A 144,179-nucleotide genomic window follows, 5' to 3' on the forward strand; every position below is an offset into this window, starting at 1 on the left:
AGAATATAAAAGCAAGGATGCAATCCTGTACAAGACACTGGAGAGGCTTCCTTTGGAGTATTGTGTGCAGTTTGGGTGCCTTATTTAAGAAAGGATGTGCTGACATTGGAGAAGGTTCAGAGGAGGTTCACGAGAATGATTCCCGGAATGAAAGGGTTATCATATGAAGAGTGTTTGATGTCTCTGAGCCTGCACTCGTTGGAATTTAGAAGAATGAGGGGGATCCCATTGAAACTTCTCGAATCTTGAAAGGCCTCAATAGAGTGGATGTAAAGAGGATTTTTCCTTTGGTGTGGAAATCTAGGACCAGAGGACACAGCCTCAAAATAGAGGGATGTCCACTTAGAACAGAGATGAGGAGTAATTTCTTTAGCCACAGGGTGGTGAATCTTTGTAATTCATTGCCACAGATGGCTCTGGAGGCAAGGTCTTTGGGTGTATTTAAAGCAGAAGTTGACAGGTTCTTGAATAGTCAGGATGTGAAAAGTTATAGGGAGAAAGCAGGAGACTGGGCTTGACAGGGAAACGGATCAGCCATGATGAATTGGTGGAGTAGACTCAATGGGCCGAAAGGCCTAATTCTGCTCCTATGTCATATGGTCAAACATTCCTTTTTGTATCCCTGGTGACATAGCCTGCTGTTTTTATTACAGTGCTCTCCATCCTTAAAACAACCATGCATATCCATCCAGCATCATCACTCCCTGTTTCCAAACAAGCAGATGCCAAAACTAATAAACTCAAGGTTCTGCAGATGCTAGCAATCCAGAGTAACACAGAATTTCTGGCTTCTTCCCCTTTCCTTTCCAGTCCTGATGAAGAATCTCAATCTGAAACATCAACACTTTATTCATCTACATATTTGCTGCCTGACCTACTGAGCTCCTCCAGAATTTTGTGTGTGTTACCCTGCCAAAGCAAATGATAGATTTCTCAGAACTCGTGCTCCGACATTTATCTATTCTATTTTTGTATAAACTTAGATCCCTGGTTTGCACTGACACTTGCGAAGTGACAGCTCTTAAAGTAATTTTCTCCAGACCCTTAAACTGGAATTTTCCAGCTGTTGGAAGGAAATGAATAGTCTATTATCAGTACTGTTCATTGCATATATTTTACCCAAGTTTAAAATCTCATGATCTATTTATTGAACAAACAGGAAAGGAAATCAACAATATTACACGAGGAACAAAGTAATCTGACTCCAATCAATCAATATTCAGCTGCTGAAGTCCAGTGATCTGTTCGATCCATTGAGATGTTGCTTCCTCCAATAAATTAGATTGGCTTTATTCTAATTTTCTTCCCAACTAGTGAATTTCAGGATAGGTTGTCATATAGATTGAGATGCGGCAAAACTTTTTCACCCAGAGAGTTGTGGATCTGTGGAATGCTCTGCCCCAGAAGGCAGTGGAGGCCAAGTCTCTGGATGCATTCAAGGCAGAGTTAGATAGAGCTCTTATAGATAGCGGGGTCAAGGGATCTAGGGAGAGGGCAGGAATGGGGTACTGATTGTGTATGATCAGCCATGATCACAGTGAATGGAGGTGCTGGCTAGAAGGGCTGAATGGCCTACTCCTGCACCTACTGTCTATTGTCTATACATTGAATGCTACTCTTCATTCTGTAAGTCAAGAGATTCTGCAGATGACGGCAATCTTGAATAACACACACAAAAATGGTGGAGGAACTCAGCAGGTCACACAGCATCTATGGTGAAGAATAAACAGCCAATGTTTCGGACTGAGACACTTCATCAGGCCAGAAATGTCAACAGCTTATTCCTCTCCAAAGACGCTAGCTGACCTGCCGAGTTCCTTCAGCATTTTGTGTGTGTTGTTCACTCTGTGCTGGGCATAGGTCCTGTGACAAAGTAAAGGGATACACAGTTAGACGCAGCTATTGGTGATCATAAGGATAGATTTCAGATGAAAAGTCAGTGCTGCTTCTGGCAGAGTTAATAAGTGCTCCCAGTGTTATGGAAAATGTAATTCCTGCCTGGTTGCCTGAAGTTACATATCGACCAGACCATATATAGATGTTGGCTTGTCTCCTGAGAGGTAATTCATGAACTACACCGGTTCTACTTTAGAAATCTATGATCAGTTTTGAACTCATAGATTTAGTCTCTCTCCAGGTCGCAGATGACTACCCCACAGAGCAACCACTACACAACAATAAACTAAAATTACTAAATTAATTTATTATTGCCACATGTACCAAGGTACAGTGGGAAAACCAGTCTTGCATGCTGATCGTACAGGTCAGTTCATTCCCAGAGTTCATACAGTCCAATGAACCCGTATCACCCAAGTACACACATCTAACCAATGAAATATCCCCCTATGTCATTGGAACATGGAACATGGAAAGCAGAGCACCCAGACAAAACCCACATGGTCACAGGGAGAACTTACAAACTGCTTACTGATAGCAGTGCATTTAAACCGGAATCACTGGCTCTGGAATGATGTTATACTGTCAGTAACAATACAGAATTAAGTGTACATTACATTATCAATAACAATACAGAATAAAGTGAAATAGTTACAGAGAAATTGCAGGCAGACAATAAGGTGCAACGCCATGATGGGATAGATTGAGACATCAAGAGTCCATCTTATCATAATAGGGAACCGTTCAAAAGTCTTTTCACAGTGGGGCAGAAACTGGTCTTTAATTAATTTGTGGATGTGTTTTCAAGTTTTTTGTATCTTCTGCCTGTCAGGGTGAGGGTGAGGTGCAATGGGTGGAATAGAAAGAATATCTGCAGTTGGTGGAGTCTTCATTTATGGTGGCTGTCAGAAGAATGGAGAGAGTCCATGGAGTTGCTGCATCCAGAAGTCTGTGCTGTTTCTTGCAGCCATGGTCTCCATACCAAGTGGTGTTGTAATATATCTCTCATATTCCTATCGGCATTGAAGCTGCGGGGATATCTGCAAAGTGTGTCATCAGCTCATGCCATTCCAAATGTGATTTAACAACACCTGAATCCTATCCCTTATACAAGGCACAGGATCAGAAAAAGCTTTTGTCAACATTTTAGGAACAGCTTATTTCCCTCCGCCACCAGATTTCTCAACACATCATGAGCCCCTGAACACAACCTCACATTTTGATTGTAGACAGGTCATATGGAGGTGGGTGACCAGTGCTGTGCCTCAGGGATCTGTTCTGGGACCCTTACTCTTCATGATTTTTATAAATGACCTGGATGAGGAAGTGGAGGGATGGGTTAGTAAGTTTGCTGATGACACAAAGGTTAGCGGTGTTGTGGATAGTGTGGAGGGCTGTCAGAGGTTACAGTGGGACATTGACAGAATGCAAAACTGGGCTGAGAAGTGGCAGATGGAGTTTAACCCAGATAAGTGTGAAGTGGTTCATTTTGGTAGGTCAAATATAGTAAAACATAGTCAAATATAGTATTAATGGTAGGATTCGTGGCAGTGTGGAGGATCCATGGGATCTTGGGGTCCAAGTCCATAGGACACTCAAGGAAGCTGCGCAGGTTGACTCTGTGGTTGAGAAAACATACGGTGTATTGGCCTTCCTCAATCATGGAATTGAATTTAGGAGCCAAGAGGTAATGTTGCAGCTATATAGGACCCTGGTCAGACCCCACTTGGAGCACTGTGCTCAGTTCTGGTCGTCTCACTACAGGAAGGATGTGGAGACTATAGAAAGGATGCAGAGGAGATTTACAAGGATGTTGCCTGGATTGGGAATCATGCCTTATGAGAATAGGTTGAGTGAACTTGGCCTTTTTCCCTTGGAGCGAAGGAGGATGAGAGGTGACCTGATAGAGGTGTAGAAGATAATGAGAGGCATTGATCATGTGGATAGCCAGAGGCTTTTTCCCAGGGCTGAAATAGCTATCATGAGAGGGCACAATTTTAAGGTGCCTGGAATTAGGTACAGAGGAGATGTCAAGGGTAAGTTTTTTTTTTTTTTTTTTCCCCACAGAGAGTGGTGAGGGCATGGAATGGGCTGCCGGCAATGGTGGTGGAGGTGGATACGATGGGGTCTTTTAAGAGACTTCTGGACAGGTACATGGAGCTTAGAAAAATAGAGGGCTATGGTTAACCCTAGGTAATTTCTAAGGTAAGGACATGTTCAGCACAGCTTTGTGGGCCAAAGAGCCTGTATGGTGCTGTAGGTTTTCTATGTTTCTATGACTCAATTATACTTTTATATTTGTTTATTATTGTACATTACTGCATAAGTCTTGGGTGTATGTAAATCTTAGACAGCATAGCTATATACAGTGTATATATATATGAGCCTAAGAGCACAGTACTGTCTTTGTCAATGTGGAGCACAGAGTGAGTTTGTAAATCTGATGGAAGCAAAGGATGTTGGGAATGATCAGGGTGGAGCACCATGAGAGGGGTGTGGGACAGGTGGCAGAGAAGGAGTGCCAGGGTGGTGGGGGGGGGGGGGGGTTGCAGGTGCAGACACATTCAGCCCTGAGACAACAGGCAAGGTAATTTTAGTCCAAAAAATTGGTTGATTATTACAGAATGTCTCTCTGGTGCTTCCCGCTCCCTCCCCTCTCCCTTCCCCATTTCCCAATCACGATTCCCATCTCCCTGCCCCCTTCCCACACTCAGTCCACAATAGAGACCCATATTAGAATGGCAAACCACTTCTGTAGAAAAATTTGCAAGAATCATCATGGTTACTATGATCGCCTACATAAGAACATAAGAGATAGGAGCAGGAGTAGGCCAATCGGCCCCTCAAGCCTGCTCCGCCATTCAACAAGATCATGGCTGATCCAATCTTAACTCTAGTTTTCACCAAATCCCACAAGGCAACAGTGCCAACCAACAGGGCACCATACCGCCCATTTTATTTTATTATTCATCCCGCCCAAACCCACGTGATCACCCGGGGAAAAAAAAACGAGTTGCCAATTGAGGAGAAAAAATCTGGAAAATTCCTCTCCGACCCATCCAAGCTATCGAAAACTGGTCCAAGAGATCACATGGCTGATCTAAACCTAGCCTCATGTCCACTTACCTGCTCGCTCACCGTATCCCCTAATGCCATTTTTATCCAGGAAAATGTCTATCTCCGTTTTGAATTTATTGAGTGTAGTAGCTTCCACAGCTCTCTGGGGCAGTAAATTCCACAGCCCCACTACCCTCTGAGTGAAGAAATTTCTCCGCATCTCAGTCCTGGAACGGCATCCCCTTATTTTAAGATTATGCCCCCTAGTCCTAGTTTCACCCATCATTGGGAACATTCTCCCCGCATCCACCCGATCAAACCCCTTCACAATTTTATATGTTTCAATAAGATCGCCTCTCATTCTTCGGAACTCCAATGAGTAGAGTCCCAATCTACCCAACCTCTCATCATACATCAACCCACCCATCCCTAGAATTAACCTAGTGAACCTTCTCTGCACTGCCTCAAGAGCCAGTATGTCCTTTCTTAAATATGGACACCAGAACTGCACGCAGCACTCCAGGTGTGGTCTCACCAACACCCGGCACAACTGCAGTAAGACCTCCCCATTCCTACACTCCATCCCCCCAGCAATAAAAGCCAGCACTCCACCGGCCCTCTCGACCATCTGCTGCACCCGCATACTAACTTTTGTGTTTCCTGCACCAGGACCCCCAGATCCCTTTGCACAGAAGCACTTTCCAGTTTCTCTCCATCCAGATAATAACTTGCTCTATTATTTTTCCTGCCAAAGTGCAAGACCTCACACTTGTCAGTATTATATTTCATCTGCCAAATGTCCACCCAATCACTCAGCCTATCCATGTCCCCCTGCAGGGTTTCAATGTCCTCCGCACTCATTACACTCCCTCCCATCTTTGTGTCATCAGCAAACTTCGATACGTTGCACTTAGTCCCCCTCTCCAAATCACCAATATAGACTCCAAAGAGTTGGGGTCCCAACACCGACCCCTGCGGAACACCACTAGTCACCAACTGCCAGTCTGAGAATAAACCATTTATCCCAACTCTCTGTTTTCTGTTAGAAAGCCAATCCTCCACCCATGCCAGAATATTATCCCCAATCCCATGATTTTTTACTTTAAGTAATAATCTTTGGTGTGGCACCTTGTCAAATGCCTTTTGGAAGTCCAAATACACCACATCCACTGGTGTAATCCACATCTACATTATACGACACTGCACATAATAATGATGATGCTCAGACTCAGGTTTTTCATCACTCACATATGTCATGAAATTTATTTTTTTGCAGCAGCAGTACAGTACAATACATAAAATTATGACAGTACTGTACAAAAGTCTTAGACTCACTAACTATATATATGTGCCTAAGACTTTTGCACAGTGTTGTGACTTTTAGTGTTTTTTTAATATATTGTTCTGTACTGTTTGGATGGCGAGGTGGAGATACATCTCTACCAAAGGAGCTCCTTCCCTTCGGCAAGGTGCAGCAGGGTCATGTGAAGCCCTGGGTGCAGGGGGTGGATGGTCGTGGTCATATGAGCAGCTGGTGCATACCACAAGTCCTGGTTATCCAACCACTAATGCCAGGCAGACAATCTCTTGATAACGGCTGGGGTCACCCGTTTTGTAAAGACACTGCCCAGAAGAAGGCAATGGCAAACCACTTCTGTATAAAAATTTGCCTAGAACAATCATGGTCATGGAAAGACCGTGATCGCCCACATCATACGTCACGGCACGTAAGGAATGAACTGTACAAATTTTACAACATATGTCAGTGATAATAAACCTGATTTGGACTCTGAAAGCATTTTGAAGCACGGAATTGGCATTAAAGGCAAGATCCACAAATTAACCAAAGACAATTTTAGATGCAGGTAATCTGACTGATGCCGTCAGATTAAATATTCCATGTAAACAGTAAGACTGACAATACTGAAGGGAAATATTTTCCAAATGCACTTTGTAACAGTGATGCTTTTCTGAGTTGCGACATGAGTGAAGGGGTAAAAATTAACATGAACATTAATGTAACAACAACGTGAAAAGAATTATCAAAGAAATGAAGCATTATTTGTGTTCAAATCCACTGAGTCATTGCTGAGTGCTTCCTCTGGCTAATCCCAGATAGAAGCAGCATTGGGAACTTGACCTGTAGTATTTCACGGTGATTAGGTAATTCAATCAGTTCAATACTCATTGGCTAATGTTTTTTAAATGAGGGTCTTTGGCTCTGATTCATGTCCTGAAGAAGTGGGATATGCTGAACGTTCACTTGTAGGTGCCATGGTTATGAGTAAAATAAATTTGATTTTGAAAGCAGTTTTCCACAGCCAGCATTGTTAATGCTGAAGGAAAAAGGAAATCAGTGTTACAATTTAATGGATGGTAAATAGGTCCCAGTGTGTCAACTCTCCAGAACTGTCTGCAGTTTCCAGTGTAACTGTGCTCCCTCACTTCATTATGCCCACAGAAACAGTCTCGAGCCCTCCAGCAATACTGCAACATGACCACCCCGGGCATAAAGTATCAGATACGTGCCGCTGTTCAAAGAGTTAAACACACAAAAGGATGCAATGGGATTGAGATTCTGCTGTCGAATGTTGTATAAATATGAATTTTCTATATGGATTTTTTTTATACATACTTGAGAAATGTCATTTGGTAGTAACCATGGAAACATTTTACAGTCCTGTTTGCTAATGATCTTTATGCATTCAGGTTTGACACTGCAGCAGTGAGATCACTGATTTCATTTTTTCCTTAGACATCAAAGGAGACATTAAGCCTATTGAGTCTGTGCTAGCTCTCAGAACAATCCCAGTCATCCCATTTCCCCCACTTGCTTCTCTGTAACCTATTCACTCACATGGCCATCATTTACCCTGATTCTACTAGCACCCTTTGCTAACTACTTCCTTACCACACTTTATAAATGCAAAGAGATTCTGCAGATGCTGGAAATCCAAAGCAACACACACAGAGTACTGGAGGAACTCAGCAAGCCAGGCAGCATCAATGGAGTGGAATGAGCAGTTGACATTTTGGGCCAAGACCCTTCATGAGGGCTGGAAAAGATGGGGTAAGAAACCACAATACAAAGGTGGGGGAGAAGAGGGGAAGGAGTACAAGCAGTCAGGTGATTGGTGTAATCAGGTGAGGGGGCCTGATGGGTGGGTAGGTGGGGGAGGAAGGATGAAGTAAGAAGCTGGGAGGTGATAGGTGGAAAAGGTAAAGGACTGAAGAAGAATGATTCTGATAGGAGAGGAGAGTGGAGCATGGAAGAAAGGGAATGAGTAGGTGAGAAGAGAAGGAGTAAGATGGTAAACAGAACTGGGAATGGAAAAGGAGAGAAGTAGGAGTAATTACCAGAAATTAGAGAAATTGACATTTATACCATCAAGTATGATCTGTAGTTTCCCACTCACCATATACATTCTTCTGTTCCTTTTGCATCTTCATCACACAGACTGCAGTGGTTCAAGAAGACAGCTCACCATCCCTTATAAAGGATAATTAGGAATGCAGGCCTTAATTGGAAAAGTCTAACTTTAAGAGAACATTTCTGACAATCATTTAATTAAACTATTTTCATTAATTTATTTTAATTGAATTCAATATTTGGCCTTTTCACTGCATGAACTCCTGTTCATTACCACATCATATGTAGATGAATTTTATTGACTAACTCATGGAGACAAGACCAGAGAATCCAGGCTGTTGGAAATTAGTTGTAGGAAAGAAATTAACATTGGCCCTGTCAGCACTTCAGACCGTGGGTCTAACTATCAATGCACTTCATGTTCAGCTCTACTTGAAGCAGTATGTGTTGTTAGTGACGAATCATATCATGGGCTGAAATCAAAAATATTGCCCCCTAAATCCCTCACCATGTCCTTTGCATGGTTGCCACTCTAGTTATACATCATTGATCACATGATGTCCAGACTCTCGACTTATTGCAGGTGAAACCCTGTCTCATTAACATTCAGCAAATAGGGCAGCATATCACAACACCAGCAACACGGGATCTATTCTCACCACTCTCTGTAAGGAGTTTGTACATTCTCTCTATGACCGTATGGCTTTCCTGCGGTGCTCCGGTTTCCTTCCACATTCTAAAGATGGACAAGTTAGTAGGTTAATTGGTCACATGGGTGTAATTGGGCAGCACAGGCTCATTGGGCAGGAAGGGCCTGTTACCGTGTTGTATCTCTAAATGAAATAAATAAATGTAAATCTAGATATAATTTAACTCTGAACTTAATATTCTGACAGAGCGCAGAGTCATAATCTTATCCACAGGTTTGGGGAGTCCAAAATGAGATAAGAGGGGAGAAATTTAAAAGGGACTTCAGAGCTAATTTCTTACTCAGAAGGTATGAATATCTGAAACGAGCAGCCATTTGTTTTCTTTATTTTAGAGATTCACCAGAGTAACAGGCCCTTCTGGCCTAACAAGTCAACACCAATTACACCCATGTGACCATTTAACCTACTAACCTGTATGTCTGTGGAAGGCATTTGGATAGGCACACAAAGCAGAAAGGTTTGGAGGGGTTATCAGCTGAACAAAGGTAACTGGGATTACCAGGGAGGATGCTGTTTCCAACATGGACCAGCTGGGCTGAAGGGCCTTTCCATGCTGTATTACTCCATGTTGAAATTGTTGTAAAGCACTGGCTACTTTGTTCGCTCCGGGTCATTGCCTGCAGAATTTGTTTGGTTCTCAGCTAGTAGTAGAGGACTAGAGGGATTGAAGGAGCTACTGGAGAGAAAAATTCTGAGGAATGGGATCTGTCTTTTTTTGGCATGGCAAAAACTGATTAGGGATAACCAGTCTGGCTTTGTGTGTTGGGCAATCAATCATGTTTCTCAAATTTGGTTGAACATTTGGTAAAAAGAAAGCAGATTAGTCAGCTGATAAACAACAAGAAGGCAGCTACAGCCCACTGCAATCTAAACCTTGATCCTGGAAGGAGTCCTCATTTGAGAAACTTACATCCTGAATCTGTCCTGGGATTTTTAACAATGAAAAGCTGACCTTAACTCTTCAGTTTGTAAGTGAATTACTCAATCTTTTTAAATCCAAATTCCCAATCCAGGATCACATTCCCCACCCTCTGCTTATGAAGACATGTTTAGGAATGCAATTTTGTGATCTTCTGAAAGGTCTTGTTATCCTTTATCTGTTGATAAGAACCATCACACCCCACTGCGATATACTTAACAGCAGAATGGAAGAAAAGTCAATCCACCCTCAGATTCAGATTCGTTTATGTAGATACATGTAGATGGAAACATAGATTGAAAAGCGTCATTTGTGTTAACAATCAACACAAACTAACAATATAGAAACACAGAAAACCTACAGCACAATTCAGGCCCTTTGGCCCACAAAGCTGTGCCAAACATGTCCCTACCTTAGAAATTACTAGGCTTACCCATAGCCCTCTATTTTACTAAGCTCCATGTACCTATCTAAAAGTCTCTTAAAAGACCCTATCGTTTCCACCTCCACCACCATTGCTGGCAGCCCATTTCCATGCACTCACCACTCTCTGAGTAAAAACCTTACCCCTGACATCTCCTCTGTACCTACCCCCCAGCACCTTAAACCTGTGTCCTCTTGTGGCAACCATTTCAGCCCTGGCAAAAAGCCTCTGACTATCCACACAATCATCATCTTGTACACCTCTATCAGGTCACCTCTCATCATCCTTCGCTCCAAGGGAAAAAGGCCAAGTTCACTCAACCTATTCTCATAAGGCATGATCCCCAATCCAGGCAACATCCTTGTAAATCTCCTCTGCACCCTTTCAATAGCTTCCATATCCTTCCTGTAGTGAGGCGACCAGAACTGAGCACAGTACTCCAAGTGGGGTCTGACCAAGGTCCTATATAGCTGCAACATTACCTCTTGGCTCCTAAATTGTATTCCACGATTGATGAAGGCCAATACACCATACGCCTTCTTAACCACAGAGTCAAACTGCACAGCTGCTTTGAGCATCCTATGAACTCGGACCCCATGATCCCTCTGATCTTCCACACTGCCAAGAGTCTTACTACTAATACTATATTCTGCCATCATATTTGACCTACCAAAATGAACCACTTCACACTTATCTGGGTTGAACTCCATCTGCCACTTCTCAGCCCAGTTTTGCATCCTATCCTGTAACCTCTGACAGCCCTCCACACTATCTACAACACCTCCAACCTTTGTGTCATCAGCAAACTTACTAACCCATCCCTCCACTTCCTCATAGGGTCATTTATAAAAATCATGAAGAGTAAGGGTCCCAGAACAGATCCCTGAGGCACTCCACTGGTGACGGACCTCCATGCAGAATATGACCCGTCTACAACCACTCTTTGCCATCTGTGGACAAGCCAGTTCTGGATCCACAAAGCAATGTCCCCTTGGATCCCATGCCTCCTTACTTTCTCAGTAAGCCTTGCATGGGGTACCTTATCAAATGCCTTGCTGAAATCCATATACACTACATCTACTGCTCTTCCTTCATCAGTGTGTTTAGTCACATCCTCAAAAAATTCAATCAGACTCGTAAGGCATGACCTGTCCTTGACAAAGCCATGCTGACTGCTCCTAATCATATTATGCTTCTCCAAATGCTCATAAATCCTGCCTCTCAGGATCTTCTCCATCAACTTACCCACCACTGAGGTAAGACTCACTGGTCTATAATTTCCTGGGCTATCTCTTCTCCCTTTCTTGAATAAAAGCACAACATCCACAACCCTCTTATTCTCCGGAACCTCTCCCATACCCTTTGATGGTTCAAAGATCATCGCCAGAGGCTCAGCAATCTCCTCCCTTGCCTCCCACAGTAGCCTGGGGTACATTTCTTCTGGTCCCGGTGACTTATCCAACTTGATGTTTTCCAAAAGCTCCAGCACATCCTCTTTTTTAATATCTACATGCTCAAGCTTTTCAGTCTGCTGCAAGTCATCACTACAATCACTAAAATCCTTTTCCATAGTGAATACTGAAGTAAAGTATTCATTAAGTACCTCTGCTATTTCCTCCAGTTCCATATACACTTTCCCACTGTCACACTTGATAGGTCCTATTCTTTCACGTTTTATCCTCTTGTTCTTCACATATTTGTAGAATGTCTTGGGGTTTTCCTTAATTCTGTCCGCCAAGGCCTTCTAATGGCCCCTTCTGGCTCTCCTAATTTCCTTCTTAAGCTCCTTCCTAGTAACCTTATAACCTTCTAGATCTGTAACATTACCTAGCTCTCTGAACCTTTTGTAAGCTTTTCTTTTCTTCTTGACCATTTATTACAGCCTCTGTACACCACGGTTCCTGTACCCTACCATAACTTCCCTCTCTCATTGGAACGTACCTATACAGAGCTCTACACAAATATCCCCTGAATACTTGCCACATTTCTTCCATACTTTTCCCTGAGAACATGTTTCCAATTTAAGCCTCCAATTTGTGCCTGATAGCCTCATAATTCCCCTTACTCCAATTAAACACTTTTCTAACTTGTCTGTTCTTATCTCTCTCCAATGCTCTCCCACTGAGAGATCTGACACCTGACCAGGTTCATTTCCCAATACCAAATCAAGTACAGGCTCTCCTCTTGTAGGCTTATCTACATACTGTGTCAAGAAACCTTCCTGAACACACCTAACAAACTCCACCCTATCTAAACCCCTTGCTCTAGGGAGATGTCAATCGATATTTGGGAAGTTAAAATCTCCCATCACGACAACTCTGTCATTATTACACCTTTCCAGGATCTGTTTCCCTATCTGCTCCTCAATATCCCTGTTACTATTAGGCAGCCTATAAAAAACACCCAGTAAAGTTATTGACCCCTTCCTGTTCCTAACCTCCACCCACAGAGTCTCCTCCATAGCATCCACCTTTTCTGCAACCGTGACACTATCTCTGATTAACAGTGCCACGTCCCCACTTCTTTTGCCTCCCTCCCTGTCCTTTCTGAAACATCTAAAACCCAGCACTTGAAGTAACCATTCCTGTCCCTGAACCATCCAAGTCTCTGTAATGGCCACCACATCATAGCTCCAAGTACTGATCCACGCTCTAAGCTCATCCACTTTGTTCACAACACTCCTTGCATTAAAATAGACACATCTCAAGCCTTCGGCCTGAGTGCGTTCCTTCTCTATCACCTGCCTATCCTCCCTCTCACACTGTCTGCAAGCTTTCTCTATTTGTGAGCCAACTGCCTCTTCCCCAGTCTCTTCAGTTCAGTTCCCACCCACCAACAATTCTAGCTGTCGTTGCCACATATTCTGTTGCCAAAGCCATGACCAGGCCTATCTGTAAAGGTTTTTGGCCCAGGGTTTCTAACAGTTGAGCTGCTTTTCTTCAGTATCATTTACCGGTAGGTGGAGAATCTAATGCCAAATGTCAAAGTGCTCGCACAGGTCGTACAGCATACCCTGTGTTCCTGTATATCTTTGTACTGATACTAAAAACATTACCACAGGAGCAAATTCTGACTCCAAAGTAAAGTAACTACCACAGACTGTTTTCAATAACAGCATCCATTCCGGATTAATTATAAATTAATTATAAATATTCTTAATGTTAACCTGTCTATTTTAGTACTAAATGAGAATCAGAATCAGATCTATTATCACAGACAGATGTTGTGGAATTTGTTGTTTTGTGGCAGCAGTACAGTGCAAAACTATAAATAATATAAATTACAATGATACATGCATTTCTTACTATAATTTACACACACACACACACACACACACACACACACACACACACACACACACACACACACACACACACACACACACACACACACACACACACACACACAGTACTGTGCAAAATATTAGGCACAAAAAATAGCTAGGGTGCTTAAAAACAATATGTGAGTGATGATAAACCTGATTCTGATATGGGTCTCTATTGTGGACTGAGAGTGGGAAGGGGGTAGGGAGAGGGGAATCATAGTTGGGAAGGCAAGGGTGGGGGAAGAAGGAGAGGGGCGGCTGTAGGAAGCACCAGAAAGATATTCTGTAATGATCAGTAAACTAATTGTTTGGAATCAAATGACCTTGCTTGGTGTCTCAGGGCTGGGTGTAGCTGCACCCGTGCCCCACCACCACCCCCCTCCCCGTGTCCCTGGCACTCCTTCTCTGCCACCAGTCCCACACCCCTCCCATGACGCTCCACACTCACCATTCCCAACATCCTTTGCACCCACTGGATTTACAAACTCACTCTCCATACTGCTTTAAGTAGAGCTGAACATGAAGTGTATTGATAGTTAGACCCATGGTCTGAAGTGCTGTGCAAATTGACAAATACAGTACTGTGCAAATTTCTCAGGCATCCTGGCTATATTTATGTGCCAAAAGAATTTGCACTATACTGTAGATATAGATATAATTAAGTTATATATATAATTAGTGTGAGAAGAGAGCAAAAATAGAAAGGCAGTGTTCATCAGTTCATTGCCCGTTCAGAAATCTGATGGCAGAAGGGAAGAAACTGGTCCTGGCCCATTGAGTGTTTCTCCTGTAGCTCCTCCCTTATAGTCGTAATCAGAAGAGGAAGTAGTTAAGGATGCCCCATCTTTGTAGCATCATCTTTTGAAGATGTGCCTTGTAACAGTTTTGGACGCAGAATTTCCACCTGGTTGTGCTGTTTTTCTTCAATATTATTTGCCAGGAAGATAGCAACATGCATAGTCGCAGTGTCAATCCAAAAGTGTAAATGTTCATTCTTTACACCTTTTTTTACGATTGCCAGACATGGCTGGATATTAAGAACACCAAGAACTGCAGGTCAACACCACGAGCAACTTCCTCAATAGTGGAGGAGCTGGACTTGGTATGAACAAAGTGACCGCCTACTACAGGAAGGCATCAGAAAGTATTGACTGTACTAGTGTATGATGCTCAGGCTTGTTCTTACAGACAACATCCATGCATCATCATTCTGCAGAACCTGAGCTTTGTTATATTTTGTTGTGTGACTGTATGCTTACCGCTATCTTACTGTGCTATATGTGTTTTGTGCTGTGTGTGACAGTTGGTACTGTGTTTTGCACCTTGACCCCAGAGTAACATTGTTTTGTTTGGCTGTCTTCATGAGTATTCATGTATGCTTGATTGACAAATAAACTTGAACTTGCTGGGGAGGATCATGCCCACAATGGAGCTGACTGAGTTTACAACCCTCTGCAGCTTTTTCTGATTTTGTGCAGTGGCTCTTCCATACCAGACAGTAATGCAACCAATTAAAATGCTCCCTACAGTACATTGTAGAAATTTGCTACTGTTTTTTGGGAACACACCAAATCTCCTCAAAACCTAATGAAATATAGCCGTTGGCACTTCTTCTTTGTTATTGCATCTATCGCACTGTTAATAACATTAATTTGGTTCTTAATTTCTTGTACTATTTTAAAATTTTACGATATTTAATTTACTAAGAGTGTGTTTACACCAATGTATCTAGTTACTTTTTAGTGAGTTTTTACTTATCTACTTATTCACTGTTTTTTTGCTTGAAGAGGATTGTTTAATTGTTTGCAGTAAATGCATTTAAGCTACATTCATCAACTTGGTTATCATTCTTATGTACTGTTCCTATGATTCAAGGATATACAGTGCCTACAGAGTATTCACCCCCTTGGAAGTTTTCATGTTTTATTGTTTTACAACATTGTATAACAATGGATTTAATTTGGCTTTTTTGTCACTGATCAGCAGAAAAGACTTTCATGTTAAAGTGAAAACAGATCTCTACAAAGTGATCTAAATTAATTCCATATATAAAATGCAAAATAATTGATTGCATAATTACCCACTCCCTTCAAGTCAGTATTTAGTAGATGCACCTTTGGCAGAAATTACAGCCTTGAGTCTGTGTGGATAGGTCTCTATCAGCTTTGCACATCTAGACACTGCATTTTTCTGTACAAAACTGCTCAAGTTCTGTCAAATTGCATGGGAATCATGAGTAAACAACCCTTTTCATGTCCAGCCACAAATTCTCAATTCGATTCAGGTCTGGTCTCTGACTTGGCCTCTCCAGGACATTAACTTTGCTGTTTTTAAGCCATTCCTGTGCAGCTTTAGCTTTATGCTTGGGTTCATTGTTTTGCTGGAAAACAAATCTTCTCCCAAGTCACAGTTCTCTTGCAGACTGCATCAGGTTTTCCTCCAGGATTTCCCTGTATTTTGCTGCATTCATTTTACCCTCTACCTTCTCAAGCCTTCCAGAGCCTGCTGTATTGAAGCATACCCACAGCATAATGAAGCCACCACCATGCTTCACAGTAGGGATGGTGTGTTTTTGATGATGTGTGGTGTTTGTCTTACGCCAAACGTAGCATTTAGTCTAATGGCCAAAAAGCTCAATTTTGGTTTCATCAGATCATAGAACCTTCTTCCAGCTGACTTCAAACTCTCCCACATGCCTTCTACCAAACTCTAGCCGAGATTTCATGTGAATTTTTTTCAACAGTGGCTTTCTCTTTGCCACTCTCCCATAAAGCTGCAACTGGTGAAGTACCCCGGCAACAGTTGTTGTATGTGTATTCTCTTCCATGTCAGCTGCTGAAGCTTGCAAGTTCTCCAGAGTTGTCATAGGTTTCTTGGTGGCCTCCTTCACTAGTTCCCTTCTTGCACGGTCACTCAGTTTTTGAAGACACCCAGATTTACGGCTGTGCTGTATTCTTTCCATTTCTTGATGATTGATTTAAGGTTATTGACCAAGGTTATTCAATGACTTGGAAATGTTCTTGTATCCATCTCTTGACTTGTGCTTTTCAATAATTTTTTCATGGAGTTGCTTTGTCTTCATGGTGTGGTTTTTGCCAGGATACCGACTCACCAGCAGTTGGCCCTTCCAGATACAGGTGTATTTTTCCTACAATCAATTGAAACACCTTGATGGCACACAGTGATCTCCATTTAACTAATTATGTGACTTCAAATACCAATTGGCTGCACCAGTGTTTTGTTGTGTCATATTAAAGGTAGTGAATACTTATGCAATCAATTATTTTGTGTTTTATAATTGTAATTAATTTAAATCACTTTGTAGAGATCTGTTTTCACTTTGACATGAAAGAGTCTTTTTCTGTTGATCAGTGTCAAAAAAAGCCAAATTAACTCTAATGTTATTCAGCATTGTAAAACAATAAAATATGAAAACTTCCAAGGGGGGGGGGCGTGAATAATTTTTATAGATACTGTAAAAATAATGAAATATTGCCTTCTGAAGGACTGATTGTATCAGACCATAAGACATAGGAGCAGAATTAGGCCATTCAGCCCATCAAGTTTCCTCCACCATTCCGTCATGGCTGATCCTGGATTCCATTCAACCCTGAACCATATCCTTTGATGCCCTGGCCAATCAGGAAACTATCAATTTTCACATTAAGTATACCCACAGTCTTGGTCTTCACAGCTGTCTGTGGCAGGGCATTCCACAGATTCACTGCTCTCTGGCGAAAAATATTCCCAATGACCTCTGTTCCAAAGGGTCAGCCCTCAATTTTGAGGCTGTGCCCTCTAGTTCCAGATACACCCACCAGAGGAAACATCCTCCCCACATCCACTCTAGTCCCTTCAACATTCGGTAGGTTTCAATGAGATCCCCATGCATTCTTCTAAATTCCAGTGAATACCAGCCCAAAGCTGTCAAACGCTCCTCATATGTTAACCCCTTCATTTTCAGGATCATCCTCATGAACCTCCTCTGGATTCTCTGCAAATACAACACATCCTTTCTGAGATATGGGGCTCAAAACTGTTGACAATACTCCAAGTGCAGCCTGACTAGTGTCTTAAAGGCTCAGCATTATCTCCTTGTTTTTATATTCTATTCCCCTTGAAATAAATGGCAACATAGCATTTGCCTTCTTTGCCACAGACTCAACCTGTAAATTAACCTTCTGGGAGTCTTGCACGAGGACTCCTAAATCCCTGTGCACCTCTGATGTTTGAACCTTCTCCCCATTTAGATAATAGTCTGCGCTATTGTTCCTTTTACTTATCTCCTCCACTTATCTTCGCATCATCTGCAAACTTTGCCACAAAGCCATCAATTCCATTATCTAAATCATTGACAAGCAATGTGAAAAGTAACGGTCCCAATAATGACCCCTGAGGAACACTGGCAGCCAACCAGAAAAGGCCCCTTTTATTCCTACTCACTGCCTCAGCCATTCCTCTATCCATGCCAGTCTATTTCCTGCATCACCACAGGATTTTATCTTGTTAAGCAGCCTCAAATGGTTTCTGAAAATCCAAGTAAATGACATCCACTCTCTTTCCTTTGTCCACTTTTCTTGTATCAGTTATAGAAGACTATCAGATATTGAAGTGTTTAGATAGAATGGACGGAGTGTGGATATTTCCTGTCATGGAGGAGTCTAGGAAATCAAAATCGGAGGGTGTTCCTGTAAAACAGATTCCAGAGGAGGGTGGTGCATCTGTGGAATTCATTGCCACAGATGGCTGTGTAGGCCAAGTCTTTGGGTATATTTAAAGCAGGGGTTGACAGGTTCTTGACCAGTAAAGGCCTCAAAGGTTACTGGGAAAAGACAGGAGAATGGGGTTGAGAGGGATAATAAATCAGCCATGATGAAATGGTGGAGCAGACTCAGTGGGCCAAATGGCCTAATTCTGCTCCTATGCCTTTTGTATTTTTAGATATTTTGCAATATTCATACATTTTTAGAAGATTGCAAAGTTTTGGCATGTCTGAAACTGACAAACTTCTATAAATGTGTGGTGGAGATCATATTGAGTGGTTGCATTATGGCCTGGTATGGAAACGCCAATGCCATTGCATGGAAAAGCTTACAAAAAGGTTATAGTGGCAGCCCAGTCCATCATGGGTAAAGACCTTCCCACCACTGAGCACATCTACATGGAGTGCTGTTGCAGGAAAGCAGCATCCATTTTCAGGGACCCCCATCACCCAGGTGATGCTCTCTTCTCACTGCTGCCATCAGGAAGAAGGTACAGGAGCCTGAGGACTCACACCACCAGGTACAGGAACAGTTAATACCCCTCAGCCATCAGACTCTTGAACCAGAGGGGATAACTTCATTCACTCCATCACTGAACTGTTCCCACTGAAATGGACTCACTTTTAAGCACTCTTTATCTCATGCTCTTGATATTTATTTCTGATTTATTTATTATTATTATTTATTTTTTTCTCTCTTTCTTTCTGTATTTGCACAATTGTTTATTTTTAAACATTGGTTGTCGTCAGTCCTGTTGAGTGCGGTTTTCATGGATTCTACCGTGTTTCTTGTATTTACTGTGATTGCTCACAAGAAAATAAATCTCAGGTCTCTATATGGTGTCATATATGTGCTTTGATAATAAATTTACTTTGAATTTTGAATATTCACTAATTTATCATGAATAAAAGATTTTACCCGGTGGATTAATAGAAAAAACAGGTCCACAACATTTTTCTCAGGCATCGCAGGAAAGTTGGGTAATAAGGGATTAATGAAATGTCTAATTTGGAGGTACCTAAAGAAATGGGCATTAGGTAGATTAAACTTAGCAGAAAGTTGTTGAAAAGTTGCAAAACAATTATCAATGAAAAGATCTTCAAAATGCCTAATGTCCTTTCTCTACCAATCATGAAATCGTGTATAGAAGGTAAAAAAAAGATGATTATACAAAATAGGACTAGAAAGTGAGAAACCATGAAGACCATTAAATTTTCCCTAAACTGGGCCCATATTCTCAGAGCATGTCTAACAGGAGGATTAACAATTAGTCTAGACAAGCGACTAGGGAGTGCAGATCCAAGAAGTGCAGAAATAGAGAGATCCTTAGTAGAGTTCAATTCCATTGCCACCCATTTAGGACAATCAGACTGGCTATGAAAAAAGGACCAGAAAATAAGACAGCGAATATTAGCCGCCCAATAGTATAGACAGAAGTTAGGTAAAGCTAATTAGTGCCCCCTTTGATAAAATTAGAATGGCTTGGGAGCATGACTTAAATGTTTCTCTATCTGATGCGGTTTGGGACTCAATTCTCAAGTCAGTTAATTCAACCGCTCTTTGTGCTCACCACTGTCTTTTATAGTTTAAGATTGTGCATAGGGCTCACATGTTCAAATCTAAATTGTCCCGATTTTACCCTAACATTAGTCCTGTTTGTGATAAGTGTTAAAGTGGCGAGGCTTCTCTTATTCATATGTACTGGGCCTGTCCTAGTCTAGAGAAATTTTGGAGAGAAGTTTTCCTAACCTTATCCCATATTCTTAATTGCCACTTAGAAGCTAACCCTCTGATTGCTCTTTTTGGTACCTTGGGTGAGGCGGATATACATCTGAGTCTGACTAAACGTCGAACATTATCTTTTGCCTCTCTTTTGGCTAGACGTTTAATTCTTCTTAGGTGGAGAGATGTTGCCCCGCCCACTCATGCTCAATGGCTTAATGATATTATGACCTGTTTAGATCTTGAAAAAAATTTACTACTCACTTCTCAATTCAGACATAAAGTTTCATAAGATGTGGGGACCTTTTCTTGAATATTTTCAAGAAAATATTTAGATTAAGTTTTTTTTCAGTCCCTTACTTTCAGTTTTTTTTTCCTTGGTAGTAGGCATTTTTATCTTTTGTTCTTATTTTCATTTACAGCTTGGGGGGTTTGAATGCTCCGATTTATATTTCCTACATCTTGCAGTGGTTGGTCTGGAGTTTTTTTTTCTGCGGGGTGCGGTGGGACTAACTCTACATGACTTTATTTTGGGTGCTTTTTCATCATTATTATGAACCATATGATTGTATGTTTATGTTGCACTGTATTAATCTCTCACTTTGTAGTTGGGTTTAGTCGTAGTAATTGTAGAAATGCATACAAAATTAATTTTAAAAAAATTGAATATTCAGAAGTTTAAGCAGAAACACCAACAACAGGAATAGTGGAAATTCTATTCCAATATTTAAAAATGTTAAATTGATGAATGTGCTTTTCTAGCTAATCGAAACAAGCTAAGAAGGTTATTCAGTCTGAACCTTTGTCTAATTACATGCTGCAGTAAATTCTACAAAACAAAACATAATCAGTAGTTATGCTTTTTATTAATTAATCTGGCAGCCACCACTTAACAGACAAGGTTTTCAGCTGAATCAGCTTTTAATCAGGAGTTAGGTTTGTTCCAGTTGCCAGAGGTAATGGTTCATTGCTTGACTTTAAATACTTCAAACCTCCAGGCATTTGATTGATCAGAAGAATTTGAGCAATTCTTTGCCAAAGAGATGTTTGTGATTGTTCGGTATTTCAAGGCAACAAAAGCAAAACAGAAGATGTTGAAACTTCCTACAAGGGGTGATGGAGGCAGATGAAAATAATAATTAATGCATTGACAGGTAAACATTCATGAAAAATTAAATGAGTGCTGTTGTGCTACCACACCAAGCATGGGGCTGTGTAAAATTTCTTTCCAAGTGGACCACCCACAACTCAAGATCATCTTTGATCACAAAGATAGCCCCCAGTGATATTTATCCATAGCGAGATGTCTCTTTCATTAGAGCCTTGCGCCCGGCTCGACCTCAAGCCTAAGGAGCTGGTGTCTTGTTTATTACTGAGACAGAAAGCCAGAAATTAAATCATGTTGTGCATGGTTTTAATGCAACAGCATGAAATTGATTGCATCCCTACCCGAGGAGGTTGCTGTGTGCGCAGGAGTGAATTCAATTGTCCTCCGATTCACAGCTGATTTCAATACTGCAAGGCTAGAGTGTAAATATGCACAGGAAACATTGACAGCCTTAGATATAAAAGAAAGAGTCATTTGGAGAGCTAACTTAAACCACTGCAGTTTACTGCATTGGCACAGATGGCTATGGAGGCACAGCACATGTATATCAAAACATACAGTGAAATGTGTCATTTGCTTCAATGACCAACACAATTTGAATATGTACAGAGGTCCAGAGGAGGTTCATGAAAATGATCCCAGGAATGAAAGTGTTAACATACAAGGAGTGTTTGCTGGCTTAGGGCCTGTATTTATTGTTCAGAAGAATGGGGGGGGGGGATCTCTTTGAAACCTATCAAATATTGAAAGGCCCAAGCAGGTTGGAACAGGGGAGGATGTTTCTGATAGTGAGGAGTCTAGGAACAGAGGGCACAATCTAATAGAAGGAAAATCCTTTACAACAGAGATGAGGAGGGATTTCTTTAGACAGAGGTTGGTGTCCCTGTGGAATTCATTACATCAGATGGCTGTAGAGGCCAAGTCATTGGATGTATTTAAAGCAGAGGATGATAGTTTATTCATCAGTCAGGGCATCAAAGGTTACAAGGAGAAGGCAGGAAATTGGGGTTGAGAAGGATAATAAATCAGCCATGATAGAATGGCAGAGCAGACCTGATGGGCTGAATGGCCTAATCCTGCACCGATATCGTATGTTCTTACGGTTTTGGAATAATAATTGAAACTTTATTAGAAAGCAATCTTCTTTCTTTAGCGAAAAGGAAGGGGTGAGGGAAAGGCAACCCAAATGTCCTAATGCTTTCCACAGCTCTGTGCCTTTCCTATTCTCTTCAGGTCTCAACAGTCCTAATCCACTCTCCAGTTGTGGTTCACAGGTAAAGACCATTCTCAGCATGGTCCCAGGTGAACTGTCCAAGATTCACCGTGGTATTTCTCCATAAGAACATAGGAGCAGAACTCGGCCATTGACCCATCAAGACTGCTCTGTCATTCCACCATGACTGATTTATTATCTCTCTTAACCCCATTCTCCTGCTTTCTCCTCTTAACATTTGAAGCCCTCATACTCAACTTCCACTTTAAGTAGACCCAATGACTTGGCCTCCACAGCCGCCTGTGGCAATGAATTCTCAAGCAACTCCGAAAGTTACATGCAGTAATTGTGTGAAACTAAGCTTGAGGCCTGATACTTGTGAACTACAGTGAAGGAGGTGAATCAGAATTGTGGTTTTTGATTTCTATTATTTCTCCTCCTTCCTCCTACCAACATGCAGCACTTTGTGTTCCTCGGAAGAAAAATTTACTTCCAAGTTATCTATTCATGCCATCCACCTGTCTCTATCTCCTGGAAGTCTCTTACTCACAATTCTCCATGCCTGCAAGTTTTCAGTAATCTGCATAGCTGGAAATTGCTTGCTTGCCATGCAAGCCCTTAATATCATCAAGTTTACTCAAGCTTATTTATCACAAATACATTTAAACATACAGTGAAATGTGTTGTGCACATAAACAACCAGCCAAGGGTATGCTTGGGGCAGCCTGCAAGATTAGCCATACAGTTCGGCACCAACATTGCATGTCCATAATGCTCACAGAACACAACAAGCAACAAGACAACAGCAGCAAAAGAAGCCCCTTCCCTTCCTTCCACTCACACATGTACACAATCCGCTAACACCAGCACAGGACATTTTCTTCAGCCTCTAACTGATTCAGATTCGGACTCAGGCTTGCAGATATGAGGGGTCCGACTTCCCCAGTGGACTGCAGATATTTTCAGACAAACATTTGCAGGAAACCAGTCCTGGCACTGACTGCTGGGGAATTGAACTGCATACCACACTGGTCTCATTTAACAAGCTTTCTCTAATACTCTTCCCTATTACTTAGCTATTATGTTAAGTCCTTTTGTTTTTATTTAACGTGGTTTTTAATCCTATTGGCAATCCAATTATTTGGCATTTTATCAAATATGCTTTGTAAGTCTATAGTCCATGTTCAACCCTGCAATGGAGAATGGACTGCATCAACCCTATTACTTAATCGAACAACTCTCACAAGTTAATTAGACATAATTTGTTTTTAACAAATTCATGCCAGTTATCTTAATCAGCCTACATTTGGTCAAGTGGCTGCTAATTCTGTGCTAGAAGATTATTTCTAGAACTTTTTTATCACCAATATTAAACAGTCTCATCCACGGTAACTGGATTTGTTCTGAAAGATGGTTTTTTTTAAAAATAGGTATAACAATAGGCGAATGTGGTAGGTGAGTGCCGACTGCCTGGCTTCTGATCACTGGTGGGATCACTCTGCTGTCAGTGAGGGGAGCGTGTGTGGCATATCACTGTGCCCAGAGGGTTGGCCTCTGTGTCTCTTTCAATAATGTTGGAGGATGTTACTGAGGTTTCTGCATTTATGAATTTGGTCTATGGACATTTTCAGTCTTATGGTTTTTATATTCTGCATTTTCTCCTATTCGTTCTCATTGTTTTTTGTGTGGGAGGAGGGGGATTCAGGAGCCAATGTTCTTGTGATGTTTTATGCAGGGGGAGGAGGGTCAGGGTATCCATGCTTTTTTGTTAGCTTTTTGTGCAGGGAGAGGGGATTTGGGGACCAAAGTTCTCGTTGCGTTTCATGTGGGGGTGTTAATGATCCTGGAGCCATTCTTCTTTTATGTGGAAGGGGGTGGGTTTGCTATTTTTCTCTGAATTAACTTCCATTTTATTTTTGTTTCATAGCTATCTGGAGAAGAATCTCAGAATTGTATACTGCATACATACCTTGATACTTTAAAAATCTGCAGTTTTCCAGTCCTCCAGCACAAATCCCAATTTACAGATGTTGGGATATTATGGCCAAACCTCCCTTAATTCTCTCAGCATCATGGAACACATTCCATAAGGGCTAGTTTTATTTGTCATATGTATATTGAAACACACACTGAAATGCGTCTTAGACCAACACAGTCTGAGGATGTGCTGGGGGCAGCCCATACATGTCACTAAGCTCTAAGGCTATCATTTCATGCCACAACTTACTAACCCTTACTAAACTATACATCTTTGGGATGGGGGAGGAAACTAGAACACCCAGGGGAAACCCTCACAGTGACAGGGAGAACATATCCTTATGCTTATCCACTTGCAGTGCAGTTGTCTTTTATAATGCCTTCTCTTTATCAATGTTTAGCACACCCAGATCTTCAATTATATCTCTCTGCTGTAGGGTCCTGATGGAGACCATAGGATTGGGCCATTCAGCCCTTCCAGTCTGTTCTGCCATTTCATCATTGCTGATTTATTTTCCCTCTTAATCCCATTCTCTTGACTTCTCCCTGTAACCTTACCACCCTTACTAACCAAGAACCTATTAACTTCTGCTTTAAAAATACCCAACGATTTGCCCTCCACAGCAATTCATTTCCCCTTCACAGAAATTCACTTCCCCTCCACAGATGCTGCTTGACCGGCTGATTTCCTCCAACGGATTGTTTACTGGTCCAGATTGCAACATCTGCAGTCTCTTGTGGCTTCAATTACATCTCCTTTTGCTGAGACTCCAACTTCGAGCTAACTGTAGAGGTACTTAAAAATCCCTAGGCTAATCCAATTTCTTCTCTAATCAGATTTTCTTCTTCACCCGTAATTGGTCCAGTTTTCCTTCTACAACCCTTTTTTTCACTTGCACGCTGTTGGATCTGGAGGCTTTTGTGAACCAGGAAGGCTTTTCTTGGAAGTCAAGAATGAAGCATAATTTTTTTTGCTTCTGATTGTTAACACCCAGCACACATCTGAATGCCCTGCTGTCCAGTCTCCCCAACTCAGACACACTCATGTACTACATACAGAGCTAGAGATGACACGCAAGACAGTAAGTCGTTTCGAGACTAGTTTATTCAAACTTCGCGGCGCTGGCATTAAATCCCTAGCGCCCGCCCTCTCCGGGCGGAAATGACATCAGAGGTGCATTACCAAAGTCTCTCCCCACGTGCTGGCTATTTGTGAGCCGGTTTGCCTGCGCAGAAAGTGGGTCGCCACACTCACATCCTTTCATCTTTTATTGCTGCTGTTCCACATACTTATATGACTGCTTGTTTGATTCTAATAGTGTCAGTAACATTACACTGTCTTACATAAACATACACCTCACACCCTATCAATCTTCAGTCCTCTATGGGACTTGTGCTAATATTATTTTGTGATTGTAGGTTCTGGATTGTAGCTATACTATATAAGCTGTGTGCGATTATATGTTTTGTGTTTTGCATCCTTGTCTTATGATACCAATTCACCTAAAAACTAGCCAGATTCAAGTAGTGTGACACCTGTTACTGAAAGCTAAGAAATTTCTAGAAGCAAGTGTACCATAATTACTGAAAAATTCCATTAGACCATAAGATGTAGGAGCAGAATTGGGGCATTTGGCCCATTGAGTCTGCTTCGCCATTTCATGATGGCTGATCCAATTCCCTCTGAGCCCCAAACTCCTGCTTTCTCCCCATATCCCTTCATGCCCTGACTAATCAAGAATCTATCAATCTCTGCCTTAAATATGCACAATAACTTTGCCTCCACAGCCGCTTGTGGCAATGAATTCACTGAATGATGACATGTATGTAGGTGATTCTATAAAAATACAAACAAGCATAGGGAAGTTAAACTACAAGAAAAATAACAATTCTACAGCTGAATTCAACAACACTTCGAGTGTACTTCTTGCAAGAGGAGATAATGAGACAAATGCTCTTTCATGACAAACTCAGATGAAGCACAGAATGTGCTGTCACAATGAAAGATTGAGACAATCTGTTATAGCTTCTAAAGGAATTGCAGGTAAGTACATCACGCGGAGAATGATGAGGGAAATGCATCAAGATGAGGCCAGTGGGATTAGTGCAGTGTTGCTCTGGCAATGAACCAGCACACATTCAGTGAGCCGGTGGCCTCCTTCTGCACAAAGTGGCTCTGGAGCTTTCAACTGGTAACGGAGAACAAATGGGCTTAGGCCTTTAAAATGTGTTTTTGCAGACAAAGTTTCAAAAATCAATGCTTAAGTCAAATAAAATGAAATTGAACCTCTGTCTCACCTTAGAGTAAAACTGTTGTCAAAGCAGAACCAAATTCAGTGTATTCTGGTTAATTGGGCCATCATTAATGGAGGCAGCTGTGACAACTCTTAAGAGCAAAAACTAATCCAGAAAATAGCCGGGATTCCCCTTGTTTATTTGAGACATTGTGTCACTTAATTGAGGCAGGGAGCTGTTGTCGAACAGTTTCTAACTAGCGCCATGACACAACACTGCTCTTTGAACAGTTTTTGAATAGTTTTTGAATGTGTTTGTCTCCAAAAAGCAAAGATTTTTGTCACTGTGAATTGGTGACAATAATAAATAATAAGCAAATTCAGAATTGTTTTGTTCTCTGCATTTTTAAACATTCAGGCTTGGAGATGCCAGAAACGGCTGGGAATAAAATTAAAATGATTTCACGACTTCAACAAGTTAGGACCTACAAAGAATTTGAAGGTATTGACAATCATCTTGAATGTTACAATGAAAATGAAGATTTGGAGGATGCAATTATCAACAACATTATCTGCACTAAGTGTCTGCACTGATTTTGTTCATTTACAGGCAAAAAAATGACGCAGATGAATTCCTCCGTCGATAAATATTAGGAACTAATATTTTATAGTATTGTAGTACTGTTTTATAGTATTGTAGTTATATTTCTCATGTTCTAATTTGTTCTTTATTTCATTCAAATACCCAATTTGTTACTCAGTTTATCTTTTTCATAAAACTTTGTCTGATTGGGGCAGCCGCATAATTGGGCCAAAATATAGAGGTCCTAGTAGGTCCCAGTGAACCAGAATCCACTGTAAATGAAATTATTGTTGAAGGTTATGGGGAACAGGATGGAAGAGGAGCTGAGGCCAATATAGAACAGCCTTGATCATAGTGAATGGTGGGCAGATTTGAGGGATCTGCTGGCCTCCTCCTATTGTGTTGGAGACCAGGCTTGCAAAATCTAAACACAGAACACAGAACAGTACCACACACTACAGGCCCTTTGGCCCATGGTCTTACGCTGACTTATAAACATACCCCATGATCAATCTAACCTTTCCTCCTACACAGCCCATAACCTTCCATTTTCTTTTCATCATGTGCCTACCTAAGAGACCTACAGTGAGATCGTTACTCTGAAGATACCGGAGGAGAGAAGCGGGAGGTGACGGTGAGGAAGGAATGGATGCTTGAAGTACAGGAGACCCCGGGGGATGTGCCTCTTGAAAACAGGTTTACTCTCTTGGAAGCTGTCAGGACAGAAAACACTGCCAGTCTGAGAGGTGGACAGGTCTGTGAGTCAAAAATTGGCACTGAAGCAAAGCCAAAGAGACAAACATCAGGCAGAGCCATGGTAGTAGGGGACTCCATAGTGAGAGGTACAGAAAGGGGTTTCTGCAGCAACAGACAGGATTTAAGGGTGGTGCGTTGCCTCCCTGGTGCCAGGATCCAGGACGTCACAAACCAATTGTAGGGCATCCTCAAGGGTGAAGGTGAACAGCCGGAAGTGGTAGTGCATGTTGACACAAATGACGTCAGGAAGAAGAGGAAAGAAATTCTGCAGCGTGACTTCAGAGAACTCGGAAGAAGGCTGAAAAGTAGGACATCCAGGGAGGTTATCTCCAGTTTGCTTCCAGTTCCTCGTGCTGGTGAGGGCAGGAACAGGGAGATATGGGATCTCAATGAATGGCTGAGGAGCTGGTGCGGGAAGCAGGGTTTTAGATTCTTAGACCACTGGGATCTGTTTTGGGGTAAGGATGAATTGTACAAAGGAGACGGGTTGCACCTTAACAGGCGGGGGACCCGCATTCTGGCAGGCAGGTTTGCCACTGCAACACGGGTGTGTTTAAACTAATAAGTGGGAGGGAGGAGACAAACTGGAAATGTAAGGATGGAGTTAAAGGTAAAGAGAGAATAAGAAAAGTTAAGAAAGACAACAGAATTAGAGGGGCAGAAAGCTCAGGAAGGGATCGGAGAGTATGGCCAAGTGCAATAGGGATCGATGTGAGAAGTGAGGGGAGTAATGGATTAAAAGTATTATATATGAATGCACAAAGTATAAGAAATAAAGTGGATGAGCTTGAGGCTCAGTTGGAAATTGGCAAGTATGATGTTGTAGGAATAACAGAGACATGGCTGTAAGAGGACCAGGGCTGGGAAATGAATATTCAAGCGTATACGTCCTATCGAAAGGATAGACAGGTAGGCAGAGGGGATGGGGTGGCTCTGCTAATGAGGAATGAAATTCAGTCTCTTGCAAGAGGTGACATAGAATCAGGAGATGTAGAGTCAGTATGGATAGAACTGAGAAATTGTAAGGGCAAAAAGACCCTAATGGGTGTTATCTACAGGCCCTCAAATAGTAGCCTGGATATAGGGTGCAGGTTGAGTCAAGAGCTAAAATTAGCATGTCGCAAAGGTAATGCTAGGGTTGTAATGGGGGATTTCAACATGCAGGTAGACTGGGAAAATCAGGTTGGTACTGGACCCCAAGAAAGGGAGTTTGTGAAGTGCCTCCGAGATAGATTCTTAGAGCAGCTTGTACTGGAGCCTACCAGGGAGAAGGCAATTCTGGATTCAGTGTTGTGCAATGAACCGGATTTGATAAGAGAACTAAAGGAGCCATTAGGAGGTAGTGACCATAATATGATAAGTTTTAATCTACAATTTGAGAGGGAGAAGGGAAAATCGGAAGTGTCAGTATTAAAGTTGAACAAAGGGGACTATGGAGCCATGAGGAAGGAACTAGCCAAAGTTGACTGAAAGGATACCCTAGCAGGGATGACAGTGGAACAACAATGGCAGGTATTTCTGGGAATAATACAGAAGGTGCAGGATCAGTTCATTCCAAAGAGGTAGAAAGATTCTAAGGGGAGTAGGGGGTGACCGTGGCTGACAAGGGAAGTCAAGGACAGTATAAAAATAAAAGAGAAGAAGTATAACATAGCAAAGATGAGAGGGAAGTCAGAGGATTGGGAAACTTTTAAACAGCAACAGAAGAGAACTAAAAAGGCAATACGGGGAGAAAAGATGAGGTACGAAGGTAAACTAGCCAAGAATATAAAGGAGGATAGTAAAAGCTTCTTTAGATATGTGAAGAGGAAAAAATTAGTTAAGACCAAAGTTGGGCCCTTGAAGGCAGAAACGGGTGAATTTATTATGGGGAACAAGGAAATTGCAGACGAGTTGAACAGGTACTTTGGATCTGTCTTCACTAGGAAAGACACAAACAATCTCCCAGATATAATAGCGGCCAGAGGACCTAGGGTAACAGAGCAACTGAAGGAAATTCACATTAGGCAGAAAATGGTGTTGGGTAGACTGATGGGACTGAAAGCTGATAAATCCCCAGGGCCAGATGGTCTGCATCCCAGGGTACTTAAGGAGGTGGCTCTAGAAATCATGGACACATTGGTAATCATTTTCCAATGTTCTATAGATTCAGGATCAGTTCCTGAGGACTGGACGGTAGCTAATGTTATTCCACTTTTTAAGAAAGGAAGGACAGAGAAAACAGGGAATTATAGACCAGTTAGCCTGACATCAGTGGTGGGGAAGATGTTGGAGTTAATTATAAAAGATGAAATAGCGGCACATTTGGATAGCAGTAACAGGATCGGTCCGAGTCAGCATGGATTTACGAAGGGGAAATCATGCTTGACTAATCTTCTGGAATTTTTTGAGGATGTAACTATGAAAATGGATAAGGGAGAGCCAGTGGATGTAGTGTACCTGGACGTTCAGAAAGCCTTTGATAAAGTCCCACATAAGAGATTAGTGGGCAAAATTAGAGCACATGGTATTGGGGGTAGGGTACTAACATGGATAGAAAATTGGTTGGCAGACAGGAAACAAAGAGTAGGGATTAACGGGTGCTTTTCAGAATGGCAGGCAGTGACTAGTGGGGTACCGCAAGGCTCGGTGCTGGGACCGCAGCTATTAACAATATACATTAATGATTTAGATGAAGAGATTAAAAGTAACATTAGCAAATTTGCAGATGACACAAAGCCTGGTGGCAGTTTGAAATATGAGGAGGATGTTAGGAGAATGCAGGGTGACTTGGACAGGTTGGGTGAGTGGGCAGATGCATGGCAGATGCAGTTTAATGTGGATAAATGTGAGGTTATCCACTTTGGTGGCAAAAACAGGAAGGCAGATTACTATCTGAATGGTGTCAAGTTAGCAAAAGGGGAAGTACAACGAGATCTAGGTGTTCTTGTACAGCAGTCACTGTAAGTAAGCATGCAAGTACAGCAGGCAGTGAAGAAAGCTAATGGCATGTTGGCCTTCATAACAAGGAGAGTTGAGTATAGGAGCAAAGAGGTCCTTCTGCAGTTGTATAGGGCCCTTGTGAGACCACACCTGGAGTATTGTGTTCAGTTTTGGTCTCCAAATTTGTGGAAGGACATTCTTGCTATTGAGAGAGTGCAGCGTAGGTTCAGGAGATTAATTCCCGGGATGGCAGGACTGTCATATGTTGAAAGATTGGAGCGACTTATATACACTGGAATTTAGAAGGATGAGAGGGGATCTGTTTGAAACATATAAGATTATTAAGGGATTGGACACGCTAAAGGCAGGAAACATGTTCCCAATGTTGGGGGAGTCCAGAAGCAGAGGCCACAGTTTAAGAATAAGGGGTAGGCCATTTAGAACAGAGTTCAGGAAAAACTTTTTCACCCAGAGAGTTGTGGATCTGTGGAATGCTCTGCCTCAGAAGGCAGTGGAGGCCAATTCTCTGGATGCTTTCAAGAGAGAGTTAGATAGAGCTCTTAAAGATAGCGGAGTCAAGAGATATGGGGAGAAGGCAGGAACGGGGTACTGATTGTGGATAATCACCTATGATCACATTGAATGGCAGTGCTGGCTTGAAGGGCCAAATGGCTTACTCCTGCACCTATTGTCTATTGTCTATTGAGACACTTAAATGTCCCCAATATTTCAATCTTCTGGAAGCGCACTGCAACCACTTAGCACTCCCTGTATAAAACTCTTACTCCAATGTCCCCCCAAATCTTTCTTCCACTCACCTTAAAAGGATGCCCTCTGGTAGTAGCCACTGCTGCCCTGAGACCAAAAGGTGCCAACCATCCACTCTGTCTGTGCCTCTTATAATTATACATCTCTATCAAGTTGCATCTCATCCTCCTTCATTCCAAAGAGAAAAGCCCTAACTTGTGAATCCCTTCCACATAAGACCTCTAATCCAGCCAGCATCCTAGTAAAGCTCTAAAGCTTCCTCAGCAGAGGCTCCAGAATAGATCCCTACAAAACACCACTAGTCACTGATCTCGAGGCAGACATCCATCTACTACCTCTTCTGTACATTACCCAGTTCCAAATAAGCACTGTCAAGTTTGCATGAATTCCATGCCTTATGCCTTTCTGGAAAAGCTTACTGGAATCCATGAACACGACATATTCTTTCCCAATAACACATCTTATTAATTAATGAATCACTCTCCAATTCATTAATTAATAAGAGTGTTATTCCCAAAGAATATGTGCTTCCAAGAGGATCAGAAATAGACAGTTACTTATGGGATCCAGAAGAATTCTTCTCTTGCACATGTAATTTGAAGAAATAAACCCTATATCCAAATGAATTAAACTTATCGGCGTGAATCGAAATTGAGGAGTTTTGGACAACTTTTATCAGTAGGATAAGATTGGCATTGTGGTAATGAAATGCAAGGCAAAGGTTAAATACAAGAAGGAATGAAATCATGGTTGTGGAAAAAGGTCAGTGCTAATCGTTCCATGAACTGTGTGTTTGAAAGTTCAGAAACAAATTCTAAAACACTAAGTGTCTTTTCTTACCTCACTTTACCATACAGTATAACACAAGAATACTCAGGGAAGTAAATACAAGAGATTCTGCAGATGATGGCAACCCAGGGCAACACACACAAAACGCTGGAGGAACTCAGCAAGTTAGGCAGCATCAATGGAAATGAATAAACAGGCAATGTTTTGGCCCAAGACCCTGATGAAGGGTGTTGGCCCGAAACTTTGAATAGTTACTCTTTTCAATAGGTGCTGCCTGATCTGCTGAATTCCTCCAGCATTTTGTGTGGATCCCAGAGAAGCAGTGTACCAGTTCATACTTTGTTTCATATTCTTTTAAGTTTTAGAGCAAGTGAAATGCACTTTTGTAAGTAAGAACCTCAATTCTGAGTACTGCTTGAACCTTGGGCAAGGGCAGGTTTGCTTCAGGATAACTGGCTCAATTGGTCTTTGGTCCATTCAAATTGAATGGAGATAACTCAGGCAAACTCTGATCAAGGAGCCAGTTTGGCATTGTGAATCATCCAAAGGGGCTTTAGCACCAGTATATGCTGTCAGGCTTAAATCCAACCAGAGAATTTCTGAAAAAAAAACATATTTTGATTCTTTGATTTTCTTCATGTTTGTGAATCCCTGAATCCCTTTAATTGGATCTCAAAGCCCTTTGCAGTTTGAAAACAGACGTGAAGAATTATTTCACCTTTCTGATTTCCTGTCATTTCTTCAGATGTACAAAACAAAGCTTCACTCTGACTCTACGTGGTGGTAGGTTGTGGGGGAGGAAATGGAGAGATGAAAAAAAAGGTAAAACCACAAGAACCTGGCACAAGTTCAAAGACAAATTGTATTGCTCTTGGGTCCCTGCCTAGTTGAAGACGAGTAGTAAAGAGAGGGAATCAGTAACACCTTATCCAAACTGTACCATTTGTTTCTCAGTAGCCTGTTATTAACTTTTTACGGACTTAGCATGAGCTCGTCTGGAAGGAGAGAGGATTGTAGACACAGTAAATCAAAGCAGATAAAAGCAATCTCTTCACACTCTTGATATGTGACTTAACAGATGCCCAAGCTTGCAATTGAAAGATCTATTGCATTTATCTAAGTACTTCTGTAGTCTGGAAGTACAGTAATATAACATAATTTGGGAACAAATCTTGACATTGCCAAATCTTTTGAAGAAATGTATTCCCTAAAATGGCTGTTTTTATTTTGCTTCAAGTATTGGCTAGTTTATTGACAACTGGCAGGTTATTCATCTTCATCTAGAGTGAATATCTTGTTAACTGGATTTATTCAGGAGCAACTTTGGAGCCTGGGCCATGGATTATTGGATGCATTGGATTTAATCTTCCAAGGTTCTCTAGTCATTGGAGGGATGCAATAGATTGGAAAAGCAGATACAGTACTGTGTAAAAGTCTCACGCACCTGTAAAAATATTCTGTAAAGTGAAGATGCTTTCAAAATAATGAAATGAAAAGTTTATAAACATCAAAAAATACTATAAAGAGTAGTAAGCAGTTAAAAAAGCTAAATTAAATCAATACTTGGTGTGACCACCCTTTGCAGTTTTACAAGAAAATTGGCTGTTAGATAGTTCAAATCATCTTGGAGAACTTGCCACAGTTCTTCGGCAGACTTTGGTTGTCTTGCTTGCTTCTGTCTCTCCAGGTAATGCCAGACAGCCTCGATGATGTTGACATCTAGGCTCTGTGGAGGCCATACCATCTGAAACCATATAAAAATCTAGGGTGCATAAGACTTTTGCACAGTTCTGTATATGTACATTCAAAAAGATAGAAAGAAATATCTCCATGCTAGAAAAAAAACATCCATTTCTGATAGGAAATTATTAGAATCCATTATTTAGTGGATATGGAGAGGTTGTTTCCTATAATAGAGGAGTTTATGACCAGAAGACACAATCTCAGAATAGAAGGAAGTCTCTTTAGAACAGAGATGAGAAGGAATTTCTTCAGCCAAGGGGTGGCGAATCTATGGAATTCATTGCCAGACACCTGCGAGGCCAAGTTATTGACTATATCTAAAGTGGACTTTGATAGGCTCCTGATTCACCAGGGTGTCAAAGGTTATGGGAAGAAGGGAGGAGAATGGAGTTGAGAGGGATAATAAATTAGCCATGATAGAATGACAGAGTACATTCAATGGGCCAAATGGCTTATGCTTTCTCGTCTTAAGAAAAGGTAGAGATGGGACATTTAGAATATCATAATCTGATGAGGTAGAAACAATTTAATTTTAAGTTTGATAAATTGAGGTTGTTGCTTGCATTGGTGATTGCGACAGGTCTTGTTGACTGGATACTAAGAGGCCTCTTTCTCTGATGGGAATGCCTCAAGATAAGGACTTCGACTTGCTTAAAACTGAGGAATTTCTTCTTGCAAAGTACTGAGAACCTTACAAACACACTGGAGGGGTATGGGTACTGAGTGCCCATACATTTCCAAAGCTAATTGAGATTTAGAGGTCAGGGTGCTGATGGGAACCAAAAATGAGAGGGGTGACTAAAATCTGGGTGCTCCAGTTAGCTCCCACATTCCAAAGCCTTACAGGTTAGTAGATTAATTGGTCACATGGGTATAATTGATGTGGGCTCATTGAGCCGGAAGGACCATTACCCAGTTGTATCTCTAACTAGAATAAAATGCCCACCACTCTCTACATCCTCAGATACCATTTCAATCTTTCTGGGAATGCTGTAAATTCTCTGATGCCAGAATATGCAGCGGGAAAAAAGGAACTCAGCAGGTCAGGCATCAGCTGTGGAGTGAAATGGTCAGTTGACATTTTGGGTCAAAACCCTTCATTTGGTCTCTACAGTTCATTCAGACAATGAGGACTGGGGTTGTACAGTACAAACAAGGACTGAGAGTGGGAAACACACTTTCTCATAATGGTATTGGTAACAGGCAGTGCATTGAAATACATTGATAACACCACAAATGTTTCAATAGTGTGTCAAGACACTTACTCCAGCAGTTCAGCCGAACACTATTGACTGAAAGAACTCTAACACTGAACATCTTCTCTGGTGCGATCTTATAGCATTAACAACATGAGTCAGCAAATCAGCCTCTTCAGCATTCTCTGCATTCAATATGATCATGACTGAAATAACTTGCCTGCTCGCTCCCTTGATCTTAGATTCTTAGGGTATACGTATCAAATCTCTATGCAGTTCTGGAGGCATGAAAAATGTCAGATACTGAAATTTGGAGCAAAAAAAATCCATATTACGGTACAGCACAGAAGGGTAGTGGTTTGTGCAACTTTTTACAGCACCATTGACCGGGGTTCAATTCCTGCTACAAAATATAAGGAGTTTGTACCTCCTTCCTGTGATTCATGGGTTTTCTTTGGGTGCTCTGATTTCCTCCTACATTTCAAAGTCTGTGGAGGGAAGGCTGGTTTCCATGGTGTGCAGTTTCTTACAGACATAAGCAGAGTAAACATTATTTTAGAAGAATGCATTTGGGGGGATCTCACTGAAACCTACAGAACATTGATCAGCCTAGATGGAGTGTATTTGGAAAGGATGTTCCCCATTGTGGGACAGTCTAGGACCAAAGGGCACAACCTCAGAATAAAAGGTCATCCCTTTAGTATCATGAAAATAGTTGTTATGCAGAGGCATACATAATAAAAACTGTAAACTACAGTAAGAAATATTTTATATATTGAAAAAGTTAAATAAGTGGTGCAAAAAGAGAGAAAAAAAAGTAGTGAGGTAGTGTTCATAGATTCAATGTCCATTCAGAAATCTGATGGTTGAGGAGAAAAAACTGTTCCTGAATCATTGAGTGTGTGTCTTCAGGCTTCTGTACCTCCTCCCTGATGGTAGCGATGAGAAGAGGGCATGTTGTGGGCGACAAGGGTCCTTAATGATGGATGCCGCATTTCTAAGGCATCGCTCCTTGAAGAAGTTCTGGATGCTGGGGAAGCTAGTGATCATGATGGAGCTGACTGATTTTACAACTTTCTGCAGCTTATTTCGATCTTGTGCAGTGCTCCCTCCCCCATACCAGACAGTGATGCAGCCAGTTAGAATGCTCTCCATGGTTCATCGGTAGAAATTTGCAACTGTGTTTGGTGACACACCAAATCTCCTCAAACTCGCGATGACATATAGCTGTTGTCCTACATTATGCACATGAAAGTGCATGAATGAATAGATATATTCATGTACTTTTAAAGATGATTGTGTTGTTCCATGAGTATCAATGAGTTTGTTCACACTGTGAGCCTAATTGGAGAAGAGAATCAATGGCTGTGTGCACTTTGCAGCACAGTAATAATCTTGTATACACACTGACGCATTCAATTTGCTGATTTAACATTCAACATAAATAGTTGTAAAGTGTTTAGATAAGCTATTAACTCTTTGGAAATATGGAACTCTATATGACTTCATACCTCCATATGCTAGCCCTCCACAATCGAGTCATCAAGCTGTAGTTATCTATGACTTGTATGAATGGCATGTAAAACAAAGCCAAATTGTACCTTGGAACTGTGACAGAAATATACCAAAGTACGAAGTACATTCAGTGGCCATTTAGTGGTACCTCCCCTATGTTCATGGTCTTCTGCTGCTGTAGCCCATCTACTTCAAGGTTCAATGTGTTGTACATTCTGAGATGCTCTTCTGCACACCACTGTTGTAACACATGGTTATTTGAGTTACTGTCACCTTCCTGTCAGCTTGAACCAGTCTGGCCATTCTCCTCTGACCTCTCTCATTGACAAGGCATTTCACCCACAGAACTGCCACTCACTGGATTTTTTTTTAATTTTTCACACCATTTTCTGTAAATTCTAGAAACAGTTGAGTGTGAAAACCCTAAGGAGATCAGCAGTTTCTGAGAGACTCAAACCACCCCATCTGGCACCAACAATCATTCCATGGTCAAAGTCACTTAGATCACATTTCTTCCCCATTCTCTTGACCATGTCTGCATGCTTTTTGCATTGAGTTGCTGCAACATGATTTGCTGATTAAATATTTGCATTAATGAGCAGGAGTACTGGTGTACCTAACAAAGTGGCCACTCAGTGCATTTCCTTGGCTGGAAGAGGTATGATTGGAATTTTGTACCTCCACCATAGAGCTGTTGAATAATATGATGGTCAGTTATGTCTTCGTGAATTCATTAAGACAAAGCATTCATAGAATCAACCTGTGGACTCACTTTCAAGGGCTTTTCATCTCATGTTCATGCACAATATACGGCAGGAATCAAAAGGTTGAGCATGTCCTGATGTCCTGAGCTAGATATATTTCAATGCAAGAAGTATCATAGGGAAGGCAGATGTGCTCAGGGCCAGAAATTATGACATTGTAACCATTAGTGAGACTTGGTTGCAGGAGGGACAGGACTGGCAGCTTGATATCCCGGGGTTCTGTTGTTGACAGAGCAGGAGGGATTAAAGAAGGAGGGGTGGTGTTACTAGTCAGGGAAAGTATCACGACAGTATTCCGTCAGGACAGACTGGAAAACTCATCTAGTGAGGTGTTAAGTTTGGAACTGAGAAATAAGAAAGGCATGAATACGTTAATATTACAGACCAACCAACAGTCCTGGGTATTCAGAGGAACAATTTTGTAAAGAGGTTGCAGACTGTTGCACGAGACATAAGGTTGTAACAGTAGGTGATTTAAATTTTCCACGTATTACTGGGACTCCCAATATTGTAAAAGGATTAGTTGGGATAGAGTTTGTCAAATGTGTTCAGAAATGTTTCCTTAATCAGTATGTGGAAGTCCCAATGAGAGAGTGTGTGTGATACCTGATCTTTGGGTTGAGTTGTTCTCCAATTTTGGCAGTTTACTTGCAAATGTTTTGTCACTATATGAGGAGACATCAGCAGTGATCTGTCGATTGTGGAGTGTCCTCCAAAATGCTTGGCATTTATATACTTATCAATCAACTAAGTGGTCATCATTTCAGAAACTCACTTGTGATGCGGGGAGGAAATCTCATCGCTGTTTAGCTGTGTAGCAAACTTCGGCCGCTGTGGTCTGGAATTTTGCCTGCACTGGCTCTTAAAAACAATTGAGATCTACATGTTTGTTAACAGAATTGCTTGCAGAAAGCCAAACTTTTAGGTTTTCTGCCAGTTTAGCTGATGTAGTATTTGCTGCAGTTACCACATTAGATTTTGTAGACCACATTGGCCTTGTCCAATAGCTTGGTTCATTTTTTGGGAGAAAACTGTCCCCAAGGATCCATGAACATCAATTGGCTGTAAAGGCGCATGACCAAACTCTCTCTAGTTTCTACCCATGAAGATTGAGAGGGGCACCAATTCGACTGGGCATCAGTGCAAGTCATACTGCAAGCAAACACACGACATACAAGAGAATTCTTAGAAGTATGGTTTTCTGCGCACAGTTTTGTAAAATGGCAGATGGAATTTAATGCAGACAAGTGCGAGGTGTTGGACTTTGGTTGAACCAACCAGAGTAAGTCTTATACCGTGAGCAATAGAGCACAGAGGAGTGTGGTAGAGCAAAGGAATCTGGGAATACAGGTCCATCATTCATTGAAAGTGGCATCACATGTAGAGAGGGTCATTAAGAAAGCTTTTGGTACATTGGCCTTCATAAATCAATGTACTGAGTACAGGAGATGGGATGTTATGCTGAAATTGTATAAGACATTGGTGAGGCCTAATTTGAAATATCGTGTGCAGTTTTGATCACCTACTTACAGGAAATAAATAGAAACAGTACTGATGTTTCTGGGACTGGAGGACCTGAGTTATAAGGTCAGAGGGTCATGAGGGTGTGGAACAAGCTGCCAGCACAAGTGGTGCATGCAAGCTCGATTTCAATGTTTAAGAGAAGTTTGCATAGGTGTATGGATGGTAGGGGTATGGAGGGCTATGGTCCCAGTGTGGGTTAATAGGAGTAAGCAGTGTAAATGGTTCGGCATGGACTAGACGAGCTGAAGGGCCCATTTCTATGCTGTACTTTTCTATGACTCTATGACAATATGGTTAAAGGCCTTAGTGAGGTAACGTATGAGGTCAAGAGTCCACCTTATCATAAAAGTTCCATAGTCTTATAACAACAGAATAGAAGCTGTCCATCTGCCCGATGGTATAGCTTTCCAGCTTTTATATTTCTACCAATGGGAGAGGGGCGAAGAGGGAATGTCCAGGGTGAACAGGACCATTGCTTACATGCCTGTTTTACTGATGCAGCAAGAGGTACAGTATAGACAGACTTCATGGAGGCAGATTGAGTTTCCATGAGATGCTGAGCTGTGTCCACAGTTCTCTGCAGTTTCTTACAATCTAAGGCAGAGTAGTTTCCATACGAAGCTGTGATGCATCCCGATAGAATATTTTCCATGGTGCAATTAAGAATTAAAATGTTCAAAGTAAATGTCATTATCAAAGTACGTACATATATGTCACCATATACAACCTTGAGATTTAACTTCTTGTGGGCATATTCAACAATTCTATAGAACAATATGAAAGACCACCCAGCTAGGCTTTCAACCAAAATGCAGAAGACAACAAACTGTGCAGATGCAAAAAGAAGAAATAATAATATTCAATAAATAAGCATTAAGTATCGAGAACACGAAATAGAGTCCTTGAAAGTGAGTCCATAGGTTGTGGGAACAGTTCAGTGACTAGGGCAAGTGAAGTTAAGTGAAGTTATTCCTTTGGTTCAAGAGCCTGAGGCTCTTGTACCTTCTACCTGATGGCAGCAGTGAGAAGAGTGCATGTCTTGGGGCACTGGTGAGCTTGCTTGGCCATGGCGTCTATGTAATTGTTCACTCCTGGGCTCTTTCAACTCTCAATCACAGCACTGGTTTAAAGCAATTTCAAAAATCCCACACAATTTTAACCACATCTATGTAAGCTGTGTTTCACTTATTATGTAAAACAGCACAACACAGTACTGGCCCTTCGACTCACAATACTGTGCTAACTTTCTCACTGACTCAAAGATAAACCTAACCCTTCCCTCCATTTTTATTTCATCCATATGCCCCATTAAGAGTTTTTTAAATATCCCTGATGCCCTAATGCTTCAACCACCACCCTAGTCAATGTGCTTCATACACCTACCACTCTCTGGGTGAAGAAAAGTATTTGTTTGAAAGATTTTGGTCTTCCCAGCTTTTGTTTTCTAATTAATGTTTTCTTCATTCCCGACGGAAGCCCCATTTAATCTGCAGAGAATAGCTGAAATATTTCTAAACTGATTTTACAGAGAAGTAGATGAGGTTTTCATTTAGTGTGATTCACAGCAAAATAGAACAAAACAGATAATCATATAAATCATTTCAGCAAATCCCTCTGGGCCAAAAGCGGAATACAGAATTCAGCTTCATATCCAGAACATCCCATTAAGTAAGCTCTCAATCAAATTTCTTCTCTACAGAGAGGAATGCAAAAATTAGTAATTTGAAGTCTCCAGTGTTCTCTCATGCATTTCAAGCAATTGATTATGTGGCTACAGGTTAAGTATCATGGCCTGGAAATGTTGGCAAGTAGCTTTGATTTTATTGGTGGCAAGTAAATGAAAATCATTTATCCCAACAACAGATGCATTTATTTAAGGTTAAATCACACTGCAAAGGAAATTCATTTAGGCGCTTGTCATCATGCAGAAGGGTTATTGCACTCATTTGGCCCATCGTCTCCATACTAGCTTTCTAACAGTGTGGTAACTTTACTCATCTCAACCACTTTCAAACAGCTCACGTTCTCAGTCTCTATTAGGATGGGAAGCAGCTTCTTCCCCCAGGACTGTGAGCCTACTGAAATCCCTGCCACCACCCAGGTCTCATCACACACAAAATGACAGTAGCGTTATACTGTTTACTTTATGACTTGTATCATAAATGCACCTTTTTATTTGTGGTAATATTACCTTTGTGATGTGTTTGAGTTAAATATACTGATGTTCTCTGTTTGCACCTTGATCCAGAGGAATATTTCATATATTTACAGCCAAATGAAACAATGTTCCTCTGGGCCTATATAAATAAATAAATAGATTTTATATACATATATATAATTAATATCATTAAATAAATTATACATTATTACACAGTGAATGGTAGGGCACTGAGGAGTGCTGTAGAAAAAAGAGATCTAGGAACACATTGACAGTGCTGTCACATGTAGATAGGGTCATAAAGAAAGCTTTTAGCAACATTGGCCTTCATAAATCAATGTATCGAGAACAGGAGATGGGATGTTATGTTAAAGTTGTATAAGATGTTGGTGAGGCCTAATTTGGAGCACTGTATGCAATTTTGGTCACCTACCTTCAGGAAAAATATAAATGAGGTTGAAGGAGTACAGAAAAAATTAACAAGAATGTTTCTGGGACTGGAGGACCTGAGTTAAAAGGAAAGATTGAATAAGTGAGGACTGTATTCTTTAGAATGTGGAAGATTGAGAGGAGATTTGATAGAGTTATACAAAATTTTGAGGAGTATAGATAGGGTAAATGGAAGCAGACCTTTTCTACTGAGGTAGGAGGGACTACAACCAGAGGTCATGGGTTAAGAGTGAAAGGTGAAAAGCAGGAGAGCACGAGGGGAAACTTCTTCACTCAGAGGATTGTGAGTGTGGAACAAGCTGCCAATGCAAATGGTACATACAAGTAACCACTGGGCAAGGAGTAGCTCCTGCTTAAACCCCGCCCCCCAACTCCCACCTGATTAGGGAGCAGGTGGTGGATGGTCGTATAAGCAGCTGGTGCATATCACAAGTCCTGGTTATGTGACCACTGATGCCAGGCAGGCAATCTCTGAAGAGTATTGATAATAGCCGGGGTCACCCATCTTGTAAAGACACTGCACGGAAGAAGGAAAAGGCAAACTACTTCTGTAGAAAAATTTGCCAAGAACAATTCTGGTCATGACTATGATCGCCCACGTCATACAACACAGCACATAATGATATATATACAGTATACCGTTGAATGACAATAAACTTGAACTATTATTTTTCTTTTGCACAATTTGTCTTCTCTTCCACATTGGTTGTTTCTAAGTCTTTATTTTATATGTAGGCTTTCCTAAATTCTATTGTATCTCTTTATTTTTCCACTAAATGCCTGCAAGAGAATTAATGTCCAGGTAGTATATAGTGACATATGTGTACTTTGATAATAAATCTACTTTGATTTTGACTTTAACAGAGAAGCTCACTAGTTTCTTGTGGCAGCATTTCTCATTAGCTTTCCAAATTCTTCTCTACCATATGTTTAGCACCATCACTTGACAGAAGGCAAAGAGTGGGAATAAAGGGAACCTTTCCTGATTGGCTGCCGGTGTTCCCTCAGGGTTGGTATTGGGTCGGCTATTTTCCATGGTAGGTGGAAGGACAGATAGTGCTGAGGAAACAGTAGGACCTGGACAGATTAGGAGAATAGGCAAAGACGCAGAAAATGGAAAGTAAATGGTCATGTATTTCAGCAGAAGGAGTATTTTCTAAATGGGGTGAAGAGTCAGAAATCAGAGGTGCAAAGAGCCTTGGGAGTCCAAGTGCAGGATTCCCTAAATGTTAACTTGAAGGCTTAGTTGGTGCAAAGAAAGGCAAATGTGATGTTAGCATTCATTCCAAGAGGACTAGAATATAAAAGTAAGGATGTATTGCTGAAGCCATTAAGGCATTGGGTAAATCATATTAGGAATATTGTAAGCAGTTTTGGGCCTCTTATCTAAGGAAACATGTGCTGGTGTTGGAGAGGTTTGTGGAAATCATCCTGGGATGATAAGGTTGATGTATGAGAAGAGTTTTATGGTCCTGAGCCAGTACTTACTCGAGTTTAGAAGGATGGAGAGGTATGTCATTGAAAGGCTGAGATAGAGTGGATGTAGGGAGGATGTGAGGATGTTTCCAACAATGGGAGAGTCAAGGACCAGTGTGCACTGATTCAAAATAGAAAGATGTCCCTTTAGAACAGAGATGAGGAAGGATTTCTTTAGCCAGAGGGTGGTGAACCTGTGGAGTTTATTGCCACAGACAGATGATGAGGCCAAGTCATTGGGTATATTGGAGCAGAGACACAGCACATAAACAGGCCCTTCAGCCCATTCTGTGGTGACCGTACACCTCCCATTCACACTGATCCCCATTCTTCATCCTTCCTATATTCTTATCCCACCAGATTCTGTGATGAACCTTCACACTCAGAGAAATTTACAGTGTTCAATTAACTTAGCAACTTGTACACCATTTGGATGTGGATCAAAATCAGAGCACCTGAAGGAAACTGATGTGGTCACGGGGAAATTGGATAAACTTCACGCAGAGAACTCCTAAGGTCACAATTGAACCCGAGTCCCCAGGACACACAAGAGCCCATTTAGTCCGTGCTGAACTATTATTCTGCCTAGTTCCATCGACCTGCACCCAGACCACAGCTCTCTATACCCCTCCACACCCCTCCCATCCATGTATATATCCAAATTTCTCTTGTATGCTGAAATCGAACTCACATCCATCACTTTCACTGGCAGCTCTTTCAAAACTCTCACCAAGAAGTTTCCCCTCATGTTCCCCTTAAACATTTCACCCTTAACCCATGACCTCTAGTTCTAGTCTCAAACAACATCAATGGGAAACGATTGCTTGCACTTACCCTATCTATATCCCTCATCAATATCCCATTAGATGAAATACCATAATAGTGGGGTCACGCAAGTCGAATATAATGTTCTCTCAAGGGGTTCAAGGCTCAAAGTAAATTTATTATCAAAGGACATACATGGCACCATATACAACCCTGGGTTTAATTGTCTTGTGGGCATACTCAATAAATCCTTAGAATAATAACCATAACAGATTCAATGAAAGACCACACTAACTTGGGCATTCAACCAGTGTGTAGAAGATAGCAAACTGAGCAAATACAAAAGAAAGAAAAAATAAGAATATATAGATAAGCAATAAGTATTGAGAACATGAGATGAAGAGTCCTTGAAAATGAATCCATTGGTCATGTGAACATTTCAATGATAGGGTAGTGAAGTTGAGGGAAGTTATCCCCTTTGGTTCAAGAGCCTGATGGTTCAGGAGTTATTCTGATGGTCAGGAGAGCTCCTGTGCAAGATTTAATTTAACGTAGAGAGACTGATGCACAGGTGGCCACCATACGGGGTCAGGGTTCACTGGCATGGCATCCAAGACATCTGGGACTCTTCACTGCTGCAGAGCCTCACCCTACATTCACTGTCATTGTGATGTGTCATTATCTTCTGCCAACTCCACTGTTGAGGCCTTGGTTGGATCGCTCTTTGTCTGAAACATCCCCCACCCCCCCCCCCCCCCTTGACCTTACCACAATGGATGAGCCTGCCAGGAGCAAAGCCTCTCAGGATCTCAGGAACTCACAAGCCTCTCCACCACAACAAGATCCTTAGAGAAGTGATGAAGTACCATGTTGACTGGGACCCCACGAGTAATCCATTTCACTCTGAACAGAACCGTGGTATCCTAAACCATCTGACAGATGGCAGCCTTAACAGAACCAAAATAAAGTGCTGGGTTAAGACTCAATATCCATTAACTTCTAAGGAAATTTATAGGATAGTTTCCTGGTAATTATCTCTACACTAAATAAAGAGATTTATTATTTTTAACTTGAAAATAACTATCTGGCAGAAATATTCCCATCTTGTAGAATGAACAAGACATTTAAGTGAGGTCTCCAACATGTTAAGAGAAAATAAAATCATTATCAACGATCCCGAGTACAGTGCTGCAGAAAATAATTTAACTTTTTATCTCCAGGTAGATGTGCAGAGATCCGCACAAATATATATCATCATGGAATAGTGTGCACAGGACTGACACTTTATTGGCTATTATACAGGATAAAGTTAATACAGTTCAGGTTAATTCACTTAATCCTAACCAGATGGTAGAAGAGTCTAAGACCAGAGGACACAGCCTCAGAATAGAGTGTCGTCCTTTTAGAACAGAGATGAGGAGGTATTTCTTTAGCCAGAGAGGTGAATCCGTGGAATTCGTTGCCAAGTGCGGCTGTGGAGTTCAAGTCATTGGGTATATATAATGCAGAGGTCGATAGATTCATGATTAGTCAGTGCATGAAGGGATACAGGGAGAAGGCAGGAGATTGGGGCTGAGATTGGATCAGCCATGATGAAATGGCAGACCAGACTCAATGGACCGAATGACCTAATTTGGTTCCTATATCTTGTGGTCTCATGGAATCAGAATTAGAATCAGGTGTAATATCAGTAGCACATCTTGTGAAATTTGTTGTTTTGCAGTAGCAGTACATTGAAATATATAATAATGAAAACTGTAAATTAGTGTTATATATATGTGTGTGTGTGTGTGTGTGTGCGTGTGTGTGTGTGTAATTAAATTAAATAAGTAGTACAAAAAGAGAGAGCAGGAAAAAGCAAGGTTGTGTACATACATTCATTGTCCATTCAGAAATCTCACAGCAGAGGGGAGGAAGCTGTTCTTAAAATGTTGAATGTGTGGTCTTCTGCCTCCTGTACCACCCCCTTGATGGTAGCAACGAGAAGAAGTTATGTCCTGATTTTAACAACAATCATCTCTGTTACCTTGTGTAGCACATGGACCAGCAGGGTACAGATCCACGAGTAATCATTAAACACATCAATCGTACACATATTTGATGATGAAACCCTGTTCACTGCAGAAAGAAATCTTCTTTCTTTATCAATCTTTTTATTGATTTAAAAAGAGCATATATACAAGCAAGAGGAGAATTATCTCAAATATACTTTGTACATATCAATAACAATACATACAGAAGGTGAAATAAACATTATCAAAATCATGCATAATATTAATCTGAAAGAAATCTTTCCTCACATTAGTTTCCATTGGAGTCAGAGTCACACACCACAGAAACATTATTTGACTAATTTTATTTATTTATAGATACAGCATGTCTGTAGGCCCTTCTGGCTCAATGACCCTGCTCTGCCAGGTTACAACATGTGACCAATTAATCTACAGACACATACGTCTTTAGATTGTGGGTTAAACCCCTTACAGGCAGCGGTGGAATTGAACCCAGGTTGCTAGTGCTGTCATAGCATTATGTTATAGCATTATAGGGTTAGTTAGCAATCTTGTCGTGCGAGGCCCCTTGGGTAAGAGTGACCATAATATGGTGGAATTCTTCATTAAGATGGAGAGTGACATAGTTAACTCAGAAACAAAGGTTCTGAACTTAAAGAAGGGTAACTTTGAAGGTATGAGACGTGAATTAGCTAAGATAGACTGGCAAATGATACTTAAAGGGTTGACGGTGGATATGCAATGGCAAGCATTTAAAGATCGCATGGATGAACTACAACAATTGTTCATCCCAGTCTGGCAAAAGAATAAACCAGGGAAGGTAGTGCACCCATGGCTGACAAGGGAAATTAGGGATAGTATCAAGTTCAAAGAAGAAACATATAAATTAGCAAAAAAAAAACGGCACACCTGAGGACTGGGAGAAATTCAGAGACCAGCAGAGGAGGACAAAGGGCTTAATTAGGAAAGGGAAAAAAGATTATGAGAGAAAGCTGGCAGGGAACATAAAAACTGACTGTAAAAGCTTTTATAGATACGTGAAAAGAAAAAGATTGGTCAAGACAAATGTAGGCCCTTCACAGTCAGAAACAGGTGAATTGATCATAGGGAACAAAGACATGGCAGACTAATTGAATAACTACTTTGGTTCTGTCTTCACTAAGGAGGACATAAATAATCTTCCGGAAATAGTAAGGGACCGAGGGTCTAGTGAGATGGAGGAACTGAGGGAAATACATGTTAGTAGGGAAGTGGTGCTAGGTAAATTGAAGGGATTAAAGGCAGATAAATCCCCAGGGCCAGATGGTCTGCATCCCAGAGTGCTTGAGGAAGTAGCCCAAGAAATAGTGGATGCATTAGTGATAATTTTTCAAAACTCCTTAGATTCTGGATTAGTTCCTGAGCATTGGAGGGTGGCTAATGTAACCCCACTTTTTAAAAAAGGAGGGAGAGAGAAACCGGGGAATTATAGACCGGTGAGTCTGACATCGGTGGTGGGGAAAATGCTAGAGTTGGTTATCAAAGATGTGATAACAGCACATTTGGAAAGTGGTGAAATCATCGGACAAAGTCAGCATGGATTTGTGAAAGGAAAGTCATGTCTGACGAATCTTATAGAATTTTTTGAAGATGTAACTAGTAGAGTGGATAGGGGAGAGCCAGTGGATGTGGTATATTTAGATTTTCAAAAGGCTTTTGACAAGGTCCCACACAGGAGATTAGTGTGCAAACTTAAAGCACACGGTATTGGGGGTATGGTATTGATGTGGATAGAGAATTGGTTGGCAGACAGGAAGCAAAGAGTGGGAGTAAACGGGACCTTTTCAGAATGGCAGGCAGTGACTAGTGGGGTATCACAAGGCTCAGTGCTGGGATCCCAGTTGTTTACAATATATATTAATGATTTAGATGAGGGAATTAAATGCAGCATCTCCAAGTTTGAGGATGACACGAAGCTGGGTGGCGGTGTTAGCTGTGAGAAGGATGCTAAGAGGATGCAGGGTGACTTGGATAGGTTAGGTGAGTGGGCAAATTCATGGCAGATGCAATTTAATGTGGATAAATGTGAGGTTATCCACTTTGGTTGCAAGAAAAGGAAAACAGATTATTATCTGAACGGTGGCTGATTAGGAAAAGGGGAGATGCAACGAGACCTGGGTGTCATTATACACCAGTCATTGAAGGTGGGCATGCAGGTACAGCAGGCGGTGAAAAAGGCAAATGGTATGTTGGCATTCATAGCAAAAGGGTTCGAGTACAGGAGCAGGGAGGTTCTACTGCAGTTGCACAAGGCCTTGGTGAGACCACACCTGGAGTATTGTGTGCAGTTTTGGTCCCCTAATCTGAGGAAAGACATTCTTGCCATAGAGGGAGTACAGAGAAGGTTCACCAAATTGATTCCTGGGATGGCAGGACTTTCATATGAAGAAAGACTGGATCGACTAGGCTTATACTCACTGGAATTTAGAAGATTGAGGGGGGATCTTATTGAAACGTATAAAATTCTAAAGGGATTGGACAGGCTAGATGCAGGAAGATTGTTTCTGATGTTGGGGAAGTCCAGAACGAGGGGTCACAGTTTAAGGATAATGGGGAAGCCTTTTAGGACCAAGATGAGGAAAAACTTCTTCACACAGAGCGTGGTGAATCTGTGGAATTCTCTGCCACAGGAAACAGTTGAGGCCGGTTCATTGGCTATATTTAAGAGGTAGTTAGATATGGCCCTTGTGGCTAAAGGGATCGGAGGTATGGAGAGAAAGCAGGTACAGGGTTCTGAGTTGGATGATCAGCCATGATCATACTGAATGGCGGTGCAGGCTCGAAGGGCCGAATAACCTACTCCTGCACCTATTTTCTATGTTTCTATTTTAACTGCTATACTTCAAAGCATTAATTCATTGTCATATGCAGAGTACAGGTAAAGCTTGACTTTATCTACTCTGCCTCTACATTTGAAGATTTTAAATACCAAAGGTATTCCAGAGATGACAGTCATCCTTTTCCCGATATCCACATAAAGTAAAATGATTCATAGAGTCAGACAACATGGAAACAGGCCTTTTGATCCAACATCTATGCCCAGCGAGCTGGTCCCATTTGTCCAGTGTTTGGTCCATCGCCCTCTGAACCTCTCCTATACATGGACTTATCTGGAATTACTTATTCATTTCTGAAATAATTTTAACAAATCTTCCCATTCTCCAAAGCCTTCCCAGCTTTCCTGAAATATTGCTCCCAGAACTGTGCACAAACACCAGCTGTGACCAAATGGATTGCTTGAAGAGGTTCAGCGTGATTTGCTTGTGTTTGCTTGTGTTTTTGATTATAAACTGTGGAATCTGTATGAGTTCTTTCAGCTGTATGCATATATCCTAGAGCTCATTGTTCTTACCCACTTTTAGAATCATTCTTTCTAATTTGTGTTGTTACTTCTCAATCCTCTTCTCAAAACATTAATACTCATCCATTCACTCCACCAGCTTGTCTGTATGTCCATGGTATATTCCCATTCTTCTCACAATTCACCATACAGGGGATATTACATTGAAACTGTGTAAGGCATTGTATATGAGGCCAAATTTGGAGCACTGTGTGCAGTTCTGGTCACTTACCTACAGGAAAGATCTCAGTAAGATCAATAGAGTGCAGAGAAAGTTTACAAGAATGTTGAGGACCTGAGATATAGGGAAAGGTTGAATAGGCTAGGACTTCATTACCTTGAACATAGGAGAATGAGAGGAGATTTGATAGAGGTGTACAAAACAATGAGGGGTATAGACAGACAGACAGACAGACAGACAGACATACTTTATTGATCCCGAGGGAAATTGGGTTTCGTTACAGCCGCTCCAACCAAGAATAGTGAAGAAACATAGCAATATAAAACCATAAATAATTAAATAATAATAAGTTAATCATGCCAAGTGGAAATAAGTCCAGGACCAGCCTATTGGCTCAAGGTGTCTGACACTCCGAGGGAGGAGTTGTAAAGTTTGATGGCCACAGGTAGGAATGACTTCCTATGATGCTCAGTGTTACATCTCGGTGGAATGAGTCTCTGGCTGAATGTACTCCTGTGTCTAACCAGTACATTATGGAGTGGATGGGTCATTGTCCAAGATGGCACGCAACTTGGACAGCATCCTCTTTTCAGACACCACCGTTAGAGAGTCCAGTTCCACCCCCACAACATCACTGGCCTTACGAATGAGTTTGTTGATTCATTTGGTGTCTGCTACCCTCAGCCTGCTGCCCCAGCACACAACAGCAAACATGATAGCACTGGCCACCACAGCCTCGTAGAACGTCCTCTGCATCATCCGGCAGATGTTAAAGGACCTCAGTCTCCTCAGGAAATAGAGATGGCTCTGACCCTTCTTGTAGACAGCCTCAGTGTTCTTTGACCAGTCCAGTTTATTGTCCATTCATATCCCCAGGTATTTGTAATCCTCCACCATGTCCACACTGACCCCTTGGATGGAAACAGGGCTCACCAGTGCCTTAGCCCTCCTCAGATCCACCACCAGCTCCTTAGTCTTTTTCACATTAAGCTGCAGATGATTCTGCTCACACCATGTGACAAAGTTTCCCACCGTAGCCCTGTACTCAGCATCATCTCCCTTGCTGATGCATCCAACTATGGCAGAGTCATCAGAAAACTTCTGAAGATGGCAAGACTCTGTGTTGTAGTTGAAGTCTGAGGTGTAGATGGTGAAGAGAAAGGGAGTCAGGACAGTCCCCTGTGGAGCCCCAGTGCTGCTGACCACTCTGTCTGACACACAGTGTTGCAAGCGCACGTACTGTGGTCTGCCAATCAGGTAATCAATAATCCATGACACCCGAGAAGCATCCACCTGCATCACTGTCAGTTTCTCACCCAGCAGAGCAGGGCGCATGGTGTTGAATAGATAGATTGTAGATAGGGTAACTGCAAATAAGCTTTTTTCATTGAGGTTGAATGAGACTAGAACTAGAGGGGATAGGTTAAGGGTGAAAGGTGGAATATTTAAGGGGAACCTGAAGAAGAAATTCTTCACTTACAGCAGGGAGTCCATGGACCCTTTGCTTAATGATACAAAAACGACTGGGATCCCCTGACATAGAGGGTGGTGTGAGTGTGGAACGAGCTGTCAGCGAAAGTGGTGGATGTAGTTCAATTTAAGAGAAGTTTGGAAAAGTACATGTCTGAGAGGGGTATGGTCCAGGTGCAGGTGGATGGGACTTGGAAGAATAATCTTTTGGCAAGGACTAGATGGGCTGAAGTGCCTGTTTCTGTGCTGTGGTGCTCCACAACTTTATGACATCCATGCACTCCTACGTTTTCGTGGATGTTTGCCCAGAAAAAGAATTTCAGGATGTATGTATATTGTTTACATTTCTCTGACATTAAATGTACCCGTTGAAACCTATATACAGAATGGTGCTGGAAGTGGGCCAGTAACATCATAAAGGATGCCACACACCCAATACATGGACTGTTCCTCCCAATCCCATCAGGGAGGAGGCCATGTAGCATCCACACCAGGATCACCAGACTCAAAAACAGTTACGTTCCCCAAGCAGTGAGGCCGATCAACACCTCCACCCACTAACCCAACACAGCACAAACCCCGTCACCATGACTTTATCATTTCCCATCAGAGTCACCTTATGTACAGACACTCCTGTGCCTAGAGTCACTTTATGGACATACAATCAATCTATTTATATAAGCTATTTTATGTACTTATATTTATTGTGTTTTTATTATTATTGTGTTGTATATCTTGTGAGTTTTTTGTTCTGCTTCAGATCCAGCGTAACAATAATTTTGTTCGCCTTTACACTGGTGTATTGCAAATGACATTAAACAATCTTGAATCTATCTATTTTTAGGCTCAGAAGACTCCGTCCTCCATGAGCCTCTTGTCAGAGCCAATTAATTTCTCGACAAGAATGGAACACCTGGCCACACTACCACATGCAGCGTGCAGGATAGTTGGACTACAATTGCTTTGATTGAACATTCAGCACTCTGCTGGATTTGTCTCCTGCTTGGCACCAGGTACAAGTTCTGTAGGATTCTTAGATTGTTCTGAACCTCGTCCCTGGACATTCCAATGCTGTTCAGGGAAAACATCAAAAGAACCCTTCCTGCTGCTCTGCATCCATTAAACTTCATGCTGATTTAGCCTGTAGGCAAACTGTGTAGCCCGCTCTCTTGTTTGTGGGTCTAATCTACCCTCACAGAATGCTTCTGTGATTTATCATTTATGTAAACTAGAATCAAGATTCAAAATTCAAGATGAAAGATTCAAATTTATTTATCACGTGTACATTGAAACATGCAGTGAAAGTGGTGGAATTTGCGTTAATAACCAATACACCCAAGGGTGTGCTGGGGGAAGACCACAGGTGTCGCCACTCATTCCAGCACCAACAATGTTCTGCAGAACAACACAGAATACAACAAGCAACAAAACAACAACAGCAAACAAGCCCCTGATCCCCCCCTCCCGCCCATACACATACTTAGTGCTCTAAATTTTCAATCGAAGCAAGAGGCTGCGAGTGGAAGTCTGAAGCATCGCTGAGGGAAGGTCATTTTTCTTTTCTTTAACTGATCGAGGAAAAGAAGCTAGACTGCGTAGGCACATGACACAGCGCGCCTAGGTTTAAAAGAAAGACTGCCATATACAGCAGCCATCGTTGGAGTGGCTGAGTCGGAGTGGGATGGCTTTGACTCAATCAGGCAGAGGCGAGAGTAGGTTCCAGTAAGTTTCTGTTTTTCTTCTTTTTTGGTTCAGACTAGAGAATATCCCAGGCAGGATGTTAGAATGCTCCTCTTGCAGGATGTGGGAAGGCAGGGAGACCTCCGGTGTCCCTGACAACGATACCTGCAAGAAGTGCATCCAGCTGCAGCTCCTAATAAACCGCGTTAGGGAACTGGAGCTGGAGCTGGATGACCTCCGGATCATTCGGGAGAATGAGGAGTTTATAGATAGTAGCTTCCGGGAGGTAGTTACACCTAAGGAACAGGGCACAGGTAATTGGGTTACCGTCAGGAGAGGGAAGAGGAAAGGACAGGTAGTGCAGGGTTCCCCAGTGGCCATTCCCCTCCAGAACAGGTACACCGATTTGGATACTGTTGGGGGGGATGGCTTATCTGGGACAAGCTGCGGCAGCCGGATCTCTGGCACTGAGTCTGGTTCTGCAGTGCAGAAGGGAAGGGGGGAAGAAGAGGAGAGCGGTAGTGATAGGGGACTCCATAGTCAGGGGTACAGACAGAAGATTCTGTGGTCGTGACAGAGACTCCCGGATGGTTTGTTGCCTCCCGGGTGCCAGGGTCAAGGATGTCTCTGATCGTGTGCACAACATTCTGAAGTGGGAGGGTGATCAGCCAGATGTCGTGGTACACATCGGTACCAATGACATAGGCAGAAAGAGTCAGGAGGTCCTGAAGAGTGAGTACAGAGAGCTTGGTAGGAAGTTGAAAGACAGGACCTCGAGGGTAGTAATCTCCGGATTGCTGCCTGTACCACGTGCCAGTGAGGGTAAGAGTAGGATGCTCTGGTAGATGAACACGTGGCTGAGAAACTGGGGTAGGGGGCAGGGTTTCAGATTTCTAGATCATTGGGACCTCTTCTGGGACAGGTGAGACCTGTACAAGAGAGACAGGTTGCGCCTGAACTACAAGGGGACCAATACACTTGCAGGGAGGTTTGCTAGTGTTATTAGGGAGTGTTTAAACTACAAACGTAGATATGCAGGGGGATGGGAACCAGAGTGCCAGAGTAGATAGTGGAACGGGGGTAAAAATAAATGATGTCAGTAGTTCATGCAAAGTCACAAATAGTAAGGTTGTGTGTGGTGGTAATAATCTTCTGAGGTGTGTATATTTCAATGCAAGGAGTATTGTGGGAAAGGCAGACGAGCTGAGGGCCTGGATTGACACATGGAATTATGACATCATAGCCATTACTGAAACTTGGCTACAGGAGGGACAGGACTGGCAGCTCAATGTTCCAGGGTTCCGATGTTTCAGACGTGATAGAGGCAGAGGGATGAAGGGTGGGGGTGGGGGTGGCTTTGCTAGTCAGGGAAAATATTACAGCAGTGCTTCGGCAGGACAGATTAGAGGGCTTGTCTACTGAGGCCATATGGGAGGAGCTGAGAAACAGGAAAGGTATGACCTCATTAATAGGGTTGTATTATAGACCACCCAATAGTCAGCGAGAATTGGAGGAGCAAATCTGCAGAGAGATAGCAGACAACTGCAGGAAACATAAAGTTGTGATTGTAGGGGATTTTAATTTTCCACACATTGATTGGGACTCCCATACTGTTAAAGGTCTAGATGGGTTTGTGAAATGTGTTCAGGAAAGTATTCTAAATCAATATATAGATATCCCAACAACACACTCAAAATGCTGGTGGAACACAGCAGGCAAGGCAGCATCTATAGGGAGAAGCGCTGTCGACATTTCCGGCCGAGACTCTTCGTTAGGACTAACTGAAAGGAGAGATACTAAGAGATTTGAAAGTAGTGGGGGGAGGGGGAAATGCGAAATGATAGGGGTAGACCGGAGGGAGTGGGATGAAGCTAAGAGCTGGAAAGGTGATTGGTGAAAGTGATACAGAACTGGAGAAGGGAAAGGATCATGGGACGGGAGGCCTCAGGAGAAAGAAAGGGGGGGGGAAGCACCAGAGGGAGATGGAGAACAGGCAGAGTGATGGGCAGAAAGAGAGAGGAAAAAACAAACAACGAAATATGTCAGGGATGGGGTAAGAAGGGGAGGAGGGGCATTAATGGAAGTTAGAGAAGTCAATGTTCATGCCATCAGGTTGGAGGCTACCCAGCCGGTATATAAGGTGTTGCTTCTCCAACCTGAGTTTGGATTCATTTTGACAGTAGAGGAGGCCATGGATAGACATATCAGAATGGTAATGGGACATGGAATTAAAATGTGTGGCCACTGGGAGATCCTGCTTTCTCTGGCGGACCGAGCATAGGTGTTCAGCGAAATGATCTCCCAGTCTGCGTCGGGTCTCACCAATATATAAAAGGCCACACCGGGAGCACCGGATGCAGTATACCACACCGGCCGACTCACAGGTGAAGTGTTGCCTCACCTGGAAGGACTGTCTGGGGCCCTGAATGGTGGTGAGGGAGGAAGTGTAAGGGCAGGTGTAGCACTTGTTCCGTTTACAAGGATAAGTGCCAGGAGGGAGATTGGTGGGAAGGGATGGAGGGGACGAGTGAACAAGGGAGTCGCGTAATTCCACGTCCCATTCCCATTCTGATATGTCTATCCATGGCCTCCTCTACTGTCAAAATGAATCCAAACTCAGGTTGGAGGAACAACACCTTATATACCGGCTGGGTAGCCTCCAACCTGATGGCGTGAACATTGACTTCTCTAACTTCCGTTAATGCCCCTCCTCCCCTTCTTACCCCATCCCTGACATATTTAGTTGCTTTTTTTTCTCTCTCTCTGCCCATCACTCTGCCTGTTTTCCATCTCCCTCTGGTGCTTCCCCTCCCCCTTCTTTCTTTCTTTCTCCTGAGGCCTCCCGTCCCATGATCCCTTCCCTTCTCCAGCTCTGTATCACTTTCGCCAATCACCTTTCCAGCTCTTAGCTTCATCCCACCCCCTCCGGTCTTCTCCTATCATTTCGCATTTCCCCCTCCCCCCACTACTTTCAAATCTCTTAGTATCTCTCCTTTCAGTTAGTCCTGTTGAAGGGTCTCGGCCCGAAACGTCGACAGTGCTTCTCCCTATACATGCTGTGTTCCACCAGCATTTTGTGTGTGTTGTTTGAATTTCCAGCATCTGCAGATTTCCTCGTGTTTGCTCTATAGATGTCCCAACTAGAGAGGATGCAATATTAGATCTCCTATTAGGAAATGAGTTAGGGCAGGTGACAGAAGTGTGTGTAGGGGAACACTTTGGTTCCAGTGATCACAACGTCATTAGTTTCAACTTGATCATGGATAAAGATAGATCTGGTCCTTGGGTTGAAGTACTAAACTGGAAAAAGGCCAAATTTGAAGAAATGAGAAAGGATCTAAAAAGCGTAGATTGGGACAGGTTGTTCTCTGGCAAGGATGTGATTGGTAAGTGCGAGGCCTTCAAAGGAGAAATTTTGAGAGTGCAGAGTTTGTATGTTCCTGTCAGGGTTAAAGGCAAAATGAATACAAATAAGGAACCTTGGTTCTCGAGGGATATTGGAACTCTGATCAAGAAGAAGAGAGAGATGTATAACATGTATAGGCAACAGGGAGGAAATAAGGTGCTTGAGGAGTATAAAAAGAGTAAGAAAATACTTAAGAAAGAAATCAGGAGGGCTAAAAGAAGACATGAGGTTGCTTTGGCAGTCAGGGTGAAGGATAATCCTAAGAGCTTCTACAGGGATGTTAAGAGGAAAAGGATAGAAAGGGATAAAATTGGTCCTCTTGAAGATCAAAGTGGTCGGCTATGTATGGAGCCAAAAGAAATGGGAGAGATATTAAATGGTTTTTTTTGCATCTGTATTTACTAAGGAAACTGGAATGGAGTCTATGGAAACAAGGCAAACAAGTAGAGAGGTCATGGAACTTATACAGATTAAAGAGGAGGAGGTGTTTGCTGTCTTGAGGCAAATCAGAGTAGATAAATCCCCAGGACCTGACAGGGTGTTCCCTCGGACCTTGAAGGAGACTAGTGTTGAAATTGCAGGGGCCCTGGCAGAAATATTTAAAATGTCAATATCCACGGGTCAGGTGTCGGAGGATTGGAGGATAACTCATGTAGTTCAGTTTAAAAAAGGCTCAAAAAGTAAGCCGGGAAATTATAGGCCAGTAAGTTTGTCATCGGTAGTAGGTAAATTATTGGAAGGAATACTAAGAGATAGGATCTACAAGTATTTGAATAGACTGGGACTTATTAGAAAATGTCAGCATGGCTTTGTGTGTGGTAGGTCATGTTTAACCAATCTATTAGAGTTTTTTGAGGAAGTTACCAGGAAAGTGGATGAAGGGAAGGCATGGACTTTAGTAAGGCCTTTGACAAAGTCCCGCATGCGAGGTTATTTAGGAAGCTTCAGTTGCTCGGTATACATGGAGAGGTAGTAAATTGGATTAGACAATGGCTCATTGGAAGAAGCCAGAGAGTGGTAGTGGAGGATTGCTACTCTGAGTGGAGGCCTGTGACTAGTGGTGTGCCACAGGGATCAGTGCTGGGTCCATTGTTATTTGTTATCTATATCAATGATCTGGATGATAATGTGGCAAATTGGATCAGCAAATTTGCTGATGATACAAAGATTGGAGATGTAGTGGACAGTGAGGAAGGTTTTCAAAGTTTGCAGAGGGATTTGGACCAGTTGGAGAAATGGGCAGAAAAATGGCAGATGGAGTTTAATGCGGACAAGTGTGAGGTATTGCGCTTTGGAAGGTCAAACCAAGGTAGAACATACAAGGTAAATGGTAGGACACTGAGGAGTGCTGTAGAACAGAGGGATCTGGGAGTACAGATACATAATTCCCTAAAAGTGGCGTCACAGGTGGATAGGGTTGTAAAGAGAGCTTTTGGTACATTGGCCTTTATAAATCAAAGTATTGAGTATAAGAGTTGGAATGTAATGGTAAGGTTGTATAAGACATTGGTGAGACCAAATTTGGAGTATTCTGTGCAGTTTTGGTCACCTAATTACAGGAAAGATATTAATAAGGTTGAAAGAGTGCAGAGAAGGTTTACAAGGATGTTACCAGGACTTGAGAAACTGAGTTACAGAGAAAGGTTGAATAGGTTGGGACTTTATTCCCTGGAGCATAGGAGAATGAGGGGTGATTTGATAGAGGTGTATAAAATTATGATGGGTATAGATAGAGTGAATGCAAGCAGGCTTTTACCACTGAGGCCAGGGGAGAAAAAAAAAACAGAGGTCATGGGTTAAGGGTGAAGGGGGAAAAGTTTAAAGGGAAGAATGGGGGGGGGGCTTCTTCACGCAGAGAGTGGTGGGAGTGTGGAATGAGCTGCCAGATGAAGTGGTGAATGTGGGCTCACTTTTGACATTTAAGAAAAACTTGAACAGGTACATGGATGAGAGGGGTTTGGAGGGATATGGCCCGGGTGCAGGTCAGTGGGACTAGGCAGAAAATGGTTCGGCACAGCCAAGAAGGGCCAAAGGGCCTGTTTCTGTGCTGTAATGTTCTATGGTTCTATGGTACTAACCCCATTATTATTCAGTCTGTAGCATCCAACAGACCCAGATTTGGACATTGTCATGCAGATATTGGGCCTTTGACTACCCCAGCAGACCCAGGGCTTCAGCTAATGAGCCTCGACTTCTAGAATTCCGATACAACCTTCGGGCCTCGATCTTCATCATCAACCACAGGACTCACTGACTGATCATCAGACATTAGGCCTTCAACTCCGGTCTCAATGATTCGTGAACCCCGACTTCGTCCCTCCTGCCTGTATGGAACTCCAACTCCCGAACCTGTCGGTACTGGGGGAGCCACCGGACTTTGTCCGCGCTATTCTGTTGACCAGGCATCCTGGCCCAGTCGGTGTGTGTCCCACGTACACATCACTGAGCAGAGACAATCCTCTAATTTCCTCACCAACCTATAATGTTCCTTCTGAAGAGGAACTGCTGTTCTCTATGCATGGGCATTTTTGTTTTTTTACTCTATTCTTGATTTGCTATGAATCCCAAAATGTTAAGTTTGTAACGTGGCCCTAATGGAGAGATTCATCAGTAATGGATCAGTGCAAGACTGCTCAATCTTCTGCTCCTGTACCTAATAAAGTGGCCACTAAGTGTATGTTCATGGTCTTCAGTCACTGCAGCCCAGTGTTTCCCAACTTTTTTTTAGCCCCCCCCCCCCCCCCCCAAAGCACCTCCATACTTGCCAATGCCCCTCTCAAGCACAATATACTTTCCGGCGCTCCCATAGTGTAAAAACATGTTGACCATATGCTAACATAAGAAAAATGATTCTGCTTTCAATGTTTATCTGCCTTTAAATCTAGCTTACACAGCATTACTCCCCAATATTTTCTGTTTGGGGAGTAAATTCAGAAAGCAGAGGTGTAAAGGGGCTTGGGCGTCCTCGTTCAGGATTCCATAAAGGTTAGCCTGCAAGTTGAGTCTGCATTAAGGAAAGGAAATGCAAAGTTAGCATTCATTTCAAGAGGATTAGAATATAAGAGCCAATCTGTAATGCTGAGACTTTATAATGCAATGGACATGCTGATCTGTTGCACAAGAAATCATGTTCCAAATCAGAATACTTTTATCCTCAATATATATTTTGAGCTTGTCGTAGATTGATTCTCCATTGATATTTGTTTTTAACTTTTTACAAAAGAGAATCTCCTCGTAACCTTAGTAACACACACAAAATGCTGGAGGAACTCAGCAGGCCGGGCAGCATCTATGGAAAAGAGTAAACAGTCGATGTTTTGGGCTAAGACCTTTTGGCGAAACTGGAGGAAAACAGATGAGGAATAGAGTTAGAAGGTGGGGAAAGGAGAGCTAAAAACACAAGGTGGTAGGTGAAGCTGGGAGGGGGAGAGATGAAGTAAAGAACTGGGAAATTGATTGGTGAAAGAGGTACAGGACTGGGGAAGGTGGAATCTAATAGGAGACAACAGAAGACCATGGAAGAAAGAAAAAGGGGAAGGAGCACCAGAGGGAGGCAATGGGCAGGCAAGGAGATTAAGGTGAGAGAGGGAAAAAGGGATAAGGAATAAAGAAAGTGGGGGGGGGGGCATTACTGGAAGCTCGAGAAATCGATGTTCTTGCCATCGGGTTGGAGGCTACCCAGATGGAATATAAGGTGTTACTCCTCCAACCTGAGTGTGGTCTCATTGCCACAGTAGATGAGGCCTATCAGCTTTAACCAGTCTGGCCATTCTCCTCTGACCTCTCTCATTAACAAAGTGTTTTCACCACAGAACTGCCACTCACTGGGTGTTTTTTTTTTGTTTTCTGCACCATTCTCTGTAAACTCTAGAGCCTGTACTGTGTGAAAATCCCAGGAGATCAACAGTTTCTGAGGCATTCACATACACCTTCTGGCACCAACAATCATTCCTCGGTCAAAGTCACCTAGGTCACATTTCTTCCCCATTCTGATGTTTGGTCTGAACAACAACTGAACCTCTTGACCATGTCTGTATGTTTTTATGCACTGAGTTGCTGCCACATGATTGGCTGATCAGATATTTGCATTAAAGAGCAGGTGTACAGATGCACCTAATAAAGTGTCCACTGAGTGTACCTATAATGGAGGTCAGAGAACCTGTATCTCTTGGCAAAGTCCATCCAAATGAGGGAGTTATCATAAGCTATTTCAAAACTAGTTAAGAATTTTGAATTTATAAACTCGTAGAACAGGTCTAGATTCTTCACACAAAGAGTGTGGGTGCATGGAACATACTGCCAGAGGTGGTGGTAGAGGCAGATACAAAGGAGATAGAACATTACAGCTCAATACAGGCCCTTTGTCCCACAATGTTATGCTGATTCCTTAACCTACCTTAAGATTAATCTAACCCTTCCCTCCTATACTGTATAACTCCCCATTTTCTTTCACCCATGTGCTCATTTTATGAGTTTCTTAAATGCCCCTAATGCCTCCTACCACCACCCTTGGTAGGGTGTTCCACTCTCTGTGTAAAGAACTTACCTCTGACATCTCCCTATACCTTCCTCCTATCAACTTAAAGTTATGCCTCTGCATATTAGCTATTCCTGCCCTGGTGAAATAGTTTCTGACTCCCCACTCTATCTATGCCTCTTATAATGTTGTATACCTCTACAAGCTCACCTCTCATCCTCCTTTGCTCCAAAGAGAAAAGCCCTAACTCGCTCAAGCTATCTTCAGAAGACATGCCCTCTAGTCCAGGCAGCATCCTGATTTAAATCCCCCAACTAATGAGGGACAATACACCATAGGCCTTCTTAACAGCCCTATCAACTTGAGTGACAACTTTGAGGGACCAAAGGCCCCTCTGTTCCACCACACTGCTGAGAATCCTGCCATTAATCCCGTATTCTGTCTTCAGATGTGCGATTGCAAAACCAGCTAAGGAATTTATATTTATAAACAACAAGAACAGGTTTTACAAACGGAGTGTGGTGGATGTATGGACCATGCTGCCAGAGGTTGTGGTAGAGGTAGATACATTCAGGACCTTCAAGGGACTTTTGGATAGGCACATTGATGACAGAGAAATGGAGGGAAGTGATAGATTGATCTTGGAATGGGTTAAAGGGTCAGCACTACATTGTGGGCTGAAGGGCCTGAATGGTGCTGTACTGTTCTATGTTCTCTGTTTAACACTAAGCAATCAGTTTTAAACAGTGAACCTTATTTCAGGGATATATTTGATGACATATATGTGAGTATGTTGATCATAAATTTACTTTGAACTTTGAATTTACTTTGAAATGCATTGGTTTACACTCAGTGGCCACTTTATTAAATATACCTGTACACCTACTCATTAATACAAACATCTGATCAGCCAATCATGTGGCAGCAACTCAATGCATAAAAGCGCACTTATATGGTCAAGAGGTTCAGTTGTTGTTCAGACCAAACATCAGAATGGGGTAGAAATATGATCTAAGTGACTATGACCATGGAATGATTGTTGGTGCCAGATGGGATGATTTGAGTATCTCAGAAACTGTTGATCTCTTGCCATTTTCACACATAACAGTCTCTAGAGTTTACAGAGAATGGTGCAAGAAACAAAAAAACCATTCAGTAAGTGGCAGTTCTATGTGCAAAAAATGCCTTGTTAATGAGAGAAGTCAGAAAAGAATGGCCAGACTGGTACAAGCTGACAGGAAGGTGACGGTAATTCAATTACCACACATTACAACAGTGGAGCGTCTCTGAACACACATCAAACCTTCCTGCAGCAGCACATGACCATGAACAAATGATGAGTGGCTACTTTATTAGGTACAGGAAGTTATGTAATAAAGTGGCCACAGGGTGTATAATCTCATTCTTACAACTGACGGCAAAAACCAACATCAGGATTCAACCTATTTCTAAATGAACAGGTGATCAGCCTGGATCGGTATCTCTTGCTTCTGAGAAGAAAGGTCATAGCTCAAAGCTCACAGCTGGATCTGACTGAAAGTTCAGAGTACCACAAAGGCAGGTTGTGTTCTTATCTATCAGAGAAGGCATTGTTCTAAAAGATCCCAGGGCACATCTTCTTCCCCAGCTAACAGTCAAAAAACACATCAGCTGGTCATTCATGACATTTGCTGAAATGGAATCTTGCTGTGCACAAATTGGCTGGTCTGTTTGCTCGAAGAGTAACAATGTTTGCACTTCAAAAGAAAGGTGCCGACTGTGAAGTTCTTTGAGGCATCCCGTGGTCGTGAAAAGCACCATGTAAATGGAAATGATTTATTATTTAAAAGTGCATTCAGATCTGACAGCAGGGTTTTATACTCAATGGAGCACTGTGAATCACCTTTGCAGCCCATTTGCTCCAACCTAACAAAGTGACTCAGACTTCTCTTCCACCTCCTGCACGGAATATGAAAGAATAATCCATGACAACATTCAATGAAAAACAGACTCTCACTCAAATCCCCTGCTGAAGATCCAATTAAAACTAATGTCCAACATGAAAACAGATTGACCTGAACATCATTTACCCAATCAATTCCTATTCTCTCTTTTAGATCGAGTCATTTTCAAAAAATAAAGTTGCTAGCAAATGGAAGATGAGCTCCAGTTTCTACCGTGTGGTAAATACAGGGATTAATTTCCACAGTAAATCTCATTGAGAGCACTTGAGAATTTAATAAGGGGCATGGCAGTGTTAACTGTATTGCCCATGAAAATTTTAGTGATTAAGTGTACCGATAATTCAAAGCATCTCTAGAACCAAGTTAAAATGGCCCAAATAACATCAGAGTGAGAAATGCCTGAATCAACTGTCACCATCATCTTTACGTGCTGTGCTGAATGACGTACACTATCATGGTGACCATGGTTGTTCTTGGTTAACTAGAACATAGAACACAGAATATTACAGCACAGTACAGGCCCTTCAGCCCACCTTGTGCCATACATTGACTGAGTGGTCGGTGAGTGGAACATACTGACAGAGGTAGTGGTACAGGCAGAAATATAGAACAGAGAACACTACATCACAGTACAGGCTCTTCACCCCACAATGTTGTGCCAACCTTTTACCCACTCTCAGATCAATCTAACCCTTCCCTCCTACATAGCTCTCCATTTTTCTTTCACTCACACATGTACTTAACTAAGAGTCTCCTTAATGTCCCTAATATAGCTGCCTCTGCCACCACCCCTGGCTGAGCATTCCATACAGCCTACAGTCTCTTTGGGGGAAAATATCAACCTCAGCTATATCCCCTATACTTTTCCCCATTCATCTTAAAATTATGCTCCCTTTATCAGCCATTTCTGTCTTGGGAAAAAAGTTTCTGGCTGTCCATTTGATCTATGACTCTTAACATCCTATACACCTCAATCAAGTCATCTCTCTTCTTCCTTCACTCCAATGCAGGGGTTCCATCCTGAGGTCCACGGACCTCTCGGTTAATGGTAGGGCTCCAAGACATAATAAAGATTGGAAACCCCTGCTCCAAAGGAAATAGCACTAGTTCACTTAATCTTTTCTTATAAGACATGTTCTCTAATCCAGGTAGCACCCAGGTAACTCTTTTCTTCAGCCTCTCTAAAGCTTCCGCATTCTTCCTATGATAAAGTGACCAGAACTAAACACAACATTTCAAGCCTGGTCTAATCAGAGTTTTATACAGGGTTCACCCACGCACAGAAGTCATCGCAAGCTGGAAAGAGTCGACTAGCTGGTCGAAGTTGCAGTAAGTCTTAACCTTCTGGCTGTCTAGGAAATCCTTGTGGATAGGAACATCAGTCCCTCCTGCCTGCCAAAAAGCCTTAGAAGCTCCCCCGCCTGCCACCTTTCCATCTCCAGGAATTTCCCAACACAGATGGCAGTGGAGGTCCAGTCACTGGGTATACTTAAAGCAGAGGTTAATAGTTTCTTGATTAATAGGTTAATAAAAGCAGAAGTAAATAGTTCATGGAGAGAAGGCTGGAGAATGAGATTGAGAGGAAAAATAAATCAGCCATAATAGAATGGGAGAGTACACTTGATGAGCCAAATGGTCTGATACTGCTCCTATGTCTTATGGTCTTCTGGCAACCACAACATTGATAACTTGCTGAAATGTGTTAACCCAGCTAATTGTCCCTCTTACAGTCCTGATTATATTATTCCCCCAGCTGTCATTCTCAGTGGTATCACACTGTCACCAACTTTCCAAAATCCAACTTCGCGCACCAGGATCGCAGCTAATTACTGCCATTGCTTTTGCTCAAGAATTCTTCTGTGAAAGGCCACTATTTTAGATCAGTGTGAAGCAGTCAGTAAAGATGAACTGATGGTTTGTCACCAACACAAGTTTGTCTCGGGTAAATACCATGGAGCATGATAATTATCTTTAGGGCACTCAATTGTGTGCAGAGTCTCCCACCTGGCTGTCGTCTTGTAGTAGAAACTAATGTGAGGTGCTGTGATCTGTTTCACAGTACAATAAGCAGTATTAATTTGATCCTGGGGGAGAAAGAAAAAAATACTTGACTGTTTTAGTGAAGTTTGTGACAAGTAACAATGTGTAAAAATCAGAAAGGCAGTGTGCAACTGACTGCCTGAAATTAATGCCAAAAAATCAGCGAGGAGGAGGAGGAGGATGGTATCCTAGGCATTCATGTGTTTTTTTTTGAATAGGCCCTTTTAACAGCAGCAATTAATTCATCAATGAGCTAATTTAATGAATCTTAGTCGCTAATAAATCTGTAGTCTTGTCACTTCTCAATAGTTTGATGCCAGATGCACAGTTGATCATTAAACATTCCATCATGGAGTGATTGGCCTTGCCAAAGCTCAGTATATGTGACTTACATTGCCTTTGGATGCAACTAAATGTTAAGTAATTCAGAGCTGCTGGGTGATTTTATTCACAATACTTTTTTTATAAATATCTTGTATACTTCTTATTGTAATTTATATGTTTTAATATTATGTATTGCAATGTATTGCTGCTACAAAACAACACATTTCACAAATTTTGCCAGTGATATTAAAACTGATTCTGATATAACTATTTGAATAATGCTCACTTCTTTTGGTTGCAAAATTTCACTGCCGGCCTGCACTGGTATTTTTTTTCATTAACATGAGAAAAGCAACACACACAAAATGCTGAAGGAATTTAGCATGTCAGGCAGTACCTATGGAAAAGAGTAAACAGTCAACATTTCGGGCCAAGACCCTTCTTCAGTTTTTTTCATGAGCTGTGTGGACCCTTTGCAATTAGTCTTACATATTCCACCTTGGTAGCACACTGACTGCAATCAGCATCCCAGGCGATGATGCTATGAATAAGGACGCTCTCCTGCCACGCACACAACCTTTCCTTATTTTACTTCAGAGATACAGTGTGGAACTGGCTCATCTGGCCCAATGAGCCACACTGCTCAGCAACCCAGCTATTTAACCCTAGCCTAATCACAGGGCAATTTACAATGACCAATTCACCTACTAACTGGTACATCTTTGGACAGTGGGAGGTAACCAGAGCACCCGGAGCAAACCCACGCATTTACGGGAAGGGCGTACAAACTCCTTATAGAGGACACCAGAATTGAACTCTGAACTCCGACATCCTGAGTAGTAAAAGTATCACACTAATAGGTACACTACCGTGATACCTTGTGATCTTTATCTGAAGGAGACATGTGACACATATCCATGAGCACGTGAACGACCAGATGAAATCAGTCAGAATGTTGCAGTAAAGGAAAACTTAAAAAAAACAACTGCAGATACTGAAAACCTAAAATAAAGACAGAGAATTCATAAGTTGACAGTCAGGCAAAATGCGATATCCGAGAGGGGATAGTTCCGGCCATTCTATCCATTCAACATTATGTTGTGAAGGTACCTCTGTCTTTCAGCTGAACAAGGCCATTTCAGTTCCAACACTGCAACCGTCACCAGAATTGCTTGTTTGTTATGTACCATGTGGCATGACGTGGGCGATCATCTCGGCCCGGAATGTTGACTGTTTGTTTCCACGGATGCTGCCCGACCTGCTGAGTTCCTCCAGCGTGTTGTGCATGTTGCTTTGACCACAGCATCTGAAGAGTATTTTGTGTGGGCAATCATGGTCTTTCCATGACCATGATTGTTCTTACCAAATTCTTCTAAAGAAGCGGTTTGCCATCGCCTTCTTCTGGGCAGTGCCTTCACAAGATGGATGACCCCAGCCATTATTGATACTCTTCAGAGACCACTACCTGGTGTCAGTGGTCACATAACCAGGACTTGTGATATGCACCAGCTGCTCATATTGTCAAAGGCGGATCGACCCGATGCAATAGCACAAGGTACCACAAATTCAATAAAACCATAAAACAAGCGATACTTCGTCAAACTTCACTTTTTATTCATTGCATGCTATGGGGGAAGTTATGGACTGATCTCCCAAGGAGACAGTCCGGACACTGCCCACCGCCGAACACAATTCCACACAATTTATAACATTGATCATTACAGGAAATATTATAATTACGTGAGTTAATTAGAATAGTTTCGATCACATGGTAAGATACAATTAGGTGTAAAATCATTATTGGTTAGTTATAATTATTTCTGCCAAGACCAGTATGGATACAATCTCAGTTCCTTATGTTGACACCTGCCCCTACTCTCCAACATTCTACCACCCCCCCCCCCATGCTGTCCTTCCCCTATTTATTTATGTTATACCTCAAAAATGCTTTGTGCAACCAGATAATTCTTTATTTAGACTTATGTCTAACGCTATTAGGGAACAATGTCTGGTACATCATTTGTTGCTGGGTAAGGTTCCCTTTTTGGCTGTACAGCAACCAACATAAGGTACCTATAAGGTAATTGATCATAAGCTAATCATACCCCTTAATCCATTCCCCCATTTACCTCTCCCTCTACCTAAGTTTACCTTTCTCTTAATCAAAATGACCATCCACCATCTGATCCCATTGCTTCACCTGATCGGTGAGGGGAGGGGCTAAGGAGGTGCCACATCTTGCCTAAGGGTGACCTGAAGGCTAGCAGAGGGAAGGAGCACCCTACACCTCCTTTGGTAGAGGCACATCGCCACCCTGCCAACCACAGCAGCATTGTACATGATTCAATTGTTGTAGCAACACAGCAGCTGCCTTGTAGTTCTAATGGTCTGGGTTCAATCTTGACCTCCAGTCTGTACATTCACCCTGTGACTACATGAGCATCATACAGCTCTTCTCCCACATCCCTAAGTTTTGCGGGTTAATTGGCTATTGTTACTTGTCGTGTGTATGAAAAAGAGTGGGAGAATATGTGAGGAAGGAGGAGAGAGGGAGTGTAATAGAGATGTAGGAAGAATAAAAGTAGGTAAGGATTGGATTAGTGTAAAATGGATGATTGATAGTTGGAAGAAACTGAATGGGCTGAAGGGATTGTTTCCATGCTTTGAGGCTTGGATGTTGCCATGGATCTATAGAGTAAGATATTGCTGCCCACAACACCTCAACATCTGGAATCCAACACCAGCAAACAGATATCTCTGCACCAGCTGTTTCAGGTTTCAAAGTTTCTGTGCTTTGGAAAATGGCACCTAGAAAAGGAAGCCCTACCGGCCTCTTGATTTCTCTTCCGTCCAGCACCAGACCCTGGGTATTAAGCTGCTTATAGTCATTTCACACTTCTCTGAGAAGTTGTCATCTGTGGTTCAGGCAGAGATTTTTCTTTAAATGTGTAACTACTTTTTTGGGAAACTTTCCAATTTTATTTTTTAGTGTGCCCTCCACATTCAGTAGCCTGCCAGGGGTTAATCCTGTTCTGTGTCATCTATTGCTCAGACATTGCATTTCCCTGGCAGTTTGGCAGGAGGTGATTTATTGCAAAATAATGAGGTTCAAACACAGTCAGCAGTAATTGAACTTGAACTTCCTGTTGGCTTAAATCAAAAACTGTGATCACCCAGGTTTGAAGTTATACAATCGGGGAATATTACACTTGGCCATTGAGCACTTCAACTCAACACACTTTCATTTTCTTCAAGCTCTCCTTAATATCACATTCTCTCCTTCTCAACAATATAATTCTTTTTTTTATTCTTTTTTTTAAAGAAACACTTGAATTCTACTATAACCTCAGTCTGCCTCTGATTATTCCACATTCCTACCACTCTAAGAGCAAAATAAACTTTTATTCTATTCATTTTTAGTTAGAGATACTATATATGGAACAGGCCTTTCCAGCCCAAGTTGCATCGCCTAGCAACCAACCTATTTAACCCTAGCCTAAGCACAGGATAATTTACAATGACCACTTAACCTACCAACTGATGTGTCTTTGGACTGTGGAAGGAAAGCAGAGCACCCAGAGGAAACCCACACGGTCACAGGAAGGATGTACAAACTCCTTACAGAGAGCACTGGTATTAAACTCTAGAACCCCTGAGCTGTCAGAGCATTGGGCTAGCTGCTATGCTACTGTAAATTCGGTACCGAAGATTCTAACTTTGATCTGTGACATTATCTTTGCATGAAGAAAACAATTCTAACTTTACACAGCCACTGGACCTTATCATAACCATCAGCAACAATATCACCATGTTCCTCCATACACAGTTTCAGCAACCCAGATTCAATTCCCACCACCGTAAGGAGTTTGTATGCTCTCCTCATGATCATGTGGGTTTCCTCTGGTTTCCTCCCACAATCTGAGGATGTACCAGTTGGAAGGTTAATTGGTCAGTGTAAATAGTCCTGTGATTCAGCTAGGGTTAATTTAGGAGTTGCTGGACAGCATGGCTCGAAAGGCCAGAGGGGCCTGTTCCACACCGGATCTCAATAAATAAAATTGTAAGAGCAGAAAGGGTTGGGCGCAGTGTTATTCGCCAAGGAAAAGGTCAGTTCCTTCAAGCCGTTTTTAATTCCTTCATCGTGAATCCTTCGGGCAAGGCATATTTCGGCTGGGATCAGCAGTAATGGCACATCATCGAGGAATTCGTTACTTCAGGAAAGTCTCTCCTAATTGACTGTATAAATCATTTGGACTTTCGCATTTACCACTTTAAGAACTGTGTTCGCATTTATTGCTTTAAGAACTGTTCAAGTTGCCATATAGCAGTTAACTTCCAGTTAAGCTAGTCGTTTGTTTACTTTTCATTTTTATTGAGCAGAGTTCAAATAAATGTTTATTTGTTTATAAAAAACCTGTCTCAATTCTATATTCATTGTTGCCATATCGTAACACTGTTGTAACAGGTGGCTATTTGAGTTACTGTTGCCTTCCTGTCAGCTTGAACCAGTCTGGCCATTCCCCTCTGACCTCTCTCAGTAACAAAGCACTTTCACCCATAGAACTGCCACTCACTGTTTTTTTCTTTCTTTTGCTCCATCCTCTGTATACTCTAGAGACTGTTGCATATAAAAATCCCAGGAGATCAGCAGTTTCTGAGATACTCATGCCATCCCATCTGGCACCAACAATCATTCCACAGTCAAAGTCACTTGGATCACATTTCTTCCCCATTTTGACTGAAAAACAACTGAATCTCATGACCATGTCTGCATACTTTCATGCATTGAGTTTCTGCCATTTAACTGGCTGATTAGATATTTGCATTAACCAGCAGGTGTACAGGGATAACTAATAAAGTGGCCACTGAGTGTACAATTTCAGTTGCTTATTTCTACAACCAAATGAATTCAATGTATGAAAATGTTCAATCTGAAACCCGTGTATGCTTGTTACAATAAGAGAACCTTGTTTTATATTCATAGCATCCCACTGCATTGTCCAATCAAGTTGTGTGTATTATATTGTATTGGTTTATTATTGTCACAGGTACCAAGATACAGTAAAGAGCTTGTCTGGAAACTGTTCATACAGATCAAATCATTAGACAGTGCATTGAGGTAGAAAAAAATGTAAAACAATAACAATGCAGAATATAGTGTAAAAGCTACTGAAAAAGTACAGTGCAGGTAAACAATAAAGTGCAAGATCACAACGAGGTAGATTGTTTCAAAGTTCAAAGTAAATTTATTATCAAAGTATATATACGTCACTATATACTCCCTTATGATTGATTTTCTTGTGGGCGTTCTCAATAAATACAAAGCAATACAATAGAATCAATGAAAATCTGAACACAACGAAGACAGACAATCAATGTGCAAAAGATAACAAATTGCAGATGCAAAAAAAGAAAAAATCAACATAAAAATAATAAATAAGTAAGCAATAAATATTGAGAACGTGGATTGTAGAGTTCTTGAAAGTGAGTCCATGAATTGTGGAGTCAGTTCAATGTTGGTGTGAGTGAAGTTATCGATTCTTGTTCAAGAGACTGATTGTGAGGCCAAGAGTCCGTCCTATCATACAAGACGTCCATTCAAGAGTGAGATGGAAACTGTGCTTGAGCTTGGTGATACGTGCTTTCAGGCTTTTGTATCTTCTGCCCTATAGAAGGGGAGATAAGAGAAAATGTCTGGGGTAGCTGGATTCTTTGATTCTGCCGGCTGATTTACTAAGGCAGTGAGAAGTATAGACAAAGTCCATGGAAGTGAGCCAGGTTCCTGTGATGTGCTGAGCTGTGTCCACAACTCTCTTCAGTTTCTCGTGGTCATATGCAGAGCAGTTGCCATACCAAACTGATATGCATCCAGACAAAATGGTCCCTCTGATGTATTGATAAAAATTGGTCAAGGTCAATGGGAGTATGTTGTATTTCTTTAGCTTTCTGAGGTATTAGAGGTGCTGGTGAACTTTCTTGGTTGTGACATTAACGTCATTGGACCAAGACAGCCTATACACACTGAGGAACTTTGTGTGTGTGTGTGTGTGTGTTAGCCAGGAGCTGGTCATTCTTCATGGAGGATTCCAGCAGTAACCAGTTAGACTTGTTAAACCCAGATATACACAAATGTCTTATACAAACTAGTATTCTACATTTTCAGACACATTTTATTTTTATTTTCCATAACATGAACCAATCCAGCTCCAATTTTGAAGTCTATTTCAATTCCCATAAAATTTTGGCTGAATTAATAAAACATTTCCAAGTTAGTTCCTTTGTGGTACAGATGATCCTTGCTATTCTTTTTACGGCCAATAATGCTACAACTAGATATCACTTCAGCACATTCCCTGACATTAAACCATGGTGACCGTCTATTGACTAACCTATCAGAGACAGCAGATTTGCCATAAGACCATGAGACCATAACAGCAGAATTAGGCCATTTGGTCAATTGTGTCTGCTTCCACATTTCAAACATGACTAATTTATTATCTGAACCTATTCTCCTGATCTTTCTCCATAACCTTTGATGCCCTTCCTAATCAAGAACCTATTGCCCTCTGCTTTAAATATTCCCAATGACTTGGTCTCCACAGCCGTCTGTGACACTGAATTCTACAGATTCACCACTCTCTGGTTAAAGAAATTCCTCCTCTCTGTTCTAAAGAGAAGTACCTCAGGGTAACTAATTCATGAAGTTGTCATTAACAAGATTGCATTTAATTATCTCTGATTTGGGATGGAAAACCAAAAAAAAAAACTGCAGATGTTGGAAACGTGAAATAAAAGCAAAAAATGCTGGAAACACTCGCCCATTCAGGCAGCATCTGTTAAGGGAGAAACAAGATTAACATTTTCAATCTACAGTAGACCTGGGAAAGAGAAAACAAATTAGTTTTAAGTCAGTGAAAGGGTAGGGATATAGGAAATATCTCTGACAGGGTGAGCCAGAGTCACTGTGATAATAATCTGGTAATCTGTGTGATAATAATCCACATCTGGTTAACCAAGGAAGTCATGTGGGCTGTTTTCCAATCTTCTAGGACCCACCTAGAGTTTAACAAGTTAAGAAAATTTTCAACCGATGGGCCCACAACCTCTGCAATTACTTCCTCTAAATTCCTCATGTGCAGTCTGTCAGGACCTGGTGACATGTCTGCCTTAGGCTCCTGAGTTTCTGCATTCTTTTATCTTGTGTAATTGTATTTTTTTTTGTAAATTCTGTTACTTAATTTACTTAGAGAAACAGCACAGTATGCTGCCTCAACAAGACAGTGACCCAATTGCACTCATGTGACCAATTAACACACTAACACATATGCCTTTGGAACGTAGGAGGAAAACAGAGCACCCAGAGGAAACCCATGTGGTCATGGGGAGAAAGTACAAATTCCTTACAGACAGTGGCGGAATCGAGCCCAGCTTGCTGGTACTGTAAACCGTTACGTTAACCACTGCACTACCATGTCACCTATTAACATAGATCATCTAATTTCACAAATTATTCCACAATGACAATTGATGCAAAAATGTATTCAACACACCACTGTGTCTTTGCTGTTATTAATTTACCTACCTTATTCTTTAGAGGCCCACACTTACCTGAGTCATCCTCTTCCTATTTACGTATCCATAGAAGCCACTAAGTCACTAACCTGATGGCATGAACATTGATATCTCGAACTTCTGGTAATTGTCCAACTCTCCTCACCCCCCCCCCCCCCCCTTCACCATTCCCCATCCTCTTTTCCTTCTCTCACCTCCTCTTCGTACCTGCTCATCACCTCCCTCTGCGGCTCCTCCCCCCCCCCTTCTTCCATGTGCTTCTGTCCTCTCCTATCAGATTCCCACTTCTCCAACCCTTTATCTCTTTCACCAGTCAACTTCCCAGCTCTTTACTTGCCCTGCCTCCTCCCAGTTTCACCTTGCATTTCTTCCTCCCCTTTCCCCACTTTCGTACTTTGACTTCTCATCTTTTTTCTCCAGTCCTAATGAAGGATCTCAGCACAAAACATTGACTCTCCTCTTTTCCATGGTTGCCTGCTGAGCTCCTCCAGCATTTTCCATAGAAACTTGTTTGTTTTTGTAGCACATGCTCAAAATACATATTCTCCCACAATCTAAGGTTTGCACTCTTCCACTGCTGAAATCCAAACACGCCTCAGTCCTCTGGTTTACCCCTAGCCCTTGTCTCTCTCAACACCCTAGTTTTCAGTTTAACTTTACCTTTTACCTCTGTTGGATTGTGCTTCTTTCTCATGGATAGCCTCTTGTTGGTTGCGATTAAATGATTGCTGAATATTACATAGCAGTCGTTTAAACATCTGAACCAGTTCCTCCACTGACCTGTCTCTCAGTGTGTTTACTCAGACCACCTAGACTATTCCTCCTTCATGGCAGACACAGAAAATATCAATGGCAGCATATTGTGCTCCCTGACACTCTCCTTCACCTCCTTCCCCCAGTACATTCCAGTGCTGCTCTCCCCAATCCCTAGTAACACACACTAAATGATGGAGGAACTCAGCAGGTCAGGCAGCATCTAGAGAGGAAGAATCAGTTGACCTTTCAGGTCAAGAAGTTTCACCAGGACTGGAAAGGAAGGGGGAAGAATAAAAGAATAAGGTGGCGGGAGGGGAAGGAGGACAAGCTGACAGGCGAAGGTCAGGTGAAGGGGAAGGTAGATGGATGGGTAAGAGGGATGAAATGAAAAGCTGGAAAGTGATAGGTGGTGAATATAAATGGCTGAAGAAAAAGGAATCCAATAGGAGGGATGTTACAGTCCGGTCCGGAGCCTGCATTTCAGGTCTTGATCCGGTCCGCGGACTCCTGACTCCGGGTCTTACAGCCGTCCCTACTTTCGCCTTTGAGCCCAATTAGTCACACCTGTGGATCATTGTGGCTTGTTGGGGCTCAAGGAGGTGCACCTGATGCCCATCGGCTGGCGGTGTATATATGGGGCTCTGGGACAGAGTGAAGTTGGGGGTTGTTCTGCCTATCCTGGCTTGGAGTTCCCCCTTGTTAAAGAGTTCTTCAAGTAAGTCTGGCAGTCACCCTGGACCTAGTTCCCTTCCTATCCCTTGCCTCTGTCGGGCAAGCCTGGCTAGACTGCTGTTGCCTGGTGGGGGACTCTGCCCCTTTCCATCCCTTGCTGCTGATGGGTTGTGCCCTGCAACCTACCCAGGTGCCCTGCGACCTGCTCAGGCCCCTGTGTTCCTGCCTGGGAGGTCCAGACCCTGCCCAGTGAACTCCTAGACCTTGCCTGGACTCTGGGATCCTCCTCCTTGCCTGAACTCTAAGACTCTCCCGGAACCCCAGCATCACCTTGAATGTCACATCCCTCACGCACACCATGTTCACCACATCTTGTCTATCATTTAGTTGTTCCCGTCTGCCCCTAGTACTTCAGTGCCTGTGTCCTGCACTTGGGTCCAGCCTCCTGTCCCCTTATGATGAGGGAAGAGTGCATCACAGGGAAAAGGGAAGGAGCAAGGGCACCAGATGGTGGTGAAAGGCAGGTGAGAAAATATGAACAGGTAAGAGGTAGAACAGAAAAGAAGAGAGGAATTACTGGAAGTTGGAGAAATCAATGTTCGTGCCATCCGGTTGGAAACTACCCAAACGGAATATGAGGTGTTGCTCCTTCAACCTGAGAGTGGCCTCATTGTGTCAATAGATGACATGTCAGAATGGAAGTGGAAAGTGGAATTAAAATGACTGGTCACCAGGATATCCTCCTGGTACCCTCCCCTCCCACCTCAACCCTCCCAGTACCCTCCCCCCTGCCTCAATGGTCCCAGTGTCTGTACATGTACACACACACACACACACACACACACACACACACACACACACACACACACACACACACACACACACACACACACACACACACACACACACACACACACACACACACACACACCCCTACCTGCTGTCCAGAACGGAAGTAGAGTTTGATCAGGTAATCTCTTGCCTTCCCTGGAATTTCCATTTTCGGTCTCCATCAAAACCACATTCTTTGTTTCCATTTCTGTGTGTCTCACTTTGGAGATGTGGGTATTTTCAGGACAACCTTCGATCAGCCAAGAGCCAGTCTCAGACTCCAGAAGTATCAAAGCACATCAGTCTGAGACTTGTTCATCCTTTCAACACCAGCATCCAGTCTCAATCATATCAAAATATGGTCTCTTCTTTCAGTTTTGCCTTTTTTTCCCTTCAGTGAATCACTCCTGGAAAATTAACACCATTTTTTTATACATTTAATTTGTTGTTACTCATCTTCCATTCTCATTCCTAGAATCCTATATTCATTCAGGCCTCGTGATAATGCAATAACCCATCACTGAGGACGTCTTCAAAAGACAATGCTTCAAGAAGGCAGCATCCATCGTTAAGGACACCCACCATCCAGAACATTCCCTTTCTCATTACTACAATCAAGGAGGAGGTACAGGAGCCTGAAGACCCACACTCAACATTTAAAGGATCATTTAACGTATTAGAGTCCTAGAACACTACAGCACAGAAATAAACTTGTTGGCTCTTCTATTATTCTGCATAGTCACATCGACTTGCACCCAAACTGTAGCCAGTCCCATCCCTGTACCTATCCAATTTCTCTTAAATGTTAAAATCCAACCCATATCCAGAATCCAGCTTCTTCCCCTCCACCATCAAATTTCTAAACAAACCATGAACAGTACCTTTTTCCTCTCCATTTGCACTACTTAATATATTTATTACTGTTTCTGTACCTGTAGTAAATTTTTTATGTATTGCACTATACTCCTGCTGCAAAACAACAAATATCATGACACATATCAGTGATATTAAACTCAATTCCAATTGCAATTATCGGAAGCTTGTGCGCAATAGGGTAAAAGACAGTATTCGTTGCCTCTGATTCTGATTCTGAATGCGGTTCATTAAAAATTTGTGCGTCAGTGGGATTTGGCTCTGAAATTTTAATCCAGGATGTCCACAGAGATCATATTTTGAGTGAAAAGTCTCTGAACCAATGATTGTGTTTCATTTGCTGTCTTGCCTGCGAAAGAGGCCGATCAATGGCTGTTAGTACCTGTCTGAGCAAGAATATCGGTCAGTGTTTTACCCACGTACACATTCACTGTGGAGTTGTGGAAAAAGGGCAGAAATCTGCAAAGAGGAGAGTGAGATGAAAAGGATGTTGGGGCTTAAGGAGTGTGTGGGAGTCAGGATGAAATCAACAGCCAGCAACTTCTCACTCAAAGACAAATTCTCTGCAATCAATGACACTTAATTTCTCTGTAAACAGCTTGCAGAAGTAGATCTTAAAATGATTTTAGTTTAAATAACATTTTATAAATTATGCAGTATTTCTGTGTGAAATCTGATGCTGATTAGTAATTGAAGAAATGCTAACAGTGTACAGAAGTACTTTTATTTATAAGGCCTTGCCAAAAAAATCAATGAGCTGGAGTCTGTCCATGTATTAACCCATCCAATGAAAGGATTGGCATTGTCCTCCTTGGCTAATGATCAACTACTTTCAAATTTTGTCTTGGAGTTTAACCATTGATTTTCTAGCTTGCTGGATTCAAAGTCCATTGAAAAAGCCTTGTGGACTAGACCTGGAGTTCTGGTCTGGGGGCCATTGTTAAAGCCACGTGGACCAGGCCTGACCTCTGGTTTGAAGGTCATTAATAAAGCCTTGTCGACAAGGTGTTTACTTCTGGTCTGAAGGCCATTGAGAAAGACTGACTATTCCAGTAGAATGTGTGAAAAGATGGGCAGAATGTACTGCATATTACTCTGTTGGGAACACTTTCAACACTCCCAGCAAACTGAGCAAGGAGCTGGGGAAGAACACTCCTATTCTGAATTGCAGAACATACAGCATAGAACAGCACATTCTGTGCCAAATATTATGCCAAATTAATGTGTCTTTTCCTGTGAGTGGTTTGTATCCCTCCATACACAGCCTGTTCATGCCTCTTAAACAATGCTAATGTGTCTCCACTCACCACCTCCTCTTGCAGAGCATTCCAGACAGCTACTACTCTCTGTGTAAAGATCTTGCCACATAAATCTTCTCTAAACCATTGCCCCTCTCACCTTAAAGCTATGCCCTTTAGTGTTTGACATTTCTGTCTAATCGATGGAGCTGGGAGACAGTGACAAGTGGGTGATGGATGGAGGCAGACAAAGAGAGAGAAAAATGAGAGGCAGGTTCAAGTATAATTCCATTACTGCTTCACCTAATCCATCTGCCTACCATTCCTCACACCGGGTCCCCTCTCCCAATGTTCCCATCTGTCCTTCCCAACTTAATTCCATTCTCCACCTTCCTCTCCTAATAGATTCCAGAATCAGAACCAGGTTTATTACAACTATCTTAAATGATGTGAATTAATTTGTTTTCCAGCAGCAGTTCAGTGCAAAGATATAAAATTACTATAAACTACAAAAATAAATAAACAGTAAAAAAAATAAAGGAGTAACAAGAGTAGTGTTCATGGGTTCACAAACTGATCAGACATCTGATGGTTGAGGAGAGAAAGCAATTTCTGAATCATTGAGTGTAGGTCATCAGGCCCCTGCACTTCCTCCCTGGTGGTAGTAACACAAAGAGGGCATGTCCTGGATGCTGAGAGTCATAGTGGATGCCACCATCTCATGGGAGGGTGGGTTGTGTTTGTGATGAAGCCCACTGAGTCTATGACCCTCTGCAGCCTCCTGCAAACATTGGACCCTCCATACCAGGCAGTGATGCAACCAGTCCAAACACTCTCCACCATACATCTGTCCATCACCTGCAGCCCCTTGTCACCTCTATTTATTATTGAGATATAGCACAGAATTGGTCCCTCTGGCCCCTTGAGCCGCGCTGCCCAGCAATCCCTCGATTTAATCCTAGCCTATCACGAGACAATTTACAATGACCAATTAACCTACCAGCCGGTAGATCTTTGGACTGTGGGAAGAAACCAGAGCACCCGAAGGAAACAACGTCGAAACACCTGGAGGAAACCCACACAGGCACAGGGAGAGCATACAAACTCTTTACAGATAGCAGCGTATCTCTATTCTCCCTGCCTTGATGCAATTTCCATTATCCTCCTCTCAACCTGGCTGTCTTCAGTCCTCACCTCGATTTTTTCATTATTTTCTTTCTCCTGTTCCATCCCTTCGCCCCATCCCTTCATACTGACCATCTTCAGTCCAGAGGGAGGGTCTCCACCCAAAATGTTTACAGACAGACAGACATACTTTATTGATCCCGAGGGAACTTGGGTTTTGTTACAGCCGCACCAACCAAGAATAGTGAAGAAATATAGCAATATAAAACCATAAATAATTAAATAATAATAAGTTAATCATGCCAAGTGGAAATAAGTCCAGAACCAGCCTATTGGCTCAGGGTGTCTGACACTCCAAGGGAGGAGTTGTGAAGTTTGATGGCCACAGGCAGGAATGACTTCCTATGACGCTCAGTGTTACATCTCGGTGGAATGAGTATCTAGCTGAACGTACTCCTGTGCCTAACCAGTACATTATGGAGTGGATGGGAGTCATTGTCCAAGATGGCATGTAACTTGGACAGCATCCTCTTTTCAGACACCACCATCAGAGAGCCCAGTTCCACCCCCACAACATCACTGGCCTTACGAATGAGTTTGTTGATTCTGTTGGTGTCTGCTACCCTCAGCCTGCTGCCCCAGCACACAACAGCAAACATGATAGCACTGGCCACCACAGACTCATAGAACATCCTCAGCATCATCTATTTGTCTCCATGGATGGATGCTACCTGGCCTGCTGAGTTCCTCAGAACTTTTGTGTGTTGTTCCAGACTTCCAGCATCTACTGCCTCTCAAGTCAGGTCAAGTCAAGTCACTTTTATTGTCATTTCGACCATAACTGCTGGTACAGTACATAGTAAAAATGAGACAACGTTTTTCAGGACCATGGTGTTACATGACACAGTACAAAAACTAGACTGAACTACATAATAAAAAAAACAACAACACAGAGAAAGCTACACTAGACTACAGACTTACACTGGACTGCATAAAGTGCACAAAAACAGTGCAGGCATTACAATAAATAATAAACAGGACAGTAGGGCAAGGTGTCAGTCTTGGCTTCGGGTATTGAGGAGTCTGATAGCTTGGGGGAAGAAACTGTTACATAGTCTGATCGTGGGAGCCCGAATGCTTCGGAGCCTTTTCCCAGACGGCAGGAGGGAGAAGAGTTTGTATGAGGGGTGCATGGGGTCCTTCATAATGCTGTTTCCTTTGCGGATGCAGCATGTAGTATAAATGTCCGTGTTGGCAGGAAGAGAGACCCCGATGATCTTCTCAGCTGAACTCACTATCCGCTGCTGGGTCTTGCGATCCGAGATGGTGCAATTTCCGAACCAGGCAGTGATGCAGTTGCTCAGGATGCTCTCAATACAACCCCTGTAGAAAGTGATGAGGATTTGGGGTGGGAGATGGACTTTCCTCAGCCTTCGCAAAAAGTAGAGACGCTGCTGGGTTTTCTTTGCTATGGAGCTGGTGTTGAGGGACCAGGTGAGATTCTCCGTCAGGTGAACACCAAGAAATTTGGTGCTCTTTATGATCTCTACCGAGGAGCCATCGATGTTCAGTGGGGAGTGGTCGCTCCGTGACCTCCTGAAGTCAACAACCATCTCTTTTGTTTTGTTCACATTAAGAGACAGGTTGTTGGCTCTGCACCAGTCCGTTAGCCGCTGCACCTCCTCTCTGTAAGCTGACTCGTCATTCTTGCTGATTAGACCCACCATGGTCGTGTCATCGGCAAACTTGATGATATGGTTCGAGCTGTGTGTTGCAGCACAGTCGTGGGTCAGCAGAGTGAACAGCAGTGGACTGAGCACGCAGCCCTGGGGAGCCCCTGTGCTCAGTGTGATGGTGTTGGAGATGCTGCTTCCGATCCGGACTGACTGAGTCAGGAAGTCTAGGATCCAGTTGCAGAGGGAGGTGTTCAGGCCCAGTAGGCTCAGCTTTCCAATCAGTTTCTGAGAGATGATTGTGTTGAATGCTGAACTAAAGTTTATGAACAGCATCTGAACATATATGTCTTTTTTATCCAGGTGGGTTAGGGCCAGGTGGAGGGTGGTGGCAATGGTGTCATCTGTTGAGCGGTTGGAAGGTACGCAAACTACAGGGGGTCAATGTAGACAGCAGGGTCTGGATATGCCTCATGACAAGCCTCTCGAAACACTTCATGATGATGGATGTAAGTGCAATGGGACGGTAGTCATTTAAGCAGGAAACTGAAGACTTCTTCGGCACAGGGACGATGGTGGCGGCCTTGAAGCACGTTGGAATGGTGGCACTGCTCAGGGAGATGTTGAAGATGTCAGTGAGAACATCTGCTAGCTGGTCTGCACATCCTCTGAGCACTCTACCAGGGATGTTGTCTGGTCCAGCAGACTTCTGTGGGTTGACCCTGCACAGGGTTCTTCTCACGTTGGCCACGGAGAGACACAGCACCTGGTCATTTGTAGGAGGGGTGGACTTCCTCGCCGCCACGTCATTTTCCGCCTCAAACTGGGCGTAGAAGTTATTTGGGAGGGAGGCATCACCTGCATTGTCAGGTTGTTGTCTTGTAATTGGTGATGTCCTGGATGCCCTTCCACATGCGCCATGTGTCGCTGCTGTCCTGGAAGTGGCTGTGGATTCGCTGGGCGTGGTCACGCTTTGCCCCTCTGATAGCTCGGGACAGTTTGGCCCTTGCTGTTGTTAAAGCTGCCTTGTCGCCTGCTCTGAAGGCGGAGTCACGGGACCTCAGCAGCGCACGCACCTCTGCGGTCATCCATGGCTTCTGGTTGGCACGTATAGTGATGGTCTTGGACAGAGTAACATCATCAATGCACTTGCTGATGTAGCTGGTCACTGATGCTGTGTACTCCTCTAAGTTGGTAGAGTCACCATCGGTTGCAGCATCCCTGAACATGTGCCAGTCAGTGTGCTCAAAGCAGTCTTGAAGAGCAGAGATGGCTCCTGCTGGCCAGGTTTTCACCTGCTTCTGAACTGGTCTGGAGTCCTGATGAGCGGTCTGTATGCTGGGATTAGCATAACAGAGATGTGGTCTGAGTATCCGAGGTGGGGGCGGGGCTCTGCCTGGTACACATCGGGAATGTTTGTGTAAACCAAGTCCAACATGTTCACCCCTCTCGTTGCAAAGTCCACATACTGATGGAATTTGGAGAGCACTGACTTAAGGTTTGCGTGGTTAAAATCACCGGCGACAATAAACAGACCATCAGGGTGTGCGTTCTGCAGTTCCCTAATAGCCTCGTATCTCCTGTCAGCAACTGTTATCAGTTGGTCAGAAAGCATCTGACATCCAAACAGAATACAGTGAGTTCAGACTGTGGGAGACCTATGCTGAAATGGAAACTGAATGGAAAATTAAAATACAACATTGTTCTCCACTTCATGGCATGATACTTTACGCAGTATGGTATGAGCATGGAGATAGAAAAGACTGCAGATGCCTAAATCTGCTGGAGGAACTCAGCAAGTTGAGAAGCATCTGTTAGCACGAAGGGAAATGACTACTTATCAGATTAAAACCCTGCATTAGGAATGAGAGTGGAATGGCAAGATTGCAAGAGCTGAGGGGGAATAGTGAGATAGGAACCTGATGTGATTGGTGAATTGAGAAAGTCGGTTGAGACAGTGGTCTGAGGTCATTGGTGAATTGAAGGAAGGTGGTGAGACAGAGATCCAAGATGATTGGTGTATTGAGGAAGACAGATGGAACAGTGGTCTGAGATCATTGGTGAACTGAAGAAAGGAGGTGACACACAGGCCTGAGGTATTTGCTGAATTGAAGCTGCTGGTGGGTAAGAAACAGAAACAGTAACATGCAAGAAGTTCCACATTCTCGATTTGCTCTGAATCCCAAATTGTTGAGTTTAATACATGGCCAAACTTTGTCCTGAGTGAGAACATCATCAGTAAAAGATGGGTGCAGGACTACTCAATATATCTTCCAAATGGGAAGATATCATAGAAACATAGAAAACCTACAGCATAACCTTCATGTGCCGATCATGTATTTACTTTAGAAATTACTTAGGGTTACTCATAGCCCTCTATTTTTCTAAGCTCATGAACGACTGCAAAGTTAACCAAGGAATTTAAAATGATGAACCATAGGAACAGGTCGAGGTTTATTTTGTTGTTGTTTTCTATACACAGAGAGTGGTGGGTGAGTGGAATGTACTACCTGAGGTGGTAACAGAGGCAGATACAGAGACATAGAACATAGAACACTACACAGCACAGTGCAGGCTCTACGGCCCACAAAGTTGTGCCAAACTTTCTTCACACAAAGCCCTCCATTTTACATTTCATTCATGTTTCTATCTAAGAGTCGCTTAAATGTCCCTCATGTATCTAGCACCCCTGGCGGTGTGTTCCATGCATCCACCATTCTCTGTGTCAAAACCCTACCTCTCATATCCCTGCTATGCTTTCCTCCAATCTCCTTAAAATTATGACCCCCATACTGGCCATTTCTGCCCTGGGAAAAATGTCTCCGGCTGTCCACTCTATCCATGCCTCTTATACACCTCTATCAAGTCATGTCTTATTCACATTCTGTCCGAAGAGTAAAACCCTAGCTTGCTCAAGAAATCCTCATAAGACATGTGATGCACCATCAATACTTCTCTGAGACGTGAGGCGAGATATCGGCTTTTATTGACTGGAAGAAAGAACAAGCAGCAATTGACCACCATGCTACATCCTGGAGACTGAGAGGCAGGGCTCAGGCCCCAATCGCCTTTATACCGGGGTCCGTGGGAGGAGCCACGGTCAGTGGGAGGAGCCACAGGAGCAGTCAGCGGGGGGGGGCATGTCCAGACAGGTATATGTAGTTCACCACAACATGCTCTCTAATCCAGGCAACATGCTGGAAAATCTCCTCAGTACCCTCTGTAAAGCTTCCACATCCTTCCTACAATTTGTTTTTAATTCTCGATACATCACAGAATGACTGCCTGGAGGTTTGTAATGAGTAATCATGGCTGAGATCAATTGCAGGGATTGAGAATGGAATCAGAGGGACACACAGTCTGCCAGGGATGTCTTCATGGATGTGAGGACAAAAGCCAATGGAACTTCACCACCTAATGGAAGTGTCTAAAATTATGAGAGGCAGTAGGATATGTGGAGAAATCAGGAGAATGGGGTTGAAAGGGATAATAAATCAACTACGATGGAATGGCAGAACAGACTTAATCGACTGAATGTCTTAATTCTTTTCCTATGGAAGGAGCTGCCACAGGAAGTGGTTGAGGCAGGCACAATAGCATAATTGAAGAAGCACTTGGAAAGGTACACAGAGGGGCGAGTTTGGACGACTGCGGGCTGAAAGTAGGAAATTTGGACAACTTGGGGGGGCACAGTGCACTGGTTGGCCCAATGGACCTCTCTCCATGCTGAGTTGCTCTGTGATGCTATGAAAGAATTAGTCAGAACTTTGCCTCTGTACTGAGGGATTGCTGCACTGTCTGAGGTGCTGCCTTGCAGATGGATCATTCTCAGTGGAGAGAGTGAGCAAATTCAAGTTCCTGAGTGTCAAATATCTCTGAGGTCTTAACCCAGACCCAACATACTGTGACGAGCATTTGGTCCATAATGACAGACGAGGAAGCTCATTAAACTCAGATGCAGTTTTATTGTGATAAACACAAAACAGACAGGGTGCTGTGACCCAGAGAGAGAACAGCTCAGTCTCATGCAGACGGGGGAGGTGATCATCACACACCTCCGGTACAGCTAGGATGACCCACAAATACACAAGCGAATAACTGCATAACCCATGCTAAAATGTAACAATAAATGAACTGGAACTTCCCACAAAAGCATTTTAACACAAGAACAATAAACAGTGCTGGTCATCAGAAAAGCAGTCGACCACGCACCCCCCAGAGCGTCACACTGCCCCCACCTGAGGAGTCAGCCATCCTCAGCAACCCATGACAAAGTCCAAAAGTCCACGGAGGGGGTTGCTGCCTCCTGGGGCACTGGGGGGTTGTGGAGCCCCCTCCAGGTGAGACCTTGTTTGTGTGAGGCAAGAGGCAGAGACCCAGAGTGTCACCTCCTTCCTTCACCCTCGCTGGGTTAGTAGTGGTCAAGGGCTGACATGATGCCAGCCGGTCTCGGTGCTGCACGTCTGCCTTCCACTGCTCAGGCAAGCACACCCGATATACCACATCGGAGATGCGGTCGAGGGTCTCTCCCGGCCCCTTATAGTGGCTTCCCAGATTGTGAAATAATCCCTTCTTCAGGGAGGAGCAGTAGACTCATACTGGGGCCCCCATGTACTGCTGCATTGGCGCCCTAGACTGGCGGCCCGGCCCCCTCTGAGACGTGAAAGCGTCACAGCCGTGCACGTCCTGCTTGTACCCAGGCCGGTTGAAACGTTCACGCAGCCCGTCCAGTGTTTCTGCAACTCCTAGATGGCCGGCCCCCACCAGCCTGTGCACCGACCGCAGCACCGTGGCGCGGAGTCCCCGGGGACCACCAGCTGCAAGAGATGTCTGTCACCATCGGACAACTTCCACCGCCGGAACAGCAACCCGTCATGGACCTCCAGCATTCCCCACTTCGAGTACAAGGCCTTGGTCTCCAGGTCCAGGGCAGCAACCTCTGCCCACTCTGGCCGTTGTCCCACGCTCAGCCATTCCCTCACTCGGGCCAACACAGGATCACTCACCTGTTCGCTGCACAGCTGTTTGACGTCCATAGTGGAGAGGTCGTCGGTGGCTGTTACCGTCACTTGCTCCTGGTTCAGCTGTGTTGCACCGGGTGTGCTACACTGCTAGGGGCCGCTGTGAAGCCGGTGGTGGCTGCCCCTAGTGGGACCGCTTCCTGGAGCTGCCCTGCCGGAGAGCCATGGCTTTCAACAGCGAGGTAGAGTGTTGCCCCCGACACATCCACACGGGCCCTCCAGCGGGACAGCTGGTCCAGACCAAGGATGCCGGACTCTCGGATGTCAGCGAGCCACACCTCATGCTCCGTTGCATTTCTCCCCACTGCGATACGCAGCCTCCCCTTCCCTAGCATTGCCGCACAGTCACTGGTGACTGTCGCCAGCTGGACATAGGACATAGGGTCAGGAGAAGTAGAGTCTGTGTGGATAGAACTGAGGAACAGTAAGAGCAAAAGGACCCAAATGGGTGTTGTCTACAGGCCACCAAACAGTAGCATGGATATTGGGTGCAAGTTGAATAGGGAGTTAACATTGGCATGTGGCAAAGGTAATGTTGCAGTAGTTATGGGGGATTTCAACATGCAGGTGAACTGGGAGAATCCGGTTGGTGCTGGACCACAGGATAGGGAGTTTGTAGAGTGCCTAGGGGATGCATTCTTGGAACAGCTTGTACGAGAGCCGACCAGGGACAAGGCTATTCTGGATTGTGTAATGAACAGGATTTGATAAGTGATCTTGAAGTAAAGGAGCCATTAGGAGGTAGTGATCATAATATGATAAGTTTTTATCTGCAATTTGAGAAGGATAAGGGCAGATCGGAGGTGTCAGTGTTGCAGTTGAACAAAGGAGACTATGGAGCCATGAGGGAGGAGCTGGCCAAAGTTAAATGAACGGATATCCTAGCAGAAAAGACAGTGGAACAGCAATGGCAGGTATTCTTGGAAATAATGCACAAGGTGCAAAATCAGTTCATCCCCCGGAGAAGGAAGGATTCAAAGGGGGGAAAGGGGCCACAGTGGTTGACAAAGGAAGTCAGAGATTGCATAGCATTAAAAAAAAGGAAGTATGACAGAGCTAAGGTGAGTGGGAAGACAGATGATTGGGAAATTTTTAAGGAGCAACAGAACTTAACTAAAAAGGCAATATGGGGAGAAAAAATGAGGTACGAACGCAAGCTAGCCAGGAATATAAAGGAGGATAGCAAAAGCTTTTTTAGGTATGTGAAGAGAAGAAGATAGTTAAGAACAATGTTGGGCCCTTGAAGAATCAATTGGGTGAAATTGTTATGGGAAACAGAGAAATAGCAGAAGAATTTAATAAGTACTTTAGATCTGTCTTCACTAGGGAAGACACAAGCAATCTCCCAGATGTATGGATGGGCCAAGGACATAGGGTAACAGAGGAAATGAAACAGATTGACATTAGGAAGGAAATGGTGATGAGTAGACTGATGGGACTGAAGGCTGACAAATCCCCAGGACCAAATGGTCTGCATCCTAGGGTACTAAAGGAGGAGGCTCTGTAAATTGCGGATGCATTGGTAATCATTTTCCAATGTTCCTTAGATTCAGGATCAGTTCCTGAGGATTGGAGAATGGCTAATGTTATACCACTTTTTAAGAAAGGAGGGAGGGAGAAAACAGAGAACTATCATCCTGTCAGCCTAACATCAGTAGTGGGGAAGATACTAGAGTCCATTATTAAAGATGAAATTGTGGCATATCTAGATAGCAGTGATAGGATTGGGCCGAGCCAGCATGGATTTACCAAGGACAAATCATGCTTGACTAATCTATTGGAGTTTTTCGAGGATGTAACCAGGAAGTTAGACAGGGGAGATCCAGTTGATGTAGTGTACCTCGATTTTCAGAAGGCATTTGATAAGGTCCCACATAGGAGATTGGTGGGTAAAATCAGAGCTCATGGCATTGGGGAAGTTTGGGGCTCATGAGCAAGTGCAGCAGGCAGTGAAGAAGGCTAATGGAATGTTGGCCTTTATTACAAAGGGAATTGAATACAAGAGCAAGGAAATCCTCCTGCATTTGTACAGGGCCCTGGCGTGACCACACCTGGAGTATTGTGTACAGTTTTGGTCTCCAGGGTTAAGGAAGGACATCCTGGCTGTAGAGGAAGTGCAGCGTAGATTCACAAGGCTAATTCCTGGGATGTCAGGACTGTCTTACGAAGAGAGGTTAGAGAGACTGGGCTTGTACACGCTGGAATTAAGGAGATTGAGAGGGGATCTGATTGCAACATATAAGATTATTAAGGGATTGGACAAGATAGAGGCAGGAAATATGTTCCAGATGCTGGGAGAGTCCAGTACCAGAGGGCATGGTTTAAGAATAAGGGGTAGGTCATTTAGGACAGAGTTAAGGAAAAACTTCTTCTCCCAGAGAGTTGTAGGGGTCTGGAATGCACTGCCTCAGAAGGCAGTGGAGGCCAATTCTCTGGATGCTTTCAAGAAGGAACTAGATAGGTATCTTATGGATAGGGGAATCAAGGGATATGGGGACAAGGCAGGAACCGGGTATTGATAGCAGATGATCAGCCATGATCTCAGAATGGTGGTGCAGGCTCAAAGGGCCGAATGGTCTATTTCTGCACCTATTGTCTATTGTCTATTGACCGCCGTCATTGTCCACCCAGGTGGGGATGGCTGGTCCGTATTGGGGAGGACACCGGGATGGATGATAGTGATGATTGACCCCGTTTTCCCCAGCGCCTGGCATCTGATGCCCCCCACCACACAGTCCACATATAAGCCTTGCTCTTCCCCCAGACGGCCCACCCAGAGGGATGACAACATAGGGGTTCTGCTGGAGGATTCGGGCGGTGCTACCCACTCGACATTCCCTGATGGCTACGCTGGGCCACGGCATGGTGCCGGTGCAGGGCATTCCTGGGTCAAATGAACTGCCTCACTGCGCCAGTAGCAGAGATTGTTTTGCGGCCAGCGGCAGGGTCGGCGCGGCGCTGGTCAGACACATCTCATGGGCTCCACCTCGGTGACACAAACCCGGGTTCATGGCGTGCTTCTGCCCTCTCCGCCTCAGCCAGTGCCTTGTCCAACGATGATGGCAACGTCAGGCGAACATGCTGCCAAAGGTGCTCCAGTGTCAGTGCCTTTACAGAGGCGTGGAGGGCAAGCTCTTCCTGGGCTGCGGGGGGGGGACTGTGAGTAGCCATGCCAAGCACAGTGGTGGAGATCTGCTGCAAGCACCCCCAAGCTCTCTCCCATATGGCACCGTCTGCTGCCCAGCTGTTCCCTCATTGCTTCCTCCCACGGCCTCTGCTCGAAACGCTGCTTGAGCACCCTGTAGTCACGCTGCTCAGCCACGTTAGGTCGAGAAGGGCCCGTATGGTATTTCCCTCAAGTCAGGGCAAGGTGCACCACTGTCTCGGTGGGGCTCCACCCTATGTGCCATGCGGCAAGTTTGACGCGCCAGTACGGCTCCAGGCGGCTGGTACTGTCGTATTTGGGGAGCTTCAGGGTGGTCTTGATGCTCAAATCGTCAAGGCCCTTTGATCTTCCTGTTGCTCCGGCAGCATCTGCCATGGTGCCCATCCTCCCATGGGTACAGCATCTTGGGTTCTCCGGTGCGGGTCGCTACGGAGGCGTATGATGCGCTCCGCTCTGTCCCCCAGGTTGGGGAGCCTGAGTACGCTCGCTCCACTGGGGATCTCTGGGAAGGCACAATGCTCAGTTCCCAGGTCCTCCCTGCAGGTCCCGTCTTCATGAGCCCTGCCCATGGGTGCGGGGGAGTCATACTGCACGGTCCCTCGTCTTATTCCCCGGGTCTTAAGGCATTCTATGTGACGTTGGATCTCTTCAATCTCGTCGTCTATCTCGCATCCCACTCCTGGCATCAATGTGGCGAGCATTTGGTCCATAATAACAGGCGAGGAAGCTCGTTGAACTCGATAAACACAAAACAAACCGGGCACCATGACCCGGAGAGTAAACCCAACCAGTCTCACACCGACAGGGAAGGTGACCATCACACACCCCGGTTACAGTTAGGATGACCCACAAATACACAAGCAAATAACTAAATAACCCAAGCTAAAATATAACAATAAACGAACTGGAACTTCCCACCATAATCCCACAAAAGCATTTTAACACAAGAACAATAAACGGTGCTAGACATTAGAATGGCAGGGGCAGGCTCTCGACTAGGGCCCTTGCCCTTCCCTTGGACAACATTGGTGTCATGGAGAGGGGAGACTTGCTGCAAGGGCAACTGCTGGTCTTCCATACAACCTCACCCAGGCCTGCGCCCTAGAAACCATTCCAGGCGCAGATCCATGGTCTCGCGAGACTAACAGATACCACCACAAAGAAGGCATGACAGCAGCTACATTTCATTAGGAGTTTGAGGGGATTTGGTAAGAAACCAAAAACACTTGCAATTTTCTACAGATAGACAATAGACAATAGACAATAGGTGCAGAAGTAGACCATTCGGCCCGTCGAGCCTGCACCGCCATTTTGAGATCATGGAGGATCATCTACTATCAATACCTGGTTCCTGCCTTGTCCGCATATCCCTTGATTCCCCTATCCATAAGATACCTATCTAGCTCCTTCTTGAAAGCATCCAGAGAATTGGCCTCCACTGCCTTCAGAGGCAGTGCATTCCAGACCCCCACAACTCTTTGGGAGAAGAAGTTTTTCCTTAACTCTGTCCTAAATGACCTACCCCTTATTCTCAAACCATGCCCTCTGGTACTGGACTCTCCCAGCATCTGGAACATATTTCCTGCCTCTATCTTGTCCAATCCCTTAATAATCTTATATGTTGCAATCAGATCCCCTTCCAATCTCCTTAATTCCAGTGTGTACAAGCCCAGTCTCTCTAACCTCTCTTCGTAAGACAGTCCTGACATCCCAGGAATTAGCCTTGTGAATCTACGCTGCACTTCTTCTACAGCCAGGATGTCCTTCCTTAACCCTGGAGACCAAAACTGTACACAATACTCCAGGTGTGGTCTCACCAGGGCCCTGTACAAATGCAAGAGGATTTCCTTGCTCTTGTACTCAATTCCCTTTGTAATAAAGGCCAACATTCCATTAGCCTTCTTCACTGCCTGCTGCACTTGCTCATTCACCTTCAGTGACTGATGAACAAGGACTCCTAGATCTCTTTGTATTTCTCCCTTACCTAACCTTACACCGTTCAGATAATAATCTGCCCTTCCTGTTCTTACTCCCAAAGTGGATAACCTCACACTTATTCACATTAAACGTCATCTGCCAAGTATCTGCCCACTCACCCAGCCTATCCAAGTCACCCTGAATTCTCCTAACATCTCCATCACATGTCACACTGCCACCCAGCTTAGTATCATCAGCAAATTTGCTGATGTACCGTGGAGAGCATGCTAACTGGTTGCATCACCATCTGGTATGGGGAGGGGCTACTGTACAGGATCGAAATACGCTGCAGAGAGCTATAAAATTATTTGGCTCCATCATGGACATCTTAAAGGAGTGGCGCCTCAGGAAGACGTCGTCCATCGTTAAGGACCCCCAGCAGCCAGGTCATGCCCTCTTCTCATTGTTACCACCAGGAAGGAGGTCCAGAAGCCTGAAGGCACACACTGAGTGACTTGGGAACAGCTTCTTCCCCTCTGCCATCTGATATCTGAATAGATATGGAACCCATGAACACTACCTCACTACTTTTTTTTGCACTACTAATTTAACACACACACACACACACACATCTGTGAGCATGAGAGGAAATGACTATTTATCAGATTAAAACCCTGCATTAGGAATGAGAGTGGAATGGCAAGATTGCAAGAGCTGAGGGGGAATAGTGAGATAGGAACCTGATGTGATTGGTGAATTGAGAAAGTCGGTTGAGACAGTGGTCTGAGGTCATTGGTGAATTGAAGGAAGGTGGTGAGACAGAGATCCAAGATGATTGGTGTATTGAGGAAGACAGATGGAACAGTGGTCTGAGATCATTGGTGAACTGAAGAAAGGAGGTGACACACAGGCCTGAGGTATTTGCTGAATTGAAGCTGCTGGTGGGTAAGAAACAGAAACAGTAACATGCAAGAAGTTCCACATTCTCGATTTGCTCTGAATCCCAAATTGTTGAGTTTAATACATGGCCAAACTTTGTCCTGAGTGAGAACATCATCAGTAAAAGATGGGTGCAGGACTACTCAATATATCTTCCAAATGGGAAGATATCATAGAAACATAGAAAACCTACAGCATAACCTTCATGTGCCGATCATGTATTTACTTTAGAAATTACTTAGGGTTACCCATAGCCCTCTATTTTTCTAAGCTCATGAACGACTGCAAAGTTAACCAAGGAATTTAAAATGATGAACCATAGGAACAGGTCGAGGTTTATTTTGTTGTTGTTTTCTATACACAGAGAGTGGTGGGTGAGTGGAATGTACTACCTGAGGTGGTAATAGAGGCAGATACAGAGACATAGAACATAGAACACTACACAGCACAGTACAGGCTCTACGGCCCACAAAGTTGTGCCAAACTTTCTTCACACAAAGCCCTCCATTTTACATTTCATTCATGTTTCTATCTAAGAGTTGCTTAAATGTCCCTCATGTATCTAGCACCCCTGGCAGTGTGTTCCATGCATCCACCATTCTCTGTGTCAAAACCCTACCTCTCATATCCCTGCTATGCTTTCCTCCAATCTCCTTAAAATTATGACCCCCATACTGGCCATTTCTGCCCTGGGAAAAATGTCTCTGGCTGTCCACTCTATCCATGCCTCTTATACACCTCTATCAAGTCATGTCTTATTCACATTCTGTCCGAAGAGTAAAACCCTAGCTTGCTCAAGAAATCCTCATAAGACATGTGATGCACCATCAATACTTCTCTGAGACGTGAGGCGAGATATTGGCTTTTATTGACTGGAAGAAAGAACAAGCAGCAATTGACCACCATGCTACATCCTGGAGACTGAGAGGCAGGGCTCAGGCCCCAATCGCCTTTATACCGGGGTCTGTAGGAGGAGCCACGGTCAGTGGGAGGAGCCACAGGAGCAGTCAGCGGGGGGGCATGTCCAGACAGGTATATGTAGTTCACCACAACATGCTCTCTAATCCAGGCAACATGCTGGAAAATCTCTTCAGTACCCTCTGTAAAGCTTCCACATCCTTCCTACAATTTGTTTTTAATTCTCGATACATCACAGAATGACTGCCTGGAGGTTTGTAATGAGTAATCATGGCTGAGATCAATTGCAGGGATTGAGAATGGAATCAGAGGGACACACAGTCTGCCAGGGATGTCTTCATGGATGTGAGGACAAAAGCCAATGGAACTTCACCACCTAATGGAAGTGTCTAAAATTATGAGAGGCAGTAACAGTCTTTTGTCCCAGTATAGTGGAGTCCAAAACTAGAGGAAATAGAGGGTGAGAGAGAAAAGATGTTAAAGGGACTGGCGTACAATGGAACTAATTCAGAATTACAATAATTTGGAGCACAATTTTTCCATGCAGGAGTTAAGTATATGGATATGGGGAGAAATCAGGAGAATGGGGTTGAAAGGGATAATAAATCAACTACGATGGAATGGTAGAACAGACTTAATCGACTGAATGTCTTAATTCTTTTCCTATGGAAGGAGCTGCCACAGGAAGTGGTTGAGGCAGGCACAATAGCATAATTGAAGAAGCACTTGGAAAGGTACACAGAGGGGCGAGTTTGGACGACTGCGGGCTGAAAGTAGGAAATTTGGACAACTTGGGGGGGCACAGTGCACTGGTTGGCCCAATGGACCTCTCTCCATGCTGAGTTGCTCTGTGATGCTATGAAAGAATTAGTCAGAACTTTGCCTCTGTACTGAGGGATTGCTGCACTGTCTGAGGTGCTGCCTTGCAGATGGATCATTCTCAGTGGAGAGAGTGAGCAAATTCAAGTTCCTGAGTATCAAATATCTCTGAGGTCTTAACCCGGACCCAACATACTGTGACGAGCATTTGGTCCATAATGACAGACGAGGAAGCTCATTAAACTCAGATGCAGTTTTATTGTGATAAACACAAAACAGACAGGGTGCTGTGACCCAGAGAGAGAACAGCTCAGTCTCATGCAGACGGGGGAGGTGATCATCACACACCTCCGGTACAGCTAGGATGACCCACAAATACACAAGCGAATAACTGCATAACCCATGCTAAAATGTAACAATAAATGAACTGGAACTTCCCACAAAAGCATTTTAACATAAGAACAATAAACAGTGCTGGTCATCAGAAAAGCAGTCGACCACGCACCCCCCAGAGCGTCACACTGCCCCCACCTGAGGAGTCAGCCATCCTCAGCAACCCATGACAAAGTCCAAAAGTCCACGGAGGGGGTTGCTGCCTCCTGGGGCACTGGGGGGTTGTGGAGCCCCCTCCAGGTGAGACCTTGTTTGTGTGAGGCAAGAGGCAGAGACCCAGAGTGTCACCTCCTTCCTTCACCCTCGCTGGGTTAGTAGTGGTCAAGGGCTGACATGATGCCAGCCGGTCCCGGTGCTGCACGTCTGCCTTCCACTGCTCAGGCAAGCACACCCGATATACCACATCGGAGATGCGGTCGAGGGTCTCTCCCGGCCCCTTATAGTGGCTTCCCAGATTGTGAAATAATCCCTTCTTCAGGGAGGAGCAGTAGACTCATACTGGGGCCCCCATGTACTGCTGCATTGGCGCCCTAGACTGGCGGCCCGGCCCCCTCTGAGACGTGAAAGCGTCACAGCCGTGCACGTCCTGCTTGTACCCAGGCCGGTTGAAACGTTCACGCAGCCCGTCCAGTGTTTCTGCAACTCCTAGATGGCCGGCCCCCACCAGCCTGTGCACCGACCGCAGCACCGTGGCGCGGAGCCCCCGGGGACCACCAGCTGCAAGAGATGTCTGTCACCATCGGACAATTTCCACCGCCGGAACATTACTGAAGCATTCGGGCTCTCAATGCCCAGAGTCTGCCACCAACCCACACACACACACACACACACACACACACACACACACACACACACACACACACACACACACACACACACACACACACACACACACACACACACACACACTCTTGCAGTATTTCAGTTTTCTTTTTCCCTCTATTATTATGTATAGCAATGAACTGCTGCTGCATAACAACAAATTTCGCGACTTACGCCAATGATATTAAACTTGATTGTGATTCTGAGATGGATGTAAGTAATCTAACTCTACTGCTTTGCTGTTCTCCAAGGGCCAATATTTGTCTCACAGCTTTAAATATGACCAAGCTAATATCACATTGCAGTTTGTGGTCTTTGCTCTGCACTGAGCTCCCTTCATTATGTAGTAGCAGTCACTTCACAAACACCCCACTGGACAGTAAATGGCCCCAGTGTGTGCTAAAGCTGTCAGGAGCAGAACAGTGGATGTTTTTTGAACATTTTTGCTCTGATTTATCCACTCACTGCCATCAGGGTCCATGGTTCATGGTGAGGCTTTCTCTGTGGGTGAGGGGGGAAGAGACCTGAAAGGTAACCTCTCTACACAGAGGCTAGTGAGTACCTGGAATGAGCTGCCAGAGGACGTGGTCGAGGTGCGTACATTTGAGATATTTGGGTAGGTACATGGAGAGGAAGGTCTTTGGGGGTTATGGGCTGAACACAGGCATTTGGGACGAGCAGCGAGGATGCTGTGATCAGCATGGTGTAGTTGAGTCCAAGGATCTCTCTCCTGCTGTATTACTCTCTCATTCTATGTCTCACAGGCAACCAACATCCTGTACATTGGTCACAACTAAACTAGATCCAACTACCTTCTTGAAAGCAGTATAATGCCTTCAAGCAGCAGTGACCCAGGTTCAATTCCACCCTTGGCTTTACGATCACCCTGTGACCACAAGGGTTTCCTCTGGGTGCTCTGGGTTCCTCTCACATTCCAAAGATGAGCAGGTTAGTAGGTTAATTGGTCACATGGGTATTATTGGGCAGCATGGCTTGTTGGCCCTTAAGGGCCTGTAACCATGCTCTATCTCTATATGTGCTCTATTCAAATAAATGTTACAGAATAGTCAACAGTACACGTGTTGATTCTTTGGTATGCTAACCAGGAATTCACCAAGAGCAGTGTTGGAAAATAATGCAATTCTCCCCAGTACATCTGCTCTCCATTGCAGTCATTGTGTTCTCTTCACTGTAACTGTCCTCAGTGATCAGTGAGAGACACACACAGTCTGGGCATTGATACATGATGTCCACAGTGAAGGATTAATGATGGCTTCAGTCCAGTTGACTCATGATCAATAGGTAATTACTGAAAATCACATTCGTGCAGATGGAAAAATTGCAATCAGACCCAATAGTTCCCCTCAGTTAGGGAAGACTATTACTTTCGAAAGTTTGGTTAAGGCCACCAAATTAAGGTTTATTCTGAACCCTGACTCTTGGCTTTTTGCTGTTCTGCTCTACTCTTACAGAAGCAGTGGATATGGTCCGTCCATCACAAGTAAAGCCTTCCCCACCATTGAGTGCATCTATATGAAACATTGTCACAGGAAAGCAGCATCAATCATAAAGGTCCCCCTCCGCTCAGGCCATGCTCTTTTCTCACTGATTCCATCAGGAAGAAAGTTCAGGAGCCTCAGAATTCACACCACCAGGTTTGAGCATAGTTATTTCCCCTCAACCATCAGGTTCCTGAACCAGAGGGGATAACTTCACTCACCTTCACATACCCCATCATTGAACTGTTCCCACAACCTATGGACTCACTTTCAAGGACTCTTCATCTCATGTTCTCAATATTTCAATCAACACTGGTGCATCTCAGGGGTGTGTGCTTAGCCCACTGCTCTACTCTCTATATACACATGACTGTGTGGCTAGGCATAGCTCAAATACCATCTATAAATTTGCTGATGATACAACCAATGTTGGTAGAATCTCAAGTGGTGACAAGAGGACATACAGGAGCAAGATATGCCAACTAGTGGAGTGGTGCCACAGCAACAACCTGGCAATAAGACGAAAGAGCTGATTGTGGACTTCAGGAAAGGTAAGACGAAGGAACAGATACCAATCCTCATAGAAGGATCAGAAGAGGAGAGAGTGAGCAGCTTCAAGATCCTTGGTGTCAAGATCTCTGAGGATCTAACCTGGCTCCAACATATTGATGTAGTTATAAAGAAGGTAAGACAATAGCAATACAACTCAATTCAATTCAATACAATTCAACTGCCAGGACTTAAGAACTTTTTTTAAAGCTATTATTAATGCTTTTTGAGTTAGTGATTTAGATGCATATCATATTATTACTGAGTTAAGTATTGTATGTAATGAGTTTTTGCTACAACAAGTGTATGGGACATTGGAAAAAATGTTGAATTTCCCCATGGGGATGAATAAAGTATCTATCTATCTATCTATCTATCTATCTATCTATCTATCTACTTCATTAGGAGTTTGAAGAGATTTGGCATGTCAACAAAAACACTCTAAAGCTTCTATAGTTGTACTATGGAGAGCATTCTGACAGGCTGCATCACTGTCTGGTATGGAGGAGCTACTGCACAGGGCTGTAAAAAGCTGCAGAAGGTTGTAAATCTAGTCAGCTCCATCTTGGGTACTAGCCTACAAAGTACCCAGGACATCTTCAAGGAATGGTGTCTCAGAAAGGCAGCATCCATTATTAAGGACTTCCAGCAACCAGAGCATGCTCTTTTCTCACTGTTACCATCAGGTAGGAGGTACAAAAGCCTGAAGGCACACACTCAGTGATTCAGGAACAGCTTCTTCCCCTCTGTCATCTGATTCCTGAATGGACATTGAATTTTTGAACACTACCTCACTTTTTTTTTAATGTACAGTATTTCTGTTTTTGCACATTTTTTAAAAAATCTGTTCAATATATGTAATTGATTTATTTGTCTATTTATTATTATTATTTTATTTATTTTTTTTCTCTTCTATATTATGTATTGCATTGAACTGCTGCTGCTAAGTTAACAAATTTCACGTCACATGCCGGTGATAATAAACCTGATTCTGATTCACGCCGAATCTCCACAGGTTCTTAAGGAAGTAGAGGCATTGCTGTGCTTTTTTTGCAGGACAAGTTCTCTGAAAGAGTGACACGCAGGAATTTAAAGTTGCTAACTCTCTCCACCTCTGAACCTCCAATGAGGACTGGTTCATGGACCCCTGGTTTCAATAATCAGTTCCTTGGTCTTGCTGACATTGAGCAAGAGGTTCTTGTTATGACACCGCTCTGCAGATTTTGAATCTCCCTCCTTTATGCTGATTCATCACCACCTTTGATTCAGCCCACAGCAGTGGTGTCATCAGCAAACTTGAGCATAGAATTAGAGCTGCGTCTAGTCTCAGCCATAGGTGTAAAGCAAGTAGAGCAGGGGACTAAGCACACATCCCTGTGGTGCACCTGTGCTAATGGCAATTGTGGAGAAGATGCTGTTGCAAATCCAAACTGACTGGGGTCTACAAATGAGGAAATCCAGGATCCAATTGCACAAGGATTTATTGAGACCAAGGTCTTGGAGCTTATTGATTGGTTTTGAGGGGATGATGTAGGCATCTTTGCTGTCCAGGATTGAGTGAAGAGCTGATGAGGTGGCATTAGCTATGGACCAGTTGCTCTGGTAGGCAAATTGGAGTGGACCCAAGTCTTCTTTCAGACAGGAGCTTGTATGTTTAATTACCAACCTCTCAAAACACTTCATCACTGTGGATGAAAGTGCTACTGGACAATAGTCATTGAGACAGGTCACCATGCTCTTCTTGGGTACTGGTATGATTGAAGCCCGTTTGAAGCGGGTGGGGACCTCACACTGCCAAAATGAGAGGTTAGAGATCTCAGGGAACACACCAGCCAGTTGGCTAGCACAGGTACCTCATCAGGTCCGTGGATTCACCCTCTTCAAAGCAATTCACTTGTCAACTTCAGAGACTGAGATCATAGGATCACCAAGGGATGTGGGGGTTTGCAATGTTCCTCCATGTTCTGATGGTCAAAGCGAGCATAGAAGGCATTGAGCTCGTCTGGAAGTGAAGCACTGCTGTCTCCCATGTCCCTTGATTTAACTTTGTAGAAGGTGATAGCATTCAAGCCCTGCCACAGCTGTCGAGCATCCTTTGTTGATTCAAGTTTGATCTGGAATTGCCACTTTGGATGTGAGATGGCTTTCCAGAGATCGTACCTATATCTCTTGAAGCTTTCTTTGTCTCCAGACTTGAATGCTTTTGATCTGGCCCTCAGCAGATTTTGGATCTCATGGTTCATCCAGAGTTCCTGATAGGGGAAGACTCAATGATTTAGTGGGGACACACTTATCTCTCTGCTAGATTATGTATTGCATTGAACTGCAACTGCAAAGTTAACAAATTTCACGTCACATGTTGGTGATAATAAACCTGATTCTGATTTATTGCTTATTTATTTATTTATTTATTTATTATTATTATTATTCCTTTCTTTTTGTTCTTGCACAATTTGTTGTCTTTTGCACATTGGTTTAACCTTCAAGTTGGTGCAGTCTTTTGTTGATTCTGTTATGGTTATTATTCTATGATGGATTTATTGAGTATGCCCACAGGAAAGTGAATCTCAAGGTTGTATATGGTGACATATACGTACTTTGGTAATAAATTTACTTTGAACTTTGAACTTCCTTATGTCAGACATGCGCAACATGCTCAAAGTTCTCACGAGCTGTGTGGACATGGACTCCACAGGACTGCAATCCCAAAGATCAGGTTGCAACAATTTTAGGTCGAGTCCTTTGGGAAAGTCATGAACAAAGGGAAATACATACAGAATAAGGGTCCAATTATTTAAAACCAAGGTGTGTAGAAATTCCTTCTCTCAGTGAGTGGATAATCTATGGAACTGTCTTTCCCTGAAGGTGGTGCAGGCCGGATTATTTGATGTCCTTAAGGTGGAGGTCCATAAATATTGGAAAGATCAAGGAGCTAAGGGGAACTGATGCAGAAAGGTAGTTGAGGCCTATTCCTGGGCCTATTTTCCTGTGTTCTTGGGAAGCCAGAAGAGCATGTTCCAGACATCTTGGTATAGAGGCTCCAATGCACAAGATCACAAGGGTCTGCAAAGAGTGGTAAACTCTCCTGTCCCCTTCACCTCTCCTCTTTCCTTCTATCCCCCTTCGGTCTTCCCACTGTCTCTCCTGCACCTCTCCCCTTCCCTCACTCCACCTCCCTCCTCTGCTCTGTCCCTCTCTCCTACCTTCTCCTCTCCTCTTAGCCCCTCTGCTCCCCCCAACTGCCTCCCTTCTCTTCCCCCCTCCACTCTCCTTCCTCCCCTCCTCTCTCCTGCCCTCTCCCTCTCCTCTATCCCCACTCCCCTTTCTTCTCTCTCCCCTCTCTCCTCTCTCCTCAATTATTCACATCAGTATCTGCAGTTCAGGAATTTTAACTTGGGCATCATCTTCTCCTTTCTATATACAGGCATTCCCCGGGTTATGAACGAGATCCATTGCGAAGTCTGACTTTAAGTCAGATTTGTACGTAAGTCGGAACAGGTACATCCAGTCTTATTTAGTGTCAGTTAGTCAAATGTTTATCTTAGTATATAATATATATTTTACCTTTCTATTCATTAGACCCCAGTGCTGATTCCCCACCACCTCCACCTCCCAGTAATGTCTCCGTGATGTGAATCCCTCCGATCCCAGTACACAAGCCCAGCTTGTGAATCTCTTTCTGGTGTCAGTGAGGTCCCTTTGTGTTCCGGTACATCTCACACTCTTCCGACCTTCAGACACCTCCATTTCCCAATGCACCGTTTCAACATCCAGGGTGACAGATTGTGGGGAGAGTCGGGCAGCGTGGCCGCAGGACCGGGGGAAGAGACTCAGGCAGCGGGACTGGGGAGAAGGCCGCTGAGCCTCAGGCACAGTCAGGTAGCCGACAGGAACTGTTTCTGGGGTTTTATCTAACTACAGAGGATGGATAACCAGTATCTCCCCGAGATTTATCCTCTGGGACAGAGAGCGGATTTCCCAATCAACACACACAAAAGGCAGCATGTGTTCAGAAAGACGGACAGGCTTTATGGGAGTCTGTTCATAAGTACGACTTGTCCGTAAGTCAGACGTTCGTAACCCGGGGACTGCCTGTAGTACAATTTCCTTCCAAAATTTGCACACTTCTGATGTATAGTTAAGACTCCGGTTGTGTTTTCTGCTTTTGCTCCTTGTATTTAACTGGTAGATTAGAATGTTAGACTTAATTTTGCTTGATCCTCATCAGTTACTGAAACCCTAAATGTTTAGATGGCTGCAGAAGACCTACATTCCACTCATACAAGGAGTAAACAGCTCTGGAGTCAAAATAAACTGCATCTACTTTGAGAGACACAAGTCCAGACAGGCCTGGTTCACAGATTAAGGTAACAAGTGAAATAAATTACCCACAGTCTCTCTGGAATTCCGATTGAGCTGAGGAACCACCACAAATTAGCCCATAAACTTTAAAAATAATTGAAAAGCTGGACAGAATGTACAGCTTAGAGTCAATGACAGGTCAATCTCTGAACAATTTAATCATCTCAAAAGTGCCTTTCGTCTGTGAAATCTGTCTTCTTCATATCTTTCCAGACGAGGATTCCTGCAACAAAGAAAACAACTTCTTCCATGAATGCTTCCTCTTTAAGGTGAATAATAATCAACACAAAATTGGTCAATTGTTTTATTATTGTCACATGCCTTTCACTGCAGTGTTGCCCGGGTCCTAGTACGAGGTGCAACATGCTGTTTGGACAATTTAAAAGATATACTGGAAAGACAGGGAATCAGGATCGGAGGAGAGAGCTGGTTTTTGCTCGCTCTCCTGCGATGGCGACTCCTCTCTTCAATGCGCTAGGTTGTGAAGACTGCCCCAGCTGCTGTGCTCTGTGCCCGCTAATATGATCGACTGATACTGAAGCCCGGGTCTACACTGGCTGCTCCGAGGTTCGGATCTAAGGAACTGTTTCTACTGACAGGAGAAAGGGCAAAGGCGGGTTTTGGCATTTTAAAACCAGTTGTTTCGGGCAGATGGGACTCATCAACCGTGGTTGGCAGCTCGTCTAGGAGAAGGAAAACTCTGATCTCAAACCTCCACTGCCTTCCAGCTATACCCACTTATGGGAAAGGCTCCACGAGTAAACCCCAAGGGAAAAAACTGGAGCTGAGTCCCGAGGGCAATCCTATGTTGAGTTCAACGCTGACTGGCAACTCCTGCAATGCTGCTGGTACTAAACTGCATTAGTCTCTGCCGTTCCTTTTGGGTCATCAGATGAGTGGAGAGGGGGAGCCTGCTACATGGTCAACAGCTTGCTCTCCATATTGTACTGCTTGTGTTTCTATACAGTGAGGACACAACGTCCATGATCAACCCTGACCGACAGAGGCGTCACACTCAGGAGTACTAGAATAGAAGTGTAGCCTGCTGGAGACACAAGAGAAACTGCAGATGCCGGATATCTGGAGAAACACACAAATTACTGGAGGAAATCCATGAGTCAGGCAGGATCTGAGGAGGGAAATGGACAGTTGAAGTTGTGGGATGAGACCCTTCATCAGGACAGTATAGCCTGCTCCTATGGACAACCAGTAATGCTACTGTTGATGGAAGCAATGCCACAGGATCACTATGTCTTCATCAAGGATCAACTTTATTCTCCATTTATATTTACATATATTAGGAGTTTGCTGCAGTGTGCTGGCGTGACAAGAAACAAAAAACAATAATAATTCTAAAGAATAAAGAATTATATAAAAATTAATTAGAAATTAAAGTATGGAAATAGAATAAGATGTCTATAAATACCAGCATGTATTTACAATGTAAACATCATTGTAAAAAGTGATTTACAGTGTTTACAGTGCAGTGCAGTATTTGTTTCTCTTTAACACTTCTACTAATATTTGAAATGAGTGATGATGCAAGTCCTTTCGTTACTCTTTCTCAAGGATCAAAATCCGAATCCGGCTTCTATTGTTTGCGTGATTTGTGTTTTTTCCCCTTTCTCTGTGGATATTGGGGTTGGTTTTTTATCTTTTACAATTGGGTTCTTTCAGGTTTCTTGCTTTGTGGCTGCCTGTAAGCAGACAAATTTCTAGGTTGTATAATTTGTACATTCTTTGAAAATAAATGTACTTTGAATCTCTGAATCTTTGAATTTTTGAAAAATAATTAAATTATATAAGTAGTGCAAAAGGAAAACAAAAGTAAACAATAATGAGGTAGTGTCCAGGATCAGTTCATTGGCCGTTCAGAAATCTGATGGTGTTCCAAAAATGCAGGCTCCTGTATTTCCTCCCAGATGGTAGCATGTCCTTGATGGTGGGGTTTCTTAATGATCAATGCTGCCTTTTTGAGGCATGACCTTTTGAAGATGTCCTGGATGCTGATAGTTTGCAACCTTCTACAGCTTCATGCAGTGGCCTCCATACCAGTGATCTAATCAGTTAAAAGGCTCTCCAGAGTACACCTGTAGAAATTTGCCAGTCTTTGGTGACATAAACAATATTAAATCAATGAATTTGATAAGATGAACTTTATACCATCATTACTGTTAAGATGCCATCTTGGATATTGGAAATATAACAGCACAGGATTAATTGAATTGACTATTTCTTATATCCTTCACATACATGAGGAGTAAAAATCTTTACATTACGTCTCTGTCTAAATGTGCAATATGCAATCATAGTAATTTATAATAATTTTAATAAATATAACAGTCAATGTAACATAGAAATACACTCAGATCAGCATGAGTTAATCAGTCTGATGGCCTGGTGGAAGAAGCTGTCCAGGAGCATGTTAGTCCTGGCTTTTATGCTGTGGTTCCGTTTCCCAGATGGTAGCCGCTGGAATAGATTGTAATTGGGATGACTTGGGTCCCCAATGATCCTTCAGGCCCTTTTTACACACCTGCCTTTGTAAATGTCCTGAATAGTGGGAAGTTCACAACTACAGATACGCCGAGCTGTCTGCACCACTCTCTGCAGAGTCCTGCGACTGAGGGAATTACAGTTCCCATACCAGGCAGTGATGCAGCCAGTCAGGATGCTCTCAATTGTGCCCCTGTAGAAAGTTCTTGGGATTTGGGGGCCCATACCAAACTTCCTCAACCGTCTGAGGTGTTGTGCCTTTTTCACCACACAGCTGGCGTGTACAGACCACGTGAGGTCCTCAGTGATGTGAATGTCGAGGAACATAAAGCTGTTCATCCTCTCAACCTCAGAATCATTGATGTCAATAGAAGCTAGCCTGTTTCCATTCCTCCAGTAGTCCACAATCAGCTCCTTTGTTTTTGCAACATTGAAGGAGAAGTTGTTTTCTTGACACCACTGTGTCAGGGTGATGACTTCTTCCCTGTAGGCCACCTCATTATTGTTTGAGATAAGGCCAATCAATGTAGTGTCGTTGGCAAATTTAATTAACAGATTAGAGCTATGGGTGGTGACACAGTCATGGGTATACAGGGAGTAAAGGAAGGGACAGAATACAGCCCTGAGGAGCTCTTGAATTGAGAGTCAGAGGTTGGAGGTGAGGGAGCCCACTCTTATCCCTGCTGTTGATCTGTCAGGAAGTCCAGGATTCAGCTGCACAAGGCAGGGTCAAGGCTGAGCTCTCTGAGCTTCCTGTTGAGCCTGGATGGAATTATGGTGTTGAATACTGAACTGTAGTCCAAGAACAGCATTCTCACACAAGCATCCTTCTTCTCCAGATGTGTGAGGACGGTGTGTAGAGCAGTGACTATTGAGTCATCTGTCGATTGGTTGTGTAGGTAGGTGAATTGTAGGGGGTCCAGTTTGGGTGGTAGCAAGCTGCAGATGTAATCCTTGACCAGCCTCTCAAAGCATTTGCTTATTATTGAGGTAAGTATGACAGGACGACATTCGTTCAGGCATGTTACCTTGGTCTGTTTTGGTACAGGGACAATGGTAGATGTTTTGAAGCAGAAGGGCACTCTACACTGGGAGAGGGAGAGATTAAAAATTAAAATTAGAAAATGCATGTTACTGTATAATTAGCTGTACTTTAATATACTTGCTTAACTGTCAAATACAGATGAAATATTTGAAAAAGTAAATTAATGAAATGATTTAAAATCAAACAGGGACTCCACTAAAGAAGGACTTCATTCAAATAAAAGGTTCAGAACATACACTTGGTTTGTACTCCTCCTGATCACAATGAAGAAAGAATTTTCAGAAGAATGAAAATGATTAAATTAAGTCCTAATTATTTGAAACACAGCACCATGAGCTGAAGAAAGAATTTTCAAAAAGATGTAAATGTCACCTGAATATCATTATGAGTGCACAAAGACACTGCAGTCTTTCAGCGGACACCTTCCTGCTCCTGAAGAGATAAGTTTCCCTCATTTTTTCTTCAGTTTAGCAGTTATTTGAAAGGTAAAAAATGTGTGGATCCCAATACTGAATAAATAACATATCAAGTTTGTAATCTTGACAAAGGATCTTCAACGAATGAGTCAAGCAATGAAATCCTCAGCCACATTGGATAATTGGTTATTATTGTTACATGCACAACACCAGGATACAGTGAAGAGCTTTTGTTTGCAGATCATTTCATGCATAATACATCAAGGTAGTACAAAGAGCAAAGCAATAACAGCAATAACATTGACTGCGGTGTGACATTTACTGAGAAAATGCAGTGCAGGCAGACTAATAATGTGCAAGATCAATGACAATATCAATACAAAGTATATTATCAAATTTGTATACTGTATACAACCTTGAGGTTTATCTCCTTGCAGGCAGCCATGTAACAAAGAAACTCATTAAAAATAAAGACCTTCAAACGCCCAATGTGCAGAAAAAGAACAAATCATGCAAACAATAAAAAGTAACATTCAGAACTGAAGTTCATGAGAGAGAGTCCACAGCCATGAACCAGTCTTCACTGCAATCGATCCAGGAACCCATTAGTTTAGTCTCAGTTCAGCGCAGAGATGAGTAAACCTCACCAAGCAGTGAGCTGAACACCGGTTCTTCCCTCGCCTCCAGCCCCGACACCCTGGCCTTTACAATCTGGCCCAGCACTTATATTGGTCAAACCTTGGGTCGTTCCTCATTCTTGGAACAAGGCACTGCTGCTTCAATATTCTCTTGGGCCTGGAACCCACTGCCTTGATTCAGCCCATAGTTTACCTTTCCAATTCAGCCCGCCGTTTAAATCGATGTAGACTGAGAGGTCTGCAGTTCATCTTTTATCATACAACTGGTTTGTTCAACAGTGGGATTGAAGTTCTTCTTGATTCGCAGACATTGCGCCTTTAACTTCCCCAGTAATTCGCTGACGTTCGGCTCTGGTCAACAGGCCTCGACTTTCAGACTGCTTATTGACTCTCAGGCCTTGATCCTCAGCATCAGCTCTGTTATACAGTATTGAACATGACCACCATGAAAGCCGTTTATAGGAGCAATTCAAAGCTAATCTCAGTGTTCTGTTCTCCTTCCTGTTTATTTCTTTTATCCACGAGGCTATTTCTAACAAAACAATTTACTGTCCTGAACAGAACATCCTGTGAGCCATTTCAGTTGGCAGTTAAGAGACAACCATGACTGGTAGTGTAGCAGTTAGCGTAACACAATTACAGCACCAGTAACACGGGTTCAATTCTTGTCACTGTCTGTAAGCAGTTTGTACATTCTCCTCATAACCGCGTGGGTTTTCTCCAGGTGCTCTGGTTTCCTCCCATATTCCAAAGATGTACAGATTATGAGGTGAATTGGTCACATAGCTTTAATTGGTTGGTGAAGCTCATTGAGCCAGAAGGGCCTGTTACAATGTTATATTACTAAAAAAAAATTAAGTAAATGTCTCTAAGTAAAGAAATGCTGCCTCGGTGATGGCAAAGAGCATTGGGAATTCAGATCTACTTTTACAACAATTTGGAAATTCCATGTCCATCATGACTGGTATTATCCTTTTATTTCAGGTTTACTTAATTAATTGGCTTCAGATTCTGATTTGCTCTATGGCACAACATCATATTTTAGCAACATTAATCCCAGACAATGGTAGAGTCAACAACCACTCCACACTGCACCAATCACTGCTTCTATTTTGTTAAATCTATCAAAAGGCTTGTATTTATAAAATGCCTTTCATCACTTTAGAATAATCTGTAGAATTAATCTACAGATTACTTTAGAGCCACACTACAATAATTTTATTATTTTTTTACATGTCAAAAGGCTTGTATTTTTTAAATGCCTTCCATCATTTTAGAATAATCTGTAGATTGATCTGCAGATTACTTTATAATTGCTTTTAGAATAATCTTTTTGTTAAATTTGTCAAAAGGCTTGTGTTTAAAAAAATGCCTTTCATCACTTTAGAATAATCTGTACAAATTCTCACCAAAAATGTACCATATCGGTACTATCAGGGCTCCTGCTATGTCCTTGTAGAATACTGCAGGTGTGTGCTAGTAGCATTGTGATTAATGACCAAGGGAATCTATTTTTGTGATGATTGTTTTTTATATCTGAATACCTGAAACAGAATAACAGTATATAGACTGGGGGCTAAACATAGCTTTTCAAAATATAATGGTTTTTGTCCTTCTATTCTTAACTTCTGTTATAAAAATCAATCTACTGCTGGCTTGCCTGTGGCTATACCAAGCTGTCTTTACATTTATAAGGAACCATATATCTGAACCCAATTCTTCCACTCAGTTAGACGGAAAGTCCAAGGGATCAAAAACACAGAGTAATCCTGAAGCCTGTTATGGCAATATTAGCATCTTAGACAGCATCAATCTCACAGCAGGCTTTATCATAAAATCATAGAACATAGAATATAGAATTGTACAGCACATTAGAGGCCCTTCAGTCCACAGTGTTGTGCCAACCCTTAAACCCTGCCTCCCATATAACCCCCACCTTAAATTCCTCCATATACCTGTCTAGTAGTCTCTTAAATTTCACTAGTGTATCTACCTCCACCACTGACTCAGGCAGTGCATTCCACGCACCAACCATTCTCTGAGTAAAAACCTTCCTCTGATATCCCCCTTGAACTTCCCTCCCCTTACCTTAAAGCCATGTCCTCTTGTACTGAGCAGTGGTGCCCTGGGGAAGAGGTACTGGCTGTCAACTCTATCTATTTCTCTTAATATCTTGTATATCTCTATCATGTCTCCTCTCATCCTCCTTCTCTCCAAAGAGTAAAGCCCTAGCTCCCTTAACCTCTGATCATAATGTATACTCTCTAAACTAGACAGCATCCTGGTAAATCTCCTCTGTACCCTTTCCAATGCTTCCACATCCTTCCTATAGTGAGGCGACCAGAACTAGACACAGTACTCCAAGTGTGGCCTAACCAGAATTTTATAGAGCTGCAAATTACCTCGCGACTCTTAAACTCTATCCCTCGACTTATGAAAGCTAACACCCCATAAGCTTTCTTAACTACCCTATCTACCTGTGAGGCAACTTTCAGGGATCTGTGGACATGTACCCCCAGATCCCTCTGCTCCTCCACACTACCAAGTATCCTGCCATTTACTTTGTACTCTGCCTTGGAGTTTGTCCTTCCAAAGTGTACCACCTCACACTTCTCCGGGTTGAACTCCATCTGCCACTTCTCAGCCCACTTCTGCATCCTATCAATGTCTCTCTGCAATCTTCGACAATCCTCTACACTATCCACAGCACCACCAACCTTTGTGTCATTTGCAAACTTGCCAACCTACCCTTCTACCCCCACATCCTGGTCATTAATAAAAATCACGAAAAGTAGAAGTTCCAGAACCAATCCTTGTGGGACACCACTAGTCACAACCCTCCAATCTGAATGTACTCCCTCCACCACAACCCTCTGCTTTCTGCAGCCAAGCCAATTCTGAATCTACCTGGCCAAACCTCACTGGATCCCATGCCTTCTGACTTTCTGAATAAGCCTACCGTGTGGAACCTTGTCAAATGCCTTACTAAAATCCATGTAGATGGCATCCACTGCACTACCCTCATCTATATGCCTGGTCACCTCCTCAAAGAACTCTAACAGGCTTGGTAGACATGATCTGCCCTTCACAAAGCCATGCTGACTGTCCCTGATCAGACCATGATTCTCTAAATGCCCATAGATCCTATCTCTAAGAATCTTTTCCAACAGCTTTCCCACCACAGACGTAAGGCTCACTGGTCTATAATTACCCGGACTATCCTTACTACCTTTTTGAACAAAGGGACAACATTCACCTCCCTCCAGTCCTCCGGTACCATTCCCATGCACAATAAGGACATAAAGATCCTAGCCAGAGGCTCAGCAATCTCTTCCCTCACCTCATGGAGCAGCCTGGGGAATATTCCATCAGGCCTTGGGGACTTATCCGTCCTGATGTATTTTAACAACTCCAACACCTCCTCTCCCTTAATATCAACATGCTCCAGAACTTCAACCTCACTCATATTGTCCTCACCGTCATCAAGTTTCCTCTCATTGGTGAATACCAAAGAGAAGTATTCATTGAGGACCTCGCTCACTACCACAGCCTCCAGGCATATCTTCCCACTTTTATCTCTAATCAGTCCTACCTTCACTGCTGTCATCCTTTTGTTCTTCACATAATTGAAGAATGCCTTGGGGTTTTCCTTTACCCTACTCGCCAAGGCCTTTTCATGCCCCCTTCTTGCTCTCCTCAGCCCCTTCTTAAGCTCCTTTCTTGCTACCCTATATTCCTCAATAGACCCATCTGATCCTTGCTTCCTAAACCTCATGTATGCTGCCTTCTTCCATCTGACTAGATTTTCCACCTCACTTGTCACCCATGGTTCCTTCACCCTACCATTCTTTATCTTCCTCACCGGGATAAATTTATCCCTAACATCCTGCAAGAGATCCCTAAACATTGACCACATGTCCACAGTACATTTCCATGCAAAAACATCATCCCAATTATGTTTTCATAATAATTCATAGAATCATACAACAAAGAAACATGCCTTACAGCCGAATTTGTCAGTGCTAACCAAGTTGTCTACTTGAGCCAGTTGCATTTCCCTGTGTTTGGCCCATATCCCTCTAAACCAGGGGCTCCCAAACCTTTTTATGCCATGGAGCCAGTAAATGATAAATTTACTGAGGGATCCATGGATGCCAGGTTGGGATCCCCTGTTCTAAAGCAAGAGTTAAAAAAGAGATGAGTATACCAAAAAGTCAAATGCAAAGGACACAGAACTCACTAGGTTCTAAAAGGACCACAATAATATGAACAGTTGGCCCATAGTACCATCAATTGCAGGAGATGTCACTGAGGCTCTTGGACTATATATTTTTTTCACATGAATATTCTTCTTTGCTTGTTAATGTGTTTGTTTTTCACCGTGGCCCAGCAAGAACACTGTTTTGTTCTGTGTATCTATTGTGGTTGAATGATAATATTTGAAACAAGGCCAATGAACCTGTGGCATCAATCCATACAAAGTGGATTGATCCACAGACCATTGTAAAAATGTGGGTGGAGACGATTGGAAATTAAATATCCAAGGGTATCCGGTAATATGCTAGGCAGGTAAGTAAGGGCGGTGGGGTAGTGAGGATGAGATCAAAGCAATAAATTGGTAAACTGATTTATTGCTACATGTACTGAGATACAATGGAAAACTTGTCTTGCATACTGCTTGCATAATTTCACGTCACATGCCAGTGATAATAAACCTGATTCTGATTCCGATTCATACACAGCCATACTGAGCCATTGTTTGTGAGCCATCCAAACAGATCAGTGACAGATGCAGAGTTGCAGATATGGGCTGAGAAATGACAGATGGAGTTTAACCCAGATAAATGTGAGGTGTTGCACTTCGGTAGGGCAAATGCACACTGTTAAGGGCAAGTGTTGCAGAGAGATCTTGGTATCCAAGTTCATATCTCCTTAAAAGTGGCTACAGAGGTTGATACGGTGGGTAAGGAGGCTTATGAAATGCTTGCCTTTTATTAGTCGAGGCATTGAGTTCAAAAGTGAAGACGTTATGTTGCAACTTTATAAAACTCAGATTAGGCCGCATCTGGAGTATTGCATACAGTTCTGGTCAACCCTCTGTAGAAATGATGTTGAGGCTTTGGAGAGGGTGCAGGAGAGGTTTACCGGATGTTACCTGGTTTAGAGGGCATGTGCTGTCATGAGAGGCTGGTTAAACTTGGGTTGTTTTCTCTGGAGTGTCGGAGGCTGATGGGAGATCTGATCGAGGTTTACAAGATTATGAGAGGCATAGATAGAGGAGACAGAGAGTATCAGTTTCCAAGGGTTGAAATGTCTAATACTAAAGGGCATGCATTGAAGTAGGTTCAAAGGGGATGTGAGGGGTAAGTTTTTTACTCAGAGAGTGGTGGATGCCTGAAATGCACTGCATGGTGTGGTGGTAGATCAAACACATTAGAGACTATGAAGAAATGTTTAGATTGGCACATGGATATGAGGAAGATGGAGGGATTAGTTTTTGGAGATTTTTGATTTACTTTTTAGTTGGTTCAGCACATGTGGGCCGAAGGGCCTGTTCCTATGCTATACTTCTCTATGTTAAAGGTTCTGTCATTCCATGCATTAGGAAGTTATATAAAACATAGAAAGTTACATAAAACATAAGAACAACACAGAATGAAAATCCTGACTGTACAATGATTTTAGAGCAAGAGCTATGGACAGTACAGATTGTCAGGAGCTATCAAGAACTTATTTACTCAGGAGAGAATGAAAAGAAACTGTGACCAATGACCAGCCCCAGATGGGAACAAATACAAACTGGTGGCAGAAGAAATGGCAGATTCCAGTTCTAGCTTGAAAGGTCATCGAGCTGAAACAGTAACTCAGCTCCTTCCTCCATAGACTGGGCAGAAAATACAAGAGCCAGAAAGCACATTCTACCAGTCTCAAGGATAAAGACCATAAGAAAATAGGAGCAAAATTAGACCATGCAGACGATCGAGTCTGCTCTACCATTCAATCTTGACTGATTTATTATCCCTTTCATCCGCATTCTCCTGCCTTCCCTCTGAAATCTTTGATGCCTTTGCTAATTAAGAGCCTATCAACCTCCAATTTACATATACCCAGATAAAGTGAAAGTCGTTATATGCACAATTACATGTACAGTATGCACAGGTACAATGAAAAACCTGCCCTGCATCACAGACACAGAATCATATGAGCCTCATTCACAAGTAGGACATAAATTATACACAATTCTTAAAAGAAAGAACATAATTAGAACAAAAGACAAACATTCCTTCCAAGAAAGAACACAATTGGAACAAAGAACAACAGTCCATTTTGTATGCAAAGTCACCAAAATGGTCATGGTGTTGCTAACGCTAGTGATTAGGGTTTTGCTGGTTGGTTCAAGAACCAAATGGTTGTAGGGAAGTTGCTATTCTTGAACCTCGATAGCTTCTATCCCACTGTTGAATGGTCCCCTAGTGCAATAAGATGGGCTCTTTACCTCACAATTTACCTCATTGTGGCCCTTACGTACCTTATAATCTTACTGCACTGCACCTCCTGTTCGGCATTCTGTTGGTGCTTTTCTTTGTGCTATCTCCATGCACTGATGTGATAGGGCTCACTTTTATTCTAAATGCTATTTGCTACTTTTGTTGTTTACTCAATCTGTTTTTCTCCCCCTGCAAATTGGGAGTTTGACGGTCTTTTTTTATGTGTTCTTTGATGGCTGCCTGTAAGGAGATGAATCTCAAGGTTGCAGGATGTACACATACTGTACTTTAATATTAAATGTACTTTGAACTTTGTATGATCTGTATGTAAAACAAAGTTTTAAACTGTATTCCAGTACATGTGACTTTAATAAACCAATTACTAGTTAATCTGCTGAATCATTCTAGTTTATAGTTTAGCCTTATATGAGCAGCAATATTTTGCTACTATGGCAAGAAAGTTATATGGATAGCGATTTTTTGAAGTGTATTAGTGATACTTTGATGAAAGTACAATTGTAATTCAAAATATTGATTAAAGTGTAGAAAGTACGAGAGCCTACTGCCAAATTATATCATTGGAACCGTTTGAAAACAACTCAGTGAGTCTGAATCCTCTGTTCTTCAATCCAGACTGGGCTTCTTGAAGCCCTTGTTCCGCTCCCATGAAGTAAGAGATGGAGATGAAAGAATCCCCTGTGTTTGATTTCAATGTTTCGATTATTCACAGTTTATTGATCATTACTTCACAGCAGAAGCAACTTGGCAGGATATTTGTTTAACTGTCTCTGGCCACTATTGCACCAGAGTAGGGGATATCAGAAGAGTTTACAAAAAAAATGTTGTATTTGGTGGATGTTGCATGATACAAGTTACAGAAGCAGTAGACTAAGACTTTTCTCATCAGAAGGCCCTTTGTAGTATTGTTTCCAACTCTGATGTTCCATTCAGTGAGATTGAAAGTACAGGACCCAAAGCTTTTAAATTTGAAAATCTGGAGCTCCACAAAACACAAAAATGGTCCCTTCAGTGCTCCACAGAAGTGCCAACTTTCCTTCCTATCTGCTCTAATCCATTTGCCTGCATGTCCTTCTCTGCCTTACCTATTTCAGTGCCTCTTTTCTAAATGGCTCTTAACTTCAGTAATTGACTCCACCTCATCCTCCTCCATTGGGATTATGGTTCATACAGTCATTTTTAAGTTCATTGGGATGGTTTTGTGGATGGATGGGGGTAGGGGAAGGTAGATTTCAAGGTCAGATTAGGGTTTAGGAACAGGGACGTGGAGATGATAGTGGTCAATCCTTCACTCTGCACTTGAAGTCCAGTGACATAGACAGGTGATGAAGGACATCCACAGGTTAGGCCTCCACTCTGCTCTCGGCCAGCGATGTGGATGGCTGATGAAGGACATCTGTGGATGTTGGACTGATCCATGTCAATGGTCCCAGGAGACATGAGCATTGTGGGCATGCGATATTGGCGCCAGAATGTGTGGTGACATTTATGGTCTGCTCCCAGCACATCCTCAGGTATGTTGGCTGTTAATGAAAACAACACATTTCACAGCATGTTTCGATGTACATGTGATAAATAAATCTGAATCTAAATCCTCCAGCAGCAAAGGCTATGCTGCAACCTACTAAGGCAAATATGCCATGTGCCTTCTTCACTGCCCTGTCGCCACTCACCGGGAAATCCAAGATCCCTCTGTTCATCAATATTCTGAAGTTTTTCTAAAGTTAGCTTTATTTGTCACGGTAGATAGCGGTTAGTGGGATACTATTATAGTTCAGGGCATCGGAGTTCGGATTTCAGTCCCAGCGGAGTTTGGAGTTTGTACCTCCTCCCCGTGACCGCGTGGGTTTCCTCAAGGTGCAATGGTTTCCTCGCACAGTCCAAATATATACCAGTTTGTAGGTTAATTGGCCATCATAAATTGTCCCATGATTAGGCGATCTGATAGGAAGCCTAAGATCCAGCTGCACAGAGCAGGGTGCAGACCGAGGTCTCTGAACTTCTTGTCAAGTCTGGAGTGAATTGTGGTGTTGAATGCTGAACTGTAGTCCAGGAACAGCATTCTAACCTATGCGTCTCTCTTCTCCAGGTGAGGGAGGACAGTGTGTAGTGCTGTGGCTATGGGCAGTAGACCAGTTTTGTCGGTAAGTGAATTGCAGGGGGTCCAGTGTGGGTGGTAGCATGCAGCAGATGTGGTCTTTAATCAGCACCTCAAAGCATTTGCTTATAATTAAGGTGAGTGTGACAGGGCGCCAATCATTCAGACATGCTACCTTGATTTGCTTAGGTACAGGGACAATGATTGATGCTTTGAAACAGGAGGGCACTACACACTGGGGAGAGAGAGAGAATAAAAATGTCCATAAATACACCAGCCAGCTGTTCAGCACACACTTTGGGAACGTACCCTGGGATGCCATCCGGCCCCGCTGCCTTGCAGCTTGTGACATGTTGGAATGTTCTACGTACCTCAGCCTCAGAGATGACGAAGGTGCAGGTCTCGTCGGTGGCTCTCCTCAGGGGTTCAGTCCTATTTACCTTGAATTGAGCGTAAAAAAACATTTAGCGCATCTGGGAGCATGGCAGCAATGTTGGCTGTACTGCTGTGTTTCCTCTTGAAGTCCGTGATGGTGTGCAGTCCTTGCCATACGCTGCATGTGTCATTGTCGCAGAGTTGTGACTGGATTTTGTCCCTGTGTTGCCATTTTGCCACCTTAATGGCTCTACATAAATCATAGTGGCACCTCTTGAACTCCTGTTGGTCTCCGGAAGTAACAACTTTATCCCTTGTGCTATGAGCAACACGTGCGGAACTATTTATCTATCCATGGCTTCTGGTTTGGGTTGACCCGGACCAATTTTTGGAGAACAATGTCTTCAATACACTTTGGAATGAAGCTTGTGACCATGTATAATTCACAACCACTGATATTGAGTTGGGGTTTGTTTTAAGAGGCTGTGATGATGTGATGAAGTAATGGCATGAAGTACTGCCACCAAGCTTTGAGTTCTGCGTTTGGTTGACAATAAACTGAGTTGTTATGGTTTCTCTTAAACTTAAAACATCTCTGCCATTTTATTTATGAAAACCTACACTACCATTCATAAAATGAAAATATTTTGCATGGATAAAGGTGTTATGGTCCAGTCTGGAGCCCGCATTTCGGGTCTTGATCCGGTCCGCGGACTCTGGACACCGGGTCTTGTAGCCGTCCCTTCTTTCGCCCTTGAGCCCAATTAGTCACCCAATCATCGTGGCTTGTTGGGGCTCAAGGAGGTGCACCTGATGCCCATCGGCTGGCGGTGCATATAGGGGGCTCTGGGACGGAGTGGATTTCGGGGGTTGCTCTGGCTTAGAGTTCTTCAAATAAGTCTGGCGGTCACCCTGGACCTAGATCCCTTCCTATCCCTTGCCTCTGTTGGGCAAGCCTGGCCGGACTGCTGTTGCCCAGTGGGGGACTCTGCCCCTTTCCATCCCTCGCTGCCTACAGGTTGTGCCCTGCAACCTACCCAGGTGCCCCACGACCTGCTCAGGCCCCTGTGTTCCTGCCTGGGAGGTCCAGACCCTGCCCAGGAGTTATGCGGCCTGCCCAGTGAACTCGACCCTGCCTGAGCTCCAGGATCCTCCTTGCCTGAACTCTAAGACTCTCCCGAAACCCCAGCATCACCTTGAACGTCACGTCCCTCACACACACCACGGTCTCCACGTCTTGACTCTCGTTTAGTTGTTCCCATCCTGCCCTAGTACTTCAGTGCCTGCGTCCTGCGCTTGGGTCCAGCCTCCTGTCCCCTTATGACAAAAGGGTCATTGAGCTAAATATACATTTTCATCCTCACAAGAATGAAATAAAAGACCATGGATTATAAGACATAGGAGCAGAATTAGGCCATTCTGCAGTGTATATCATATAGCTATTTGACTTCTAACACCTCAACCTCCCACAACTATGTAATATTCCAAAGAGCAATTTTGTGAAAAAAGGATCAAATGGAGTAAAATATTTCTGAAAAATAACTTGGGGTCCCAAACCCCAGTATTAGAAAAGTAACAAACAGATTCCATATGACCATGAAGCCACCACCCTTCCCATCTGTAACATGCTATGCCAGGAGGCTACTCAGTTCCCCACTGCATATTTGCAATGAAATATATCATCATTTGACAACCTGGAAACCAGATCCAGCCCAATGGCTCACAGCAGAGAGAAGGAACACCTGATGGTGAAGGGGAAGAAGCTGTTCCTGAAGCATGTCTCAGATGGTGAGGGATGCCACCTTCTTAAGGTACCACCTCTCACTACTCTCTGTAAGGAGCTTTTACATTCCCCCACGATCACATAGGCTTCCTTCAGTTTCCTTCCACATTCTAAATACATATCAACCAGAGCTAGTAAGTTGTGAGCATGTTATTGAGCTGTCCCAGAACATATTCAAATTGTGTTGGTCATTGATGCAAACAACACATTTCATAGAAAATAGAACAAAAAACAATACAGTACAGTATAGGTCTTTTAGCGCTCAATGATGTACCTACATCTACTCCATGGACAATCTAACCCATCTCTCCCACATAGCCCTCCATTTATTCTTTCATCCATGCGCCTATCTAAGAGTCTCTTAAATGTCCACTCGATCTATGCCTGCTTTCACTTTACATCCATGTATGTTGTGATGTTTCAGTATACACGTGACAAATAAAGGTAATCTTTAAACCTCGTTAAAAACGTCTTTACTATTGTGGAGATGTGTACCTGTGATAGAGGTGGCTGAGTTTACAAACCTTTGTAGCCCCTTTGCAATTCTGTGTATTAGAGCCTTCATACCAGGCAGTGATGGGCAGGCATTTAGAATACTTGTCACTGTAACATCTATAGAAATTTGCAAGAGTCTTTGCTGACATAATATATCTCCTTAGATTATCCATTACCCACTCTTGAAGTTGAGTACTGTGATTGTTTTTTCACTGTAACTGAGAACTTAGCACCACTTTGGGCAATATCGAAGATGAGGTGTCTCACCAGCACTAGCAAAGGAAAAGAAGATGATAAGCACAAGATTTTTATCCGGCACCAATTAAAGCTGCAGAAGTCTCACAAAGCATCTCAAGCAGTGAAATCACTGTTGTGATACAACTATTTCATACGCAGCAGCAAGGATCCATGGATAACAAAGCATTTCAAACCCACTGAATGGTCTCACCCTGAAACATCGACTCTTTATAGCCAAAGCTGATATTGATCATACAGAAGTTATTAGACATTAAAGATTAATAAAGACTAGCTTTACTCAAAGCGTTCAGTGAAGTGTATTATTTGCGACCAACACAATCCGAGGATGAGCTGGGGCAGCAGCATCCTGCAACAAAATAGCATGCCTACAACTGACTAATCCATGTGTCTTTGGAGTGTGAGAGGAAGCCCTTGCAGGGAGAATGTACAATCTCCTTCCAGACAGCAGTGGGATTTGAACCTAGGTGGCATAAGACTAACCTCTTTGCTATCGTGCCACAGAAGAAAAACACACCCAAACTTTTTCAAATTACACAATGGGGAAGATGAAGGAGTGTGTGGACCAAGCTGGCAGAGGGGGTGGTGGAAACGTGTACAGTTGCAGCATTTGAAGGACATTAGAACAGGTAATGGATGGGAAAGGTTTGGGGGGAAATGACTCAGGCACAGACAAGTGAGACTGGCTTGGGTGACCATCTTGCTCAGAATGGCTGAGTTGGGCCAAAGGGCCTGTTTGCATGCTGTATAACTCAATGACTCTACACATCCATATATCATCTCAGCTAACACACTATCAAGGAGTAGGTGTTACCCTCATAATTTTTCCATCTGGTAGTGGAGGCAACAGAAAAGACCCATTCCTCAGTACTGGAAAAAAGGCAGAAACACTTCCCCTCTTCCTTTTCAAACCCGCGGAAGGGTCTCAGCCTGAAACATCAACTCTTTATTCCTCTCCATAGATGCCTGACCTGCTGAGTTCCTCTGGCATTCTGTGCATGTTTCTCCAGGTTTCCAGCTTTCCTTAGGTTTTGAGTGATTGTAATAAGACTGATCAGGAAACTATCAACTTCCACCTTAAATATACACATGGACTTGGCCTTCACCACATTCCACAGGTTCACTACTCTCTGGCTAAAAAGGTTCCCTCTTACATCTGTTCTGAAGGGTCACTCCTCAATTTTGAGGCTGTGCTCTCTAGTTCTGGATACCCCCACCATAGGAGACATCCTCTCCACATCCACCCTATCTAGTCCTTTCAACATTCGGTAGGTTTCAATGAGATCCCCATGCATTCTTCTAAACTCTAGTAAGTACAGGCCCAGAACTTCCAAACGCTGCTCCTATGCTAACCCTTTCATTCCCAGAATCATCCTTGTGAACCTCCTCTGGATTCTCTCCAATGACAACACATCCCTTCTGAGATATGGGGCCCAAAACTGTTGAGAGTACTCCAAGTGTGGCCTGACTGGTGTCTTTTATAGGCTCTAGTCTGGCTCTAGGCTCTAATGTGAATGAAAACAGGAAATAATCTGTTAAATTATTTACTGGGACAACACTGTAGCATGGTGTTTAGCACATTCGCTTTACTGCACCAGAACTAGGGGTTACTGAACTGGGGAGATATGAATATCGGGAATAATTTCAAATTTTCTTCACAGTTTTTTCGTTTGAGTTGTAATTATACAGCATGGAAATAGGCCCTTCAGCCCAATTTATCTATGCTGACTATGTGCCATTTACCTGCATTTATCTCAGCTCTCTCTAAACTCTTCTTATTCACGTATTCCCCAACAACCTGAACCAGCTAGGATAATTTCACACATCTCAACACTGAAATAATTCTACAATCTATTGACTCACTTTCACGGACATATGTATTTACTTTTTTTTATTTATTATTGGCAGAATTTGTGCCCTTTGGCAAGTTAGATGTTTGTCAGTCTTTGTGATGTGTAGTTTTTCATAAATTCTATTGTATTTCTTTTCCAGTAAATGCCTGCAAGAACATGAATCTCAAGAAGTATCTGATGATAAATTTACCATTGGACATAAGACATCGGAGCAGAATTCAAAGTTCAAAGTAAAATTTATTATCAGCGTACATACATGTCACCACATACAACCATGAGATTCTTTTTCTTGCGGGCATACTTAGCAAATCTATCTACAGAATAGTAACCATAAACTGTAAACATCAGGAACTGTAAACTATGAACAAACTGTACAAATGCAGATATAAATAAATAGCAATAGGCCTATTGCCCCATCAAGTCTGCTCCACCATTCCATCATGGCTAATTTATTATTCCTCTCCACCTTATTCTTCTGCTTTCTCCACATAACCTTTGACACCCTGACTAACCAAGAACCTATCAACCTCCAGTTTAAATATACTCAATGACTTGGCCTCCACAGCCGTCTGTGGCAATGAATTCCACCGAGTCGCCACCATCTGGCTAAAGAAATTCCTCCTCATCTATGTTCTAAATGGATGGCCTTCTATTCTGAGGCTGTGCCCTCTGGTTCAAAACTTACCCACGACAAAAAACATCCTCTCTGCACCCACTGTTTTGGCCTTTCAATAGTCAACAGGTTTCAATGAGATCCCCCCTTCATTCTTCTAAACTTCAGCGAGTACAGACCCAGAGCCGGCAAACACTCCTCATATGTTAACCCTGTCATTCTCGGAATCATTCTCATGAACCTCCTCTGGACCCTCTCCAAGGCCAGCATATCTTTTCTTCAATAAGGTGCCCAAAACTGCTCACAATAATCCAAGTGCGATCTGACCAAACCTTTTAAATCCTCAGCATTACATCATTGTTCTTACTTACTTTCAAATTTATTTTGAAATTTACTTCCAACTTCGAAGTTTGTATTTATACAACTCTCTCTTTAAGTAAGAAGTTGTTACTCATTTTAAACTACGACAATGCTAGTGTTATTAATACTGATAACCTTACTATCAAAATGTATGGCTGTGGCCTCTCTGCTTTAAGTTAACTATATATTTCAAGGGATTTGATAATTACATTGTGTTGACTGGTAATTGCGATTAGTGCTTCCTGCAGTTATTAATAGCCAAAGATCAACATGAGTTAGTGCAGTCATTATGCATTGTCTTTGTGGACCAGATGCACAGTATTTGAGATTTCTATTAGTGACAGTACTTACTTTCCATTAGAATCTACCTTGCTGAACAGATACTTCAATTAATGGAGAACGTGTGGAGCAGGTTAAGACCTACAAGTATCTGGGAGTACAGTTAGACGAGAAGCTTGACTGGACTGCCAACACAGATGCCTTGTGCAGGAAGGCACGGAGTCGAATGTACTTCCTAAGAAGGTTGGCGTCATTCAATGTCTGTAGTGAGATGCTGAAGATGTTCTATAGGTCAGTTGTGGAGAGCGCCCTCTTCTTTGTGGCGGCGTGTTGGGGAGGAAGCATTAAGAAGAGGGACGCCTCACGTCTTAATAAGCTGGTAAGGAAGGCGGGCTCTGTCGTGGGCAAAGTACTGGAGAGTTTAACATCGGTAGCTGAGCGAAGGGCGCTGAGTAGGCTACGGTCAATTATGGATAACTCTGAACATCCTCTACATAGCACCATCCAGAGACAGAGAAGCAGTTTCAGTGACAGGTTACTATCGATGCAATGCTCCTCAGACAGGATGAAGAGGTCAATACTCCCCAATGCCATTAGGCTTTACAATTCTACCGCCAGGACTTAAGAACTTTTTAAAAGCTATTATTAATGCTTTTTGAGACGGTGATTTAGATGCATATCATATTTTTTTTTTACTGAGTTAAGTATTGTATGTAATTAGTTTTGCTACAACAAGTGTATGGGACATTGGAAAAAAAGTTGAATTTCCCCATGGGGATGAATAAAGTATCTATCTATCTATCTATCTATCTATGTCATCTGTGCCTCAGCTTCCAACATTGCCTAGTTCTCAAATATTCATTGAAACCTAACAAATATTGATAGAGTGGATGTGGAGAGGATGTTTCCAATAATGGGAGAGTCTAGGACCTCAGAATAGAAGGACATTAGATCAGAGATGAGGAGGAATTTCTTTAGTCAGTGTATAATTTATTGCCACAAATGTGTATATTTAAAGTGGAGGTTGTAAGTATTTAATTAGTAAGGGTGTCAACTGTTTTGGGGAGAAGGCCTGGCCCAGTCTGCTTCATTATGGTTTTATGGTTAAATCTGCTTCCTTCTGCAGAAGGAATGCTCATTTCTCTCTCTTTGCCTTTATCACCACTGTCTTTGTTAGTTAAATAAAAGCTAATCCATTAAGGTATCAACCTGACAAAATGACAGACATCAATAGCCTTAATTCCAAATGAGAATAAAGCCTGTGGACAAAATTCTAAGAAAAATGTCACCTTCATTGGTCTCATGTCAGATTGCACTAAAGCTGTCTTTTAAGATAATAGTAAAGATGAGCTTTATTTGTCATATTATCTTATTGCTTTGGAGCAGTGGCAGCCCTGTATAGCTGGATTTTTGTGGACAGACGCAGCTGATGGCTCTTCTGCACATGCTTCTGGAGGCACCCGAAGGCACTGCTGGCTCTGGCGAATTGATTGTCAACGTCTCTTACTACCATAGTGTCGTTGGAAATGACGCTGCCTGCGCAGGTGAACTGCTCAACTGTAGTGAGAGGGTGGTCATCAATGGTGTTCTGAGGTGAGTTGTAAACACCATGAGGGGGCTTCTAATGGAGAATCATTGTTTACTTCAGGCTGTCTGTTAACCTGAAAGCCCTTGCAGTCTTGGTGAACTGAGTGATTGCAGCCTATAGTGCGTCCTCTGTGTGCGTGAGAAGAGCACAGTCATCCGAATATAGTAGCTCGAGAGTGGGTGGTTGCTCGAGGGCTTCCGTCAGTGCTATCAGCTGGCAGGATCCTGTCTCTAACAATGAGGTCCTGGAGAAGACCAGCTTCCAAACATTGAAGCCACTTTGCTGCTCAAGCAGGTCCATTAGTCAGGCCACATGTCTCACATGGACAACTCCAGGTTACCAAAAGCAATTCCTACAGAGAACTCTCTCAGAGCAAGAGAGATTGTTGAGCCTTGCACAAGAGGTACAAAGGCCAACTTCAGCAGCAGCTCTCTCAGGCGAATCAAGGTCAATGAGTGGCAGCAGCTGGCTTGTGACAGAGACCACTGGAGAATGCTGATCCAAGCATTTTGAGGATTCCAGAACAGCGACTGCTAAAGACAAGAGGAGATACAGGAAGGATCCTACTTCCCAAGTGCCCTCATCCCAGCTGCTCCTGTGTCCCTACTGCTCCAGAGTCTGCAGATCCAGAATTGGCCTCTACAGTCACTAACATCATGCCGTCACTGCTGACAACTCTTCTTCCCTCCAGATCTTTACAAGTGAAGAACCAGCCAGCATCACCATCTCATCTCATTACTGATCAGAACACAATTCATTTATGATGTAGATTGGCTTTATTTGTCACATGTACGTGGAAACATCAAAATATAGAGTCAAATGTGCCGTTCATATCAAAGTCCAACGTTCAAAGTTCAAAGTAATTTTTATTATCAAAGTACATATATGTCATCAGATACAACCCTGATATTCATTTTCTTGTGGGCATACTCAGCAAATCTATAGAATAGTAACTACAACAGGATCAATGATAGATCAACCAGAATGCAGAAGGCAACAAACTGTGCAAATGCAAATATAAATAACGAGAACATGAGATGCTGAGATAAAGAGTCCTTAAAGTGAGATAATTAATTATAGGAACATTTCAATGGATGGGCAAGTGAGTGTAGCTATCCCCTTTTATTCAAGAGCCTGATGGTTGAGGGGCAGTTACTGTTCTTGAACCTGGTGGTGCGAGTCCTAAGGCTCTTGTACCTTCTACCTGATGGCAGCAGCGAGTAAAGAGCATGGTCAAGGTGGTGAGGATCTCTGCTGATGGATCCTGCTTTCCTATGACAGTGTTTCATGTACTTTGTAGATGTGCTCGGTAGTTGAGAGGACTTTATATATGATGACCTGGGAAGAATCTTCTATCTTTTCTAGGATTTTCCATTAAAGGCATTTGTGTTTCCATAACAGGCCATGATGCAGCCAGTCAATATACTCTCCACTACACACCTATAGAAGTTTGTCAAAGTTTTAGATGTCATGCCAAATCTTTAGATGTCACGCAAACTCCAAAGGAAGTAGAGGCATTGCCATACTTCTTTCACAATGTGCTGGGTCCAGGACAGGTCCTCTGAAATATTGATACCCAGGAATTTAAAGTTGCTAATCCTGTCCACCTCTGATCCTTTAATGAAGACTGGGTCATGGACCTCTGGTTTTCCTCTTCTGGAGTCTATAATCAGTTCCTTGGTTTTGCTGACATTGACAACATTCAGCAAATTTTCAATCTCCTTCCTGTATGCTGATTTATCGCCACATTTGGTTCGGCCCACACAGTCATAGGTGTAAAGCAAGTAGAGCAGGGGGCTAAGCCCACATCCCTGTAGTGCACTTGTGTTGATGGAGATCATAGAAGAGATGCTGTTGAGGTCCTTAATTGGACATGGCATCAAAAGTTACAGGGAGAAGGCCAGGAACTGAAGTTGAGGAGTAGAAAAAAAAGGGTCAACCATGATTGAATGGCGGAACAGACTCAAGGGGCCAAATGGCTGAATTCTGCTCCTATGTCTTATGGTCTTGCCAATCTGAACTTATTTGGGTCTATAAGTAAGGAAATCCAGGATCCAATTGCATAAGGAGGTATTGAGGCCAAGGTCTTGAAGCTTAGAGATTAGTTTTGAGGGAATGATGATATTGAAAGTATGATATTGATACAGTATGCATCTTGGCTGTCCAGATGTTTCATGATTGAGCAAAGAGTCAATGAGATGGCATCTGCTGTTGACCTGCTGCTCAGGTAGGCAAATTGGAGTGGATCTAAGTTGTCTCCAGGCAGGAGCTGGTATGTTTTATCACCAACTTTTCAAAATACTTCGGCATTGCAGAAGTAAGTGCAACAGGGTGATAGTAATTAAGGTAGGTCACCACACTCTTCTTGGGCACCGGTACAATTGAAGCCTGCTTAAAGCAGGTGGGTACAACTCAATGGCGAAGTGAGAGGTTAAAGATCTCAGTAAACACACCAGCCAGTTAATCAGCACAGGTCCTTATTACGTGGCCAGGTACCCTGTCCTTTCCAGGGATTCACCCTCCTGAAGGCAGCCTGCACATCAGCTTCAGAGACTGAGATCATTGGATCACCAAGGGATGTGGGGGGGTTCACGATGATTTCTCCATGCTCTGACAGTCAAAGTGTGCGTAGAAGGCACTGAGCCCATCTGGAAGCAAAGCCCTACTGTCTCCCATTGTTTGATTTAAATTTGTAGGATGTGATAACATCCAAGCTCCACCACAGCTGCCGAGCATCCTTTGCTGATTCAAATTTGGTCCAGAACTTCCACTTTGCCCGTGAGATGGTTTTTCAGAGATCATACTTACACCTCGTGTAGTTTTCTTGGTCTCCAGACTTGAATGCCTCTGACCTGGCTGATCAAATCAAATCAGTAAGTACTGTGACAGGCAGACTGGAAGTCTTTCCAGCATCGCAAACCCACAACCTACTAACCCTCGCCCTAAACTTAGGTCTTTGGAACTTGGGAGGAAACTGAAGGCCCGCATGGTCCTGGGAAAAATGTAAAAATCCTTACAGACAGCAGTGGGAATTGAATCCCGATCAGTGATGCTGTAAAGCAATTATGCTATCCACTACGTTACACCAACATTAGCTGACAGCTTGCTTTCCATGCAGATACTCTGTTTCTCAGTCTATAGCTCCTCTATTTTAAACATGTTGCAACTTGTCCAAAGGAGTTAACTGTGTGTCATAAAAATCTGAAAAGCATTTATCTGCTGACTCTGTGACAACAATATCTCAATGTTAAAGCAATAAACATTCATAATTTTTTCATTGCAAAGTTGATGTTACCTTTTCAATTGTCTTTGAACTTTTCCTCTCTTCTGCTTTCTAACCTAAAATTCAAATAGATTCTCCACCCAAATTCTTCAGTTCATGATGTTCAGCTTTATCTTGGACTGTCGCCAGCCATGTTCTCATCCAAGGAGCTGCTTTGAACTTCTCAGCTTTTGTTGGGTGGTTTCTCTCTTCCTTTTGGAGGGTGTTCCTACCCCCAAGGCCATCAGCAGTTTGTGTGGTGTGACCAGTGATCCTGGGGCAGTCTCTTGGAGTACTGGCAGGCTATTGAATTCCTCCCAGGAAGTCACAGCGCTACATACACACTCACCACAATACAGATCAGGAGCATAACCCTGGCTGATCTTCAACTCTCTGGTCCAAGACTTCTGAAGCAAGATGGATTTGGACTGTAACTATCCTGATTATATCAGCTTTCACAGCACAGATTAGGACTGAGCCAGGTCCCTGCAAACTAACATCACATAAACCAGGAAAACCTTCATGTCAGCACACACAACATTCTGAAGGAGCTGAGAAGGTCAGGAAGCATCTATGGAGAGGAATAAACAGTCAACGTTTTAGGCCAAGAACTTTCATCAGCACTTTTTAAAGGTAGAGATCAGACCACCAGACTACAACAGCACTTCCTTGTTTACGGGTTTGATGGTGAGGTTGGGATTAGAGTAGATAGAGTGGAGGCCATGGAACACAAATCAAGGGTCTTGGCCTAAAACATTGACTGTCTATTCCTCTCCATAGATGCTGCCTGTCCTGCTGAGTTCCTCCAGCATTTTGTGTGTGTTAATCTGGATTTCCAGCACCTCCCAAATCTGTGTTTAAAGCCTTCACATTGCTGTTTCTTACATCTCGTGGCCAGGATGTGGAATATAAATTACAAAGGGCAAATGAAAAGACATGTAAAAAGGGCAATCATACGAAGGGGTTGGGGGATTTCAAAATCCAGGTAGATTGGGAAAATCAGGTTGGTGCTGGAGCCTAAGAGAGGGAATTTGTAGAATGCCTATCTAACGAGACAGCTCGTTAAAACAACTTGTGGTTGAACCCACTAGGGGAAAGGCAATTTTGGATTGGGTGTTGTGTAATGAACCAGATTTGATTAGGGAGCTTAAGCTAAAATAACCAAAATAAGTGGCAATGATAGCCTAGCACTCAACATCTATGAGCCAAGGAATGGATTGTGGGTGTCAGGAAGAGAAAGTTGAGGGAACACACACCAGTCACCATTGGGTGGGGTGTCGGATGTGATGGGATCAACAGTGGAAAAGGTGAGCAGCTTCAAGAACCAGCGTGTCAACAGCTATCCCAGACCCAGCATCATCATCATCATCATCATCATTATGTGCCGTGTTGTATGACATAGGCAATTATGGACTCATGACCATGATTCTTCATGACAAATTTTTCTACAGAAGTGGTTTGCTGTTGCCTTCTTCTGGACAGTATCTTTACAAGTCAGGTGACCCCAGCCATTATGAATACTCTTCAGAGATTGTCTGCCTGGTATCAGTGGTCACATAACTAGGACTGTGAAATGCACCAGCTGCTCATACAACCATCCACCACCTGCTCCCATGGCTTCACATGACCCTGATCAGTGGTGGGGAGGGAATGAGCAAGTACTACAGCTTTCCCAAGGGTGATCTGTAGGCTAATGGAAGGAAGAGGAACCTACACCTCATTGGTAGAGGCTTACAACCATATAACAATTACAGTACTGAAGCAGGCCATCTCGGCCCTTCTAGTCCATGCCGAAAGCTTACTCTCACCTAGTCCAACTGACCTGCACTCAGCCCATAACCCTCCATTCCTTTCCTGTCCATATACCTATCCAACTTTTTTTTTTAATAACAATATCGAACCTGCCTCTACCACGTCTACTGGAAGCTTGTTCCACACATCTAACACTCTCTGAGTAAAGAAATTCCCCCTCATATTACCCCTAAAACTTTGCCCCCTAACTCTCAACTCATGTCCTCTTGTTTGAATCTCCCCTACTCTCAATGGAAAAAGCCTATCCACATCAACTCTATCTATCCCCATCATAATTTTAAATACCTCTATCAAGTCCCCCCTCAACCTTCTACGCTCCAAAGAATAAAGACCTAACTTGTTCAACCTTTCTCTGTAACTTAGGTGTTAATACCCAGGTAACATTCCAGTAAATCTTCTCTGTACTCTCTCTATTTTGTTGAAATCTTTCCTATAATTCGGTGACCAGAACTGTGCACAATATTCCAAATTTGGCCTCACCAATGCCTTGTACAATTTTAACATTACATCCCAACTCCTATACTCAATGCTCTGATTTATAAAGGCCAGCATACCAAAAGCTTTCTTCACCACCCTATCCACATGAGATTCCACCTTCAGGGAACTATGCACCATTATTCCTAGATCACTCTGTTATCTCCAGCCCACCATCCAAAGACCCACTATATTGATGCATTTATGAAGAAGATATGCCAGCAGCTTTACTTCATTAGGAGACAATATAGTATGTCACCAAAGACTCCAGCAATTTCTACAGATGTCCTGTAGAGAGCATTCTAACTGGTTACATCGCTGTCTGGTGTGGAGGCACCAATGTACAGGACTGGAAAAAACTGCAAAGGGTTGTAAACTCAGTCAGCTCCATCGTCCGCATAAGCTACCCCACCATTGAGAGCATCTTCAGAAGGCAATGCCTCAAGAAGGCAGCATCAAGGAGGAGGTAAGGAGCCTGAAGATGCACACTCAATATTTCAGAAACAGCTTCTTCCCCATCCACCATCAGGTTTCATGAACACTACCTCATTCACTATTTTGCATTCTTTTTGCAGTATTTATCTTTTTCAATATATCCTTATTGTAATTCATAGTGATTTTTATTTATTGCATTGCACTGCTGCTGCAAACCAAGAAAGTTCATGACGTATGCCATTGATAATAACCTGATTCTGATTCTGATTCAATTATTTTATTCGCTATTTTGAGATCTCCTTTTGAAATCAACAGATGCATTTCTTTCATAGCACGTCCTAATTAGCAACAGACTCATTAGTTTTCTCCGCAGTTGGGTCTGTTATGCAATCGGATAGATTCCAGATTGTTCAGGCAAGGCTAGTAGGAATTATTCTCAGAAGATCTAAAGTCACCCTGAGAATATTAGCAAACTTTATTCTGGCTGATATAAAAAATAGGAGAGAGCTTTAAAACATTTCCAGACGGATGTATTTTCTAGGTTTAAAACATAAACCTAGGGCCCTGGTAGTACATGGAACATAGAACAGAACAGCACGAGAACAGGCTCTTTGGTCCACAATGTTGAGCTGAACCATTTAAATTTGTAATCAAATGGCCAACTAAACTAATCTCTTCTGTCTACACAATGTCCATATCCTTTCATCTCATTCATATGCCTATCTAAACATCTCTATGAAGTCCCCAATGAATCTGCCTTGACCACTACATTAGGCAGCGTATTCCAGACACCCACCACTCTCTGTGTAAAAAACTTGCTCCTCACATCTCCTTTGAAATTACCCCCTCTCACTTTACATACATGCCCTCTGGTGTTAGACATTTTGAACCTGGGGAAAATATATTGTCTATCTACTCTACTTATGCGTCTCATAATTTTATAAACCTCAGTCAAATCTTCCCTCAGCCTCTGCCATTCCAGAGAAAACAACCAAAGTTTGTCCAACCTCTCACGATAGCAAAGGCCCTGTAAACCAGGCAGCATCCTGCTCCCTCTCCAAAGCCTCAACATCCTTCCTATAGTGGGGTGACCAGAACTGTATGCAATACTCCAGAGGCAACCTAACTCGAGTTTTATAAAGCTGCAACATAACTTCCTGACTTTTGAACTCAATGCCTCGATTAATAGAGTGAAGCATTCCTTAAGCCTTCTTAATCACCCTATCAACCTGTGTAGCCACTTTCAGGAAGTTATGAACTTGGACCCAAAGATCACCCTGGAGATCTCCCTGAACTTGGACCCCAGGATCTTACAATTAACAGTGTACTGTCTCTTTGCATTTGCCCCACCAAGGTGCAACACCTCACATTTTATCTGGTAAATGTCAATCTGCCACTTCTCTGCCCATATCTGCAAATGATCTACATCCCGTTGTATTCTGTGCCAGTCATCTACTCTAACCTCAACATGATCGATTTTCGTAACAACTGCAAACTTACCAACCCACCCATCTATATTTATATACATCACAAACAGCAGAGGTCCCAATACAAATCCCTGTAGACCACCACTAATGACAGGCCCCCAGCGAGAATAAAGTCCCATCGACTACTACCCTCTGTCTTCTATGGGCAAATCAATTCTGAATCCAAGTCAAATCAAATCAAGTCACTTTTATTGTCATTTTGACCATAACTGCTGGCACAGTACACAGTAAAAATGAGACAACATTTTTCAGGACCATGGTTCTACATGTAACAATACAAAAACGACACTAAACTACGTAAAAACAACACAGAAAAAACTACACTAGACTACAGACCTACTGCATAAAGTGCACAAAACAGTGCAGGCATTACAATAAACAATAGACAAGACAATAGGCACAGTAGAGGGCAGTAAGTTGGTGTCAGTCCAGGCTCTGGGTATTGAGGAGTCTGATAGCTTGGGGGAAGAAACCGTTACATAGTCTGGTTGTGAGAGCCCGAATGCTTCGGTGCCTTTTCCCAGATGGCAGGAGGGAGAAGAGTTTGTATGAGGGGTGCATGGGGTCCTTCATAATGCTGTTTGCTTTGCAGATGCAGCGTGTGGTGTAAATGTCTGTAATGGCAGGAAGAGAGACCCCGATGATCTTGCAATCTGAGATGGTGCAATTTCCAAACCAGGCAGTGATGCAGCTGCTCAGGATGCTCTTAATACAACCCTTGTAGAATGTGATGAGGATGGGGGCTGGGAGATGGACTTTCCTCAGCCTTTGCAGGAAGTAGAGACGCTGCTGGGCTTTCTTTGCTATGGAGCTGGTGTTGAGGGACCAGGTGAGATTCTCCGCCAGGTGAACACCAAGAAATTTGGTGCTCTTAACGATCTCTACCGAGGAGCCGTCGATGTTCAACAGAGAGTGGTCGCTCCGTGTCCATCTGAAGTCAACAACCATCTCTTTTGTTTTGTTCACATTCAGAGACAGGTTGTTGGCTCTGCACCAGTCTGTTAGCCGCTGCACCTCCTCTCTGTAAGCTAACTCATCATTCTTGCTGATGAGACCCACCACGGTCATGTCATAGGCGAACTTAATGATGTGGTTCGAGCTGTGTGTTGCAGCGCAGTTGTGGGTCAGCAGAGTGAACAGCAGTGGACTGAGCACGCAGCCCTGGGGAGCCCCCGTGCTCAATGTGATGGTGTTGGAGATGCTGCTCCCAATTTGGACTGACTGAGGTCTCCCAGTCAGGAAGTCTAGGATCCAGTTGCAGAGGGAGGTGTTCAGGCCCAGTAGGCTCAGCTTTCCAATCAGTTTCTGAGGAATGATTGTGTTGAATGCTGAACTAAAGTCTACGAACAGCCAATCCACCATGTATCCCATGCATCTTAACCTTACAGATGAACCTCCCATTAGGGACCTTGTCAAATGCCTTATACCGCAGGGGTGTCAAACTCATTTTAGGTCACGGGCCGGATTGAGCAAAATGCAGCTTCATGCGGGCCGGATCAGTCGGACGCGTGCGAACCCAGCTTTCGTTGCCTCCGTTTTTTCAGCCTGCTCTCATGTGTCTCAGTCTCTGCTATAACTACAAAGTGTTTCACTTTACAAATTCCATTTCTTATGAAGAAGACTGCCGAATAAACACTAAAAACCCTGAAAACCTGGTACCTGAATAAACTCAGCATTAGCCATATCATACGCCATAGGCACTTCGATTACTGGGGCCAGCTTTAATAGTAATTAGATGTTATCTCGCGGGCCAAAGATAATTCCACCGCGGGCCGGATTTGGCCCGCGGGCCTTGAGTTTGACATATATGCCTTATAGGTTGAGTAGCCCTTATCCAAAATTCCAAAGTTTGTAAACTTCAGAAATCCAAAATGTTTTGGAGTGCTGGCATGATGGTTCAACTGGAAAATTCCACAAGGCACTGGGGAGACTCCCAGGTAATGCGCACCACAGACAGTTCTGAGAAGTGACCTCACATATGTAATGAGCAGCAGTTAGAAAAATAGAAAAACACTGCATGGAGTGAAAAATGAAGATATCGACCATGTATTGAAAGAGTAATTTGTCAGTGTTGGATATGCCACTTAATGGTATGTGATCATGAAACAAGCAAAGATGGTGGTGAACTGAAAATTGAAAGTAATTGTAAATATTCAGCAGGCTAGTTGCAGAAATTTAAGAAAAGGCACCAAATTAAATTTTTATAGATTTTAAACATTTTAAAAGATAAAGCGACTGCTGATCATGAAGCAGCAGAGAAATTATGAGTTTGCGAAGATAGTTGCTAATCAAAATCTAACAGAAGAACACGTCCACAATGCAGATTGTTTTTATACATTGCATAAAGCCTAATAAAAGTAAAATACAAGTACTGTGCGCTGTATCTTTTAGTCATAGATGGAGACGGAAAGCCTGCTGTTGTTTGTTGTTCAACAGCTGATTCCGATATTCTTCTAATGCCGCTGTGCTGCTTCTGTTATCTTGCACACATTATATTTTCATTATATTATGGCATGCAATAATTTTTACTGTTAAGTACATATGTGTGATGAACAAGTGTAAGACAAAGACTTAGTGGTAAAATTCAGAGTTGGAAATGATGGCGATCCCAAGCTATCTCATTCTATATTCCAAAATCAAAAAAAATCTGAAATCCAAAACACTTGTGGCCTCAAGCATTTTGGATAAGGGATACTCAACCTGGACTAAAATCCATGTAGACAACATCCACAGCTCTACCTTCAGCAATCACCTTCATCACCTTGTTGAAAAACTCAATCTGGTTAGTAAGATGACTTGCCCACACAAAGCCATGCCTAATTAGGCTATGGTTTTCCCCCAAACACTCATAAATCCTGTCCCTGAGAACTGTCTCCAGTAACTCTCCTAACACTGATGTGAGATTCACCAGACTGTAGTTTCCAGATTATCCCTGGTTGCCTTCTTGAATAACAGAACAACATTAGCTATTTGCCAGTCCTCTGGGAACTCACCTGTAGCTAGAGAGAACACAAAAGATATTGGTCAAGGGCCCAGAACTCTTTTCACTTGCCTCTCTCAATAACCTGGAATATATTCCATCAGACCCTGGGAATTTATTGACCGTAATACTCTTTAAGAGACCCAACACAACCTCCTCCTTAACCTCAAAATGCCCCAGCATATTAATACACTCTGCACTAATGTCAGGAGTGGACATGGAATGGACCCAAGTGCAGGACGCAGGCACTGAAGTACTAGGGGTAGGACAGGATGGGGATGCCATGGCATGCAAGGGGTAATGTAGGCAGGGCTGGATCCCAGAGTTCGGGCGAGGCAGGAGGATCCCAGAGTTCAGGCGGGCAGAAGAGCCCCCTGGGGCAGGCGCATAACTCCTGTGCAGGGCCACCTCCCAGGCAGGAACTCGGAGGCCCGGGCAAGACTCGGAACCCTGGGCAGGTGCGGGCACAACCCGTAGGGAGCAATGGGTGGAAAGGGTCGGAGTCCTCAGGGCGGGCCGCGTGGATCCCGGGCAGGGCCGCCTCCCAGGCAGAAACACAGAGGCCTGGGCAAGGCGCGGACACCCGGGCAGGTGCAGGGCACAACCCATCAGAGGTGAGGGATAAGGAAGGGAACGGAGTTCCTCCACCCAGCAACGGCTTCCCCGACGGAAAAGAGGGGCAGGAAGGGGCAGAACCACCCATAGGGTAACAGCAACAGCCTGACTTACCCAACAGGGGCAAGGGACAGGAAGGGGCAGAAACACCCGTAGGGTAACAGCAATGGCCTGGCTTACCCGACAGAGGCGAGGGAACAGAAGGGAGCTGGGTCCAGGGTGAGCAGCAGGACAACCGTGATACACCGGGTAAATTGGGAAAGGCAACCGACAGCGTGACAGTGCGGGCAAGGTGAATAAGGCAGAACAGCGGGACCAGTGCACACGAGAGAAGCAGGGGAACAAGACCAACCGGACAGAACAGATACAGAACAGGCCAGCAACCAGGGCAGAACAAGATTCCAAGCGAGCCGGCCCACCAGGGACGGAGCAGGGTTCAGAGCCGGCCCACCAGGTTAAACCAGCTTCAGAGTAGGACAACCCCCAACTAGGCTCAGTCCCCGAGCCCCTTATAAACACCTGCCCCCTAATAGGCAACAAGGTGTACCTCCTTAAGCCAAGATGATCCAATGGCTCCGTGTGACAGGAGGGCTGGCTGCAAGGCCCGGAGTCCAGAGTCCGCGGACCGGAGCAAGACCTGGAAGGGGGGCTCCAGACCGAACCCTAACAACTGATCACTAATGCACTCAATAAGGGCCTCACCTGCATACTCCACATCCAAGAAAATATTCCCCCCTTTATCCTTGAGTGATCTTACCCTCTCCTTGATCTTGATGCATGTGTAGAATGCCCTGTGACTTTCTATAATCCTACTTGAATGGACTTTTCATGGTCCCTCCTGGAATTCTGAATTCCCTTCTTAAATGCTTTTCTGGCTTCTTTATATCCTCAAGGTTTCTGTTTCTTCTTGACTAAATTCATCACCTCTCTTGATCTCTTACCTTGACATTTTTGTCCTTCCGAGTGGAGCATACCTGTCCTGTAGTCTGTACAGTTAGACTTTAAACACGCTCCACATGTCAGATGTGTACTTGCGCATAAGCTGCTGTTCCCAATTAACTCTCTCTAGTTTCTGCCTAATGCTCTCATAATTTGCTCTGCTCCAATTAAATACTCTCCTGCAAGACCTATACTTATCCTTATCTGTAGCTATCTTAAAATGTAAGTGATCACTGCTCCATAACTGTTCATCCACCTGGCCAGGCTCATTACCCAAAGCTGGCCCAGTACAGCCTCTCCTCTTGTTGGATGATCTACATATTGATTTAAGAAACCCTCCTGGATGCACCCAACAAATTTGGCCTCATCTAAACCTCTTATACTGTAAAGGTCCCAGCTTATGCTGTGGAATTAAATCCCTCTGACAACAACCCTATTGTTTTCCCTTAGTTTGCCTGTGGAATGGGTGGGGTTGGGGGGCTGTGTACAATCACATCAGAGTGAATGTACCCTTCCTGTTTCTGAGTTTTACTGATATAGACTCAGTGGACCAGTCCTCCATTATGTGCCCTCTGAGTGCAGCTGTGATATTGTCCCTGGTTGGTAGTTCAACTCCCCTTTTCTTTTACCTCCCTCTCTATCTTTTCTAAAACATTGAAACCTTGGGACATTAACCACGTATTCCTATCCGTCTCTCAGCCAAGTCTTCATAATAGCCGCAGTGCGTCGAATCAAATCAGCAAAAATTATGCTGGGGCAACCTACAAGCCTTGCTACATTCGGGCACCAGCATAGCATACCCACAACTCACTAAGCCGAACCTGTACAGTACTTGACAAAAGTCTTAGACACCCTAGATTTTTATAGGGTTTCAGCTGCTATGCTCTCACAGAGCCCTGATCCCAACATCATCAAAGCTGTCTGGGATTTGGTGGAGAGACAGAAGCAAGTGGGACAGCCAAAGTCTGCAGAATAAATCTAGTAAGTTCTCCAAGATGCTTGGAACAACCTACCAGCCAATTTTCTTATAAAACTGCACGACAGTGTACCAAAGAGAATTCAAGCAGTTTTAAAGGCAGAAGGTAGTGACACCAACTGTTTAATTGATTTATATTTTTTAATGTTTACTGCCATTTATAGTAATTTTTTTTGGTATTCAGAAACTTTTCATATCATTATTTTTGAAAGCATGTTTGCTTTACAGAATATTTTTACATATTTACACAGTACTGTACATCTTTCGAATATACATATTTACCTGTTCACACGTTCATTTGTTTGTTTCTTTATTTACTTATTTCTTGAGATGCAGGACAGAATCAGCCCTTCGAGCCGCACCACCCAGCAATCCCCCAATTTAACCCTAGCCTAATCATGGGACAATTTACAATGACCAATTAACCTAGCAACTCTTATGTGTTTGGGTTGTGGGAGGAAAGTGGAACACCCAGAGGAAAGCCACGCGGTCACGGGGAGAAAGTACAAACTTCTTGTATGCAACGGTGGGAATTGAACCTGGGTTGCCTCTTCTGTAAAGCATGTGCTAACCACTACACTATTGGGCCTTGCATATTCAAAGAATTAATCAAAAATATTTTTCTTTTGATGAAGGGTCTCAGCCCAAAAATGGACTGTTTATTCATTTCCATAGATGCTGCCTGACTTGCTGAGTTTCTCCAGCATTTTGTGTGTATTTTCCAGGTTTATTTCCACCAATTTCCATTTGTGTATAAAAAGCATCAAACATTGCACATGTAACCTTTAATTGTTTTTTAAGTTAAAAGATTAGGTTTATTTGTCACATGTACATTGAAAATCGATATATGCAGTCAAACATGTCACTTGCATCAAATCGAATCAGTGAGGATTGTGCTGGGCAGTTCACAAGTGTCGCCACTCTTCTGGTGCCAATAGAGCGTGCCCACAACTTTCTAAGCCTAACTTGGACTTCTTTGGAATATATGCCTTTATATTCTCAGATGTTATAGACTCTAACTAATTCAAAAAATTAATCAAAAATATTTTCCTCTCTAACAGGGAGCAAAACGTTCCCAGTGCCAGAGTCATAGAAACAATCTGTACCTTGGATATAAGAGCCTGACGCAATAAGCCAGTGATTTATATGTTTTGTAAGTATTGTAAAATCCTTCAGCATTACACTTTAATTAACCAGTGAGACAGAAGTACAGTACACAATGGTGCTCAGCTAGGTCCAAAGGCAAAACCATGGTTAATTACTCCAGAGCTCATGAAGGTGCAATTATGTCCAGATTCCAAAGGTGCTGCTGCCTAGAGAGAAACAAATTGCTTTTTCTAAAGACTGATGGTCTTACAATTTTCAGATTCAGAGTCAGATTCATTTATTTATCACATGCACATCGAAACATACAGTGAAATGCGCCATTGACGTTAGCAACCAACACACTTAAGATGTGCTGGGGGCAGCCCACAAGTGTTGCATGGCCACAACACTTGGCAAAACTCAACAAACAATACAAACAACAGCAAACAAGCTCCTTTCCTCCCTCCCACATGCATCGACAGTCATCCAGCTCCAGGAGAGGAGAGGCCTCCAGTACCCAGTCTCCAGCTTCCAGTTTCCAGGCTTCAGCCATCAGACTTCTGGACTTCTGATCAACCTTTAGGTTTTGATCTTCAATATCGACCCCTGGACCACCTAATGATGGGACCCCGAAATCCAAGCTCAAACTCTGGACATGCAGACTAACCAACCCTGATGCCCTGATGCCTCCTGCTCACACAGACATCCAATCCTGGGACAGCCCAATATCCACGAATGTCCTTCATCAGCTGTCTACATTGCTGGACTTCAAGCATACCATATTACAAAGAAAGCAAGAGTGGAAAACTACTTGTTCTCATTCTTAACAAAGGAGGGATAGACTGAGTTATGGGAAGATAGGATAAATCGAGGGCTTTCCTCTTTGGAGCAAAGGAGGATGAGAGGTGACTTGATAGACATACACAAGGTGATAGGAGGCATAAATTGAATGGACAGCCAGAGACTTTTTCCCAGGGTGGAAATGGCTAATACAAGGGGGCGTAATTTTAGGTGACTGGAGGAAAATTTAGGGGTGATGACAGAGTTAAGTCTATTACACAGAGAGTGGCAGGTGCATGAAATGCACTGCCAGGGTTTGTGATAGAGGCAAATACATTAGGGACATTAGGCACACAGAAGTAACAAGAACCTAGGGCTATGTAGGAGTGAAGGGTCAGATTAGAGTAGGTTAAAAGGTTGGCACAACATTGTGGACTGAAAGGCCTGTACTGTGCTGTAATGTTCTATGTTCCAAAGGGCCAAGAAGGAGGGATCTAAATGGATTCGGTGTTCTGGATTCAGGAGGAAGGATTGCAAAGCAAAATATGTAACAGCAATCTGGTGCATCTGGTAGAGTCACCACCTCATACCTCAGTGAGACAGGTTCGATCATAATCTCAGATGCTGCGTTGTCTGAAGACACACCTTTTGGGCAAGCTGCAATGTCCTTCTTAAAACGAACAATAACACCTAAAACCTGAACTGCGGTAAAATCCTTTAAACAAATGTCATGATGAAGCCAAAATACTCAGGTAAAATGAATATAATTCCTTGCTGTAGTATCACAGATACATAGGTACAGATACTGCTGAGAATATAAATTACAGATGCATTATGCAAGACAGTGAAGAGGAAGACTGCAAAACATGACAGTAGTGCAATAAAAAAAACAAAAATTAGAATCATGGTAGTATAAGAGACTTATTCAATTACGAATAAACCTCTCTGAGGATTGACATCTTGTCATGATGGTGTGGGTTGTGAGTTCCTGTGATCCCGTGAGCAATGCTGTCTGGAGTTTAGCCGTCTGGCACTTAGCTCCTGGTCAGGTCACCCATGCCGGTAAGGTCAAGGGTGGAAGTTCCAGATGAACAACGATCCAACTAAAGCCTCAACGGTGGAGCTGGTAGAAGATGATAACACATCACAATGGCAGTGAAGGTGGAGGAAGGCTGCAGAAATGGAGTCTTACACTCCATGCCACTGGACCCTGAGCCAGATCTGTCAAGGACCATATGGTGACTGCCTGTGTATCAGCCTCTCCATGTTAAACAAAGTCACGCATAGACATTCTCTATTTAGGGAATCTGCTCTAACATCCCGGATGAGGACCCAGTGTTTGACAACCCCTTAGAAGAACATCATGCTCAACTCGGGTGATCACTACTATTACCACTAATACACTTGTGCTAAATTTATTAATATCAGACACACAAGAAATTCTGCAGATGCTGGAAATCCAAAGCAATACATACAAAGTACTGGCGGAACTCAGTCGGTCAGGCAGCATCTATGGAAATGAAGTACTGAAGAAGAGTCTCGGCCTGAAACATCAACTTTTTATTCATTTCTGTAGATCAGGGATTCACAACCTGGGGTTCACAGACCCCTTGCTTAATGGTATTGGCCCATGGCATAAAAAGTTGTGAACCCCTGCCATAGATGCTCCCTGGCCTGCAGAGTTCCTCCAACATTTTGTGTTTGTTGCTTATTAATAGCAGCTTTATTATCAGCAAATCCTTAGTGGAGCCCCTATGGCGGCTGGACATCATTGAACATCCGGATCACTCATTGTCTATCAGGACAGACAGATGCCAACCATTATTAAAAGAAGCAAAATGTGATTAAAATGCTCCACTAGACTCCTTATTCATATGGACAACCTCTGTTGGGCTGTCCATTAAGTGCTTGGCTAAATCTTTCCTATCTTTTTGGTATATTCACTGAATGCTTTTGAATTCACCTTTCTCACAAATCTCTTTTCAGCAGTGGAATTAGTTCCGTTCAATGTCAGAGCCTTCTTCCTAGCAATACTACTATTTCTATTCCCCTTTCAACAATTCTCACTATTATTAGTAAGAATGTTTCCACTTTTTCTAAATTTTTAATACTTCATTAAGGAGTTTATAGAAAGTAGCTTCCAGGAGGTAGTTACACCTAAGGAACAGGGCACAGGTTAACACAGGTAATTGGGTTACCATCAGGCGAGGGAAGGGGAAAGGGCAGGTAGTGCAGGGTTCCCCAGCGGCTATTCCCCTCCAGAACACGTATACCAATTTGGATACTGTTGGGGGGGATGGCTTACCTGGGATAAGCTATGGCAGCCGGATCTCTGACACTGAGTCTGGTTCTGCAGTGCAGAAGGGAGGGGAGGAAGAAGAGGAGAGTGGTAGTGATAGGGGACTCCATAGTCAGGGGTACAGACAGGAGATTCTGTGGTTGTGACAGAGACTCCCGGATGGTTTGTTGCCTCCTGGGTGCCAGGGTCAGGGATGTCTCTGATCGTGTGCACAGCATTCTGAAGTGGGAGGGTGATCAGCCAGATGTCGTGGTACACATCGGTACCAATGACTTAGGTAGAAAGAGTCAGGAGGTCCTGAAGAGTGAGTACAGAGAGCTTGGTAGGAAGTTGAAAGACAGGACCTCGAGGGTAGTAATCTCCGGATTGCTGCCTGTACCACGTGCCAGTGAGGGTAAGAGTAGGATGCTCTGGCAGATGAACACGTGGCTGAGAAACTGGGGTAGGGGGCAGGGTTTCAGATTTCTAGATCATTGGGACCTCTTCTGGGGCAGGTGGGACCTGTACAAGACAGACGGGTTACATCTGAACTACAAGGGGACCAATACACTTGCAGGGAGGTTTGCTAGTGTTATTAGGGAGGGTTTAAACTAGATTTGCAGGGGGATGGGAACCAGAGTGCCAGAGTAGATAGTGGAATGGGGGTAAAAATAAATGATGTTAGTAGTTCATGCAAAGTCACAAATAGTAAGGTTGTGTGTAGTGGTAACAATCTTCTGAGGTATATATATTTCAATGCAAGGAGTATTGTGGGAAAGGCAGACGAGCTGAGGGCCTGGATTGACACATGGAATTATGACATCATAGCCATTACTGAAACTTGGCTACAGGAGGGACAGGACTGGCAGCTCAATGTTCCAGGGTTCCGATGTTTCAGACGTGATAGAGGCAGAGGTATGAAGGGTGGGGGTGGGGGTGGCTTTGCTAGTCAGGGAAAATGTTACAGCAGTGCTTCAGCAGGACAGATTAGAGGGCTTGTCTACTGAGGCCATATGGGTGGAGCTGAGAAACAGGAAAGGTATGACCACATTAATGGGGTTGTATTATAGACCACCCAATAGTCAGCGAGAATTGGAGGAGCAAATCTGCAGAGAGATAACAGACAACTGCAGAAGACAGAAAGTTGTGATTGTAGGGGATTTTAATTTTCCACACATTGATTGGGACTCCCATACTGTTAACGACCTAGATGGGTTAGAGTCTGTGAAATGTGTTCAGGAAAGTTTTCTAAATCAATATATAGCTGTCCCAACTAGGGAGGATGCAATATTAGATCTCCTATTAGGAAATGAGTTAGGGCAGGTGACAGAAGTGTGTGTAGGGGAACACTTTGGTTCCAGTGATCATAACATCATTAGTTTCAACTTGATCATGGATAAAGATCGATCTGGTCCTCAGGTTGAAGTTCTAAACTGGAAAAAGGCCAAATTTGAAGAAATGAGAAAGGATCTAAAAAGCGTAGATTGGGACAGGTTGTTCTCTGGCAAGGATGTGATTGGTAAGTGGGAGGCCTTCAAAGGAGAAATTTTGAGAGTGCAGAGTTTGTATGTTCCTGTCAAGATTAAAGGCAAAGTGAATAAGAATAAGGAATCTTGGTTCTTGAGGGATATTGGAACTCTGATAAAGAAGAAGAGAGAGATGTATAACATGTATGGGCAACAGGGAGGAAATCAGATGCTTGAGGAGTATAAAAAGAGTAAGAAAATACTTAAGAAAGAAATCAGGAGGGCAAAAAGAAGACATGAGGTTGCTTTGGCAGTCAGGGTGAAGGATAAACCTAAGATCTTCTACAGGTATGTTAAGAGCAAAAGGATAGTAAGGGATAAAATTGGTCCTCTTAAAGATCAGAGTGGTCAGCTATGTATGGAACTAAAAGAAATGGGAGAGATATTACAACACACAAAATGCTGGTGGAACACAGCAGGCCAGGCAGCATCTATAGGGAGAAGAAGCGCTGTCAACATTTCGGGCCGAGACTCTTCATCAAGACTAACCAAAAGGAAAGATAGTAAGAGATTTGAAAGTAGTGGGGGGAGGGGGAAATGCGAAATGATAGGAGAAGACCGGAGGGAGTGGGATGAAGCTAAGAGCTGGAAACGTGATTGGCGAAAGTGATACAGAGCTGGAGAAGGGAAAGGATCATGGGACAGGAGGCCTCAGAAGAAAGAAAGTGGGGGGGAACACCAGAGGGAGATGGAGAACAGGCAAACAACTAAATATGTCAGGGATGGGGTAAGAAGGGGAGGAGGGGCATTAACGGAAGTTAAAGAAGTCAATGTTCATGCCATCAGGTTGGAGGCTACCCAGCCGGTATATAAGGTGTTGTTCCTCCAACCTGAGTTTGGATTCATTTTGACAATAGAGGAGGCCATGGATAGACATATCAGAATGGGAATGGGACGTGGAATTAAAATGTGTGGCCACTGGGAGATCCTGCTTTCTCTGGCGGACCGAGCGTGGGTGTTCAGCGAAACGGTCTCCCAGTCTCTGTGCGTCGGGTCTCACCAATATATAAAAGGCCACACCGGGAGCACTGGACGCAGTATACCACACCAGCCGACTCACAGGTGAAGTGTCACCTCACCTGGAAGGACTGTCTGGGGCCCTGAATGGTGGTGAGCGAGGAAGTGTAAGGGCAGGTGTAGCACTTGTTCCGTTTACAAGGATAAGTGCCAGGAGGGAGATCGGTGGGAAGGGATGGGGGAATAGCGCTTCTCCCTATAGATGCTGCCTGGCCTGCTGTGTTCCACCAGCATTTTGTGTGTGTTGTTGTTTGAATTTCCAGCATCTGCAGATTTCCTCATGGGAGAGATATTAAATGGGTTTTTTGCATCTGTGTTTACTGAGGAAACTGGAATGGAGTCTATGGAAACAAGGCAAACAAGTAGGCAGATCATGGAACTTATACAGATTAAAGAGGAGGAGGTGTTTGCTGTTTTGAGGCAAATCAGAGTAAATAACTCCCCAGGACCTGACAGGGTATTCCCTCAGACCTTGAGGGAGACTAGTGTTGGAATTGCAGGGGCCCTGGCAGAAATATTTAAAATGTCGATATCCACGGGTCAGGTGCTGGAGGATTGGAGGATAGCTCATGTTGTTCCGTTGTTTAAAAAAGGCTCAAAAGGTAAGCTGGGAAATTATAGGCCAGTAAGTTTAACATCAGTAGTAGGTAAATTATTGGAAGGAATACTAAGAGATAGGATCTACAAGTATTTGGATAGACAGAGACTTATTAGAAAAGGTCAGCATGGCTTTGTGCGTGGTAGGTCATGTTTAACCAATCTATTAGAGTTTTTCGAGGAAGTTACCAGGAAAGTGGATGAAGGGAAGGGCAGTGGATGTTGTATACATGGACTTCAGTAAGGCCTTTGACAAAGTCCCGCATGGGAGGTTAGTTAGGAAGATTCAGTCGCTAGGTATACATGGAGAGGTAGTAAATTGGATTAGACATTGGCTCAATGGAAGAAGCCAGAGAGTGGTAGTGGAGAATTGCTACTCTGAGTGGAGGCCTGTGACTAGTTGTGTGCCACAGGGATCAGTGCTGGGTCCATTTTTATTTGTCATCTATATCAATGATCTGGATGATAATGTGGCAAATTGGATCAGCAAATTTGCTGATGATACAAAGATTGGAGGTGTAGTGGACAGTGAGGAAGGTTTTCAAAACTTGCAGAGGGATTTGGACCAGTTGGAGGAATGGGCAGAAAAATGGCAGATGGAGTTTAATGCGGACAAGTGTGAGGTATTGCACTTTGGAAGGTCAAACCAAGGTAGAACATACAAGGTAAATGGTAGGACACTGAGGAGTGCAGTAGAACAGAGGGATCTGGGAGTACAGATACTTAATTCCCTAAAAGTGGCATCACAAGTAGATAGGGTTGTAAAGAGAGCTTTTGGTACATTGGCCTTTATAAATCAAAGTATTGTGTATAAGAGTTGTAATGTAATGGTGAGGTTGTATAAGTCATTGGTGAGACAGAATTCATAGTATTGTGTGCAGTTTTGGTCACTTAATTACAGGAAGGATATTAATAAGGTTGAAAGAGTGCAGTGAAGGTTTACAAGGATGTTGCCAGGACTTGAGAAACTGAGTTACAGAGAAAGGTTGAATAGGTTAGGACTTTATTCCCTGGAACGTCGGAGAATGAGGGGTGATTTGATAGAGGTGTATAAAATTATGATGGGTATAGATAGAGTGAATGCAAGCAGGCTTTTACCACTGAGGCCAGGGGAGAAAAAAAAAACAGAGGTCATGGGTTAAGGGTGAAGGGGGAAAAGTTTAAAGGGAAGAATGGGGTGGGGGCTTCTTCACGCAGAGTGTGTTGGGAGTGTGGAATGCGCTGCCAGATGAAGTGGTGAATGTGGGCTCACTTTTGACATTTAAGAAAAACTTGGACAGGTACATGGATGAGAGGGGTGTGGAGGGATATGGCCCAGGTGCAGGTCAGTGGAACTAGGCAAAAAAAAACGGTTTGGCACAGCCAAGAAGGGCCAAAAGGCCTGTTTCTGTGCTGTAATGTTCTATGGTTCTATGGTTCTATGGTTCTAAGCTTGACTTACTGAAATTCTATTCAGAATTCATTAATTCTACAGAAGCTTTGCCCGATGCTTTTTTTTTTTCTATTCAGCACAGTGTTACCAGAAACATCCTCCTGAGATCTGATACCTCCAGCATCTAGGTACATCTAGATCATTCAGACTACTCATCGTCTTCACAACTGCTATCATGAGTAGTAACTGTGTGATCTAGTAACTGTTTACATCGAATTTCCCCAGATGCTCAGCTTTCCTCCCACATCCTGAAGATTTGAAGATTGGTAAATTATGAAGATTATTAAGTTTTTACTTGTCTCAGGTACATTGAATAGTGCATTGATTGCATCAATGATAATCCAAGTGTGTGCTGGGGACAGCCGGTAAATGTCACAATGCTTCTGGCACCAATGAAACATACCCACAACTTATTAACCCATACTAATTTATGTCTTTACAATATGGGAGGAAACCAGAGCATCCAGAGTAAGCCAACACAGTGACAGGGAGAATGTATAAACTCCTTGCCGTCAACAGCGAGAATTGAACCCCAATCACTAAATGGTCACTGTATGGTTAGTAACAGAATCCAAGGAGGGTTGATGGGAGCATGGGAAAAGTAAAATAAAAAGGTTTTATGTAAATGAATGCTTGATAAAGGGCATAAATGTGGGGAGAGCTGTGGCAAAGAGTTTGATTTTAATTGTACATGGAAGCAGAGGCAGAAGCAGCAGAGGAAGAGTTCAAGGTCAGGTTGGATGCAGAATTCTTTACTGACAAAGCTGAGGCCTTTAATCACTGTTTGGGTTCAGTGAGGAGCAGGTCAGAAAGGATAGTGAAAACATGGCAGGGGATGAGAATCAGAATCAGAATCACTTTATTGCCAGTCTGTGAAACGTACCAGAATTGATCGTGGTTTGGTGCCAAGTATAAAACAGAGAACAATACCATAACAGACAACACTATCGCAACCAACAATTTACAAGACAATCGTACAAACAGCCATGAGCAATCAACAATTAGCAGAATGATGACATCAATAATCAAACTTAAATAAATGTGAACATATGAACAGACACAATAATTATCAACAGAACAGGGAGAGCAGGAAAGACTGCTTATCGGATGCCGTGCAGGGACAGTTAGGGTGAGTGAGTTTGGTTGAGAAGCTGCATAGCTACAGGAAAGAAGCTTCAGAAATGATGTGTGGTCCTGGTGGTGATAGCCTTGTAGTGTCACCCTGATGGCATAAATATAGGGAGAGACAGGGTCAGAGGGAAGCAAAGGGTAAATAAATCCAAAGGAGCATTGGAATACAAAAGGTGATGAATTTACGATATGTAACATTAGAAATAAAGGGAAAAGTTCATCTTCTATAACTTCCACCGCTCCCCCCCCCCCCCCCCCCGATTAATCTATCATCTAGATCAGGAGGTTCTAACCTGCTTAATGGCATTGGTCCGTGGCATAAAAACAGTTGGGAACCCCTGGTCTAGATGAATTCACCAACAGTTTAT

The sequence above is a fragment of the Hemitrygon akajei genome, chromosome 26 (genome assembly GCF_048418815.1).
Source record: "Hemitrygon akajei chromosome 26, sHemAka1.3, whole genome shotgun sequence".
In the NCBI taxonomy this organism is placed as follows: domain Eukaryota; kingdom Metazoa; phylum Chordata; class Chondrichthyes; order Myliobatiformes; family Dasyatidae; genus Hemitrygon; species Hemitrygon akajei.